The 142,824-nt window shown below is 47.2% G+C and overlaps 2 protein-coding genes and 2 long non-coding RNA genes across 18 annotated transcripts; 2 read left to right on the forward strand and 2 right to left on the reverse strand.

Moving 5' to 3' along the window:
* Positions 1 to 18,950: 18,950 nt before the first annotated feature.
* GNAS (GNAS complex locus) lies at positions 18,951 to 85,599 on the reverse strand. Of its 13 annotated transcripts, XM_069548209.1 has the most exons (14): positions 37,841 to 38,492; positions 37,113 to 37,765; positions 33,341 to 33,413; positions 30,339 to 30,383; positions 26,058 to 26,112; positions 25,852 to 25,971; positions 23,988 to 24,085; positions 20,864 to 20,918; positions 20,662 to 20,735; positions 20,488 to 20,546; positions 20,259 to 20,379; positions 19,973 to 20,103; positions 19,687 to 19,754; positions 18,951 to 19,462 (listed from the first exon to the last, which is right to left on the reverse strand). In XM_069548209.1, exons 2-14 carry the CDS (start codon positions 37,249 to 37,251, stop codon positions 19,316 to 19,318), a joined length of 1,185 nt encoding a protein of 394 aa, XP_069404310.1. In that variant the 5' UTR covers positions 37,252 to 37,765; positions 37,841 to 38,492; the 3' UTR covers positions 18,951 to 19,315. The 13 variants fall into 13 exon arrangements, with proteins under 13 accessions (XP_069404310.1, XP_069404313.1, XP_069404306.1 ...); XM_069548212.1 differs by lacking the exons at positions 37,113 to 37,765; positions 37,841 to 38,492 and adding an exon at positions 84,922 to 85,003; XM_069548205.1 differs by lacking the exons at positions 37,113 to 37,765; positions 37,841 to 38,492 and adding an exon at positions 70,806 to 73,334.
* LOC138417600 (neuroendocrine secretory protein 55) lies at positions 25,912 to 85,850 on the reverse strand. The gene is made up of 5 exons (XM_069548218.1): positions 84,922 to 85,850; positions 33,341 to 33,413; positions 30,339 to 30,383; positions 26,058 to 26,112; positions 25,912 to 25,971 (listed from the first exon to the last, which is right to left on the reverse strand). The coding sequence occupies exon 1, from the start codon at positions 85,687 to 85,689 to the stop codon at positions 84,964 to 84,966; it is 726 nt and encodes a 241-aa protein (XP_069404319.1). The 5' UTR covers positions 85,690 to 85,850; the 3' UTR covers positions 25,912 to 25,971; positions 26,058 to 26,112; positions 30,339 to 30,383; positions 33,341 to 33,413; positions 84,922 to 84,963.
* On the forward strand, positions 40,157 to 53,678 carry LOC138417602 (uncharacterized). 2 transcript variants are annotated; one of them, XR_011248221.1, is made up of 3 exons: positions 40,157 to 40,267; positions 52,026 to 52,164; positions 52,809 to 53,678. It is a non-coding gene; the product is annotated as an uncharacterized lncRNA (long non-coding RNA). The 2 variants fall into 2 exon arrangements; XR_011248220.1 differs by lacking the exon at positions 40,157 to 40,267 and having other exon boundaries at positions 51,198 to 52,164.
* LOC138417601 (uncharacterized) lies at positions 75,193 to 103,084 on the forward strand. Of its 2 annotated transcripts, XR_011248218.1 has the most exons (5): positions 75,193 to 75,534; positions 77,103 to 77,287; positions 101,639 to 101,738; positions 101,951 to 102,045; positions 102,570 to 103,084. It is a non-coding gene; the product is annotated as an uncharacterized lncRNA (long non-coding RNA). The 2 variants fall into 2 exon arrangements; XR_011248219.1 differs by lacking the exon at positions 101,639 to 101,738 and having other exon boundaries at positions 75,202 to 75,534.
* The last annotated feature ends 39,740 nt before the right edge of the window (positions 103,085 to 142,824 follow it).

A 142,824-nucleotide genomic window follows, 5' to 3' on the forward strand; every position in this document is an offset into this window, starting at 1 on the left:
TCCAATGGCCTTGCCTCCCTTTCTGTGCCCTGCACACGCCCTACCTTTCTGCGTGTTTCTCTCACCCTTCAGTACCATGTAGCTGGGAGAATGGGGCCATTTGGAATTTTATTTTATTTTTTTTCATTTGGAATTTTAAAATCACACACAACATGCTCATTGAGCTTTTGACCCTTGGCAGAAACATTAGGGCTTCCCTGGTGGAGGTAGTGGTAAAGAATCCACCTGCGAATGCAGGAGATGCAAGAGCGTCTGTCTGTGCCTGTCTCTTTCCAGGCACAGAGCAGGCAGAGGTCCCCACAGTCAGGGGAGAGCTCAGCGGTGCCAGCGAGGGTGGGGAGTGCAGAGGTTAGGAGCAGGGGTTCAGGGGACTTCCCTGTGGTCCAATGGTTAGGACTAGCGCTGCCACTGCAGAGGGCACCGGTTCGATCACCAGTGTGGGAACTAAGATCCTGCATGCCCTGTGGTGCCCAGCGCAGCCAAAAATAAAAAAGGAGTGATTCTGGAGCCAGAGCAGAGTGGCACGGGAGTTCCAGGAGCCTCGTGACCTCAAATGAAGGATGCCTTCCTGTACCTCAGTTTCCTCCTCCATAGATGGTGTGATTGAAAACATAATGTAGTATAATGTAGTTTAGTTGTATATAACTTAATGTGTACAATTGTATCCATTATACACATGTAACTATGATATGAAATATATAACTATGTAGTAATGTAGCATATTGTTGTGTGTGCTCAGTTACATCTAACTCTTTGTGGCCCCATGGACTGTAGCCTGCCAGGCTCATCTGTCCATGGAATTTTCCAGGCAAGAATACTGGAGCGGGTTGCCATTCCCTTCTCCAGGGGATCTTCCCAACGCAGGGACTGAACCCGAGTCTCTTCCATCTCCTGCTTTGGCACATGGGAGGCCCTAAATGTAACACATTAGTAGATATTAATCTATATAACAAAATATAGTATAGCATAATAAATTATATAATTGGTAATATATTACTCTCTATATATGTAATTATAGCATGAGAAATGTTATATAAGTATGTAGTAATATAAAAACATAACCATGACTAATTGGTAATAAAATAAAATTTATAATTCATAGTATAACAAATTATATAAAATTTAATAGAGAATGTATAAATTCACATATATGTGTAATTATAAGCTATGTTATATAAATATATGTAGAAATGACACATTTTTAATCTATAATATCATATGACACAAACAGGATTTAAAGCCTCTTACAATTGTCAAAAGTATTGAAGTATTTTGACAAGGCCTAGCCCATAATAAACACTCAGCAGGTATAAAATTTTATTGCTATAGTTGTATAGTTTATGAGTAGCAAAGAATTAAACAGTGCCTGGCCCAGGGTAACTACTCCATAGACGTTATCTTTTACTGGTATGTAGCAGGTGAGTATTAAAACACTTCGTGCCCAGTGCTCGTGTTAATTTCGTACTGTAATACACTTAGCAAGCTTTCCTTGGGATTTTCTTGCAAGCTTTCTTTGGGATTTTCTTAAGTCATACAATCATATCATCCACACACAATGAGAATGTTATCTTCTACTTTCTCGTGTATTTAATTCCATTTGTTATTATTATTTTGTCTAATTTTGTTCTAGAAGTGCAGTTTTCAGAACAAAACTATATAACAGTGATGAGAACAGAAATTTGTTGTTCCTGACTTCAAGAATGTTGAGTATTGCTGGCTGTTGGGTCCATGCTCACTACTGGTGATGTTAAGGAAGTGTCCTTTTATTACTATTCTGCCAAGGCCTTTAAAAAAAAAATGAACCAGGAAGAGACCTAGTGCTCTCAAACGCCTTTTCAATTCCCATTGAGTTACTGAAGGGTCTTCTCCTTTGTTCTGTTAACTAGAGAAACATACTGACTGCTTTGTGATGCTCATCCTTTGCCTTCTGTCCCTAAACCCCACTTTCTGTGGTCTGGATCTTGTTTACTACAATTCGATTCATCTCTTAATTTGTAGAGAGGTGCATCAAGCATCAGGGTCAGGAGACAAAGGATCAGTATCATTTGGGGGAAGAACTAAATGAGGCAGAAGCAAGCCCAAGGTAATAAGATTCCTCAGATGGCACCAACTGGTGGAACCAGCTTTAATGAACCTAAAGCCACAATGGAATGCAGAGGAAAACTGTCAGAATTGCTTATTTTGAGGACAAGGGCAGAAACTGACTTCCTGAAACTCACCTGAATTTAAAATCTTACAATAAAGGTTTGAGTTGCAGCAGATTCACTGAATCAAGCCTGGAAAAGCTCTTATCATGGTCATATGTGAGGATGAGTTAATTCCAGGTCTGAATTTAAAACTCCTAATGGGGGGGGGGCGGTGACATAAGTTTAATTTTTCTCTTCAGTATGTAGGTGAGAAACAAATCCTCTTTTATATAGAAAGAACAGTACTTTGAAGACATGATGGATTTCATCAAGGGTTGAACTTTGACCAACTGAATTCATCACAGGCACACACCAGGGACCACATTGTGTCTCTACTACTATTATTACTACTACTTAATAAAAGTAAAAGCCATAAGGCAATGGGTAAGCTACTATTACAACTTCAATTTATTGCTGAAACTATTATAAGAATATTTAACCTCTATATGAAGAAAATGGAGATGTTTATAGTTGTGGAGGGAGATCCAACCAGTCCATTCTGAAGGAGATCAGTCCTGGGTGTTCTTTGGAAGGAATGATGCTAACGCTGAAACTCCAATACTTTGGCCACCTCATGCAAAGAGCTGACTCATTGGAAAAGACTCTGATGCTGGGAGCGATTGGGGGCAGGAGGAAAAGGGGACGACAGAGGGTGAGATGGCTGGATGGCATCATGGACTCGATGGACGTGAGTCTGAGTGAACTTCGGGAGTTGGTGATGGACAGGGAGGCCTGGCGTGCTGCGATTCATGGGGTCACAAATAGTCGGACACGACGGAGTGACTGAACTGAACTGATAGTTTCGGAGAGAAGCGATTATGGAATTTTTATGGGGTGATTTGTCAATGGATTGTATGATGAGTTACAATTTTATGGGTAAAGGTTTAATGCTTTGTTATCATGTACTATCATTTTGAATTTAACCTGGATTATCTGCTGGTTTTTAGACTTTCCAGTTATTAATTAAAGAAAGGTCCCTTCTCTTTTGCAATATGTATTCATTTCTGCAATATGTATTAATTGGATTCTGGTTCCTAGAGACAAATAAAAATTATTCCAGCTACTTCAGTGACAATAATTCTTTTTTTTTTTTCTTTTGAGAAGACGAGAAAACTTGAATTTCTCCTTGAAACTTTCTGCACCAGTTTGATTTCCCCCTCACCTTTTTACCATTTTTTTCTTTCAGTTCAGTTCAGTTGCTCAGTTGTGTCCGACTCTTTGTGACCCCATGAATTGCAGCACGCCAGGCCTCCCTGTCCATCACCAACTCCCGGAGTTCACGCAAACTCATGTCCATCGAGTCAGTGATGCCATCCAGCCATCTCATTGTCTGTCGTCCCCTTCTCCTGCCCCCAATCCCTCCCAGCATCAGAGTCTTTTCCAATGAGTCAACTCTTTGCATGAGGTAGCCAAAGTACTGGAGTTTCAGCTCTAGCATCATTCCTTGCAAAGAACACCCAGGACTGATCTCCTTGCAGTCCAAGACACTCTCAAGAGTCTTCTCCAACACCACAGTTCAAAAGCATCAATTCTTTGGCACTCAGCTTTCTTCACAGTCCAACTCTCACATCCATACATGACCACGGGAAAAACCATAGCCTTGACTAGACGGACCTTAGTCGGCAAAGTAATGTCTCTGCTTTTGAATATGCTATCTAGGTTGGTCATAACTTTTTTTCTTTAGGAGCTTCTATTTCTCTGACCTACAGCTTTTTAGTGGCCAGTCTATTTGCAATATGTTACTAAAAATTTTTTTGGCTTGAAATTAAGGGGAAAATGCATTATCAAATCACCTAGATGAAACTACATTAAAGGGTTCATCAAACTTAAAGAACCTAAGGCATTAGAATCTTGAGAGCCATGAGAAAAATTTTGGTAGGTAGGGTCAGGGAGGTCTACATTCACATTCCTTTTATTGAAAGAGCCACCGTGATGATCTCATTAATTTCAAGAGATGATTGATGGAAAGGCCCTCTTGTTTCTCCAGGTGTTTCATTTTCAAACTCTTCATGACTTTGAATGACAGGTGCTCTTCCAGGCTGTATGGTCAAGGCCGTTGATTCCAGATTCTTAAATGGGAGTATTTCTTTCTTTAACTCTCTTCTTAAACCTACTCCCAAATCTGACCTCCCAGCCAGAATCATGGTTCTCAGTTTGTATTTCTCACTCTTTTAGAGAGGAAGGAATCTGAGATGCAAGGCTGGAGACCACCTACATAGCAAGACCCAAAGTCCCTAATTACAAAACCACATTTGTGTCTCAAAATGTGTGCTCTAAAAACATGGAGGGCACCCAGACTTCCTTGGGGTGGTGCTCAGCAGCTTGAGCCCCTTGCTTATCATTTGGTCCAGCACAGGTCCACAGGGTGAATCAGTAAATGGGGAAAGGATTTCCTGGACAGCACATTGACTTCCCAGGTGGAGCAGTGGTAAAGATTCCACCTGCTAATGCAGGAGAGGCAAGAGACTTGGGTTCAATCCCTAGGTCGAAGAGATCCCTCCGAGAAGGAAATGGCAACCCCACTCCAGTATTCTTGCTTGGAGAGTTCCACGGACAGAGAAGCCTGGCGGGTTGGGTCGCATAGAGTTGGATGCGACTGAGTACAACACATACTGACTGTCTTTCAGCAATATCACTGGTTTATCTCCAATCCAACAAATTTGGGTGTTGAATCAAGTATCTTAGGTCAGAGTTTAAAATCACAGGCTCTGGAGCCTATTACCTGGATTTGAACAGTGCTGCCCCTAATGGCTGCTTGATTGTAGACCAAGGAAGTTGTTCAGCTTTCTGGTTGTCGGGTTCCTTGTTTGTGAAACATGGATGAGAATAGCCCCTTGGGTTATTCCTTGTAAAGCACTCAACAAGGTCAAGCAGGTAGCAGGCACTGAGTAACACCGTAGCTCTTTTATCGTTAATTTGCTTCGGCAAGTCTCTCATGGACCACTGATGTGATTACATGTAATTCTTAATTTTTTTTTCATAAACATTTATTTTTGGCTGCCCTGAGTCTTCCTTGCTGTGAGTCGGCTTTCTCAAGCGGTGGAGAATGGGTGCTGGTCTCTAGTTGTGATGCGTGGGCTTCTCATTGCAGTGGCTTCTCTTGCTACTGACTATGGGCTCTATCTAGAGCACACAGGCTCAGTTGTTGTGGCTCATGGGTTTAGTTGCTCCACGGCATGTTGGGTCTTTGTGGACCAGGGATCGAATCCATGTCCCCTGCACTGGCAGGCAGATTTTTAACCACTGGACCACCAGGGAAGTCCTAATTCTTGTTTATAATTAGTTGCAATGGCCACTCATTACCCTGTAAGTTTTTTTTTAAAAAAAGTTTAATCTTGAGATTTAGGATTTTTCTTTCTTTTTTCTTGTTTTTAAAATTTTGATACAAAATGAGCATATACAGAATTAGATGGGGGTGTCGAACCACATGATGACTATAGTTAATAAGATTATTGTCTATTTGAAAGTTGCTAAGAGAGATCTTGAAAGTTCTCATCACAAAAAATGTTAAACTGTGTGGTGGTGGATGAATGTTAAATCTATTGTGGTGATCATTGTGCAATAAATAAGTCAAATCTTTACATTGCACACCTGAAGCAAATATAATATTGTACGTCAATTATGTCTCAATTTTTAAAATTAGAATAATTAATGAACCCTCGAGGACTCATCTTTCAGGTTCAACCAGGATGGACTCGAAACTAGTCTTGTTTGACCTCTGCCCGATACCAGTGATGTCCTGGAGCTGACTTGCTCTGCTTGCCAAGACCCAGTTCCATGCTCCGTTCCAAGACCCAAGATTCTCTTCCCAATTCTGTGTTCAATGACACACTGCTAGGAGTTTGCAGCCAACCATAGTGGGAGTATTTACATCATGGAAATTGGCAAGTGCTACAAATCAAGCCTTCTCCCCTGCTCCCACTGCTGTGCTTGGAAGAGCCTGTTGTTAAGGAATTACCAGACACCTGCTGCTACAACCCCCACCCCCACCCCATTAGATTCTTTTGGAACATCATATTATTTTGTTTCAGTATGTACACCTAAAATATTACAGTTCCTTTAAAAATAAGACCATAATTCCCTTGTCACATATTAAAAAGTTAACACTAATTTTTAAAATATTGTCAAATATCCACGTCTTCAGATTTCCCTGGTAATTTCATTACTTTTTATATTTCTATTTTTACTTTTTTCATAATTGTTGTTTTGTTCAAGTAAGAATTCCAAATAGGTCTGAACTGCAGGGTGGCAAAATCTAAACTAGGGAAAACTCTAGAGGACAAATAACCCTTTTCTTTCAACAACTAAATAAATTGTAGTAAGAGTTGCTTAAAAAAAAAGAAGAGAGGGAGAAACCGATGAATTAGGGAAAATTAAATAGTTATATATGAGGGAGAATGGATACGTGTATGTATGTGGCTGAGTCCCTTTGCTGTCCACCCAAAACTATCACCATATTGTTAATCGGCTTTGTGTATGTGGGTGTTAGTTGCTCAGTCATGTCCGACCCTATCCAGCCCCACAGACTGTAGCCCACCAGGCTTCTCTGTCCATGGGATTCTTCAGGTAAGAATACTGGAGTGGATTTCCCTGCCCTCCTCCTGGGGATATTCCCAACTCAGGGATCGAACCAGGTCTCCTGCATTGCAAGCGAACTATTCACCATCTGAACCACAAGGGAAGACCTATGCTCCAATATAAAATTTAAAAAGTCATATAAATGAAATACAACTTGTGAGTCCTATCCAAGCCAGTAGTTTCCCACGTTTTCTCCTAAAAGCTTTGTTGTTTTACTTTTCACATGCTAATTGACTTTTCCCATCTTTATTGAGGTATAATAGATAATGGAAGGACTTCCCTGGTAGCTCAGCTGGTAAAGAATCTGCCTACAATACAAGAGACTCTGGTTCAATTCCTGGGTTGGGAAGATCCTCTGGAGAAGTGATAGGCTACCCATTCCAGTATTCTTGGGCTTCTGTGGTGGCTCACTTAGTAAAGAATCCGCCTGCATTGCAGAAGACCTGGGTTCAATCCCTGGGTTGGGGAGATTCTGCAGCAGCTACCCACTCCAGTATTCTAGCTTGGAGAATTCCATGGACTATGGAAAATGTATGTATTTAGCTTGTACAATTTGATGTTTTGGTATATGTATACATTGTGAAACTATCATGATAATCAAGTTCATTAACATATTCATCCTCTCACATAGGATCTCACATAGCATCTCTTTTTTCTTTGTAGTGAGAACACTTAGGGTCCACTCTCCTAGCAAATTTAAAGCACAATGCAGTATTAACTACAGTCATATTGTGTACATCAGATCCCCAAATGTATTCTTTTGCATAGCTGAAACTTTACCTCCTAAACTATCCCTCCCCTCCCCTGCATAACCCCAGCCCCAACCCCTGGCAACCACCAATCCTAACCCTCTGCTTCTATGAGTTTAACTCTGTTAGATCCCACACATAAGGAACATCTCCCAGTACTTGTCTTTTTGTGCCTAGCTTATTTTACTTGGCATAATGTCACCTAGGTTCATTCATATTATTATAAATGACAGGGTTTACTTCTTTTTTTAAAGGTTGTATCTATTTGTCCATAGACAGCTGTACACCTGAAACTAACACAGCATTGCAAATTAACTATACTTCAACTTTTAAAATGGTAAAAAAAAAAAAAAGTCAACTCAAAATAGATTAAAGACTTAAGACCCGAAGCCATAAAACTAATACAGGAAAACATAGGAAAAAAAATTTTTATAATGGTCTGGGTGGTGATTCTTTGGAAACTGAAAGCACAGGCAACAAAAGCGAAAATAGGTGAGTGAGACTGCATTTAACCAAAAAGGCTGAGCACAGAAACACTCAGGAGAGGGAAAAGACAGTGTAGGGAATAGAAGAATAGGTGTGCATAAGTGGTTAATATGCAAAATTGGGAAGGAACTCATAAAACTCAAAAAAAGGAATCTAATGACCTGAATATAAAATAGGCAAAGGACATGAATAGATATTTCTCAAAAGCAGACGTACACATGGCCAACAGTGTATGAAAACACATTATCAATAATCACGTGGGAAATACAAATCAAAACTACCATGAGATGCTGCCTCACCCCTGTCCGAGTGACTGTTATCAAAAAGGTAAAATGTAAGTGTTGGTGAGGATGTGGAGAATAGGGAATGCTTACACGCTATGGATCGGATGTAAACTAGGGTGGCCATTATGGAAAACAGGATGGAGGTTCTTCGAAAAATTCAAAATAGAGCTACCATATGGTCCAGCAGTCCTACTTCTGGGTACTCACCACAAGAAATACAATCAGTGTCTTGAGATAACCCTCCCCCATTCACTGCAGCATTAGTCACAATAGCTAAGATATGGACACAATCTAAATTGATCTATTTACTGATGGATTAAAAAAAGATTGTATATGCAATGGACTATTATTCAGGTTTTAAAAAAAGAAGTAAATCCTGTTTATGATAATGTGAATGAACCCGGATGACATTATGCTAAGTGAAATAAGCTAGACACAAAAAAACAAGTACTGGGTGATCTCCCTTATGTGTGGGATTGAGCTAACAGAGTGAAACTCACAGAAGTATAACCATAGATATGAAATACATATAATGTAAAATAAGCAGTTATATAATATTATATGGGCATATATTATATAGTATATAAATACAGAATAATCATATACATTATATAATATATATCACATAAGTATATATTATATAATTAAGTATCTATTACATATATATTAATGTTTTTATTACTGTAGCTTTGTAATGTGTTTTTTAGAATATTTATCTATTTGGCTGTGCAGGGTCTCAGTTGCAGCATACAGGATCTTCTATCTTCTTGTTGCAGCTTGTGGGATTTAGTTCCTTGACTAGGGATCAAACTTAGGCCCCCTGCCCTAGGAGCACACAGTCTTACCACACAGACCACCAGGGAGGTCCCTGTAGTGTAATTTTGAAAAGGAAATGTGTTACCCTCGCTTTGTTAATCTTATTCAAATTGTTTTTGCTATTTGGGGGTCTTTTGTTCTATGTTAATTTTAGGAATTTTTTTTTCTATTTCTGTAAAGAATTCCTTTGGGGTTTTGATAGTGAATGTGCTGAATCTATAGATCCATTTTGGGTAGTATGGACATTTTAATAATATTCTTCTAATCCGTGAAAATAAGATGTCTTTCCACTCACCTATGTTTTCTTTAATTTCCTTCATCAGTGGTTTATAATTTTTAGTGTACCAGTCTTTCAACTCTTTGGTTTATTTCTAAGTTGTTATTTTTTTCCTTCTTGCTATTGTGATGGAATTGTTTTCTCTATTTCCTCATAGGATAATGTGTTGCTTGTATAGAATTAAGACTCATTTTTAATATGTTTTTTATCCTGCAACTTTACTGAATTCATACTAGTTCTAACAGTTTTTTTGTTTTTTTTGTTGAGTTTTGAGAATTGTCTACATATGCTATCATGTCATCTGCAAACGCAATTAATTTTGCTTCCTCCCTTCCAGTCTGGATGACTTTTATTTCTTTTCCCTGTCTAATACTCTGGCTACAACTTCTAGTACTATGCTGAACAAAACAGATGAGAGTGGGCATCTTTGTTTTATATTGAATCTTAGAGGAAAAGCTTTCAGGTTTTTCCCATTTATTACGGTATTAGCTGTGTTTTCCTTGATGGCCTCATTGTATTGAGGAAAGTTCTTTCTACACTGATTTTGTTGAGAGATTAAAAAAAATTATTTATTTATTTATTTATGGCTGTACTGGGTCTCGGTTACTGCCCAGGCTTTTCTCTAGTTGCAATGAGTAGGGGCCACTCCTCATTGCAGTAGCCGGGCTTTCTTATTGCAGTGGTGTCTCTTTACAGAGCACAGACAGTGGGGCAGGCAGGCCTCAGTGGTTGTGGCACATGGGCTCAGCAGTTGTGGTTCCTGGGCTCTAGAGCACAGGCTCAGTAGTTGGGGCACACAGGCTTAACTGCTGTGAGGTATATGGGATCTTCCCGGACAAGGGATTGAACTCACATCTCCTGCACTGGCAGGTGGATTCTTTAGCACTGAGCCACCAGGGAAGCCCCTGATGAGAGTTTTTAATCATGAATGGATGTTGCCATTTGTCAAATGTTTTTCTGCATTGATTGAGATGATCATGTGATTTTTACTCTTCATGCTGAACTATCTTTATATCCCAGGGATATATCCTACTGGTTCATGGTAGATGATCTTTTTAATGGATTATTAAATTTGGTTTGTTAGTGTTTTGAGGATTTTTGCATCTATGTTCATCAGGGATATTGGTCTGTAGTTGTGGCTATGCCATGTGGCTTACAGGATCTTAGTTCTCTAACTATGGATTGAACCCAGGCCCTAGCAGTGAAAGCAGAGTCCTACACGGGGGCATGAGGGAATTCCCTCTTATGGTGTCTTTTTCTGGGTTTGGTATCAGGGTATCAGATGCTGGCCTCATAAAATGAATTTGAAAGTGTTCCCTCTTCTTCTGTTATTTTGGAAGAATATTTTAAGAAGAATTGGTATGAATTTCTCTATGAATGTTTAGTAGAATTCATCCATGACACCATCTCAGTTCAGTTCAGTTCAGTTCAGTTGCTCAGTCATGTCCGACTCTTTGCAACCCCATGAATCACAGCACACTAGGCCTCCCTGTCCATCACCAACTCCTAGCCCTGGGCTTGTCTTTGTTGAGAAGGATTTGATTACTAATTCAGTCTGCTTTATTTGTTATTAGTCTGTTCAGAATTTCTGTTTCTTCTTGATTTAGTTTTGGCGGGTTGTATGTTTCTAGGAATTTATATATTTCATCTAAGTTATCCAGTTTATTGTCATATAATTGTTCATAATAATCCCTTATTATCTTTTTATTTTTAATAGCTGAGGCATCTGTTGTAATGGCTCCTCTTTCATTTCTGATTTTTAAAATTTGAGTCTCTTTTTTTGTTAGTTTCACTAAGGGTTGGTTGGTTTTGTTTATATTTTCAAAAAAACCAATTCCTAGTCCCCCCCCCTGTTTTTCTATTCTCTATTTGATTTGTGCCCTCTGTTTGATTTACTTCTGCTCTAATCTTTATTGTATCTTTTTTTTTTGCTAGCTTTCATCTGAGTTTGTTCTTTCTCTAGTTCTTTGAGATGTAAAGTTATGTTGTTTGTTCGAGGTCTCTCCTCTTTTTCAGTGTTGGAGTCCGTCATTATAAACACTCCTCGCAGTGCTGCTTTTCCTGCATCCCGTGAGTTACGGCATGCTATATGTTCACTTTTGTTTATCCCAACATAGTTTTAAATTTTCCTTTTCTCTTCGACTCAATCATTGTTCCAGAGTGTGTGTAGTGTCCACATATTTGTGAATTTTTTCATTTTCTTAGTGTTTTGATTTCTAGTTTCATTCCAGTTTAGATGGAAAAGATACTTAGAATGATTTTAATGTTAAATTCATTTCGATATGTTTTGTGACTTAACACATGACTTATCCTGGAGAATATTTCATGTGCATTTGAGAATAATATTTATTCAGTGGTATATATCTGTTAAGTCTTAGTGTCTATGTGTTTGTTATGTTGTTCAAGTCAGCTGTCGGGTAGGTCATTCAGAAGGAAAATCAAACTTGAAAGGCTAATGATTTTTACATGTTCATCTTAGAACTCTGTTCTTTGCTAAATTCTCAATTTTTAGTAATTGTTTCTCTGGGAACTTTTGGGGGGAGTTAAGTTATTTAATTATATCATTTGTGATAAAGAATAGTTTTACTTCTTTCCAATTCTCAGACCTCGAATTTTTTTCTTCTAATTGAATTGGCTCATAAGCTCAATAAAATGATACAGTATGGCAATGTGAGACAACCTTGTCTTTTTTGATTCTTATTTCTGACATTGGTGGAAAAGTTTTAGATGTTCTTCATCAAGTAAATTGTTGAATATTGGAGAAAAATATGTTTTATAGATGTATCATATATAATAATTTATCTATATATAACATTTATATAATATAATTAATGTTATATATGTTACATAAATTCATTATATTAAGGGGGCATCCATTGATTACTATTTTATTGGATTATTAAAAAATATAAATAGGTATTAAATTCTGGCAAATATTACTGCCTTGTCGATACTGAACCAACCTTGAATTCAAAGAATAAATCTTACCTAGGTGTGATGTTTTATTTTTTTAATCTAATATTAGACTGGATAATATTGGATTCTGCTTGCTTATATTTTAAAGTTTTATCATTGATATTCATAAATGAGATTGGTCTGTAATTTTAATTTTGGATGCAATCTTTGGCATGTTTTAGAATCAGTGTTTTTCTTTATAAAAATAATTTTGAAAATTTTCCTTTGGTTATATGCTTGAATAATTTAAGTAGCATTGGAATTATTTGAACTTTAAAGGTTTAGTAGAATTCCCCTATATAACTACCTGGGTCTGCCTTTTTCCATTTCCTCATTATATATAAAGAATCCTTTCTTCCCTTTCATCCTAGATTCTTTTTTTAAGTATACATTACTGAAAAAAAAATCAAATAAATCATAGGTAGATAGTTCTGTGAATTTTCTCAAATAGAATATGCTTGCTTAATCAGCATTTAGATCAAGAAACAGACACTGGAGCCCCAGAAACCACTTTCATATTTTTTTGAACTCTCTAGCTTTCCACAAGAGCCTGAAGCCCTTTGGCCATGGTGTTCTCTGTAATTTTTTTCCTATGTTATATTGTCTGCTTAAGTCTTTTTTTTATTTAATCTCCAGTCAATTTTGATTAACCAATGTTTTCTGGAAAATTATCTATTTCATCCAAGCTTTCAAACTGATTTACATATAATTATGTAATTTAGTCCTTTATGATTTGAATGTTTTACCTGTTGTATTCCCTAATCCTTAAAAACAACAGGTTCTGTGTGGAGATGTTCCATTAAGGTGTGTGCAACAGAAGGTTACAAATACGTCTGTGTGTGTGCATGAATGTTCAATAGTGTTATTGAACAGATACTTTTCTGGCTGGCTGGCTAGCAATTTATCTAGCCATCTAACTAACTTGCTATCCTGGTATCTCTGTATATTTCACATGGTAGAGAAAATGAAGGGCATCTACAGAGCATGTGCATTCCAGATGAAAGAGCTGATTGGGGTGTCCTGTTCTCCTTTCTGCTTTAGGCTAAGATATACAATTTTGCAACCAGGAGAGAGAAGCCAAGAGAATTGTGGAGGCATTGGCGCTGCTGTTTGATGAGCTACTGAGATAAAACCAGGAAACACCTACCTCCAGAATTCTTGGTGAGAGATGTAAGCCTGTTTGTTCCACTCCAAGTCAGGTTCCGTTATGTGTGGCTGAATACATTCCTAACTGATACAGAGAACAAGACAGGCAAAATCAGATAATTGTTTTGTTCATAGTATTAAATGTTGATACACAGAAAAATTATCGTAGAGACACTAAATTCCCCAACTCTCTGTTAGCAACCTGAGTAGAAGTTACACTAATTAAGTGAATATTACATGACCTTTATAGTGTAACCAGTGTTAAAAGCATAGTTTATATAAATTATTCATAATGTTTTAGATATATTTTACCTTTTTTATTTTTGTACAGTGGGATAACAGATTGCACACATCTTACATGGATGATAGGGTACGTCCTCCTAGGGTTTCAAAGTGATTAAGTGGAATAACCCCTATAAAGGGCCTAGGACACTGTCTGGCACATAAAGTGCCAGTAAAGTGCTCCATAAATGCTATTAATATTTTAATAATCAATATCGATAAAGAAGAGTGATGTTTGCTACTGGTGACTCATACTTAAATGACTAGCTCCTTCTTATCCTTTGTATTCCAGTAAGAAAAGCCTCCTCCTCCAAAAAGCCCTCCCTGGCTATTCTATCTCAAGTGGAATCCCTCCAATAGTTCCCATTCCCCATTGCCCCCAACCTGTTTACTAGCCCAGAGGCCTTGTCATCATCTGTAATTCAATTACTTATTTGGTAAATGCATGTCTCCCCTGATAGACGTAAACCCCATGAGAGCTGAACTCCCAGTGGCTGGCATAGATTCTCTGCTCTCTATTTGTTGAATAAAAAGACCAAAAAATGTCCAAGAAACTATTATGATAAGAGAATACCATTTGACATAGAAGGGCTGTGCTGAGGTGGCCATTTCTTTGGGGATAATTTTGAAAGTGAAGATGGGTAAAAATTCTAGACCGTCTTCAAACTAAAGCTTCATCAGGCCACTTAGTGGTTTATTATTAGTGGTAAAGAATCTGCCTGCAATGCAGGAGACATAGGAGATGCAGGTTCAATCCCTGGGTTGGGGGCATGTATCCAGTGCCACTCTGAGGGAGGAGGACACTCCTCCCTTCCACTCTGCTGCCTACTCACAAATCTCTCTACCCCCAGCACCACCAGCTATGGAATCCAATGGCGACCATGGGTCATGGTCTCCCCACAACTGACATCCTGGAAAGACTAGCAGGAGACCCTCTCTCTTTTCCCGTATTGTCTAGAACTACAGGATATGATAGCAGCCAAGCAGTGGGCTTTGGCTACCTGAGTTTGAAGCCCATCTTCCCCGCTTACTAATCTTTCTTGGGGCAAGTTACTTTGGCCTCCCTAGGCCGTGTTTAGTCATTGGTAAAAAAGGCAGAAACAGCGGACCCTGCCTGGTTAGGTGCTGATGGGTGCCTGGTAGATGCTGGATAACTGTGACTTTTATTACCATCCTTCTGGACGTCATCACAGTCTCTGCCAGTTGTGATCAGCAAGGGCCTGGGGTTCTGGGATTGCATTTTTCACATATACATGTTCTATAGCCTAAGAGTTTGTTTTCTAATGGTGATGGATATGTGGCTAGCACTATGGCAACCTAATGTGGATTATTCCGAGAAGGTTCTAGAATCTCTGGATGGGTGGGGCCTCCGGCTGGCCATCTTGGAAAAGGGACTTGGGAACTATTCTCTGCCAGCACTTTACCTGGATGGGTGTTTTTATGGTTGGGCTGGTCCTGTAGTTGTTGCCCAGGGTTTAGTGTTTATTTGGGGTACTTTGGAGGATTATGCACATTTAAGGGGTGGGTCTTTGGCTGTATTTGGATAGCTAGCACTCATGTTGATTGTATGTTCATTTGGGCGGCTTTTGAGTGTCATTTTGTGATGAAATCTCGCTAGTAAGCACACAATTTTTATGTGGAATGAATGTTACATAGGAACTTTGGGAAGGTTAATGGATAGGGGGTGTTTGCTACTTTTCTTGCCCTCGGTGGCATACTCTTTGCTCACCTCTGCAGTACTGAGCTTGAGGATTAATTGGCTGGGATTAATTTGACCTGGAAAATAGAACAGGAAGTAGGGTTTGGGCCTGAGGTAGTCACCTTGACTGATGTCCCATTTGGCCTGTTTCAGAGGGTGCAATGGTTGATGCTGGGGGTGAGCTGGTGTCTCCCTCCCAACCTTCTAGGAAGCCACACCATGGTTGACCATGAGCTTAAGGGATGAGCCTGGTGATGAAGAACTATAGGGAACCCAAGATCATCTCAGGTCCAAGCCATGACCCGTCAAGGATTCAGTGAGTTTGGTGTGGGACCTGTGAGTGCTGTTGCCCATTCCCTCCCCCAGCAAAGGTGCAAGATTTTTATTTGTATTTCACTTCATTATGAGTGAAGTTGCATGGTTTCCCCAATGTTAGTTAGCTGTACCTTTTTAGAAAGTAAAATTGCTTGTTCCTGTACCTTGCCCATTTTTGTGATGGGCTTGTTTATTCTTAAGAACTCTTTGCTTGTTAGGGAAATTAACCTGTTGTTACAGATTTTTACCCAGTCTCCACCCCCACCCCCATTCACATTTAAGTTTTGCACTCTCCTCGGCCAACCCCCCTTTATGGTTTTTAAATCTTATGTCATGCTTATTACCTTCTATAAACCAATATTTTAAGGTAGCCATTTTAAAGATGTATTTTTATATTTAAATATATGTTTTTGACCCACATTGAGTCCATTTGTGTATGGAATGAGGGTAAGGATAGTTATTTGTACCTTTTTAAAAAGTAAAATTGCTTATTCATATACCTTGCCCATTTTTGTGACGGCTTGCTTGTTAATTCTTAGGGGTTCTTTGCTTATTAGAGAAATTAATCCTTTCTTATGTATTTTTACCCAGTTCCATCCCCACTCCCATTCATATTTGATCTTACATTTTATACAGCCCTCTCCTACCCCATCCCCAACAGCCACTATACATTTTTTTAGTCTTAGGTCATGCTTAGATGAGCCATAAGATTTCAGTAGTAAAAATCACCATTTTAAAAGTACATGTTTGTATTTAAACATATGTGTTTGACCAACACTGAGTTCATTTGTGTATGGGATGAGGTAGAGATAATTATTTGTACTTTTTTAAAAAGTAAAATTGCTTGTTCATGTATCTTGCCCATTTTTGTGATGGCTTATTGAATAAGAGATCTTTGCTTATTAGGGAAATTAATCTTTCTTACGCATTTTTACCGTTTCCACCCCAACCCTGTTCTTATTTAAGTTTTGTATAGCCATCTCCCACCCCACCTCCCCACCCCCATTTTATATTTTTTTAATCTGAGGTCATGCTTAGAGGGGCCTTCCATAAGATTTTAATTGTAATAATTGCCATTTTAAAAGTACACATTTGTATTTAAACATGTGTTTGACCAACACTGAGTTCATCTGTGTGTGGGATGAGGTAGAGATAGTTATTTGTACCTTTTTTAAAAGTAAAATTGCTTGTTCATGTATCTTACCCATTTTTGTGATGGCTTATTAAATAAGAGATCTTTGCTTATTAGGGAAATTAATCCTTCTTATGTATTTTTACCGTTTCCACCCCAATCCTGTCCTTATTTAAGTTTTGTATAGCCATCTCCCACCCTACCTCCCCACCCCCATTTTATATTTTTTTAATCTGAGGTCATGCTTAGAGGGGCCTTCCATAAGATTTTAATTGTAAAAATTGCCATTTAAAAAGTATATGTTTGTATTTAAACATGTTTGACCAACACTGAGTTCATCTGTGTGTGGGATGAGGTAGAGATAGTTATTTGTACCTTTTTTAAAAGTAAAATTGCTTGTTCATGTATCTTACCCATTTTTGTGATGGCTTATTGAATAAGAGATCTTTGCTTATTAGGGAAATTAATCCTTCTTATGTATTTTTACCGTTTCCACCCCAACCCTGTTCTTATTTAAGTTTTGTATAGCCGTCTCCCACCCCACCTCCCCACCCCCATTTTATATTTTTTTAATCTGAGGTCATGCTTAGAGGGGCCTTCCATAAGATTTTAATTGTAATAATTGCCATTTTAAAAGTACATGTTTGTATTTAAACATGTGTTTGACCAACACTGAATTCATCTGTGTGTGGGATGAGGTAGATAGTTATTTGTATCTTTTTTAAAAGTAAAATTGCTTGTTCATGTATCTTGCCCATTTTTATGATGGCTTGCTTATTAATTCTTAAGAGCTCTTTGCTAATTAGGATAATCAATCCTTTCTTACATATTGTTACCCAATTTCCACCCCTACCCCCACCCTGATTCATATTTTATGTACAGTCCTCTCCCATCTCCCCACCTCCACTTTATATTTTGTAATCTTAGGTCATGCTTAGAGAGGTCTTCTATAAACTAAGATTTTAATTGTAAAAATCACCATTTTTAAAGTACATTTTTGTATTTAAACATATGTGTTTGACCCACTGAGTTCATCTGTGTATGAGATGAGGTGTAGAGGTAATTACTTATTTGTACCTTAAAAAGTAAAATTGCTTGTTCATGTACCTTGCCCATTTTTGTGATGGGCTTGCTTATTAATTCTTAAGAGCTCTTTGCCTATTAGAGACATGGATCCTTTCTTACATATTTTTACCCAGTTCCCACCCCTGCCCTCACTCATATTTGATTTTTTTTACAGTCCTCCCCCCATTTAAATTTTTTAAATCTTACATCCAGCTTAGAGAGGCCGTCTATAAACCAAGATTTGAACTGTAAAGATAGCCATTTTAAAAGTAACTTTCTGTATTTAAACATACATGTTTGCTGCACATTGAGTTCATTTACATATGGAATGAGATAGGGATCCAGCCTAATTTTTCCCCAAATCACTACACCATTTGTTTGTAACTATTTGATAGCTTTGCACCAGGTTTATTCCTCCCAACCCCCTACCTCCCACACCCCTCCCATCATTTTTACTGAGTTAATAATTGACAAATTTTAATATATTCAGTGTATACAGTGTGATGATTTAATATACATTATACACTATTTCTTGAGTAAATCCACTTGATTTGAAACTGCATTACTAAATTCCTCCCACCCAATTGAGATGTTGGATGCACAAAGAGCTGAAAAGCAGACACCTATTTTGGGGAGAGTAGGGAAGTAGACCCACCCTAAGATAGTATATAAAGGTATAAATTGGTAGAATACTTGGATAGGGCAGCAATGCTCAAAGTATAGAATTTTTTGATGGACCTTAATGGTTTTCTTCAGGGCATCGGTTTGGGAGAAGGACAGGGTGATCATTTGGTATCGTCTGAAAATCATTTTCAGAAACCCAAGGTTAGGTCAACAAATAGTATGGGAAGATTTTACACCCACTTATAACCTTGGGGCCTTGTCACCTAAACATGGGGGCCTCCTAACTTTTGATGTAGTCCAAACCCTGAACAGTGCATGTCTGCTCGAAACCGCAAATAATTCACAGGAGTCACATCTTTGCTCACATTTAATTTTTATTTTGATTTTTTTAATGCTGCACAACACGATATTTATTTCATTTGTTTCATTTATTTCATTTATTTATTTCTGTTTGCTGCTATTATATTTTGCTTACTTAAAGAGAGAAGGGAACATTTGTGGCCTTTTTTTCTTAATCTTAATCTATAGGCCGCCTTAAGCTTTCTAAATTTGTAATATTTAAGCAAGCTGTAGGGTAAAGGGGGTTTCGCAAAATCACTTGAGGGAAAGGAAAGGTTGCTTTGTTAATCATGCCCTATGGTGGGTGATCAACTGCGTGTAGTTATATCTTACTTGTAATTAATTGCGCTTAAGGCCTTAATTAAATCTAGAGGTTCCCTTCTTAGAGCAGCTCATACTGACGGAGGTGCATGCGCTGGATGATGTCACGGCAGTCGTTGAACACACGGCGGATGTTCTCGGTGTCCACAGCGCAGGTGAAGTGAGGGTAGCAGTAGTGGCGCCCATCTCCACTAGCAGTGCTGATTCTCTGTGGGGACAGAGGAATGGTGGTCAGTGACCCCTCGCCAGAAACTCACCAGTAGATGTCATCTACCAAACTCTGCCCGCTAGTTATTGACATTATGTTGAAACAATCCCCAACTGAAGGGCACAAAGGCTAAGAGTCATGCTGGCTATCAGTGAAATAACATGGAGGAACTGGATGGTTTGATCCTCAGATTTAGAATTAAGTAAACAACAGTCTCTACTCACCAGAAATTCATCTCGAATGAAGTACTTGGCCCGGGTCACGCGTGGGTCCTCTCCAGGCTCGGGAGTCGCTGTAAAGAATATAAATATTTTGTTACTTAAGTAATTAGAATGAGATTCTTTTGCTCCCCCTATAGACCCCTTATAGTGTGGTGGTGGTGGTGGTGGCTGGGGAAGTGGAGTTCCATTCTTAGAGATCATTCATTTTTAAAATCAATAGAAATCTTTAACATATGCAAAACCCTGTGGGACCCATGGGCACTAATCAACTGCAGAAGGCCATACGTACCATCCTCAGGAGTAGTGTAGCGAGCAAATTCTGGAAAGTAGTCCTCAATCTTCGATTTTCCAGCAAGGACTTTCTCAGCCAGCAGATCTTGCTTGTTGAGGAACAGAATCACAGAGATGGTGCGCAGCCATCTAAGAGGGAAGCATGTTTATTGCCCAGGAAAAGAGAGTATTCTTTTTGCAAGTGGTTTGAGATGCCTGCACAAGAACTTGTACAAGATTCTTTTCTATTGACCTTGACATCAGTAGGAAGGAGACTCGGGGGAGGGGGGCGTCACTGCACAAACCTGTTGTTCCAGATGCTCTTGAAGAGGTTCAGAGCCTCCTGCAGGCGGTTGGTCTGGTTGTCCTCCCGAATGACCATGTTGTAGCTGCTGCTGGCAACCACGAAGATGATGGCAGTCACATCTTCAGCACGAGAAAGCAAACATAACGCATGTTAGCAGGGAAAGTGATCCTTAACAACTAGAAAAGCAAAATGTCCTTAAAGAGCAGAGAAGCCCGCGGCTCCCGTACCATTGAAGCATTGGATCCATTTGCGGCGTTCATCGCGCTGGCCGCCCACGTCAAACATGCTGCAGGAGAGAAATGATACCTGGTCACTCCAAGGGCGACACTGGTCCACCACTCTCCCTACCAGAAGGAACGTCAAGATATCTTTTTTTTTTTTAAAGGGAACCATTTACTTACTGGAAGTTGACTTTGTCCACCTGGAACTTGGTCTCAAAGATTCCAGAAGTCAGGACACGGCAGCGGAGCAGATCCTAAAACAGAATCTTGGGTCAAGGGATCTCACCAAAACCAACTAACACTCATTAATTGCCAGTCTGGAGTTGCCAATTAGTTGGGACAGAGGGCTCCAAGTCCTCTGCTTGTGAGAATGTGTGCGTACCTGGTCGCTGGGCACGTAGTCATCCTGCTTGATGACATCAATCTTGTCCAGGAAGCTGGGAGAAAAAGATGCATCAGGGTGACCACATACTCGTGCCACTTTGCCCACCCACTATTCCTGCCTCTCTGCAACGATCAGCTAATGGAAATGATCACCCCACAGTTACATGGCGTTAAGTCAGTGGGAATTTTTCTTGTGTTCATTAAACTTATGATTCCAAGCTTATGCTTTAGAGAGGTTAGAGCAAAGAGAATATAAGATAAATGTACCTGGCTGAGCAGTAGTACGTCTAGGAATCAGGAACTAGGAGTGGGCTCTCCTGGCCTTGTTTTAATTTTAAAAGGCTGGTTCTGTGCAGATCAATCAGCTGACTGATTTTGTGCAGTTTGATAATGACTGAGTTAAATTCAAATTGTTTGGCTTTGGTTAAAATGGCAAGTAGTATGAAAATTGGACTCTTCCTGTCATGCGGTGTTTTAAAAAATGGAAAAAAAATGGCACATTTAAGAGCAGCAAGGTTTTTTCCCCTCCCAAGAGACTAATAAAAATGAGATTGTCTGAGTTACTCAGAAAGGGTATCCCTTCCTTCTACTTGTAAGAAGGGGCCGGGCCCTTACCAAACTGAACAGGAAACAGACACAACGTTCCCTTCCGTTCTACTTGGTCTATGAAATAGCACAGTCCAGATATTAAACTTTAGTGTTTTCAAAAACCCTCACAGCCACCCAGGTTAGGGGCTCTTATTCAGGCTGGGAGCCTGCATAGTGGAGGGGTAGAGATCTTAGGGGCCATCCTTAACGATGAGAAAGCTTTATAGGGGAAAAGCAGTGTTTTTCACCTCCCTCTCCACAGCTATACACTGTCCCCAAAGCAAAAAGTACCTTGCTTATGTTGCCAGACTAGATAACACTGTTAGGAAAAATAACTTTTAAAACACTGATTACTGTGTTAATGGTAAAACCAGCTTTTTTCTTTTTCCCCCTTGGGGGAGGGGTCTGGAATTATTTTAAAAGGGGCTAATCAGAGAAGAAAAATCACAAAGAAAAGTCTATTTAAAGAAAGTCTGTACCTTTTTTTTTTCTTCTTTCCTCCTTCCTTTTTACCAGTTTAAAGTTAGTCTGGCTTAGAGGATATACTAACTTGCCCAATCAGTCTTACATTACAGTACCAGTCCAGAAATAGCTCCCCAGCCGCCCTGGCCTCCAGCATGTTGCCATGGCAACAGAACCACAGTTCTAAAAATAGATCATCAGCACCAAATCTTGTGAGAGAGACATCTGGAGTGGGGCCAGCCAAACCCCGGCTCAACAAATAAAAACAGGCGCCTTAAGAAATGGGCAAGGTAGCAGTAGATCAACTTTTTAACATAAAGGCAGTGAAACCAGAAACACACTGGTCACTGCAGGGGCAGAGCCGCTTTCCAATCATTGGGCTGGGGAAGACATTTTATAAAATTTGAGCTGTGTTCTCTTTTTCTTAGAGTTTCCTTAAAACTTTCCATAAACTGCATATGTTGCCTTTTTCAGATAAAGTTGCAGGAGTAATTGAGTGTTGCTTTAAAAAAAAAAAAAACTTTTAAATGGTGTGAGATTAAAAAAAAAAAGCTGGCTAAACTGTTAATTAATGAAGTGTTACACCCTACCCCCTCCCAGAGCACTCCAAACTGGAGTGGTTAAATCCTTCTAATCTTGTACCTGTACTTCTGACTTGGATCCAAACTACAAAAGGCAAACAATTCCAGGATTTCCATTTGTTTTGCATTACTATAATTAGCACTTCCAGCTTTAAGCTCAAACTTTTGAGAAAATCAGAGACTTTGTTGAAGAGGGGGTGGGGGTTGGGGGGGGGTCACAGAGACTGGCCAAGATGGACTTTTTTTTTTCTCACTTGTTGAAAAAATATACAGATTTGCTTGTATATGAAATCACAAAATAGCTGTATGTGTGATAACTGAAAATAATCAAATGCACTTCCAATGGGAAAGCAGGGCCAAGGAGAGAGAAACTGACAGGCTTCACAGCCCCTAACACAAGCTCTTGTCATGTGTAGATAACAGGAATTTGGGGCACTTGCTTTGTGTTTGCAGTTGGAGTGCTGTCACCTCTTCCTCCCTCCTGTTTATTCAAGTGGTTTTCATAAGTTCCTCAGGCGTGGGGCTCCTAAGTAATGCAATTTTAGCTTTCTGTGAGCCAGCCGGGTACCATGTTTCTGGTTACTTAATATTTTCAATAGCAAAATTGTGTGTGTTTCAGTTACTTACATAAGAGAGGCTGAAACATCACAAATATCTCTTGCCCTTCCCCCAGTCATAAAAGACAATCCAACTTAAGAATATATGATAACTGAGACCGCTGAGTACATTTGTGCAACATCAGCAAACAAACGATACCTTTAAAATATCTTTTATGGCTCTGAACATCACATATTTGCTATATTATGTACAGGATAAGCAAGGTCGTAAACTATTTAAAAAGCAACTTTCCAGCTGTGTTTATCACATCCACTGGAAGAGAGCCCATGAAGGGACACAGCAAGGACCCCATGGGGGGAGCATCCTCAAATTAAGCCCAGTGTGAATGAATCAATAAGGATAGGAGATGGAATTCAACACAATACCCAACTCTAGATGAACTAGACATATTGGACTCTAGCAGCTACTACAGTCACTTACCTGATAGTAGAAATACTGGACTGGCCACGAAGGAGGGGGGAGGCATATTTTTGCCACACTGTTCCTCTTTGTCACGTTTTAAATTATAGCAATAAAATACAATACTTCTACCTTATCCAAAGTGTGAAAGCTGTCCTATCTCCCCACATGCTTGGAGGTCAATTCAATTAATTACTTCAAGGTAATTAATTATGAACATCACTTTACTGCAGGTAATTATCATTTTGCTCTACCAGGCATTACCTGTTTGTATAAAAATAATGTCACTGCACTAAAAAGTACAATTAAGGGCTTTATAAAACCAGTGAATTGGACTACAACTTTCAAACTGCAGGCTGGCTTCTCTGAAAAGAAGTAACTTAAACAGTGTGAGTTGTGGTTTTTAGGATGTTCTCCATGCGCTCGTGTTTGTGTGTGTGCGCGTGCACGCTGATGCGGAGACAGTGTACTTACTACTGGGCGCAGTCAATCAGCTGGTACTCATTGGAGCGCTCATAGCAGGCACGCACCCCTTCATCCTCCCAGAGAGCCTTGGCATGCTCATAGAATTCCTGGAAGTGAACAAGAGAGGGAATGTTTAGACACAGGGGCTGCTCCCAGTCAGTGAGACCAGAGTTCACCCTGCCACCAACCCTGGGTGCAATTATTCCGTTTCGAGGCAAACTAAGGAGTCAGTGTTCATAAAGAACTTCAGCGTGCTACACGTATTTGGAAATTGACACCAGCTGATCTCTTTCTGTGGATTACTGGTCTTGGGTAGTTTTCATTCTGTACTTTTTTGGGAATGGGATGAAGGGCCAAACTGAACTACTGAATAAGTTTCTTTCCTCACCCAATTGCTTACCTAGGAGGAATACAAGCTAATTAGGAGACTTTGCCAATAAATGATTTGATGTCATGGAGGTAAGACATCTCATTTATGAAGATGTGATGAGACCGCAATTTTCCTTCCAGGAAAATGTGAATTTTAGCAAAAAATATTATAATTGGGAGCTATTGGCAAATCTGACCTTGTCAGTCAATGCCTATCAATCAAAGGAGCAAATGACCTCTGCCTAGTTTTAAACTGCAATAGGTCACGGTTCATATGTCATTTGACGTAAAAACATTTTTAATTATATGGGGCAATCTCCCCTTACAAGGGAAGGAAAGGTTTTTCTGCAATGTGAATGCAGCAAGAAAAGGGTCAAAAGCTAAACAGGAGGACCCTTAAGAGTCACCATCCTGGTGCATTTTCTCCTGTTAGAGCTACAGAATCACAGAAGAGTCTGTGTTGGGCATTATGTATGCTGTGTTTACTGCTGGACTCTTCTTTTATTTCTTCCTATTTAAGAAAATTTACCTAGCCATACTTATTAATACTGCTTCCTGGATAGGAGAAGTTTGCAGCCAAACACATTTAAAATATACAAACACAAATTCCCACGAAATCCTGACAAAAGGCAACAATAAGTCATTGTTTTTGCTGTAGACAAGTCTTTTCCTTCTGGACCTTATAAACTTGCCCATCTTTCCACCGTATTTCCTGTTCCCCTCTTATAAACTATTCTTCCCTCACTAAGGGTCAAAACATATATATATATATATATATATATATATGCTTAGGGCATGGGCAGTTCTCTGTTCCCTAAAAATAGTTCTTTACAGAGCCAACAAATCTGTGCAAAAAGTGTCCTGCACGTCAGCCAGGGAACAGAGAAGACAATCCCTGTGTTATGACATTTAGGTGAGGGCCTTTTGTAATTTTTTTTTAATTAATGAGAAAAGACTTCATTTAGCCAAAGGACTGATTCTAGAAAAAAAATTAACCAAAGTTAAATGGCAAGTTGTTTAAAATGAGAATATCTCCCATTTATAAAACAGCGCTGGCACTTCATTTCTCATTCCTTGATATCTCAGAATAGTTTCAATCGCTAGACGATTAGCATTTCTGTGCCATACTCAACATACAGTACTTTGTCACAAGATGTGTATACGGGAATAATTAAGGCTGCCACAACTCATGACTTTTTCTTCTGTGAAAATTTACAGTCCAATCCAGTGGGAATTGTAGTATTGAACTGGGATGTTTACTTGTGGAGAGGAGTCAAGACTGACAAGGGGTGACATAACTTTGCTCCTCCGTCTTGACTAAAGCCCTAATGATTATTGCTAGCTGTTGCTGTCATTTAAAGAATAAGGATTCTTAATGGGTTAACTGTTTCCTAACAGTGTCAAAGAAATGGATTTTGCTGGCAGTGTGCAAACTGAGTTTTGTGGCAGAGTAGGGGGAGGGGGGCCCCTGGTGGTGTGGGGAGGGGGTGCAGGCTTGGCTTACGGGAGGGAAATCAAAATCCGGCACGTTCATCACGCTCAGAATGTAATCCACTCTGAACTGGTTCTCTGGGTTGGCCAGCTCCACAGGGGGCACCAGGTTGCTCATGGCGGCCACGATGGTCTGAAAATGATGGAGCAAAGGTCAGGGGGAGAGCACTGTCTGAAAGGGAGGCTAAAAGAAACGACAGAAAAGGACCAGGCACGTACTTCAATGGCCTCTTTCAGGTTGTTTTTGATGTCCTGCACTTTGGTGGCCTTCTCACTACAGTGGGATTGAAAAGAAAAAAAAAATCATATTGCATCACGTTGACTCACAGTGTCGTTTCAATCACGACTTTCCAACTAAAATAGTATTCTGTTCTTGAAGGAGTGGTGGGTTCAGATCTGTGCTTAGGTTGGAGGTTCCTGAATAATGGTGGTTTCAAATGATAACCATCCATTGTGTCCTGAGGACATGCCCAAGTAGGGCAGAATCCCAAGCATCTAGATAAGGATTGTGGCTACTGTACCAGAAGTGTGGACTGGTTATTTACTATTCAGAGGGGCTTCCACCCTCTTGTGGCCCCCACTGCATACCAGCACTTCCTAAAAGTTCCTACTGGCCTTTATTAGCATCCCTACTGAGGTTTCAGTTGCTCAGTTGTGACTCTTTGCGACCCCATGGACTGCAGCACGCCAGGCATCCCTGTCCCGAAGCTTTTGGTGGGAGTGGTAAAGTGTTATTGTAGGGTTAGGGAGGTGCGGAAAGGTCATGGTGTGCCTTGGGGCTTCTTCAGTCACTGGATTAGCATAGGGATCAGCAGTGAATGAAATGTAGGTGGTAGTGTTAATTACAGACTTAAGGGCCCTATTTTTATTTATTGGAATAGTCACTGTGTGTCCCTCGATGTGGCCAGCAGCAGTGGACAATATTTCTAGTTGATGATGTTCATATACATTGATCCCTCGATGTGAATACAGTAAAATGGAATTCTGCCACCCCTCCCTGAAAGTCTTTTAAGATCTGGGACTTACGAGGGGAAGGGGAGGGAGGCAGTGTGGCCTATGCCCCACAGTTAAGTAGATGTTAGTGCCTCCATCACTTTTTGATTTTAACTTGCACACCTGGCAGGGCACGTGTGGTCTGTGTGGAACCAGCTACTTTCAGGGTCCCTGGGGCCACAGGTAAAGGCCCTTTGACTCTGGGGAACCCTGACATTGTGCTTGTCCCCGTGTCTTCAGACACTGTCCATCATCAAACACAGCCAAGAAAGATTCTTTGGGGCTGTGTTCTTGCCACAGTATTGCCCAGAGTGGGTCACCTGTGGGCTAGGGGATTGGACCACACCCAGGACACACCTACTGAGTATCAGGTCCTGGGAGGTGACAGTAGTGTCACAAAGATGGAAGGTGCTGTCCTCAGGGGAGGGGCTGAGGGTCCCGGTGACAGAGGCAGGAGGGGGACAGGGCTTATATTTTTCTTGCTGGGGATTTTTAAAATAAATCTCTGGAATCCAGTTGATGTATTCACGGGGTTAATTCACCTACAGTACTGGGATGGAGGTAGAAATTAAACACGTAGCCCCTCAGCAGGGGCAGGACACGACAGGACATTAGCGTAGAGGACAAGCGGGGAGGGGATGTTAACAGCAAGAGCAGCCTAGCCGGGAGGTCAGTGTGACGTGGGGAGGGGGAGGCAGCTCCAGGGCCGGGGGTGGGGTGGGTTGTGTGGCCATGTGATCGCCTGCAAAGCCCCGCCCCCCCGGAGAACTTGGCCTTTCACCCTTTCAAAATAAGCCTTTTGCATATTCCTTTGAGCGGTGGGCCCTTGTTTTCCGAGTGATCTCATTTCTTCCTTTCCCCAGGGTGCAACTGGCCCTCCGAGTCTCGTATCTGAATGGGGGGAGCTAGTTGGAGGTACTGCCCTCATCAGGGGCTGAAGAGGTGTATGCTTTGCGGGTGCAGGGCTACAGATGGTACCAGGAACCCCCTCATGGCTTTTAATAAAAGTGCTGCAAGGCGGGAGAACTCCAGGAGAGCTGTGCTGCCAACCAGAAGTGGGGGATTTGTGCCCCAAACCCCTGACTCTTAATGCAACCAGCATCGATATAAAGGGATCTCATCCTGACCCCCTCTGTGTTTGTGAGTTTCTGAAATTCCCAATCGTGTCCCGACTTGGCGCTACGGCCTAAATCAGGTATTTAGACGTTGTAGTTTTAAACGGACATGTTTGTTCCCAAATTGCACACAGAAATTCAAAGTTAAAACCCCACAAGACAGTCTCATTCCCATTCATTAGAAAGAAGCTCCATTTCCATGGTAATGAGCGCCTTGGAGCTTTGGTTTTAAGGTCCCACAACAGTTAAAATCATGTATGTCTGGGTATTAATGCCCAAATGAGCCCAAAGCAAGAGAAAAGTTATTTCCAGAAACCTGGTTCTTTCATTCAGGTTGATATTTTGGTCTAAGTAGTAGTATGGTAATTGGAAAACTTCCAGTCTTAAATACGGATATTCTGAGAATGTGCTCAGTATTCATCTACGTATGTGAATAGGTGTGGGAGTATATCAAGTATAAAACAGCTAAAATAGAAATCTGAAATCTAATTCGGGTGTGTAATACTAAAACAAAAATTCCTCCATTGAAGCAATTACTATGTAGATGGAGATATTATACTGGGGGTTGGCAGGTTTATCATAACTTTTACTATCGATTAATGAATTTAACATTGATTGTGACAGCCTCTGATAAAGTTCCTCATATGTTTTTGAAGTAATGAAAGCCAAAATGTATATCAACTACATACAGAATTCGGATGGATGAAAAGTGGGGACTGGAAGTACTGTTGGATTTTGTAACCCCCCCCTCCCCGCTACCCGCAAAATATATAAAGCCTGAGATCACGGCTGCTTTATATGCTGGGTTCAAATTTTAAGAGATGGCCACCCCCTCCTCCAAGTGTTAGGGGAAGGCTATGTTGTATACTGACTTCTATACCTTTTTATCTTTATGCTTTTTTTCTTTTGGTGGGCAGACAGACGAAAGAAGAAAGACAGAAGACAGACGCAAGATACAGGGATTGCTGAGACATGCAGAGAATTTTTATTTATCACATTTGTTAATACTTAAGTTTTAACTTGTAGAACAGAGTCACAGATAGAAGAGCAGGCTGTTAGTAGGTATTAGTAGGGTTCAGTCAGGGATCTAGCATAGCATCTAGGAAGTATACAGGTGGTGGTTCAATAGGGAGGTGGTTCAATAGAGAGGGGTCACAGCTCCCAAATGCCAACTTTTGGTACAGTAAGCTGTCAATCACTGTTTATGTAGATGCTTTGGGTGGTTGATACACTACGTATTTGTCAATTAGGGATTACTTTTTTTTTTTTGCTTTTTTTTGTTTTTTTTTGTTTGTTTTTTAAATTTTTTTTCAGTTATCTTTAGAGGTTAGGTGTTGGGGCCCCATCCCCCCACCCCCCCACAACAGAATAGTATTCTTATTAGAAGTTCCTAAGACGGGCAATTCCAGCATGCAAAGTGTGATAGGACATAGCCGGGAAGATGAGAAATTGAAGCCATCATCTAGGGGTTATATAGTCTAAAAAAAACAGATGAACAAACATGTGTCAGTTACTTGGTCCCGACCCCCATCTCCTTTGCCCCTCCCCTCCCAAGCCACAGAAGCTATTTTTGAGGTGCCCTAGGCTAGGTCAGTTGGCTCTGCATGTTCTCAGGACAAAGACCTGCTCCCTCACTGCATGCTGAATACGCAGAGCAGTGCTTGGAGAGGGTTACCTGGCATGCGTGTATGTACCTGTGCATGAGTGTGATGGGCAGTGCGGATGCAGGAAGTGAAGGAAAAAAAATAATTTGATAATGAATGGAAAAAGATGGAGGCCATCATTAATTTCCTGTCCACTGGATAAAATGACAATTTTAAAAAGACCAGAGACTTTTCGAGATCATTCTCAATAATGACCTCCCTCCTCCTCAAGGTGCCAAGCATTTATCTCCCCCTGCCCAATTAAGGACGGTGCGGCACCAAGTATTTTAATAGAGATAAAAAGATTTTTTTTTCCCCCAAAGAGGTCTGAAATCTTAACATCAGACCAGCCACAGGGTAGACAGAATTTAGTAGTTTTAAAAACAAGTAGCCAGTTTTTAAAACAAGTAGCCAATTCAAATGGAGAGCTGGGGGTGGGGGATAGAAACCGTCTATGTTTGAAATCCTAAATTGACCGTCTTAATGCTGAACTCTACTGCTTTCCCCCAGCTGAATCTAACTATACCTTAAGGATGGCAAAAAAAAAAAAAAAAAAAATTGTTTTGCACTTCACTTGCTCTGAAATGACAAGAAATTGTGTTGTTTGCAAATGTATATACCAAGATGGCTGATGGCCTTAAATGATTTTGGTTTTCTTCCCGGGTCTCTGTGTCCTGTTTCCCAGTATGAGCTTTGTGTTTGTCAGGTGTGTGTGTGTGAAAAGTTTTTCTGTTTTTGAATGTTCCTACCCATCGCTGTTGCTCCTTGCAGCCTGCGGGTCCTCTTCGCCGCCCCTTTTAAAGAGAGATTGAAAGCTCACCTAATCTGCAAGGCACCGCAATTTCACAAAAACCCCACACAGCCTCCCTACATTCCTAAACAAACGGCCGCCATCCTCCCGTTCATTCTTAGGTCGCCTTCCTGGCTAAATTGGCACGTCTACTGAGACTGCAGGCCATGGAGGGAAGAATTCCACACCTTCACTGCAGCATTAGCAGAACCCTCTGGAGACTTCCGTCAGGTACAGGAGGGACGGATAATTATTTTCTTGTGCTTTCACTAAATGTACATGCATCAGGGAGCTAACGCAGTGATTTATCTCACAGTTCTTTGGAGAATATAACAGCGTGAAAGGCCCCTGATGGTTCCAGACCTCAGTCGCCGTGTTGTACTGAATACACATAGGTCCATGATTTTCGGCCCGTGACTTTCTGGTGCATTATTAATTTCCTCCCTTCTTGGACTTGGGCAGCTACCTATGTTTTTATTTCTATGTAACTGTTCCCCACAAATTGTCATCAATTAAAAGTGTGCCTGGACTGTGAGGCACACAGCAAAAAAAAAAGATTAAAAGAATAAAACCCACTACCACCAAGCCCCTCCCTCCCCAAACCAAATCTTCGTGAATGGCAGGAACTCCTCCTTAAAGGTGGGAGGGACAGGATGGCTTAAGCTGTCTACCAGGTCTTGTAATTGATTAGCTTATTAGCTCATCCAGTGTTAATGGCACTCCCCCCAACCCCAAACAGTTAGCTAGCGTTGAGTTAGGAAAATCCGCATTTGACCTCTTTATTTGTGAAGGTCAGATTAATATGCCACGGTTACTCTGCAGAGGTACTTGGCACAGCAGTCTGCGGACAGTTAAGGCAAATGTAATAGCTCAGCCCAGCCCTGACAAAGCGCACGTTTACGGAGCAAGGAGGCAGAGACCCTGAGCCACTACACAGAATCCCCTTGGGTGGACGGATGTCCTCACTTGGCAGGGAATTCCTAGTGGAGAAGGAAACCGCCTTTGTTGCAATACCGCAGCGAGGAAAAAGAAAAAAGGAGGCTCATTTGTATGAGATAAAAATAAGGTTTCTAGGCTCACATAAAGAATTCCCCTGTATGTCACTTTCACAGGCTAAATTTAACATCCTCAGAGATTACCTATGGTTTCCTCTACAAACAGGCAAACTGGGAATGTCTCTTCCTCTTTCGGGGGGCGGGGGGGGGGGTGCAAAAAAAAACCCAACAACCCAGAAAAGAGAAGTGCTGGTTTAAATGCCTCGTCTGCTTTACAGACAGGTTCACTTAGGGGGGAGAAACTTTTCTCTAAAAATTAAAAAATTTTACGGCAATCCACAGAGTAATAAAACTTTAAGTGAATTATTTCAAGGATGTCCTATCTTCTATTGGACCTGAGCTAAGGTAAACAGTGGCTCTGCATCCTTTTAAAAATGCAGGCCACATCCAGTTTTAATCAAAATATTTATCTAGAGGGGACATGGTCAAATTATTTTTGCTTAACAAGCCTCCTGAAGCAGCACTCCCTGGAAAGTTGCTGGGGGGAAAATTATGCAAGGTTTTTCTTTAAATTACAAAATCACAGCAAAAAGCCTATTTCAGGCTTTTTAATTGACAGACAGCAGTCTTTGGTGGCAAGGCTTTACTGAAAGGTGTGTCAAATTAAGAATTTCAGAATTGATTTGTGACATGTGAAGGTGACTTAATCAACATATACTTGCATACTATTAACTCATCGGGAGAGCCATTCATAAAACTGGTAAAAGAGCTCATCCCTCTGAATTTTAAACTTAGAAAGCATTCTAAACTAAATGTCCATTTGTATGGATGATGTCATCCTGTTCTCTACCTTCCCCCTCCATGATTATTTGGTCTAAGAAATTCTAGAATTTTCCAATAAAGAGCTGCCTCCTGCAGTTCTTTTACTTCTAATAGGTGATAAAATTCATCTCTGTTTCCCCCTGTGTAGTGCACAGTAGGAGACAGTAACTGGTCTTTATTAGTTCGTTGGAGGGAAGGGTTGGTGCATAACTGAATTAAAACTATGCCCCTGACTCAGCCTCCCCTTTGGAAACTAAAGGGGAATGCAATTTTAAATTGAACCCAGGTTTAAGAAAAGGAATAGGATTGCTAATCAACTAGTTAACTGCAAACTAGTGCCTGCAAGTGTTTGTCAGGTTGACGACCCTTACCAGCCCTCCCACCCCCGTGAAAGTAGAGGTGGGTCTGGGGAAACCTCTGCCGCTTATTTGCATTCTTCTCCTATAGTTTACATGTTCATATATGCACTCTCTTTTCATCTTTATTCTCACTGCGGTATTGTCACATTGTCCTAAAGCAAGATGCCTTGAAGGACTTTTCAAAGGCAAAAGTGCTCCTAGGTCTGGCCAGAAGTACCTAACTCCCAGCCTTTCTATCATTTAAATATCTTTTTCTTTTCTTTAGGCAAGATCATCGATTTTTAAAAAGGGAAATGATGATTTGCCCATGATAATTCCACAGTGGGGGGCGGGATGAAGAATTACTAACAAGGGCTGACTCTTCCCACTTTGTTTTATGTGAGATTATTATTGAAACAATGTTTCCGTAATAGTTTAAAACATCCTGCACTGGTGCATTGCGCTGAAATGTGCTGGGGGTGGGGACCAGCTCTGCAGTGGTCAGCGTGGCCAGGCAAAGGGATGGCCAGGGCCGGTGTTAGCCACGTTGGAGACCCACTGCACCAAAACCTACCGCAGACCTGTCACGGGGCCAACGCAGGGGCTTTATAACTATTACTGTTTGTTGCTGCACCAAAGAGTAAAAAAGGAGGAAAAGAGCCCCTAAAGAGCTCTTTCCTGAAATGTAGGCTGAAAAAATTAAGCGGACATTGGCTGCCCAGCCCCTAAAAGCTACCTAAACTTCCTAAAGGTTAGTATAAAATGTGATACTCTGATCGTGCCCTTGGTAAAGATTTGACACTTACTCTCCATTAAACCCATTAACATGCAGGATCCTCATTTGCTTCACAATGGTGCTTTTACCAGATTCTCCAGCACCTAGAAAATGAAAGTAAGTCTCAGGTTAAGAAAGAGGCATTTTACACACTTTGGGCAGGGAGGAGAGAGAGGGAGAGAGAGAGAGAGAGACACTACTGCTGTTTTCTCCATAGAAGCAACACGTAAAACACAAGCAAAATAAGAGACGTGTAAATTTCCTTGACATTTCGACGCAGAAAAAATGAAATAAACATCCAACTTTGTGTGTACCTGCAGTATTTCACCATCAGAACAACAAACAAGAATTAAAGGTTTTGGTTTGTTTAGGTGTTGTTTAGGTGTTTTTAGTTGTTTTAAAATTTGTGGGGTGGGCACACAAAGAATGATGCAATTTTGTCATGGTGGGGGGAGGTAGGAAAATTACAGTTATAACTATGAAACTGGATCTCTGAACTACGAGCATTCACTGGTAAAAATGTACACCTTAATGTATATGGGCACATAATTCTTTGTCAGCTGTTTCATGGTTAAAATACCTCAGGGTTCACAGACAATGCCCAGACCCCCTAAGGCGCCCCCAGATCTAAACTGACGCAGCAGCTCTCCAACATTTTCTCAAAGTAGCTGTTTTGTCTGCAGGGTTCTTGTCCCCTGGGCTACTTAAAAATCACCCCCTTAGCCCCACAATATGCCATTTGATCCACTTCTCCACACTCCTCCCCCCTTTTACTGCAAACTTTATTTTTCTATGGTAAACTCTCTGGATATAATAACCATTTGGGGGTGGGGGGGGGAAGATGAAAGACCATCGATTTGCTGTCTTCTTGAAAAATATTTAAATATAGTGCTTGAAACCCTATTAATAACATGTTAAAAAGGACAAGACTTTAATCATAAGGGGAAATATTCCTGAAAACGATGGAATTGTCAATGATTCCAAGCCCTTCACGACTAACAGAGCTAGAAAAAGGGCGTATGCCCCATTTGAAATCACCTTAAATTTGTAAAAACATGTATTTTATGGGAAAAAACATAGTTCCACCAAGCTAGGAGGAGGATTGCTAGTTTCTCGGCCTCCGTAAATGGATACTCTGTCCAACAAATAATCCTGAGTGGACAATTTTTGTCCCCCTCCCACACAAACCTATGTGGTTTTGTAGCCCCTCTTCACTTTTTATTGTTTTGTTTTACTGCCCAGAGAGCAAAGCATTCCTCCTCCTTTTGCCTTTTCACAAGGCTGTAATCAATATCTGTAAAAAGTTAAAATTAGTTTCCACAGAAACATTGATTTCAAAGCAAACATTCTGTCTTAATGAGCCTAACTCTCACAAATTAAAATATTAATAGTACTATTGAAGAGAATACATAATATTAATCAGAATCTCCAATATTCTTATTTCGTGTTAAAATTCGTAGCACCTCTCTTTTACATGCAGAGGTCTGTGCCTCAGTTTCCACATTTAGGAAATCAGAGAAACTGAAAAACTACTGCAAGATCTTTTGTGGCCCTGTAATTCAAATTTTATTCCATTAAATTAAAAAAGAGGATCCTCTTTTTTTAAAAAGGGCATCATGATGTTTACTCTTTTTTTGGATAAGGGGCATCACTCAGTGAGAATCACCATTTAAAGATGTAAAACGCATGGCACTGACCCGGGCTGCAGAGCCCCATGCCAGAGGCTTTTTATGATAATGGGACTAGGACCCCTGGGGCAGGTTAGCCTAGTGATGCCAGGTGCATTCAGAGTTAACAGTCTCAAATTAAGGGGAGACTATGATCACTGTGCAAAGGTGTCAGAAATTTAAGGTACCATTTGCATCACACTTGTTTTAAATTATTCAGATAGCAAGAGTGTTCTAGGAAAGATTCTAGACTTTTCTAGGCTTATACTTTGAAATCAAATTATACGCAATTAATATTCACACACCATAATTCCACCTTTAGAAGTTTCTGACAACAGCTCAACATATGTACCATTTAATTACTGTAATTGCAAATGCATAAACACCAAAGAGACTTATTTTCACTTAATAATTTTCTGCTTTACATATATCTGGACCCAGGAGAACAAAGACATGACCCGTCCCCCAAAAGCAAAGGAGACGCCACCACAACGGAAAAACAGCCCTTTACATTTTATTCTTTTTAATCAAGCTCTTTTGTTGATATGTGACCCTGAACTAGGTCTTAACCTAGCAAATTCACTCAGATAGCCAAATTAGTGAGGAAATGGAAAACTTCCATACTAATTAATGCTTGTGTAATTCTTCTGGTCATTTAAACAATTTCTTTTATGCTTCTTTTATTTATTTTTCAAATCAGCACCTTTAAGAAAAATGGGGGAAAGGCCATCTCCTTAGAGTTAACAGCCCCCCCCACGCCTTTTTTTTTCTTTTTTTTTGCCAAAGAGGAAAAACCGCAATCAAAAGAGAAAACCCAAAACCAAACAACCAAATGTCACTTGACAAACAACTAATTCATGTATTCTCCTCTCCTTCCACCTGGAAAAAAACTCTTTTCCTTCATGTGCGCTGGATTCTCCCCCCCACCCCACCTTGAAAAGGACAAAAAAAAAAAACAAAAAAAAACGCCATTTCCAGACCAAGAAGCCATTTACAGACAAATGTCATTTTCCAGTTTTGATTTGTGCATGTCTTTTTTTTTTTCCTTTTTTCACAAAGCGCTCTCAATGTGGCCGACTAACAGGAAAATGTGTGTGTGCTAATGGTTTATGGGGGGGGGGGGCGCTGCTGCGAGGGGGGGGGTGGGCGGCAGCTGCTACAATTAATTCTCTTCTGTGCTTTTCAAAAAGCCTGCATATCTGGAAGGGGAAAAAAAGGTCATACTGTAAAATGACGTGTCATTTGGCTTCACTGGGCACTTCAGCGTACTAACTCCATTTTTTTTTTTTCGGCCTTATTTTATTCGATTCTCCTTCGCTTCCTTCCACGGCCCGGCCCGGCCCGGGACACGTCTGCTCCGCGCACACAGAGTGTCCTGCCCCAAACGCACCAAGTCGCGCCCAGCGGCCGCCGCGCAGCCTCCTCCCGCCCCCCCGCCCCCCCCTCGGCTCCGGCGCCACGACTCGCCCGCGCCCCCCTCCCCCTCGCTGCACCACCTTTACCACCCGGAGCCCTTCCGAGGGGCTGATGTCACCCACCCCCCCCCACTCTCCGCGGCCACTTCCCCCGCCGAACCTCCCCTCGACGAGGCCCCCTCCGCCACCGCGGCGTCCCCCCGCCTCTCCCCTGCTGGCTGGCTTTTTCCCTGTCCCTCTCCCGACAAATCACACACCCCACGGAGGCGGGTCCCCCTCCCGTGGCCCGCCACCCCGTTTCCTGTCCCCGAAACCCTCTTTTTGTCGCAGTCTCCCGAGCCCTGTGGGACTCCCCCTCCCCCTCCCCAACACGCACCCGAAGCCCCGGCGCCGTGTAGGCCTCGCGGGGAGAGAGAGAGAGAGAGGGGAGGGCGCGGGGAGGACGGGAGAGGGACCGGGAGCGGGCGGCCAGGGCAGGGAACCCCGCGCTCGCGTCGCCACGGCCCCCAGCCCCATTTCAGGCCCCCGCCCGGCCGAATGGCGCCCCGGGGTCCCCCTTCCGGCCTCGCCCCCCGGAGGCTGAGCCCGCGGGCGGGCGGCGGGCTCGGGAGCGCGCACCCGGGGCGGGGGGCGGGCTCGGCGCGCGCGGCCTGCGGGGCGCCCCGAGGGGCCCCTCCGGGCCGGGCCGGGCCGGGGCCGGCGCCCCCCGCCCCGCCCTTACCCAGCAGCAGCAGACGGTGCGTGGCCCGGTAGACCTGCTTGTCCTTCTGCAGCTGCTTCTCGATCTTCTTGTTGGCCTCGCGCTGCGCCTTCTCCTCGTTGCGCTGGTCCTCGGTCTTGCTGTTTCCGAGACAGCCCATGGCGGCGGCGGCGGCGGGGCCGGGCGCGGGCGGCCTCACGCGGGCCGAGAGGGCCGGGGCAGCGCCGGGCGGGCGGGCCGGGCGCGGACTCGGCTCCTCGGGGAGGAGCGCGCGGGGAGGGCGGTGTCGCTGTGCCCGAGCGGAACGCGCGGCTCCCAGCCCCTCGAGCCTGAGCCCAGGGGTCTGATGGCCGCCGCGGAGCGAGGCGGACCTGAGACGGAGCTGCGGGAGCTGCTGCCGCCGCTGCCGCCGCCGCCGCTCTTATTGCCTCGGCCGGAGCCCCGCCGCCGCCCCGACCCAGAGCTCCGCGGCGGGCGGGGGGGAGGCGGGGGGAGGCGGAGGCGGCGGCGGCGAGGGGGGTGGAAGGAGGAGGAGGAGGGATGAGGAGCGGCCGCGGCGGCGGGGAGGGCGGGAGCTGGTGGAGGGAGGCGCCCCCCCCCCCCGGGTACCCGGGGAGGGGGGGGTCCCTCCGCCCGCGTCCGGCCCGGGACGGGACTGGCCCGGGAGACGCCCCCTCGCCCCCCCACTGGCTTGGGCCCCAAGTGGGGCCGGTCCCCGGGGGGAGAGGGGGCGTCTCCGAGCCGGTGACGACCCCTCGCACGACGCCAACGCTCCACCCCCCCCCCCCCGGGCCGCGTCGCCCTGCGGCCCCCAAGGCCGAGCGCCCCCCTCCCCTCCCGCGGGCGCCGCCGAGGGGCCGGGGTGGGCGGAAGGGGAGGGAGTGCGAGCCAGAGCCCGGACTTAGGAAAATTTTCGAAAAGAAGTGAGAGACATAGAGAGAGCTAGAGAGCAGGGAAGTGTGGAAAAAGCGAGGCGAGCACGAACCAAAGGACAGAGCAACCGAAAAGGAAAATGTGTCCAAACACACATACACAAATACTCAATAAAATTCCACACTACACAGCGATGGTGGTGTCTGGGGGTGGGGGAGAGGGTCTGACTTAGATGAGCCGTTCCTCGCGCCCCCGGCGACGGGCGCCAGGGCCGGACCCAAAGGCACCCGAGGCCCCGGAGTGCCCTCGTCTTCTGCGCTTGGCCGGGCCGCCCACGAAGGAGAAGAAGGCGCAGCCCAGGAACATTCGGAAGCAGCAGGTCGCCCCGAAAAAGAAGCCGCAGCCGCGGCCCTCGTCCGGGCTTGGGTGCAGTAGAAAGTCCAGCACCCACGCGGGGTTGCGCACGGAGAAGACGAGGAAGGTCAGCAGCGGCAGGTGGGCGCTCAGCGCGCTCATCTCCAGCCGCCCGGACCCCCACACAGCGCTCCTGAAGCCTCGCAGGGCGTCGAACAAGTCGTCGTAGTCGTAGTCGTCGTCGTCGTCGTCGTCCTCATCGTCGTAGTCGTCGTCCTCGTCACTCGAGTCCGTGTCCCACTCAATCCAGATCCTACTCGTGGCCCCGGCGCCGGCGCCCACGCCGACCCCGGCGGCGCCCTCCGCGGCGCCCTCGACGGCGGCGGCGGCGCCGGCTGCGGCGGCGGCCTCCGGGCCTCGGGCCTCCTCCTGGGCTTCTGGCCCCTTCTTCTTCATCTTCTTCTGCATCTTCTCCAGCTTCTTCCTCTCCTTCTCCTTCTCCTTCTCCTCTTTTCTTCTCTTCTCCAGCAGCTTCTTCTCCATCTTCCGCCGCTCCTTTTCGGTCAGCAACTTCTCGCCGGGCGCCTCTTGCTCCGACTTCTTCGGGGTCTTCTTGGCGACCCCTTTCTTCCAAGAAGCGCGCTGCTCGGCCAGCGCTGCAGCCACCGCCGCAGCTTCGGCAACCACCTCGGCCGCAGCCGACGCTGTCTTCCTCTCGCTCTCCAAAGCTCGAGCTTTGAGTTTCATGGCCATCTTCAGCATGACGGCTCGGCCACCTCGGGGTGCCTGGCTCTCGCCTGGCCCGGGCGCCCTGTTTGCCCCCGGCCTCGGGCTGGCCGGACCCCGTGCGCCCCGTGTCGGGGGAGTCTGTTGCGATCCCCGCGGCTCTGTCCCGGGGGCCGCGGAGCGCGGCTGCCGGGCTTCGTCCGGGCTGCTGGGCTTCGTCCGGGCTCCTGGGCTGGCTGCCTAAGAGTTAGCGCCAAAACGGATGAGCAAACGAAAAAGGGGCAAGAACAAACCAAAAAGCACCCAACAATACGAGAAATCAAAAAGCACCAAGAAATGTCAAACAACTCAAAAAAGAAAGAGTGCAGAAGGCGCGATGGCACGAGTTTGCTGTTACCCTCAGGCGCTCCTTGGTTAGGCTCTTGGGCACGCCAATGGAGAAAAGAGAAGAGAAGAGAGAGAATTGGGGGGTGCCCCGAAGGCTCGGGCAGGGCGGTAGCGCCGGGGCGCCCCTGCCCTGTCCCGGCCCCGGTGGCTGTTGCCCCGCGCCGGGCGACTCGCACTTCCGCGGGAGGCCACGGTGCCCCCGGACTTACATGTGAGTGAGGTGCACTCACACGCAAGGCAGTGCCTGCCTGCCTGCCTGCCTGCCGGCCGCCCGCCGCCGCCGCCCCGCGCCGGGAGGCTTCGCTCCAGCCACGGCGCCGCCGCCCGGAGCCAGAGAGCCAGCGAGCGAGCAGCGCGCCGGGCCGGCCACCTGACGCAGCCCGCTCCGCGGTGCCGACGCGACTGAGCGTGCAGCCGAAGAGCAGCGCTCCTAAGCGGCCCGATGACGCCCCAGCCTCTCTTCAGAGGACGGACCCACCGCGGTGGCCCCTATAAACCGAAGGGGAAGCCGAAAAATCGGCCCGCCGGGGACATGCCCAAACGGGCTGCCGCGCACCCCGGGGGTGCGGGCGGGTGCGGGGGTCCACACAGGTGTGGGCGTGGGGCGTGGGGGATGCGGCGCTGGGGGGCTCGGGGGCGCCCAAGGCGGTGGGCGCCGGACCCCGCCTCCCAAACCTGCCTCCCAATTTTCGGTGAGTGGTGTAGCCCTGGGCGGCGTGCAAAGTGTGCGACGGCGGCGCTCACCCGGCGGCGCGCCTCCTTACCTCCCGCTTCCCAGTTAGCGTGCGCGGGGCCGGCCACCCAGCCCTCCCTCCCAGCGGCGCGCACCCGCGGAGGTAGGTGTCGGCACTAATTAATCGCGGCGTGCGATAGGCGATGTGATATGAGCGCGAAACGAGCATCATCGCTAGGTGAAGCCGGCGACGCCAGAGCCGAGCGCGGGTGGCCAGGTCGCGGGGTCGGCGCCCTTGGAGTCCTCCCGGGTTGGCAAGGTGGTGGGCCAGGGTGTCTCAGTTATCCGTGGCTGGGCCTGTGGGCCGCGGTGGCTGGGGGTGTTCTGGAACAGATGGAAAAGTAGTTTATTGATCACAAATTTGTTTGAGAATTGTTTAAAAACTTTCAAGTGTTTCCCCCACTCCACCCCAGCACTATCCCATTTAAGGATATAGCAGGCCGAGCGCGGTGGGTTAAGGGCAGTGACACCGAGTCAGTCGTCAACGGCTCGGCGGTGGCTCGCTTTTCCTGGGACCTTGGTTGAGTCGTTTGAAGTCAAGCGGGTGTCTGCTTGGGTACAGTTCATTCATTCATTCAATAAAAGTTTGGTCCCAGCAGCCCACCTGGTGCCCAGGTGAGTCAAGAGTAGCCAGGACGTCAGTCTAAGACCTTGGCAACTGCCTTTGGTGGTTCAAATTCACAAGTAGTCACTACTACTCTCTCCGTTCTTTAGCTTTCTTTCACTTTGAAACAGTCATTAAAACTTTGGATAAAAGTTGGAGGATAAAAGGAGAGGAAAACAGCCTATTTGTAAATGGAAACACAGCTAACATACCTAGGGGGTGGAGTGATTGATTGGTTGGGTCAGAGGCCTTGAGTAAATTGTCCCTATAGTTTTTCTTTGAAAATAGAAAGGCACTGTTAATCATTCAACGGGACTGATGAAATTCCCCCCTTCCCCCAGTTTGCTCAACTCAAAATAAGAAAAGGTGTGGCAGATGAAGGTGTCACCCATTATTTGCTGTTGACCCCACCAGGTACACCTCTGCACCCCACCCCCACCCCCCTTCTGCAAGGCCTCACTTCATGAACCTGAGAGATGGCAGGGCAATTCAAAGTCAGCAGAGAACACTCGGAATTAAGAACAGGAAGCGAAATCTTCACTCCAGACTCTCATGGTCTATCTATATCTGCTACCTCTCCTGACAGCACGGGGCCCAGACATTCTCGGACTCTGCAGAAAAGTTGCTGTGTTTGCCCTTCCACCCCCATTCCCAAATCAGCCAGGTTCTGATCACGCTCTGGATATGTCCTCTCTTTCCACACAAAAATACACCTTCTGTCGACAGAAACCTCAAAGGAACTGTCATCCACCAAAACAAAAACGGATAAAAATATTCACCCTATAGACCAGAATGTTCTCATAAATAAATTCCACAGTAAGGTTGTCTGAAACCATGACTTAATCATTTACCAGCTAGATTAGAGACTACCTAAAGATTGAGTTTTTTTATCTTTACCTAGTAAATAAAAACCTCTTGCTTGAATTTAATTGATCGATTGTCATTTTTAAAAATTGGTGAAGGCTTATAAGGGGAACAGGCCAGATTTTTGTTAAGCTCCATTTGTTCCAAAGCATCTTCCTTTCCTGCTTCTAATGTAGTGAAGAGCAAATACATTGTATTTAAGAGGAACAAGGTAAATAGTAACCAATACAACCTTGATACTTATGCCAGTAGCTACACATTACTACAAAGAATATAATGAAGAGTCTCCTTATTTGGAAATCCCTGAGTTGGGTTACCATCTCCCTCCTTTTAGATAAATATGACGCCTGAACTTTGAAAGGAGTGAAGCTGTCCCATGTCATATGCTGACACATATTCCAGGCAAGTACAATCAGGACTATTGTCCTAGAACGTATAAAGCAAGGTCAGGCTTCAGCCATTTCAACTTCTAACCTGGCAGGACATTCTTGGAAAAACATTTTTTTTTTTTAGTGTAGCTTTCACCTATATTTTATTATGACCAACCACTGATGAACAAATAAAGCATTTACTTTGTAAATATATGACAGCAGGTGGAATCAATGGTTTACAGGTAAGCAAAGGCCACTAAGAGCTCTGAAACACAAGCTCGTTTGTGGTCTGTTCGGCTTTCTGTTTTTACCCGACACAAAGTGAAAGATGAGATTTTACTTAATTGGCGTGGTGAGCTGATACTGTCTACAGTTTTCAGTCTAGCAGTTGACCTACCCAGGGCCTTAAAAGTTTTAATTAAAAAAAAAATTTTTTAAAGGCTTTCAGGTTCAGAGGCCACCATGCGTGACCTTTTCATATGAATTAGTGATTTATTTTAATAGGTTGTTACCATTTTAAGTGCCTGGTTTATGCTTTGAGAGTGGAGCAATCCATTAGCATAATTCTTGGAACAGTCCAGACTGGAGAGTTTTCCAGTGGAAGGGGCCTCTTGTTTGGCTCAGGGAAAGATGGAAGTCATAGAAATTTCAAGCTCTGAAGAGGGGCAAAGGGCCAGAATGTCCCGGGTGTAAAGTGCCTGGTTCAGGTGACCTGCTCCCTGCCAAAGCCAGCAAGTGGGGATAAGAATACACCCGTAACCTAAACACTAGGTCACCTCGTGCTGTGACTTTGTGAAACAGGGGGGGTTCCCATGCTATACACACGGCTAACCGATCAACAGCTCCCTCCAGCAAAGCATACTTTACAACAATGGATGGATTGGCAAGTCGGGGTTTGTTTTTCTTTTTTAGTGGTCTTGTAAGCTTCATATTTATGGGTGGATGTGTTCCTTGGCTCTTTTGCATCTTCCTGTCTGAGAAAGAATGCCTCGTCTGCTTTTACAAGCAATATACTTGCTATAGCTCAGAATCTTGAAAACGTTTTTACACTTAATGGTGTAATTAAGTTTTTGGACAAGCATGTGTTCTTCTTGGCCTTTCATTAGATGGGTCATTGTGAGGTTCCAGAGAAAATAAAATTATGATATTATTTTAATAGCCTAGGAAACAAATAGGTTTCCACTGAAACAGAAACCTTAGCTGTAAGTTTTTAATAATAATGTTTAGTACTTCATTGGTGATTTCTGTCTTTGAAGCACATTTTGCACTTTAACTGAATGACTGAATTTGTTGTTGCAAATGAATGTGACTTGACACCTGTTCTATGCACATGATGAAGCAGGTATTGTAAGAAGCCTTCCTAGTTAATCCCTGATGAGAAGGTTCTATTACTTAGTCCCATAAAGTTCTTAAAAATCTAATGTACTGCTTACCAAGGGCCTTTTTTTCCTTGTCACACTCACTAGTTAACAGTGACAACCACAAGGTAACCCTAAACTTGTATTCAAAACTAAACATGGTGTTCAAGTTAGTGAAACTTCCTTTCAAAAGCTGACATCAAGGAACTAACTACAGGGCCACATGAAATTACCCAATTTGATTCCTATTAATTCTAAAATAATTTATTTTTAACTTAGAATATACTCTAATCAAAACAAAATATGGAGGCATGTTAGCCAATGTGTTTGGACCCAATTTTTTGAGCCAGTGGCTTTGGGATACCAATCAAACATCTTAAAAGCACAGTTCACAAAATGAGGGAAACTAGGTCTTTGGTGCCTTGATGGATCTTTCCTGACTCTGATAGATGGACACCATCAAAGAGAGGAAAGTCCTGGTCTCTATGATGCCCAGGTCCCAAGACCCTTACTTAGTGCCTTTCTCAGGACATTCCCAGAAGTGGACTTTAACAAAGTCACCAAACACTTTGAAAAGTGGGACACAATAAAGTCGAGTCTACCCTGTTCCTTTTAAAAACTGAAACCTTAATAATGATACACATGATAGCCCTGAAAAGATTCAAGGTAGATGATTTGGATGAGTGGCTTACTAACATCAACCACAGATCAATGGACCCACTTATTGGAGGTCCTAATTGAGGGGTGAGGTATGTCAAACTGTTACCACTCTATAGCAGAAGAGTTAATTTTCCTAAACCAAACTAACTTTTGTTAGGTAATGGGAAAGCCTGTTGCTTCAAACTTTTAATTTGGCCTTTAGGATAGGAATTCATCCAGGATGGAAAATAATGCAGGGAGGACTGGTTAACAATAGGTACAGGGTCAGCTCACTTGTGTCTTTGTTCACAAGATGTCTTATTTAAATGACGTTTTGATTCAACATCTTATTAAACAAGTACCAACAGGAGAGGAAAAAAAAAAGCAAGTTGGCGCAATCAAGAGAGCCCTAAAGTCCTAATAAGATATCTTTCTAAAAAGAAATCCTTTAATTGTTCTGATTTTAAAGATTTTGGTTTTTTTTTTTTTCCCCATTGCATTCAATTCTTCAAATTTAGCCCCATATAATTAAGTGTTTATAGCATTAAATACTCTGGATGAATCAGGTAATAAATTTCCTTTCATTAAATGCTGTTTTGTGTATAAAGGAAATAACTGCTAAATACAGCTTTTACCATCTTGGTGTTTTTACTGCATTTACCTACCAACCAAGTGTAGATTTCAAACAGGCTTGCAATTAGTTACTAGCCTCAGTTTGGGACAAGTAAGATTCTGATGGGGCTGTGGGTGTTACTTGCCTTCGACCCCCACCCCCCCCACCAAACCCACTTCCATCTGTTGTTGGTAAACCCAGAATTAAGCAATTAATGGGACATAATTAGTCACACATTTATCTAAAACTGTGGGTACATTTTCATCTTTCTGTGTTTGCCCACACATGTTGAAAATGAAATAAAAAAATGTGTAATTATAGTTTAGCTCCGCCTCCTTCCCTGGTTTTTTATTTTGAGGGGCACAAATGCTTGGTTCCAAGAGAAGCCCCAGCTTCGCCCCTCCCCCCTCCATCTCCGTTTAGCCTCTGTTTGGTCACAACTCAGTATTTGCCCAGAGAGTGCCCTCGCCTCTGCCGGCGGCCCATGGAGGACTGGGCGGCGTGCACAGCCCTCTGCCTGATGAGCCAGGAGCTACTCAACTCAGCGAAGCCCAGATGCTACAGCGGCTCCTCAGGTCTTTGCCGACCTCTGGAAGTTATGAGGAAGAGAGAACTAGCCAGCTGAAACAACGGGCATTGCAATCAGTCTGGGATCAGATGGAAAGGAGATGTTTTCACGAGCTACAGACCTCAGCTGTGCCCACAGCCACGTCCTAGGGTCTCTGCCTGCCGCCCAGAACTGGGAAGGCGGCCTCTGCCCGCTTTCTCGAACATTCCTGTTTCTTGGTCGCTGAAGTCTCTACTACCTTCTCATATTACGGCTCCTTTTGTGCTAATTACACCGAAAAAATTGAAAGAATGTCGCTGACTTTACAAAGAACACAAAGCAGGCTTGCTTAAAAAACTAAATATAGCCAATTTCTTTCAGAAGGGGGACCACTCAGCCTTCGAAACGATTTGCACTGTGTGGATTAACTGCAGATGGACAATTCATTTATGAAGACCCAGGTGACAGAAAGGAGGATACATTTAAAATGTTGGTGGCTTTGGGGGGCCGTTCACATGAAATCCCAAGATCTGATTAATGATGAACTGCCCTCCACCCCACCCCACACACACACCCAGCGCTTAATTGTAAAATAAGACTTGCCAGTGATAGCAGGCTAATATAAGCTACCATGAAGAGAGGAAAGAAATGGAATGCCAGTGTGTAGAAAGCTATGTACTACGCAGGTAAAAATATAAATGAGAGGAAAAGAAAGTCTAACGTCTCACCCTGGAAGGCTGCGCCTGCCACAAAACAAGAGAATGCTGTTCTTCCAACTCCCTGTTCTCCATTATATAAGGAATGGTCTTTTAAAAGACAGAACTGGGAAGTGCATGTTGCTGGCCAAGAAAATTATGGATGGCATCCCCATGCTCCTTCTATGAAATCCTCTAAGGGTTAATAGGTGAACAGTAGCCGCTTGGAATGATTTATTTTTCCAAGGAACATTAAATACTGAATTGCTCATGCTGAAATAATGCCACAGCTGTGACCCTTAGGGCTGCATTTTGGACACCGGTTCAAGTGACAGGTGTACTCGATGTATGCCCAGCTTGGCTGAAATTGTGAGGCCTAACTCAAGTTTTCCCCCTCGACTCGTTGGCGACAACTCTGGAGCCAGCCAGGAAAGGGCCTTTGACCATGGAAGGCCACGTGTGCTCAGCCGTCAACAAAAACGCCAGCCTTGGGTTGGGGAGGGGGAGGATGGGGGCCCTTGCTCCCTGAATAGAAAACAAGAAAATCAAGACAGAAGACAGGGGGAAGAGGAAGTGGGAGCTGAAAAGTCTGATTTGAAATCCTTCTAGGTTTTAAAGCAAACAAGATCTGTCCTTGGAGGATTTTAGCAAATGAAGCAAGCCTGCGATTCTAGGAAATGTGTCACCAAAATTGATATTACTACAGGAAGTGCCACAAAGCTGGAAATTCGGAGTCTAATCTGTAACATACTAACTACACCTATTTTTACCCCAGGGTTGCAGTGACCTAACACCAAGAAATGAAAACTCTATAGAAAACTAGCCCTTCATCGATAGAAGACATGAACACCTTGAGAGTGGGGTGGCAGGGCAAAGGTTTCACTAGGTCCCTTAATCTGACCAAGGGTTAGACATCAGCAGTCACTCATGAAGGCAGCTGATTTTTGAGGAAAGCCAGTGAAGGCTCCAGACTAAACCTTGGAAGCTCTGGTGTGAAGTGAGCAACTCTGCAATGTCAAAAGTCTGGCCTGAGCAAATGCCTATACTGTGTCCTAGTGGTTTGCAGAGGGCAAGAAGAAGGCTGGGTAAGTCAAGAAGGAGCCCAGATGAAGCTTTCTTTCGTCTATGCCACCAGCCACAAAGGTATGGGATCCCTATCTTTTGGCAAGATGGTGCCAGGTGGCTGAAGGACAGAGAACCACCTCCAGAAGTTGACAAATATCCCACTTTGGGGCCTGGTTCCAATAAGGAAGCTTCTCATGAAGATGATGGTTGAAGCTATTGCTCCCTTATTCTGACAAGGCAAACCTCTACCTTCTGAGTACAGGATGCTTTCATAATTGGATTCCCTGGGAGCTGCTTCAAAAAGCTCGTGAAAGAATCTTTCAGAGGAAGCTGATATAAAACTTAGCTGGGATGCAAAGACATCTAATCTTCAAGCTAAATGGATACTCTGTTTATTCATAACCATTCAAAGCATCCTAAAGTCTAGAAAGACCTAACTCAGTTCAGTTCAGTCGCTCAGTGGTGTCCAACCCCTTGCTACCCCATAGACTGCAGCACGCCAGGCCTTGGTGTTCATCACCAACTCTCTTGAGTTTACTCAAGAGCCTAGGCACAAAGACCTAACTAGTTAGCTGCAAATTCCTATCATGGTGTTATTATTAACCCAGGCCTCAGGGGGGCGCTCCAGAGCAGGGGAACCAAAAGTCTTTCTCCGCCTTCAAAGTGAATTTCTTAAATAGTTTTGCATAAAAATCAGTAATCAGCCTAAATATGTTTCAGTGATCTGCCACAAGTTAGTTGAATGCAAAAGGCGGGGGGGGGAACCCCAAATTGTGAACTAACTAAGGTGATCCCCAAGGACACTTAATGTTTTCATCTCAGATATAAGATAACTTTATATTTCATTTGCCTTGCACATTCTTAAATGTGCTAAATAGATGTGTATTCCTCACCGTGGCATAACTATATATCCTCTAGATTTACTGAGGGTACAGAAGGCAGAGAAGGGAACTTTGTAAAAAAGAAGAAAACTAAAGAATAGAACTCTACAACAAAAAGTTAACTTCTAAAATGGATGCCAAAGTAGAAGAGACAGTGGCAGAAAACTATATGCGTTTTCAGTAAAACTACAAACACACCAAAAAAGGTACTAGCAACAGGAAAACCCCAGGGAAACAAACAAAATCGCTCTAATTTATAGTAATTGAACCCTAGCTGTACCTTCCTCCCAACGCCTGACAGTTCTGTGAAATCACCCAGCTGTCAGTCTTTTCCTCCCAGCAATGTGACACTGATTTGTCATTATTAGAATTCAGAGGTCTGCTTAATGAACTCTTAATAAATGAAAGTTATCAATTCTTGACCTTTTCCCCCTGAAATTCTCGGTATGTGGTTAAACTGCTGAAAAAAGTATCTTCAAGGTTCTGTGACTATAAAATAGAAATAAAAGATCAAGGCTGGGTGGCTTGGGGAGTCTGAGCAGATTTGGGTTCTGCCCTGCCTGCACCCCAGAGGGAAAATGAGTAAGATCGATTGGAAACAGCATCTGGGGGTAACAGCAATGCTCTGCTTTGGCTGAGCTGTCTGCAAATAGAACTACTCTGCCTGAGACTGAAGTCCAGGAGGGAGGGGTGCCAAGGAGCCCTTCCCCCTTCCTCTGCCCCCACTAGCATCCCCTTCCTACCCTACCTGCCTGGCTACTGAAAGAAACTGAAGCCCAAAGAGTCTGAATTAGCTAGCCAGATGAGAAAGAAAGAGAAGAGACTGATGATCGAGTCCTAGTTTTAGTGACTCTGAGAATAAAGGATGGGGGGGGGGGCACTTTTTCAAGAAACTGAATCATGACCAGTTTTTTTTTTTCCTATGAAAGCAATACTCCTCGTCTGTATTTTTCACTAGCTGCCCTTAGCTGGTGGTAATCTAAGACAAAATGAGGGCAGGTGGCTTCAGCCTCCTTTTCGTGCTGAGGTGGCCGCAGGCACCAGATAAATCTTGACCCTGACAATGGTGCTGCCAAGAGCCTAATCACAAAGACTGCCCTCTGTGTGGCTGCCTGTAAAGACTGGTGACCCTCTGCCCCTCTGCAGCAGACTCCAGGTGGCCACTGCAGAGAAAGCATGAGGGTCTCACGTCTTATTCATGCCCCTTCTAGTTCCTCATTCCTCAGAGAGCTGGCTGGCTTTCTAGGTCTGTCTCCTCTGATCCCTAAAAATAAGCCTACTTGTGGGCGGGCCGGCGGGGATGGGGTGGGGGATGGGTGGGCAGGAATGTCAGGGGAGGGGGTCAGATGAGCTGATCCTCAAATATTCCACAAACTGGCTGTCTGGGGGCAAAACATCCAGATGCTTTTTCACAACTGGACTTTTGACCAAATTGATTGGATGCTTCAGTGTCAAGAACACAAAAAGTCAGAAGGGTCACCAGAAGAGGAAGTTTGTGGGCGACAAGAAAAAACATATTATAGTAGGAAGCGTTACATTTTTCGAGCAAGGAAAATCCAAGTTTTCAGGTTGTGCTAAATGACTCAGTCTGCCAGAGAGAAGACAAGGCAGAAAGAAAGGATTTTGTAAAAGGTTATCAATATAACCTTTTTATATGGTCCTATTTATTTGGCTTTGGTGCCATCAGAAAGTGGCTTGACACCCCCTTTTAAGAACTCTGTAAAATGCAAATGGTCTAAAGTAAGAAGCCAGCTAATCTCAACCAATATTAATTCTGACATGAAAAACGAGACCAGTTCTTCAGACAGGATTATGATCACGGATGCCTGACATTAACTGATCACCCTCGTTTCTTAAAGAACCGGATATTTTCCTTTTCCAAAGTGCCTATTTATTTCCAAGAGAGACCCCAAATCCTCTCAGATGATCCTTACTCTGACACTGAAAAGGTACAGTCTCCTAATGTGACCTGCTTGGACCCCATAGACTCTGTATCTTATTTGTCTGTTTTTTTTCCCCCTCCAAACTAAAATCCCTCTAAAATACCTACAGACCCCCAACAGAGAGGGAGGTCAGGATGCTGCCCCTGTATCTTTCTCCATGCAGACCCAACTGCCGGCCCCTAATATTGTTTTCCAAGCAGTAAAGAGAAGACTGAGAAAAAGATTTGTTTTTCTCTTGTGTTTTCTCAACCGGTCCATTGCAATCAGCAGGATCATGGTTCCTCCATCTCTGCAGCAGGCAGAGTCGCCGAGCATCTAGATAAAGAATCTGCCTTTTGGCGGGGCTCAGATGGGGACACTGCAGTTGTTCTAGAAAAAGGAGGCGTCTCTGCACCCTGAGACCACTGCCACCTCCCATGAGATCCTGCGGGTGTTGCACTTGGCTTGTGAAGTCTCTCAACGAAGTGCAAGAAATAAAGTGGCTTCACTGGGAAATGCCCATTATTCTCCTGCCATAGAGCCCTAAGTCCCTGCTGCCTCACTACCCTCTGCCTGGTAATTGTCATCACAACCAGAAAGGTCTGTACCAGCCTGACGGTTCAGTGGGGGGCAGAAGGGACCCTGGAAAAGTCATGGACTGTTTGGAAGAACCTGCTGGCGTAGAGCGCCCCACCCCCAAGGGCTGGGGGAACTACGCCCCTCGGTGTTTACCGCAGCCTGCAGGGTGCTCTGCCTGCATGTGTAACAGACATTGGGTAATTCAGAGGCACAAAGTCAGGGTCACATCACGTCTCCTGCTTTGTGTAGTTCCGTCCTAGAGGCTCTCCAGCACCCGCTACCTGGTGTCTGTAGGGCGAGAAAAGGTTCTAAAACGGAGGAGGGGGCTGAAATAGTGCCCCACCACCTCCCTCCATTCCTGGGCCCCGTGGGCAGTCTGGATCCATGTTGCTCTCTTCCTCACATTCCCAAGCCCAGGAGCTAAGGCTCTTTTCAGCTGGGATTGAGTCTGGAATTCACTTTTCTTTTTCTCTAAATACTGCCAGTCTGAATCCCAGGGCCACCTTCAGGGGCTTGGGGGGGGGGGGGGGTCGGGCTGGGGGAGGAGTTCCTGAGAGCTCAAGGTCGAAGGTCAAGGCAGGGTGGGTGGAAGGGGAAATGGGCCTTTTCCCTGATTCTCGCCAGAGCTGAAAGAAACTGATTAACGTCTGCTTTCCACCTCTTTTCGCATTGCTACAGCTTGGGCCTCAGCCCTCAGACCTGCAGGGTTCTCTCTGGCCTCCTCTGCAGCTCCCAGGCCCTAGAACCTGACTGTAAAAAAATAAACAACCCAGCATTTTCAACAATGAGACGTGTGACCACTGAAAACCCCTCAGCTACTTTAAAAGCCAACGGAGCAGAACACGAGCGAGACCCCCAGCTCGAGGTTAAAGTCACAGCTCATTCCACAGAGGGCAAGGGAGAAGCCGGCACTCAGGAGGCACTGGCTAAGGCCTGTCCTGTGGGCTCCTCCCAGGCCAGGCTCGGCCCTGGCTACAAACAGCCGGCCTGACCAGCACAGCTGGGGCAGGGACCCGGGACCACGGGCAGGGGGCTTCCCGCCCTCCTTCAGCTTATCCATCACTGTGTAGTGACAGCCCGCTTGGCACCCCCCTCATATCTCTTTCAGAGCCCCAGCCTCCTTGGTTTAAAAACAACAACAACAACAACCAAAAACCATCTTGTTCTTTCATCATAATTAAAGTGCTGTCAGGGAAAATGGCATGGCTGATTTTTGTCGCAGTTGAAATGACCCTCAGCTTTCCTCTCCTCTCATTTGCTAAAGTGGTCCTTTCTCTGCCTGAAATCAGGCCCTTTGGTGATGGAAATTTTAGCAGGAAGCGGAGAGTTCTAAGCAGAATCCTAACCTTGGGAGAGTGGGGAGAAAAATCGATGTTTTTGGAGCCGGCCTCTCTGCGGCAGCAGCCAAGGTGCTGTGAGGCCATCTTCCCCATCAGCAAGGGTGCCCTCGGCTCCATCATGCCGGCTCCCTCCCTCCCAGGCGTTGTCAGGGGGTCGCAATTTAGCCACACTTGGAGGTAGATTCTCCATGTTGACTTATCTTAGGGGCAGAAGGAAGCTGCTTGGAAGGAAGATAAAATCCGAGCGCCTTCCTCGCTCAGAGGGAAAGCATGACTGCATATTTAATATCCTTGCTGGCCTGCATGTTTGTGTTTGAAATAAAGCTATAACTTCCACGCATAATGAAATGCGCCCCCCTCCTCCTGCCTGCCGAGGGCTGCAGAGCTCCGCCGGTGACACTCCTGCCTGTCACAGCCACTGCAGTGCCCAGGGCCCTCTCTGGCAATCTCAGCTCCTCTCATTTTGTGAAGACGTCACCAGCCTGTGAGCTATCAGAGAACTTTCTGAAAAGGACATTTCAGGTGAGCAATGCAGTAACATTTAAGGAGGGGCGGGGCGGGGGGGGAGAAAAAGGAAATAAAGGAGATTAAAAAGAAAAAAAAAAAAAAGAAGGCAAAGGAAGCCAGGGCCCTGAGTACTTCTGAGCTGCACCTTTGGAAAACCATGTGTGGAAGCCATGGCATATATGCAAACACTTATCATGTGAGGAATTCATAATATTCAATCCTAGCCTTCAACTACCTAGATATTAAGGAAACATGTCAGGTGCTTTCACAATTAGCTTAATTTCCTCTTCCTAAATATCAGACATCTTGGAAAGGCCCCTTCTGAGTTTCACTGGGGAGCTTAATTGGCAGGTTCCGGGTTTCTAGAAGGATATGCTAATATGTGGCAAGTCAAAATGGCAATCCAGGCCTCCCTCGATTGAATCATTAGTTGTTAATGCACCTCTGAGTAACTCCAAGCTCAGGTGTGAAATAGCCCAAGTGTCACTACAGCACTGCTTCTTCCCTGGGCTGCAGCAAAGGATGGTGGGGCTGTTTATGTAACACACCAGCAATAAGCTTGTTTTTGCGGCATCATTATTTGCCGGCCTAGTCTCCTGCCTCCCTGCTCCTTTCTCCCTCCCCACCCCCGACTTTTTTTTTTTTTTTTTTCTTTTTAGAGAAAGCAAAGCAGCTGTATAGTACTCGAATCTTTTATTTCCTGACTATTCTGTGTGTCAGAGAAGTGGACGCTGGAGAAAAACATGGGGCTTGTTATTACCGGCCTGAGCCGGAATGAGTCAGGCACCTGAAGCTTCGATGTGGACCTGACTCTGCCACTCGGATGAGGCCCCCTCCTACATCCGCTGAGCTGTACCTGGAGAGCAAGCAAGCCCTGGGGTCACGGGGCAGTGGGGGCAGGGAGCCAATTTGCTGAATTCACTGCTTGAGGGTGCACAGAGCTGGGGGTGGGGGAAGCGTTCGGGTGTCAACTGCCCAAATGTTCCCTCCCCAGTCTTTCCTCCACAGCCTCTTGTTAGAATTCTATTTCTCTATTAAAAACGTGACTCTTTCAGCTCTCTGGCCTCAGAGAGCTCTTTATTAAAATGCAAATGTCCCTTAAGGGTAGCCCCATAAGCCTTTGCCAGCTAATGGGATTAACTGAACAGAACACAACCACCTGCAGGGAGGTAAGGAGGCCTGTGGCCAGAAGCCCGCTTCTCCAATTTGCCACAGGCTCATCCCTGAGCAGGGAGCAAGCAAAATCCACTCTTCCCAGCCTCAGCTGTCCAGATGTCTTTGAAAGGGGACTCTGCAGCTGGGGGGGCCCTGAGTCCCAGCAATGGGACCATTTGCTCACTGCAGTTCTCAGTGCCTTGGTGGCCCCATCTCTTAACAATCAGTTCTCTCAGGATGGACAACGTTTTCAAGGTATCCTAGCAGAGTGGTCCGGATTCAAGAGAGCATCAGGCCGCGGTGGGGAGGTAACTGCACATTACTAATTCATTTACAGAGGCAGCCACTTGTAATAAAGGACGTTTTCAAAGTGACTTGGCAAACTGATTTTTTTTTTTCCCCCTGAGCTGGTAAACAAGCTTCACATTATGCCCTGAAAATGGGTTTTCATTCACATTGATTTCGAAGTGTGCGTCTCAGGTGAAAAGTATGAAAATGTCACAAACAAGGAGAAGCCCAAACTTATTAATTCTGTAAATCTGAATTTGACTCCTGAAATAAAACCAGTCCCTGTTGTCTGGGGAGTTCCTTCAGTTCAATCGCCTTCACAAAAGCACTTCCCTCCTCTTATATATAAAATAAGAATTCTCTATTCACCTATCTGTATACACACACACGTATTTCTATAAAAACCGCATATCCTATGCTGAGTATTACAAGAGCCCTATAGATAAAACAACTCTTCCAAGGCTCTGAAGAGATGACTCAAAAGTATTTGTGAGAGAAAAGCTGGAAATTAAATTTTGCAATTAACTCTGCACTTTTCTTTCCGCAAAGACTGGGGGTTAATTATACTAACCTGAATAGTGAGTATCTCTATTTCCATTAGGAAAATAGGAAAAAGAGTCCCAGAGCCCAGAAGCTAAGATAGAGGACAGAAACTAGGATGGAGGGCAGGCCAGGATCTAAGATGGAGGACTGGAGCAAAAATGGAGGGCAGTTGAGGACCTAAAATGGAGGACTGACTAAAACCAAAATGGAGGGCATCCCAGAAGATGGAAGATCCAAGCTAAGATGGAGGACCAAAGCTAAGATGAAAACACTCCACAGTACCTCAGGACCTCTGGATGCAAACTGTGAATGCTTTTTCACCCCACCCCTCAGAATACAAATCCTAGACATAAACAGAAGATGCTAAGCTTAGGTGGAAGAATTTAAGGCTATCCCCTAAGAGGATTTTCAGTCCCAGAAGATCCTGAAAGGCTTAGGCTCCAGAAAAATCAGAGAAGAGAGAAGGAGCTGGCTAAAGGAGCTAGATGAAGAAGGAGCTTCACCATCCCAGGGTCAGGCCTCTGGAATCCCTTCTGAAAGCAAGTCCACTCCTCAGTTCGCCCAGCAAACCCCCAGCAACACCTCCTGAAGAAAGGCCTGGTTCAGTAGCTTCTCTGAGACCCACACCGGGCCTCGAGAAGGTCCCAGCCCTGCTGTTTACCTATAACTGTTTAGTCCTGGACTGATGTGGAAATCAGAACTGTGTGCCTGTGGAATATCTACACATGGACTTCTGTTTTGCTCCTTCTGGGTTTTCTACAGTCTCATTATCAAGACTCAACAATCATTTTATGTGACCATTGATTTGCTTTGCTCAACTAGGTTGGGGAAGGGTTGGAAGACCACCAACATCTGTGTTTTTTGACAACCTTTCTATCTTTTCTTACCTGCCATATCTATTTCCTATTTAATCACCCAGCAGCAATGGTTCACGGTTAACTTCCTGGGATTGTTTTGATTGTAAGACCAAAGAGAGCAGCAATGCCTTATACCTTTGTCTTCCCCATGGGGAAGGGCACATTTTAAGTGTATATTGAGTGAATGAATGAATAAACAAAAATGCCCAAATGAAGGCAAACTCACCGACCCAGCAAGGATTTCACGCTTCTGAGAGGCCTGGCAGACACACGCATGGCTACTGCAACTTAAGAGATGCTACTAGAAAGGCAAAAAGGAAACACAGCCATTTTGACATCTCATTTAACCCCCCAATTCGGCAGTGACTTATCAGTGAGAGAAAATGGGAGCATTTGCACTGAGAACTGGGCAGTATTCCATGCTCTTTGCCAAGTTGGATACAGTCTACATATGAGGTAAACCTCAGATCTGCCAATAGTCAAAAATTAATTCGTGACAACTGTTTTCACTTGGAACCATGATTTCCTTCAATTAGGTGTGTCATTTTATGCTAAATTCCCATTAAACATTTCCCAACAAGCTTTTCTTTTTCTTTCTTTCTTTCTTTCTTTTTTTTTTTTTTTTGAAGAACAGCCCTGATGATCCTTTTCCCCCTAAGGGTTCTTTTCTCTCGCGTTCCGCGCCCCCCCTCCAACCCAGGATTCTTAAAGGTCACAGAAGGCGCATTCGATAAGCATATTGGTGGTGAGGCTGCTTTCTGGGATATTAGGCTAGCAGTTACATCTCCCCCCTCTGGCCCCTTAATCGGCCATTCTGCTGGGTTTCAAAGCAATGCAAATTTAGCTCCAATCAATTAGTAACACGTTTCTAACTTGGGGGCTTGGGAAAAGGGTGAACTTTTCCTGGTGGAGGGAAGTTAAAACCTTGAGAACAAATGAATCCTGTTCAACCTAGCAAAAGTCTTCTGCCTCTGTGGACTACGTTTTTTGGTTGTTGCTTTTTGCTTTAGGCCCAAACTGGGGAGAATGGGGTCCTACTACAACAATTTAGGACAAGATTTTTATTTTATTTTTTTGCTTGAGCTAATGAATCAAGCACAGGACACAGAGGCAGCTGACGGAATATTTTCCCCACTAATGCCAGGAAGCTAAAATCAGCTTTTGTGTGTGTGTGTGTTTTTTTTTAATAGCCTGAGAGATTTACATCTGGGTGTGCTATGCTTGAGGGCCCCCCCCCCGCCCCCAGCTCAAAGCAATCAATCTTGTCTCCTCTTGCAGAAGCCCCCTCCGCCTTCCTCACGGAACAGAATTGTCCCCTGTCTCTAATGAACATACCCAGGAGAATAAAACTTGTTTTTCAAAAGTGTGGGGAAGGAAGAAAGGAAGGAAGGGAGGAAGGAAGGAAAAAAAAAGCACACAATGCCTATACTGGGTCTGGCAGGAGCCAAGTTCTGGAGGACACTAACCTATAAACTTCTGAGGATTTCCTCAACGTCTGAGAGGTATACGTAATATACAGGGTGTTCACTTTCAACTTGAAGATTTACTTTGCTTTGTTTTGAGTAACTATCAAATCAAAGAACTCATAAAGATTAGCTTTTTTTTTTTTTAAAGGTCAAAAAGGTCCAACGGGCGCCAGATTTCTTAAAAATCAAACCACTCAGTGGGGTAAGGCTTGTGAAAACACTCAGAAAATCAGGCTGTGCCAGAAGGGGGCTCATTACTAATTAAGGGGAAAAAAAATTGAGGAATCATCTTAGGGTCAGGAGAATAATGTTCTAGCAAGTGGAAAAGGGCCAACTGTGGTAGAAAGAGTGGAGGTCACAGCTCAGGGGATGGTGGGGAGGGGAGGGAGGGGCACTGGTCTTGGCATTAAGCACCAGCCCCCAGTCCCTGTCCTCCTGGGTGGGGTCCTGAAGGGTGGTGGAATGGGGAGCGAGCGATGTGTTGTGTCGTTCCCCACTCCCCCTTCAGATTCCTGGGCCTGCACCCCAGGCCTTCAGTCAAGGGCAGCCTGGCCCCTCAGCTGCACTGGCCATTCAGCCTGAACTGACAACGCTCCATCCTCTACCTGGTACAGCTTCCATTCCTTGTACCCAGATCCCTCTCCTCCTCCTCCCTCCCAGATGGAGGGTAAGTTCCTAAAGGGCAGGGACTATGCCTCCCCTCATCCTCTACCTGGTACAGCTTCCATTCCTTGTACCCAGATCCCTCTCCTCCTCCTTCTCCCAGACCGTAAGTTCCTAAAGGGCAGGGACTATGGCTCCCCTCTAGAGCTACATTTAGCTAAAGTACTTTTTCTTTCTTTCTCTTTCTCTCTCCCCTCTTCCCTCCTCTTTCTAACTTTTAATTTCATCTCTATGTTGCTATCTCTCTCTCTTTCCTTTGTACCTTCTTTCTCTCTCTTTCCTCAAGAAAGAACTGGCTTGGAGGGGAGCTGGTTTTTCCACTTCTGAGTTCACAAAAGTTCAGAAAAGAAAGGAATTCAGATTCCTTCCCCCCTTGTCCCACCCCAGGGGAAAGCGCTGAGCTAGTAAAAGAACCCTGAAAAGACACAATGGAGAATGTGGGAAATGCGCTCAGGAAGTCAGTGAGTGCTGGGTGGGGGGGTGAGTTAAAGGTGAAGTTGTTTGCGCACCGCCATCAGTACCCTCTTTAGAAACATCCATATGTCTGGGTAGAGAACAGGAGGAGATAAGGAGATATAAAACCCTGACAGGATAAGGGCAGGGCGGGGGGTGGATTTCCTGTAATATTATAATGTCATTTTAACAATAAGTACAACTTCTGGAAGAAAAAGGGAAAGGGGTCAGGGAAAGTGTGGGGTGTGGATTCCCAGTCCTGTGGGCAGCAAAAGTGGGCAGTTCGGCCCGATGTGGGAGACTGGGTTCTAAGAGGACATGGCCCCCCAGAAGGTAAAGATGTGTGTGCTGTCCAGGGGGGGAAAAAGTGGTAGAGAAACCCACCAAATGAATGGACCTAAGCTCCCTGTCTTCCTAAAGTATAGAATGGCAGCACTGGTGTTAAAACTAAACTCCCAGGAGCCCAGAATAGGATGGAACCCTAATTTGAGATACCCACCCCCCAAAACCTGGGGTTTTTTTCCGTAGGGCTTGCTACATTTCATCTAGAAAATTCTAAGTGATCCCACTTCCTGTAGGCATCCCAGTCATTCTGAGCTCTTTGCTGACCTCTGGTGGGGGAGAATTCTACTGGCCCAGAAAAGGTGTCTTTAATAGGGCAACCCCCCTGCCCTGCTTTCCCAGGGACCCCACATACAGAGGAACCCCCCCCCAACACCCAGCCCCGGGGAAGGGGGAGAGCTTTGTTAACCTGCCTTGTTCAAAGTTCAGGGCTATGGGTTGGAAGGTGTGGGCAGGAAAAAAGTAAGAAAAACTTTAAAGGAGCCCCAGGAAATTAGGAGTTTGAGAGAAACCTGTTGGCATAGAGGATATTTTATTCAGTTTCATTTAATTTTTTCAGTTATAAAGGGGAAGGGGAGAGGGTGTATTTAAGAATGGTGAGTGGAGGGTAGGTTTTGTTGGACAGGAATGAACTCCTGTGACAAGATTTGGTAGGTCCTGGCATGGGAGGAAGTTCACGTGGCCCTTCTCAAATAGATGACCTCATGGTTTTACAGCTGCTACAGGGAGGGGAGAAGAGAAATGGAAGGGGTCCCTGTTCTCTTTGGAACCAAGGAACTTGGTCCCGGACCCCATCGGATCTCACTGTCCCTCCACTGGACTTGGCCTCATCATGACAGATGTGACCTTCCTTTAAGCCCAGGGTTGGGCCTGAGATGGAGGGTGAGGGTCCTTAGCTGGGAAAAACTCTTCTTAGTAAGAATGCCCATGAAAGCTCAACAGGCTTGCAGCCCTGAGAGGCAGAGAAAGGTCATAAATGGGAGAAAAGAAAAACTAGCCCTGAAATCTCAGAGACCCTCAAAAACCCCAACCATTTTCTCATGAATGGAAAAAACTGTAAGGATTCACCCCCAGCCAGTATCTTTTCTATAAGACAGCACTGAGTATCTACCCCAAAGTCTACTCCCTCATCTCCCAGGATCTTCCCATATTGTCTCAAATGCTAACTCCTCCAGGAACCTCCCAGGGTTTCTCTGATGGACAAAAGGACCCCTGACACCTCTGAATTTCTTTTCTAGCCCTTGATTGGGGTGAGAAAGAATCCCACCCTCTTGTGCATCCTGCAGAGGTTCTCCCAATGACGGGTACCCAGAAATTATTAATTAGGTGCCAAAGAGCAAAAGACAGGCCTAATATTTCCTGTACAAGCTGCTATTTTGGAAAGGATGCTTTAAGAGAAAAGAAAGACGTGTGTGTGTGTGTGTGTGTGTGTGTGTGTGTGTGTGGCGGGGCAGGATGGTTATTTGGCATACCTGTCCTATTAAAACTTTTAAGAAGAGAATTAGAGAAGTTTAAAGTGAAAAGGACAGTCCTCTCCTTTTTTCAGATGAGAAAAACTGGGACCCAGAAGATAAGTAATTTGCCCAAGGTCTCAGAACTGGTTCCCGGAAGACCGAGGGCACGCAAAAGGGCTGGGAGGTTAGAGGTCACTGTGATAGTGTGTTTTTTTTGCATGGGCCATGGTCTAACAGAACCACTAGTTAAAAGGGTATCTGTCCTTAGAGATCCATTGTTCCACTGGAAAACCTTTTTTTAAAAAAAGAAAATGATCCCTGGGCCTTGAGGGGCGGGGACTGTGACCCTGGGAAAGAGGATTAGGGGAGGGGGCTGTGGAATTCTGTCTTGGGCGCAAGCTCCCTGTGAATTCTGGAAAGCCAGGCTCTCAATCGTAAAAGCCGAGCGCCATCTGCCAGCCAGATATGAACAGCCTTGCATTATTTTATTGTCTCCACTTCCCAGCCCTAAATAGTTGGTGTTCTGGCCCCTTTCCCTAAAAAAAAGGGGAAAAAAAAAGGTATTGCTTGCTCAGAAACCTCCCTAAAGTAAGAATTTTTTTTTTTTTAATCTCAAAAGAAAGGAAGAGAAAACGAGAAAGCAAAGAAAAAAATGAGGGAATCTCTTAAGAGGCTGATTTCTGACCCCAGGTTTGAGCTGGGCAGACCTCAGGGGAGAATAGGACAGCTCCCCCCTCCCCCTCCCCTTCTCCAATGAAGCAGTCCTGGTGGCCTTTCCCCAACCCTTTCTTCCTGGCAGAATGAAAGGTCAGCGCCCAGCTTGGAGCCTGCCTTAACATGGGAAGTCAGACCCTATCTCTGGGGAATCATGGTTTTAGGGTCAGAAAGAATAAAAAGCGAGACCTGTGCCACCTGTCAACTTAAATCTCAGGATAAGACGTCTGCAAGGGATTTGGCTTTGTCCCTTGGGTCATTACCTCTTTCTACGTAAAGCTGAACACTGACAGCCACACCTCCTGGCTCTCTCTAGGGCCACCCACCAAGTTTAAGCGTCTCCCCTGACCGTGCAGAACCTTCAGGACGAGGAGCCTTGTTGGTATTTTAAGGATCAAGTTTTGGCCTTTCCTGGCTATCACTTGGCAAATTCATGGAACCCTTGAATAGAGCAGTGGAATCAACCAAGGTTCTGGAAATGAGAGCCGGCTAATGTTCACCCAGTGCACCCTTTCCATGATCCTGGGAAGAAGCCAGGGCTTCTGTGCCCACCCCCTCTGCAATCCGGGTAACTTGGGAGCATGGCAAAGGATGAACACAACCAGTCCACCCCGGACCAAACCTCCCAAGGATAAAGATCCCGAGAGAAACCCTCCAACTGGAAAAGAGAACCCTCAGTCAAGTGTCCATCTTAAAACAAGCCATTTGTTTGCAAAACAAAATGATCTTAATATGCTTCCCTTTTCGCAGCTAAAAAGGAAGAAATGAAATCACCTAAGTGTGGAATTATAAACAGCTATTAGTTTTATGACAATCCAACTTTTAAAATTTTTCCCCTAACGTCTGGCATTTGTTTTGGGTTCTGCCTGGAGCCTTCTAAGCATTTCCTTGGAAAGATGTTGCACTTGGTCCCAGGCAAAAAGTCAAAATCAACATGCAAAAAAAAACATGCCTTGGGTAGTTTCGAGGATTCTGCAATAAGCAGATCTTAGTTAGAGGGCACTTTGCTTAACTAAACTTGGAACCTTTTTTTTTTTTAATATCCAGTAGATAATTTATTAAACTACCAACCAGTTTTCACCCTTTATCCTAAAGTAATCTTAATAGTAAAAGCAAAAATCTAAGTTCTCATAGGTATGTAGAATGGAGAGTAGGGTTTTTTTTTTTTCCTTCTAGACTTTGCAGTTAACTTAAGGGCCCCAAATTCCAAGTTCGCTAAGGAAAATGAAAAAAAAATTCTTAAAAACTAATAAATCTCAAATGAATCTGTAATAGCTCTATTGGAAGACCAGAAGGGGGCAAACATGTAAGTGTTTTAGGCTCAAAATATTAATAAAGAAGCAAAAAGTCTCCTTCCATAAGGGTTAATTGGGCGGGGAAGGGGGCTGGTTAGGTGCAAGCTGGGGGGTGCTAGACCACTATTTAAAAATAAAATGATAAAAAAAATATAAAAATAAAATGACTTATTCACTATACTTGAGTAAAAAAATAATCTGTAAAAAAATTTTTAAATTACTTAGTCTTGTTATGATTATTCCAAGATATTGGTTATAGAATCTGCCCTAGCAATGGGGGTATGGACGGCTGGGCGTATCCACCATCTTACCAAAAGCCAAGTGCAACTCTTGAACAGGAAACGTCCTTGGGTTCTCACTTCTGTTGGCACAAGTATGTCTTATTTCTTAAAGATCTTATTTTACCTTCATCAGTACAGTCATTCAGAGTCATTCCTTCCACTGCCCCCTACCTACCTCTACAACTTCCTGCCTTGAAATCTCAAGTCCTAACGGTTAGGGGTCACCCCCATGCAATGGGCTGGTTCCCCATAGGGCTAGGACTACAATGACCCAGCTAGCAGGGCCTACACCCTATGGCTGCAATGCACACATTACCAATCACAGGCTCTGTTTGTGTGATTTTTTTGTGTGTGTGGGACACATGCAGGTGAGGCCCCAGCCATCTAGACCTGTTATGTGACCAGCAGTCATCTGAGTACCAGTCGTTACTATCCTGACCATACTCCTCTCTGATGCAGAGTGAATCAATTTATGCACATCAGATAGGGAGAATCCCATCCCTTGCCTGCTTCAAACAGAAGCCCCTAAAGAACCCCTAAGTGGTAGATGAGATCACTGAAGGGTTAAAATCTATTTACGCCCTGATCTGCTATTGATTAGATACAGACTGACTTGCGTAATCAGCAATCTTAGACTGATTCATTATTTCCTTCCCTGTAATAATTTCCTTTTCTCTTCCATTTAGGGTCATCTAGTGAACTTCTGGAGGTCACCTTCTTCTCAGAGATATTTGGAAATCTGTTCTACCCGAGAATGTAGGATCACCAAGGCTGGAATTAACATTTCTGAGTGGTTACTAGTAACTGAAGTTAGCAACTTTTTCTCTGAAGATAATAGTTTTCTTTTTAAAGTGGTCAGGTTATGATCTGCATGAGCTCTGCCTTTCCTAGGATTTGATGTTGATGTGAGGGCAGTGGTTCTCAACTGGGGGTGATTTCTGTTCCCCCGCTTCCAGGGGACACCTGGCAATGACTGGAGGCAGTTCTGGTTGTCACACTGTGTGTATGTGGTGGTGGTGGGTGGGGTGGGGTGTGTGTGTGTGTGTGTATGTGTCTATGTCTGTGTGTATGTTTGTGTGTATATGTATGTATGTGTATGCATATATGTTTGTGTATATATGTGTATGCATGTATGTGTATCTGTGTATGTTTGTGTGCATGTGTATTGTGTGTATGTGTGTGTACATTTGTGTCTGTGTGTATATGAATGCATGTGTGTGCATGTTTGTATATGTGTACGTTTGTGTATATGTTTGTGTGTGTGTACGTTTGTGTGTCTGTATGTGTGCATGTGTATTGTGTGTGTATTTTTGTGTATGTGTGTGTGTGTGTGTATGTGTGTTACTGGCATCTAGTAGGCAGAGGTTAGAGATGCTCCCACACATTCTACATTGCACAGGTTGGTCTCCATGGCAACATGTCAGTGGTCTGCCTATGAAGGACCCCTCTGTTATACAGAGCCCCCTGAAAATGCTAAAATCCCAGCAGAGAGCCAGCAGGGAGAAGTCACAGTTTAAGAATAAGAGACGAGGTTTGACCAAAGCTCCAGGGCCTTACCAACCAAAGGGGTTTTGATCAGAACCTGGGCTTTGTCCTGGGGTGGGGCTGCAGGGAAGAGGGACCCTCCTCTATCTTGGCTGGCTCTCCTCTTCCCCTCTCGCTGTCACTACAGATGTGACACCTTTCTTTTGCCTGTACCACCTCACCATCTAGTGGTCACCTGAAATACCAACTCACTCCCATCGTCTCTTGGCCCTTCTAGAGTCAGTCAGTAAAAAAATAATTCATATTTGGGGGTGGGCAGTGGGTGGAAGGACCCCTGAATGACATATATGATTTTATGAATAAGTTAATGGAGTAGACTGTGGGCCTCTCAGACCTATCCAGAGAACAGTGATTGAGAATTAACATGGACACTTGCTATAACTTCAGAAACTACAAAGGCCAATAAAACTTAGGAGGTACCTTACGGAACCACAGAGAAACAAGAAGCATCTACTAAAAGGGAGTGTCCCTGTGCCCCAGCAATTTCAGTAGCTGTGTACCTCATAAGTGACACACCCTATTTCAACAGGTTGGTTTGTTTTCTTTTTCAGATGGACCAGTTAGCTACTTGTATGGCTAAAGAAACTGAGGCCCAGGCCTGTGGTCCCCCAGGTCAGTGGGGCCTGGATGGAGACTTGCCGAGATGCAGGACCTGGCTCTGGATCCTTCAGCAGAGCCCTGGCAAGCAGCCTCTCTTGGCCATGGACTACATTACGGTGTCTGCTTTTAGTCTGTGTGCCTCATCACAGGAATTACTGTTTCTTTTTAAAAATCCCACAGCTATAAACTTACCTGAATAAAGGTTCCCTGTAAAAAAAAATACATATCTATCTATCTATATCTATATCTTCACAGTCATTTGCAAATTAGCAGTCAGTTTGAGGCAAGGCAAAACTGCTCAGAGAGGAAAGAGAAGTGAGGTGCTCTGGTCTTTTGATCGTAGGGGAGAGGTGAGAGCTGGATAAATCGAGTTCTTTTTCCCTTAAAGAATTGGCGCTGTGTGCTGATATGGAGGTTGGGAAAGCTTGTCTGTGGCACGCCTTCAAAAGTGAGTACGAGATTTCCCTTCCCATTATCAACTCATTAAGGGAAGTTTAAGGTACTCACTCTGTCCTACACACCAAGTGTGTGTGACAACTTCAGAAACGTTGACTGACTCATAATAAATCTGGGATCCGATAACAATTTATGCCTTTATACCTCCCTCCTCGCCCCAATTTGAATCATTAAGAAACATTCAGTAAGATCTTATGTTCAGGTTCTGTGGGCAGAACTCCACGAGTCAAAAGGCTTGAGAATTCTCCTGAGGTTTAACAAATTACCCTGCAGTGCATTCTTCCTCTAAGGCAGGATGGCAGCGCATGCTCCCTTACTGTTCAGTTCCCTGCTCTGTCACAGATCAGTCCCCGAATGTCCTTCCCTGTTACAGCCCCCAGTTGCTGCCTGGGTGAAACTACTCCAGGAATTCTGATTGGAGGGGGCTGCGCCTCTCAAGGGTTTGCTGTTTGTCAGAGACCAGAGCGTCTCATGTCTCAGCTGAGCATGTCATCAACAACCAGGAAAAGTCAAACGTGGGTATTTTTGGGTGTTGTTCCCTACCTCATTCTCGGAGGGTCTTCTCATCTTCCATTCCCAGTGGCTGGCCTTCTTCTCCATCTGGCTGTCGGAAGGAAAACTAGAGACAATCTTTTTTTTGGCATGTGTAATAAGCACAGAGCAATCAGTGCTCAGGACCCCGGGCTCAACCACAGTAGTGATTTGATTTATAGATAAGGGCTAATAAAGAGGAGGGGGGGCGGCAGCAAGGGATCTGAGAGGGGAGTAGGTAATGCTTTCTCAGGACAGGTGAAGAATAAGCTCCCACCTCATCTTGTCACTCACCTAACAGTGACTCCACACCATCATAAATGTGGCAACGTGTCCGTCTACTGCTTGGGTTGACTCTTGTTTATAAAACCTGGATAAAGAGTGTATTCGGAAATGTTGAGAAGGAAAAGACAGGATGGGTGCCTCGGATTTTTAGAATTTGTAAGTCTCACAGGGAATACCGTAAACAAAGAAGACAACCAGTGACTTTCCTGGCGGTTCAGTGGTTAAGACTCTGCGTTGCCAGTGCAGGGGGTGTGGATTCGATCCTCGGTAGGGGAACCAAGATCCCACAAGCTAAGAAAATATGAGACAAACAAGCAAATAAAAACCCTCACTTGGACCAAGGAGAGAAAAATCCAGGAAGACAAGTAAGACGCCTAAAAATAATGGCTGCCATTTATCATACACTTATATGTGCCCAGCCCTTAGTTAAAGGCTCCTCTCAGTTTTTAGTATCTGGTGCCCATTTTAGACAATGAAGGAAAAGGACACATCCTTCTCTGATTCTTCTGAAAATACCCCTCCCCTCCCTTTTCAGAGGCTCCTTGGCCTACACCAATGGTCAGTTTGTATCTGGGGCTTCCCATTAGCCTTCCTCAGTTTTACAAAGGCCACTTGGACTAGTTGACCCTTTAGATGAATCCCAAGGAGAGACCCCGGCCCGACTTTTACCATCTTATGCCCTGCATGACCATGGGCCAGAACAGGAATCTGATGGAACAAAGACTCTTTCAGTCTAATTCAATGAAATCTGTTGAGGTTGGAGTTAACAGGGCCAGAGTCTGAGTTCCTCTTCCTTGGGGGGGTGGGGGGGGTGGGGGTGGGGTTGGGGGGTGGGGCATCAAGGCTGGAGAGGGTTAATTAGGCTGACCAGTGCTTGCAGTTTCCTCCTCAACTAACTTTTTTCATTGTTAGTGGGGACCCTGTCACATCAACTGTAGAGGACAGTTTGCCTTTGCAATCTACACGTCTCCCAAAATCACTTCATGGGGAGGGAATTAGAGGGTCACAGTTGTCACAGTTCTGCTGGGGGTGAGGGGTACATTTCATATGGTGGGGAAATTGACTCTAAAAAGATTCATGGTTGATATGGAGAATTTCAAATCTAGTCAGTTAGGTTACCTTCTCTTAAAAAGATGTCTTTTTTTCTTTTTTGCTTAATATCAACCTTCCTCCATAAAAGTCAAAGGTGATTTCTAAGATTATGCACTGACTCTCACTAAGAAGGAATTAACCCTGACTAAAAGGAAGGAATACTTTTTAAAAAATAATCACTATGAAGAATATTGAGCAAGAGTTATTTTAATAGGGTCATTAGATCCAAGCCGGGAGATTCTAAACAAGTCTATTACACTGGAACACTAAAAGTGGAGGGGGCTAGGCATAAAAGCAACTATTTTAAAATGATGATGATGGTGTATTTTGTGTGCGTGTGTATTTTTTTTAGTAGAAACCTGAGTAAAGGGAAAAACTTTAGACCTCACTAACGAATACTTCTGGGGGATTTTAAAAAGACTTTAAGGAAAACCTGCTTTTAAAAAAAGAAGTCCAACAAACAAACTAAGGCTGTGGTGTTGGCAGATGGGTTACAACAAATGTGGAAACAAAATACCACCAGAAGAGTGACAGGTATTCCAGAAATGGGGAGGCTCACGTTTCACGGACACACAGTGGACATTTATAAGCAGGGATCTGTCTGGTTCTGGCTATAATTCAGGAAGCAGAAGACTGCTGGACACCTGTCATCTGACAAGGGAACTAGAGAACACACAGCACACTTACAAAACGATGCCTTATAGCGTATCACCGCGTTCTGGGGACAAGCAATGAATCAGAAACTTCTGACGCCCTCACTTATCTTGCAGAGTTGAGCAAAAGTAACTGACATTTAATCACTAGGCTTTTGGTTTATTTGCCTATGCACTGGGGTCCCATCACATTTTTATTGCCCAAGGCTGTTGCAAAGGACGAATGTGACTGGATGAAAGGCATTTAAAAATACAGTAAGAATGTGCTATCATTATGTGTAATCATTACTATTACAGGTTACTAATAACTCTGAAGGCAGTGAAGCTGCTCCTTTCAAACTGGGGGTGGGGAAGGTAAGGAGGTGGGAGGAATAAACAAAAAAGTGACAAATCTTATTTTTTTTTTTTTTTGCTGAATACCAGTTTTCCAAGGTATCTGTAATGTAGGCAAATGATAAAAACTAACATAGCTATATAGAAAAATGGTTTTATTTGAAGGAAAATCTGTAGGAAAAGGCAAGGAAGAGATTTTTGGGCTGATAAGCCATGCCTTTCCCACTGCAACAAATGACTCAGTGGAGGCATTTTGAATAAGGAAAAAAGGGCTGAACTGAAAAAGGAAAAAAAAAAAAAGGAAAGGGGTATCCAGCAGGATGAGACGGAGCCCTCACTGTTGTACTTGGTGGCATAAATGATCATAAAATTAATTGAGACTCACTGTATAAATAAAGTGTCATGACAGAATAGCCATTATTATATATATAGCATTTACCTGCATAATTTTAATAAATGCAGTAGCTACTAAGAAATTCTAACCTGGCAGTCCCTTCAATTCTTAAAGGAAAATGATGGAATCACCCAAATTAGGCTTCCAAAAAACATGTTTAAGCCACTGAAATTACTCAGAAAGGCAATAGAAACATGGAAATAAATCTATCGTTGGATAGTGTTGAGTAAGAAATGGGCTTCACCTTTTTTTAGCTATTCTAGAATTTCAGTCATGTTATCGACTATCTAACCATTTACCTATCTTTTTAAGATTCTCTGTAATGTGGTTAAGCTGTTTGGGCAATAAAAATGGGGAAGGTATATACACAGAAATGCACACATGTTGTTAAAGCAACATTTGAATCTGTATGTCACAAATTATCAAAATGATGGTCATTTGGTCTGCATTTTCAAGGGTGGGCATGTATGGATATCTTGTTTTATGTGTTAGGATTTAAATATTAGTGAAAATGTTTGTCCTAGATGTCTGTGGGTCTTCACCCTGCCTTCTCTCCCCCTCCCCAATCAGTCATTCAGATCCAGTGGGGTACCTCTCTTGTCACTTCAGCAAAAAAAACCAAAAACCAAAAAACAAAGTCTTATCAGATTGCAGCCTGGCTCAATGAGCCACACTGACACAGCAGGCAACCTGGCTTTCTGAATTCAGGTTTTCCTGATAGACAGGGCCCAAGGCTCACTGGACCACACTGCATGCAAAGGTGCTTGACCTGGGTGTAGGGCCAGGGTGATGCAGGGTGACCCTAGCTAATCTTTATAAGGTGAATTTTCCCCCCTGCCTCAAAAGAAGAGTAAGCAAGGGAAACTTCTAATGTTCTTAAGGCTCAGCCTCAGACATGGACTGTTTGCTGCAGGGTAGATGTTTGTATAACCTATGGCATAAGCCTCCAGTCTTGATTTAAGTGGGTGGTGCACCCCACCCTAAAGCCCTAGAATAGGAGATTCCGGGCATGGAGCAAAGGAAAATTTAGTGACGATCTGCTTGAAAGATTTTTACAAATGAGGCAACTGAGGCTGCAGCATGTGAGGGACACTGCCAATTAGGCGGCAGGTGCACACTGCGCCTTGGCTCTCCTGTCTGCCCCCAATTATGGCCCCTCCCCCATCACAGGTGTGCTACCCAGTGCTATGTTTGGAATGCTGAAATGGAACTGTTGTGGCAAAATCAGTTGTCCGCAGGAAAAGAACACATTGTCATTTGAGGCTCTGGGCCTTTGGTGCAGTTAGGGCATCTGAAGTGTAAAACTACCTCCCTCCTGGATGTTTTTGAGGGAAATGATGCTGTCCTTATTTCCCTGGGTGGGCATGAATAAAATGACCATCACATTTAAAACTGTGACTCGTGGGAAGCACATATCAAAATAGCACACAGTTATATGGCACATTACAAAATATTTAGCAAATGTAGCATAGCCTGAAAAATTGTAATCTTGAAATCCCTCGAGAGGGCTTAGAGAATAAAATTTTAAAAGTTAGGATTGTGGAGTTTCACTTTTGAAATCTTCACTTAAGCCACACATTCAGACCTTTGCTAATTGCTGCTCTGATTGTGGCACAGGAATCAAGACCCAGATTTGAGCTAAGGAGAATCTAGGGGAGGGGGAAGGAGGGAGGGGGACTGGGCGGGGCCAGGGAAGGACTGGGGAGATGCAGCAGAGGGTCTTGTTGTGGGGGGAGGAGGAGGCTGTTGGAAAAGTGAGGGGAGGAGGAGGGCGGAGGCCAGGGCCATCGTCGGCATCCTCCCAATGGGATTATCAACAGATTTTTTAATGTTTTTGTATCCCAAGCCCATATGCAGAGGGTCTTACCTTTGAGCCTCTCTGCCCCCAGCTAAAGCTGCTTGAAAAAATTCACATGTAAACATTTACATGTTTCACAGTTTTTTCAGATTTTATCCACACACTTAAAATACACTGGAAGCTTGTTTTAAAAAGTTTTATTTTAATTGCATTTCAAACACAAGATGGGCATTCAACTCCCAACGCATAACCCCTCTCTTAGAACCAAGCCCCTCCTACTGTATTTGGTAAAAGGGTAAAGGATTGGCTTACCTCAGGCTCTTCCCTAGGTTAAAAAAAAAAAAATGATTTCATAGTTCTTAAACATAGCCACGCCCATCCCCTGGAACCAGTCCCGGTGTGGTTTGTAGGGTTTTTTTGCCCCTCCTCCCTTCATCCCCCACCAGGTAAACCGAATGTGCGCAGAATACCAAATTTTTGCGCGCAGCCCCGGACACCCCAGATACCTGCGTGTCTGGTTTTTCAACCGTAAAGGCGGGAGGGTTTGGCGAACGAATAAGAAGTGAGGAAACGCTTAGCGCAAAGGGGAAAAGAGAGAGAAAGACAGACAGAAAATAGGTTATGGAGGCCGCCCAGAGGCGGCCCCCGCCCCCAGCTCAGCTGGCGGCCCCACAACCTCCCCAGCATCTCCCGCTACTTTCTCAGGCTTTTCGCGCCGCCCGTTTCGCGCCGCCCGCTGCAGAGCGCCAGCGCCAGCACACAGGTACCGCCGGAGTGTGTTGTGTGTTCACGGAAAGTTTTTGCCCGCGCAATGGCGCAAAACACAAGACAGCCCATTCCCCGGTACAAGTACACAGTCGGCGGGTAATTTGGGGGGTGCCAGGGATGGGGGTTGGAGAACACTTGAGGATACCATGCACAGGCGGACACAATGTGGACACCAATGCACACCCACAACAAGCTGTCGGATACCGGGAAGCCGAGCCGGGCGAGGCAGGGACGCACGTTCTCCATCAACCCCCAACCCACCGACCGCCCCAGCCAGCTAGCATGAGCGACCCATGAGCGCCCCACCCCCACCCCATCCCCCCGCCCCGCAGTTCCTGGCTCACCTGAAGCCCCCGCCTTTCTTGCCGTCCCCCACCCCACGACTCGGCGACGTGGTCTTACGATCGCTGGCACTGGTTTGTCCAGCTGGAAACGACCCTCAAGTGTTGAATCGCGCCATGTTTATCCCCCAAAGGGCACATTCTCCCCCACCCAAGCCCACCCAAAATTCCTCCCGCTCCCAGGGCAAAGTTAGGGCCCCGTGCTGGAACTTTCTGGCAGGTTCTTCCCGCCTCGGCCCAGACACCCACCTCCCGCCGCCAGGCCCGGAGGCCCATCGGGCAGCCCTGCCACCCGCTCCCGGGGTTCCCGGGTGGCCCTGCTCCCCACGGGCAAAGTCCGCCGCATTACCTAGAAACAGCATGCGGTGCGTATGCGAGTTGTCCATCTTCTTGTTCTGGAGTTGCTTGTTGGTGAGCTGGCTGTGTCTCTTCTCGGACCGCTTCTGGCCAAACTTCCCCGCGTTTTCCTTGCGGTCCTGTCTGCGCTTCTCCGCCAAGGCAGCCTTCTTGACCTTGGGGCTGAAGGAGCCTCTGAACTGGGGGCTCTCGGATCCGAAGACGCAGCCTCGGAAGGCCCGGACGAGGAAGTTGTGGAGCAAGTTGCTCCGGGGCTTTCGGCGGCGGCGGTTTCGCTTGGACGAAAACCAGCGGCGGCATCCGAAGGTCCCATCGTCGGATTCGTCTCCGCTGTCGCTGCTGACCGATATCTGGTCGTCGTAGAGGTAGCAGCAGCTGGGCTCTGACCTGCCCCGCCAGGCAAATGCGCGCGGAGGCTGCGGAACAGGCGGATCGGCAGCCTGGATCTCCGGGCTGGGGGGTCTAAGGAAACTGATCTCGGGTCGGGCTCCCGAGGTGGGGTTTGCCCAGGTGATAGGAGTGGCCCTGGGGATGGAGGCTGCCCGGGGGACAGTGGCTGCCCGGGGGACAGTGGCTGCCCGGGGGACAGGAGCCGCCCGGCCAACAGGGGCTCCCCTGGCGACAAGAGCGGCCGGGGCTGCCCCAGCGACAGAAGCGGCTGGGGCGGCAGGAGCGGCCGGGGCGGCAGGAGAGGCTGGGGCGGCAGGAGCGGCAGGGGCTGCTCCGGCGGCGGGGGGGTCTGGAGCAGCCGGGGCTGCCTCGGCGGCTGGAGCGGCCAGTGCTGCCTCGGCGGCGGCGGCAGGGGCTCGGTCCCCGGGATCAGGGACCTTGCCTCCCTCTGCGGCTGTGGTGGCTGAGCCTCCCTCCATCTCGGCTGCTTCTCCCTCGGCTGGGGGTCTCTCTCCCTCTGCTTGCTCTCTCTCAGCGGGAGCTCCGGAGACCTCGATGCGCAGATTGTCAAGCGCGACTGGGGGGCTGTCCATGTCGCCGGGAGCGTCATCGACCCCAACGGGGGCGCTGCCAATCTCGCGCGGGGGTCTGGAGACCTCCATCGGGGGGCTGTCTCCCGCGAAGTGTGGAGAAGGTCTGACAGCCTCTCGAGATGGGCTGCCGATGATGCCGGGGACCCAGAGGGGGGGCTCGTTCGCGGCGGGAGTGAGGAGGATCGCACTCGAGACCGCGACTGTCGTGATCCGGCTGCCCCCACCGCCGTCGATCTGTGGGATAGCTCGGGGGAGCCCGGGGGGTGGGCTGTCGTCCCCCAAGGCTGCTCCATCAAACTCGAATGGCAGAGCCTCCTCGCGGGGAGGGCTGCATCCTCCTCTGATGCCTGCGTTTGCAGGTCTGATGGCTCGGGGCTCCTTGGGAGGAGCCCTGAAGACCACCGAACCTGGGCCTCCTGGAGCAAGGTCTGAGACCTGCAAGGGAGGTTGGTTGTCTCCCTGGTCAGGCTGCTCAAACTCAAAAGGCATAGCTTCTTCTGGTGGAGGGCTGTAGCTTCCCAGGCTTGGAATGGCCTCATGGGAGGCTCGGGGCTCCATGACCGGTGGGCTGAAGGCCTCAAGGCCTGCACCGGTCCCAGTGGTGTCTCCAGGATGCTGCAGGGTAGGCCAGAAGCTTCCCAAGCTGGCTTGCTCGACCTCGAAGGGCATGGCTTCCTCGGGAGGGGGGCTATACCCTCCCTGGGCTCCGGCTTCCTTGATGGCCTGGCTGAGGTCCTGGAAGTTGGGTCTGGAGACCTCTGGGGGTCCACAGGCTTCGCCTTCAGTCTCGATGGGGATGGGCTCGCTGTGAGGCGGTGGGGTCTCCATCTCTTCGGCTGGGCCAGGCCCAGCACCGGGGGCAGCTGCCCCTGGGGCCTCCAAAGGTGGTTGCTCGGGCTGTTCCCCGGGTTCGAGGGGGTTATTGCGTTGTCCTGACATATTATTGCCGTCGAGGCAGTTGCGCACGCCCATAACACGGTGGCGGCTTCTTAAAATAAACTTGGGGCCCCGTGAGACGGAGCACCCAACCGAACTAGGGTGAAAAAAAAATTTTTCAAAAAATTTAAATCAAAGTACCAGCTGGAAAGTTCTCCGACCTCACTATCCAACCCTAGTGAGGTCTAGGGGTTCAGGAGTTCAAGGCCTCGAACCCCAGACCATGGCAAAAACAAGTCTATTTTTGCTGGTTGAGTCTCGGCTCCTTTCTGGTCACGTTTTATCCCCTCAGGCTGCCCCCTGGACACCCCCTACCACCTTTGGCCTTACTCGTCCCCTCCTCTCTCTTTTGCTCAGTCCCAGGCCAGCCCCGCCTGCTTGGATCAGAGGAGCGCGCCGATTCGGTCCGAAAATCGCTCGTAGTGCTCTTTTTCTGCCACCAGAGGACGCAGGTCCAGTGTCGAGATGGCTCTGGGAGCCGGTGCCAGGCTCCGGGAGCCCCAGACTTTGGGTAAGGGGGCTGATGCGCGCAGGCCTCGCAGGGACGTTTTGGCTCCTTCCAGTCCTCTCCCTGACTGATTTGTTGTGTTTCTCCTCGCTTCTCCCCTGGTCAGAGAGAGCGCTCTCCTGCGTTGCAGGACACGTGACGCAAGACGTGGGCCCCGGGCTGCGGGAGCGCAGGAGCTGAACCCCTCCCTCCCAGACCCAACAGACTCTCCTCGGGGGGAGGGGGGACTGCAGGAGTGTTTCGTAACCCCAAACTACCCCTGAACCCCTGAGCCGCAGCCCCCAGCCCTGAGCAGCCTCAGATTCTAAGTCCCGAGTCTGGAGCGCAAGGCTTCGGGCACGTGCGAAGGGGGTGCAGGAGCGCGCGGGGATGCGACAGGTGGTCGTGAGCCCACCGGCGGAGCAGACTGGTGGCGAGGGGAAAGGGGTTGACGAGTGTGAGCACGCAATTTGTTTTTAAAATGTGTTTGGGGTACTTTACATCGCTTCTACGGCTTTTGTTTGCCGATTGCCGAGGCAGGCTCCTATAAAGCACATCAATGTCCCCCATCCCCACCACATTCTGGGGTCTCTGCAGTGGCCTACGGTGACGCAGGCAGGGTTCTTCTCCGTTCATGGGGACGACGATAAATACAAGGGAGTAAGAGGGTCTTGGGTATCTACTACCAAGACCCTACAAGCGGTAGCTGCCGCGGCACGGAACTGGGGGTTGTGGGACGCACACAGGGACCCCACAGACTGAAGGCCCCAGAGTTCCAGGGGTCTTGCTGTTCTGGGAGAGGGCTAAATGGAATTTCAGTTGAGATTTATGGCCAGTTTAAGGTGGTCTCGGAAACTGAAAAACCCTGTGCGCCCCGAACCCAAAGATACACACCGTGCCGTGCGGGCAGCTGCGACCGCGGTGCGCTTGTTGCCCGCTTCCGGCACCGGCTGCGGGGTTGATCAGTCAGCTTCTCTAGCCCCTCTCCAGCCCCCTTCAAGTTCTTGTCGTCTCGCTATGGGCCCCCCAAAACAGCTGCTTTACTTTTCTAATGCCTGAGCCAGCTGAGGCGGCACTAAGTCCGGCCACAAACCCGGCAGTCGCCCGGCTTGAGCTCCCATCGCAGTCGCTGTAGCGCGTGGTGGGCTCAGAGCCGGCAGGGATGAATGCCAACACCACCTGGGTGGGCTTGGCGTGCGCATGGACAGAGATCAAGGTTTGGGGGTTTGCGGAGGGATTTGAGCCCCAGGAAAAATTTGCTGCGTGTAGTTCACGTAAGACCCGGGACTCAAGCATCATATCTGTCTTGCCAGTGGGTGACATGGAGCCATGAGCCACTTTTAGGTGGAAGGTAGCTGGGCAAGAAGGAGGTGATCACTTGGCCTTAGGGCGTGGGGAGGGATGGTACGTGCAAGGTGGGCTGCGGCAAGCGGGGCGCATCGCTTAGATCGTATCGCCTGGATCGCTGTATCTACGAGCCACGGTCAGGCTAACCACGTACGCACACACACTCCCACCTCGATAAACCTAACACATCCCTCTTTGAATGAGGGGGTCAGAGCCACCGCGCATCATTGCCCCCGTACCACCCATGCGGATGAGCTGTGCCGAGAAAAACTGACAAAGTCGGACCCCGGGTAATGTTTGGAGCCCCGCCCCCCCAAGGGCGTATCATCTCAGCTCTTCGGGTCAATACACTTCTAAGTACCAACACTGAACTTTGGTTCAAACTTTGAACAACTACCCCCACGCGTAACGGCTCAACCTTTTGGGCATCCACGGAATGTGCCAACTGGATTGCAACAGTCAATTCACTCCCCTCCGACCCCAGCGCTGGGTCAGCCATTGGGCTGGGGTCACGCCAATCAAGGCTGCCTAGCGAATGAGCGGGGGGCGTCAGACCGGAAACCGGATGTGAGTGGGAGGTCCAATAGGGGGCGCCGCGTTGGAACGCCCTAAGAGGTTGTGCCGCTGGGGTGGTTAGGAGCGGTTGGTGGGCGGGCGTATGGCGGCCAGGCCTGGGCCGCCACGAGGCCGGCTGGCGTTGTGGGGTCACTACCTGGCGCCCCAGGTCACCGAGGCTGAAAGAGGAGGTGGGGTCTCTCAGGGAGCAGCCCTCGTTTTTGCCGATGGCGGTGGGCAAACCCCTAAGGGGGATCCGCTGCCGGGGCGAGGCGAGGAGGAGGCGAAGGGCCTGCAGGTAGAGGGCCAAGACCCTGAGGAGAGAGGGGGCTCACTGCCCCGATGCAGAGGAACAGCCCCAGATGGATAAGGAGTTGAGGTCACGGGGATGCTGAGCCCTGCCGAAGTGGAAGGTCAGTAGGTGTCGCGGTTTGGAGCCTCAAGGAGGCCGCGATGGGGGCCCTAAAGGGATGGTTTACACTCACCAGGCCTCGCGCACAGCCCATGTCACCGAGGCTCTTTCCCACAGCACTATTCAACAAGGAATGGATGCAGAGAGTCTGTTCTGCATCCCCAGGAGCCTGTAGCACCTGGATTATTTGCCAGGAGAGCACACGCACTGACGGGATGAAGATCGGGCCGACAGTATCCTCCCTCCTAGAGGCTAAGCAACATAAAAATGAAAAGAAAGACCCCTCAACTGGGGCGGTGGGCTGGGGGGGACCTTGTTGGAGAAAATGGAGTTGCAGATGGGCCTCCACGGAGGGATAGATGGCTAGGCTGTGAGCAAAAGTGGGGGGATGGGAGACGTCGGCCTACCACGAACAAAGATCCAATAGTAAGAAACATGGCACTCGGCTGGATAAAGAGAACAGGTCACCTGGCCGGGCCTGGGGGAGCAGTGGGAGAGAGAGGCAGGGAATACTGGATAGTGTTTTTCTGAGGATGCCGTGGAATAGCAGGGCAAACAGTTTGGAGGCTTCTTTGGTAGGAAATGGAACAGATATTGAACTTTTTTTTTTAATCCTGCAAGTGAGGATTTGAGCCTAGTTTTAGGGCAGGATTGAAGCAGTGTGGAGGATGGTCCTGCTGAAGAGAACAAAGGAGACCCTGGCTGGTTGTGACCTTTAAGGGACAGAGAAACAGGCACAGTGAAGGAAGCAAGAAGGCTGGAGGGAGGGAGTCAGAGGGATCCCAGAGGACCCTCCAGCAGCCCCCGGGTGCAACATGCAAGGGTCAGGGGAGCCCAAGTCTGGCCCCTGGGATGGAGAAGTCAGGGAGGACCTGGAGAAAAGCTGGCATGGTGCCTAGCCAGTCTGGTTTTGGACCTGACAGAGGGGAGAAGGAGGTACAGTCTGGGTGGAGATTTCTTTCAGCCTGTCATTTAGGAGGACGGGACCAAAGTCAAGACAAGACCCCAAATTCAAAGTGACAGTTATCCTTATTAGGATATGAAATCATTCGATCAGATAAAATCTTCAAGGGGAGAAATAAATTTGGTGATAGACTCTCAAACACTTGGAGCACTGGAGAGAAAAAGGGGGGACATTACAGGAAAGAGTGGTGGGCCTAGGAAGGGCCAGGTGGAAGCACACCAGAGGGAAGAATTTAAGAACTGGTCAGCATTTAGATGGTGGTTTCTCTGCCTCTACACTGGTTGCCTTCTGGGGCCAGGGAGTTCTGTGCTGTGGGGACTGTCCTGGGCACTGGAGGATGTCTAGAAGCATCCCTGGCCTCTACCCACTAGATGCCAGTAGCATCCCCTTCGTTGTAGCAACTAAAAATGTCTCTAAAATTTGCCAAGTGTCCTCTGGGAGGCAAAACTGCCCCCAGTTGAAACCACTGCTGTGGGCTGAGAAAGGATCCTTAGACTTAAGTAGCAACTGCCTTAATTTGAAGGTAAATTAGGATCAGGAAGAAAAGGTTGTGGCATTTAATTCCAGTGTCCCCCTTTTGTCCACTCTTGTTTATTTCACTGTAGTGACTGGCTACCAGAATCTGAAAACCCCAAATCTCTTGGATGAGTGGGGATCAGAGCTGAAGCTTCACCACAAATCAGAAGTGGGACTTGAGAGACTGGCAGAAGGGTAGCCAGATGTCAGAAGAGCTGGCTAACCTGAAAGGCAGCTGGGTAGCCTCGCCACAGGGACCCAAGAAACCAGTATGGTAAGAGCTGGGGGTGATCAGCTGAGGGGCTAACTGGTGACCACTCTAATTGGTGGGACTGTCTGGCGAGCCCATTCAGGGCTGGTGACCTTATTGGCCAAGACAAACATGGCCTTGACCTGGATGGAGGTGGCCAGAGGGCAGTTTTTAAGATCTGCCATTATGATTTTATAATCGCAAAGTATTACATTAGGCATTGATTTCCAATTCTGAATGGATTTCTATCAGGGAAAAGGTAAATATTTTTAGAAATGAGCACAAAGGGGGAAGGAACATTAGTTAATGGGTTCATGTAGCCCAGAAGAGGAAGGCAGAGACTAGGCAGGGTGCCTAAAGAAAGACTGAGCTGGGGTGAAGCTGCAGCCTGGGGTTTGGCGCCCACCCAGCAGGGCTTGTGCTAGGGTCTGCAGTGAAATGGTACCCTGAGAGGAGGAAAGCCTGGGCTGTCAGAAGCCAGGTGGAGGTTTCTTGAAAATTGTGTATTCTCAACTACTTAAAAAGAATAGGGTTTCTACACTTCATGCATTGTGAAAGGATGGGAAATAATATACATGTTTCAGTCAAACACTGCACTTCTAAGGAAGTCAATCTGTTCAGATCTGACAGCTCAGGTGCCACAGGGAGTGATCAGCTGGCTTTTTGTAAAGAAGTAACCCAAATGAAAAGACAGCATTTCTTCACTGTTGATTCTTAAACGGCACCAGTGTTACCTGCAGGGACATGGCCCCCTTCCTTGGCAGCCCCACATGACTCCCTGCCAACACCCGCCCCCCAACTCCGTCTTCTGCTCTATTGATGCCTCCATGGCAGCACACGTCATAATCAGTGAACGATCGTCAGTGTACTTACGTCTGGAGGTTCTTATTCATTGCTAAAGGCACATGGCCTATCCAGACTGTAAGTAGCTGCCTATCAGCTTTCTGTTTTAGTTCATCCCTGTATCCAATAAAGAGAAAGCAAAGTGGAAGAGGGTCCCTTGAGAGGGAGGGGAGGTAGGCAAGAGAGAAGAGAGCAGAAACCAGGACAAAAAAAAAGATCCCTCTTCCCCTGGTGGTGGCATTTCCTCCCGGGAGGTGGGGGGATGGTTGGCAGGGGGGCAATTTGCTGAGCCCTCTCTGCAGCCCCCATGTGTCATTAGCTGGCAGTGGGTTACTGTCAGGTGAGGAAAAGGAGAATCTTTTCACCAGTTGTGAGGAAAAGGCTAAAGCAGAAATGGGAGGACAAAGGGAAGAGAATTCAGGCAACGATTACATTTCTCAGCCTCCCAGTGACAAATGTTTTCTGAGTGCTGACTGAGTAGCAATAAGACTTTGATGCTGTTCAATTAATTACTGTTCAATTAGGACTCACTGTGCCCATCCTTTTACCTCCCAGCATCTCCTCTGCCAGCCTCAGCCGGTGGAGGCAGCAGCAGCCTACTGCTGTCTGCAGAAGGGTCTGTGTGACCAGGCTATTTCAGCAAATGCCAAGTGCAGGGAAAATGCCTCCAATGGATGAGGCTTAGGAGCAGGCGCAGAGCTGACATTACAGACAGTGGCAGCCAGAGGTGTGAAGACTTGATCTCAGATTAAAAAGCCCCAGGGGCCAAGGGTTCCCACCAAGAATCCAGCTCTCTTTGTTCAGCTAGCCCCTTCGTTCAGCTCACTAGCTGTCCTTGGTGGCCCTCATCTTGGAACGGCCACCCCATTCTGTGAGGCTGGCACCTGACCCCCTTGGGCTTGTAGGGTGGATCCAGACATTCTCTACAGCCACCTGGATGGAGCTGTGGATTCCTCCTCTAGGCTGGCTGATGGTGCAGCCGAGAATTCCAGGGGAGGAAGTGGCTATTCCAGATTAGAGGAACAATGCCACCCTGGGAAGGGGACTAAAGGGGGCAAAAGTTGGGGGCAGGGATGGTGGAAGGAAATCCCAGAAGAGAAATTTGGCTTTAGTGGAAGCTCTGTTTGAAATTTCAGTAATTCTTGGTGGAAATTCCAGGCCCCCAGGGGCTTCTCGGCTGCATGACTTATTCCTCTTGACTTTGTAAGGGGAATGGTATATTTCACCTTTGTACACAACCTCAATTACCCAGAGCAAAGTCTCCTAATGAAATCTAATTGAGACAGCAACATAAGCCAGGGCACTTAGAAGCCGGCTCTTGCCTGGGGGAGGAAAAATTTGTCTTCTACAGCTTGGGGGTGGGTGGGGGGCAGTCTTGGACTCTGATCCTGACACCCCTCAAGTTTGAGATTTGGGGACTCTCCCTGAACCAGAATCCAGGACTTAGGATTTAAACCATATAAAGCAAGGTTTCCTAGGCTGTAAATCTTCCCATTTGATTGAAGCAGTTGAGGTGTATATATGACAGCTCGACTGCACCTATGAAATTGAAACTTCTGGGCCAGGCCTGTAAGACTCTCAGGGAGACAGTGACTGCACTCCACTGTCATCCTCAGCTGTGAAAAACGCTCTTCCTAATACTAAGCTGATGTTCCAGACTGCCATGGAGGTTCCGCTAAACCTTTGCCTCCCCAAATCTCTTGCTTTAGCCTGTTCTTTCTAGCCCTAACACAGCTTTTGTGATTCCCACCTCCAAACCTCAGCCTCCTTTCTTCCCAGGTGTCTCATCTCCCTTTTTCCTGTGACTTCCCCTACACTTTCCTTTTGTAGTCCTCAAATCTCCCACTAAATTACAGCACTGCATGCCCTGGAATGGGGAGGTGGGGTGCTGCAGTGCCAGCTCCTCTCAGACGTCCTGCCTTTACTGGTTGGGTGCTTTCAACAGGTGACAGTGGCCCCACACTGCACACTCTTGGCCTTGGAAGCACTAAGTCACTAGGCTGTTTACTTGGACTTCTCTGCCATGTGAATTCACTAGCACCAGTATCGGGGGTCTTGGGGGAAGAAACACGAGATTTAAAGAAAACAAACATCAGTAAAATTCATCTTATATATAGCCTTGTGATATGTAGCCCCCCCAAAGGTTAAAATACAGAATGAAAATGGGATGTTAAATCACTTAATTTGACATAAATTAGCTTTTCTTAAACACTTTTAAAAAAACAATTTCATGCATTTGCAACAGAGGTAAGATTGGTTTGGGGGAGAGTGCAAGAAAACCTTAGCTATTCCAGGAGTCCACAGTAGAGAGGCAGATACATGGTGTATCTCTGAATCTGTGGTATTCACATTTCATGAATGAGGACTAATTCAGGAAAAAATGTCTGAAAAAGCTCCTGGGAGGGAGCAATAATGAAGGGGAAAAAAAGGTTGAAAGAAAACTGGTTTATCCTAATTAGCTGCAGCCTCTGAGCCAATTTTTCAGGTCAGTCCTCATCAGGGCACTTGTAAGTGTTACTAGAACATATACTCAGCACTTGTGGTCAGTTTGAGGTTGGGAGCATTTGTCTGCTCTCTCCCCAAACAGCGAGCATCTCCAGGCTGCCAGCCCCCACCCTGAAAAGCCTGTCTTCTGACCCTGCGATGAAGGAGGGCAGATGAGCAAACAGCACACCTAAAACAAGCAGTAACTCTTAAGCTTAACAGCTGCTCTTCAGAAGGCTATTCACCCACCCCACTCCCCCATCCTTGCTAGTAAGAGGTTGTGGTGGAATTTTGAATTCTCTAACCTGTCTGCCTGAATTCTCTAAATCCTATTTATGGATTTTTTTTTTTCCTGACTTTTGCACCATTTTTGCCCCCAATGCAAAATCAGATTTGAGAAACTCAAATTAGACAAACACAAAACAGAAAGATTTCTTCACAATTGGTGTTTTTATTTTATCAACCTTTCATTTTGGGGGGAGGGAGGCTCCTTTAGCATTAAAATCATTGATCTGAGTCAAATTGGCTTTACTTAGTCACCCTGGAGGTACTGGGAACAGAAAGGGATGCTAGGACCTGCTCTTCAGCTCCTTCATGTTCCATATGAAGAAACTGAGGCAGAGACCGCTGGGCCTGACCTCAGGCCGCAGGCAGGGGTGGGCAATGAGCCTGAGGTCTTAGACCCCTCCTTCATGTTCCATATGAAGAAACTGAGGCAGAGACCGCTGGGCCTGACCTCAGGCCGCAGGCAGGGGTGGGCAATGAGCCTGAGGTCTTAGACCCAGCTATCCAGCTCTGGGGCATCAGAATTTAGAAAACAGCGACATTAATGGCAAACCCGAAGAACAAGATGAGGAATTCCAGCCCTCATTCTAAAACAGGATTAAAGATGTAATTTGAGAATCTCCTCGCCTCTTTGCTGGACAATTTTTAAGGGAAGGGCAGTCCTTGAGTTGGCATATGACATCACTCTGGAAGTTTGATTTGATTCTAGTGATTTGTTTGTAATCGGTCACCTTTCTGTTAAGAGACATACTTTCCCAGCCACCAAGATTTTTGCTCAGTTTCCTCTCTGTAGCCTCCCTTTACATGAAGTGCAGTGATAATATAGAAAAATTGAGTAAAATCCATGCACTTTTTTTTTTAAAAGCTCATTCCTTATCAACCTTGAAGTTTCAGCTTTCTTCCTCATTAAACCTTCTATCACAGCTGCTAAAACTGAGGCTAAAGAGTAAAGGGGTGATAGCATTTCCAGAGGAAAAGTTTCTAGTGCGTTAAACAGGCATTATCTTAATTCCAAACTTTAAAATTCCCAATTCCTGAATTCTGATAAACAGATTAAATGTTTTGTTTGCCAAACCTTAGAAATAAATCTTCATCATACTGTTGACACCACACAGTATTTGAACACTGATGCATGATTTTCCAACTCAGGTTCAGTTAAAAGAACACTTTTGTCCAAGAAAAAGCACATTTTTATTAAGCAAATGATTAATGTAGCAAAACAAAAAATCCTGAATATTGGAGCAGACCATTTAACCAGCTTTATTGACTAGTTTTCCCCTCCTCTTCCTTTCTTCCTCTCCAGTCGAAACTCGTAACTGGCTGATAATTCACCCCTGTGGTCAACTCTAAGGGTTGCTTTTTAGAAGCCCATTTCCTAAGTTGCAAGGACAAATAAGGCCATTCAAATGCTAATACCTCAGGGCAGCAGGGTGAGACAAAGGGCTAGTTGGGAGACTAGAGAGTGGGGAATGCTTGGAGAAGTTGCCAGAAACGCTTCTGGGAGAGAAAGGCAGGTAAACACTAGTGCTGTAGGTAGAAAGAGGGCTTTTTGAATCCTGTGTATAGCAAAAGCCCCTCTCCGTGGGGTGGGGGTCCTCCCCACAGGGGTTTGGTATGTTCCTCAGGTGTTCTGTATGTTCCTAATGACTCTTCTACCCTGGAATCAGGATGGAAGGAGGGAGGGGGTGGGGGAAGGGAACTGAGTGGGGGAGGGTAACAGGTTTTCTCAATCCGGTAGTTCGTGGAGGAGTGTCTGAAAGATGGCCAACACTGCGTTCCTGGAAGGGGGCACCCAGCCCCCTCAACTAACCTGGTATAATGCCTACAGTTAAGAAAGCCACCCTCTCCCGCGCAGGCTTCTGTTTAAAAAACAGCCCGAGACTGGGGTGACAGGTGTGGGCGTTGCACTGAGGACTTTTTTTTCAACTTTTATATGCTAAAGCAACATGTTTCTCTAATGGAAAACCCAGCTCTGCAGGAAAACAGTTCCCCTAGACTCTCCAACCTGGGAGGGCAGCCCCCACATTGAAAAGCCAAGGGCATCCTGACCGCAGCCGCCTATTCACCAGAGACCTTTAACTGGGTGAGCGCAGGCTGCCAAGACATCACCAGAGAAAAAGCCAGCACGTTCAATGCCTCCAATAGGAACACTGCGCCGCCGTTTTTACACTAAGTAGAAATGTTAGCTTTGGGGAGCCCCATTTCACCTAGGCAGTTTAACGCTTTCAAGCCAAAGACAGGGCACACCGGACCCGCCTCCAAGTCCTAGGCAGCCTTCAGACTTCTGGACACTTCCCCCGCTGCCCAAGGAAGCCCCCTCGCCGCTGTTTACTAGTTAAGACCAGAGCAGCATCCGAGAGCCATTAGTCAGCGCCGCAGCCCACCAGAGCGAAGTTTTGGGGCGGCCCGACGCCTTCCCCCGGGCGGAGACCTGGAAGGAAGACCCCTTAAGATATGTTCTGAATATAGGCTGAAACCTTATTTTAGGAGTCTAACAACCCGACCCGCCTTTTCAAGTCTCCAAACGCCTCACTTTCCCCCCAAATCCTTCTCATCAGAATAGCTCAAACCGGCACGAAACGAGACGCCCGCGCACCAAGAAAAAGATCAATTTCCAAGTCGGGGGAGGTTTTATAAATACATTTTCACTAACCAGTTTCTCCCCCCAGGGTTGGCGAGAAAGGCACACTTTACGCACCGAAGATGCGTTACCGGATTGCGGCCGTTTCTGTGCTCCAGCTTTGCCTTCAGGTTACAGATTCCAAACTTATCCCCACCCGAGCCAAAAATGGCCGGTGCGGGCTGCCAGCCCTCCCCTCCCCGAGGCTGCCGGAGCCTCCGGCCCCTTCCGTCTCTCAACTAATCACCCTGGGACTTGCGGCGGCTCCTACACCTTTCCCCAGCTCACCGGGTGCTGCGCTCTTTCGGAATGCGCTCTTTGGCTATGCGTTCTTTGGGGGTGCGTTGTGGGGTTCCCTGATGATAGGCGCGACTCTGTCTCCAGGCTGTTCCTTGTTCTGCTTTACCTTTCCGCTCGCGACCACCTCGCTGACCTTTTAGCTACTATCTAACATCCCCAGGCAGCTGCGCAAAAAGCCCGGGACCTCTCTAGCCAAGATGTACCCAGCCTCACCATCAGACCAGCTGCGCCAAAAGGTTGGCGATGCCGCGACACGACCACGTCCGTGCCCCCAACCCTGGTAGCCCGTTGGGCACCTCCCGAAACTCCCGTACCTCCTCTGCTTGCCCTCCAAGCACAGGTGATTCGTGGGGAACCGCCGGCTGGCCCGGAGAGGTCTGCTACGAGGCGCGCAGGCAGGTGCGCACGCTTTTTGCGGCGGTCTCTGGCCCGCCAAGCACCCGGGGACGGGCGGTGGCGGCCAGGACTGGCGCACAGCCGCGAGGGGCACTGGCGCCGAGGCCCCGCGGCTGCAAATTGGCAGCAAAGGGTCCTGGGCTCCAGGCTCCAAGTGCCTTAAGCGCCGCGCGCGAGAGAGACTTTCTGGGAGCGGGCAAGTCTCCGGAGTTCTCACCCAATCCCTGCCAGGTTACTTTTCGCACATTGCAACAGTGTCGCTACAGCGCGGTGGCTCTGCTTTCCGAAAGTTGGCGCGAGCACTTCTGAGCCACGTTTTTGGCACCCGCCGTGGCCAACTGGTTTGAGACTAGTTTCTCTAGAAGGGGAAAAAGCGCATAAAATAAGTGACTTACCCGTGCCTTCTGGGTGTACAGCTCGAAACCTGGGGTGCGCCCGGGATTCAGTTGCGCGGGTCCTGGACACCAGCTCGGAGACCTCTGGCTGTTTCCAGAGGAACGCAAAGACGCCCCACCGTCCAACAAGCGTTTGGCCACCTGGGCGCCCACCGGCACCCTGGGGGAGATCTGGGGAGCCCTTCCCAGTTGGTCCTGTGCCCCTGCCCCTCCCGGGCTGGCTCACTGAGCCCGCTCTCTTCCCGCTTCCCCTCTAACCTGCTTTTCCTCCCTCCCTTCCTCCCGCCGGTCCTGCACCGACCCCAGACTCCCCAGTTTAGCAGTGGGCAACCAACCTGGGTCAAAGAACACAAGGAGAATCCGGGGCGCGTCTTCCATTAGTGACGCCGGATGGGGATGGGCCCCCTTTTGGAAGGGGACTCGGGGGATGGGTCGCGGCGGGTGGGCTTCTTCGGCTTGCAGCGACGCTGCTGCTCCTTCTCCTCCTCCTTTGGCTCCTCAGACTCTTCGGGGTCCCTCGGATCCTTGTCCTCGGGCTCTTCCCGTTGTCTGGGGCTCTCAGACTCCTGAGTACTGGGCGGCGCACGACTCGGGGAGGCGTCGGGGCTCCGCAGCCTCAGGGCGCTGAGACGCTCGGTGAGAGATTGGTGGAAGGTGGGGCGCTTGGGCACCACGGGGCCCCGCTCGTCCTCGGGCTCGGTCTCCGGCTCAGTGGTGGGGGCTGTGTCAGACTCGGTCTCGAATTCGGTCTCGGACTCGATTTCAGACTCGGACTCGGTCTCGGATTCGTAGTCGAACTCTTCTTCCTGGTACTCTGGGCACTCGGGAAGGGAGGGCTCGAGGTCTGTGTCCTCGTGGTCAGATTCAGGGGGCTCGGGGAATACCTGGGCTGCAGAGCGGTGGTGGGCGTTCAGGAAGCTCCGGCGCTGGGCAGCCGCGCGCTGCTGGGCGCGGGTGCTGGAGGTGGCAAGGGCGCGGAGGAGCGCGATGGAGCAGGAGAGCCAGAGGAGCGCTGTGGCTGCCCGGCGGCCTATGGGTGGGCACAGATCGTTGTAATTGTGGCGAGCTCGGCGCCCTAGCTGAGGTCGGGATCTACGATCCATCCTCACGCACACTCGGCGAATCCGACCCACCCTCTGGCTCTGCAGAGAGCAGCTCCGAAGCGCATCGGCCGCTAGAGCCGAAAAAGGTGCTCCTCGCGAGGGAAGAAGCTGGGTCCGGCGGTCCCAGCCCCACCTCGGCTCGAGGGGAAAAAGGGAAGCACCTACCTTCCTGACCACTCAACTTTCTAAAGCTCCGCGCCTCTGCTTGCCTCTCTGGGCATAAAGAAAGGATGGGAAAAGGGGTGGGAAAGTCCGTCTCCTCCGGGGCCCCTCTCTCTAAGTCTTAGACTCTGTAGCCTAAGACTCCGAAGAGGTGCCTCCGCTGGTCCTCTCGCCTGGGAGAGGAAAGAGGAGACTGAGGCGAAGACAGACGGGGCTGAGAGGTTCTGCAAAGTTGCGCGCCCGGACTTCTGCCGGGCATGTGCAGTAGGGAGGCGGGGGCGGGTCCCCGCGCGCTGCGCGGTGGCGCGGAGCCGAGGCTCAGACCCTAGTGGACCGGCAGGTGGCAGGAGGGAACCTTGTTTGAAAGGTTTTGAAGGACGCGAGCGGCGGGGGAACCAGGCGTGTGCCATGGGGCGAGCGAGCCAGCCAGCCAGCGAGCCACAGGTTAGAGTGTTTGCGCAGCGGGGCATGGGTTCTCCATGGTGTCCGGACCCCTCCCCAGCTTCTCCAGGGTTATTGATAAACTGAACAAAGCCTGAAGCAGCTAAAAAATTTGCAGATATTCTGTATTCTGGAGGAATGAGCGTCTGTACGTCACTATTAAACTATCCAGTCCAGGGCATTTTCCAAGGGCTTAATATTATAGTTGGAAAAGGGTAATCTCAGGCAGTCATTAATCGCAGATCTCGTCTAGAGACTGTAATTTGAGACGTTTCCAGTCCTTTCCCCCCAGGTCTGAAGCGACTAATTAATTACGGATTCGCTAAGAAGGACAACCACAGACAGACGAGGTGATGGTTTACACGTCCCCAAACCCGTTGGTGGGCCACCCTGAGCTCTAGCTGAGAACGCGGGCTGAAAGTCTCTCTTTGCCCAGAACATCCCTCAAGGAAGATCTGTGCTGATGTTCAGTACGTGCAAACCAGTTCGCCGACCCTGGAGGGCGCTGCAGGGCATCCGGCTATCAAGGAAACCGCCGGGTACCGTTCACAGATCTTTTCATAAACAGGTTTTCAACAAAGTGCGGTTATTCATCAAATATTGAATGCCTAGCTCTTGCCAACCTCTGTTCTAGGTGCTGAAGATGCTAGAGTAGGAAGAAGAGGAAAGGAAAGGCAATCTTATATTAAGGAGAGAATCTTTAGGGCTAATCTTATGTTAATCAGAGCATTAAACCACTTAGGACTCACTCCTTACCCATCAGCATTGTTTAATCGAGTATGCATTCTACGGTATGAGAAAATTTATTGGGTCAACCAGAGTATTAAGGCTAGGGGACAGCTAGACCCCCTAGGCCATACCGTTGAACCCCAAAGGAGATGAGACCATCTCTTGGCCCTGGAAAATCAAATGAGCTCCATGTTCTCCTGGAGGGGATCCCTGGAGTGGTCCTTGCTCGGGAAAGGGTGGTACTTTGGAAGCTCAGGGGTTCCAGTTGCAACTTGACTGCTGCTTCTGCCCACCTTATTCAAATACGGAGCATCCCTTTTGCCCTAGTGACAGGTCCACCAGTGGTACAACTCAGCAAAACCATCTTCCTCAAGTCTGCAAGCTTCCTCAAATCCTGCAACCAGCAAGCTTCCAGGTGGCACAGGTGGTTTTTCTTGTCTTTGAGTCAATGTGGCGGAGACGTCAAGAGTCCATGAGGTGATTCTTTTCCTTATGGCTCTGCTGGGTCTTTATTCCTGCACTTGGACTTTCTCTAGCTGTGGGAAGCAGGGGCTACTCTTCGTTGTGGTGCTCGGGGTTCTCATTGTGGTGACTTCTGTTGCTCAGCGGTTGTGGCACACAGGCTTGGTTCCTCCATGCCACGTGGGAGCTTCCCGAACCAGGCACTGAACCCGCATCCCCTACATTGGCAGGCGAATTCTTAACCACGGGACCATCAGGGTAGTCTCTCCTCTATGAGGTGATTCTGCTTTACCTTCTGTGGTAGTCCACAGTAGAGTGCCCTGCATCCACAGCAGTTCCTCAGCATGGTGGGGTGCACCCTCACCCCTTTCCTTCCATGTTCGCCTTAGAGCTGTCAAGCCCAGAGTTAAGACCTTAGTGAGATCCTAGCCACTGTTTTGGACATGTGGAGGTTTTATATCTGCGTCTTGGCTGTGAATGGCCTTAAATGTTCCTGACCTGGCTTCTCGGCAGTGCCTGTCTTGTGTCTTGAGTTCATTGAGTTCGTTTGTAGTATTAAAATACTGATCGGTCTAATAAAGTGGAATCGATTTGCAAACCTCGTCAAAGGGCACATATCTGCATTCTTGTCGTGCCCTCCACCTCGGTCCAGAGTGACCGAAAGGGGTTTACTGTCACAGATGTCTGATGGCACGAATCACATATGGATGTTATTACAGGACAGGGGACAGGGTCCTTTGGAGCTATAGATCTCAAATCCTGATCTCTCAGCCCCACCCTAAGACATTTCCAAAGGTTCTGCTCACATTGACCCATCTGCTTTCTTTCTTTCAATCAGTGCAGCCCCCCTGACAGTGAATGGAACATAAAAGACATCACTCAAGTGGTTCTTAGGGCACTTTGGGAAAAAATCAGGCAGATGTGGGTGCTGCTGAATGCCCTTTCAATGGAGACAAATGCCAGCTGTCAGCAATGAGGGGGATTATGATTCTTTAGTGGACATAAGAAAGTACTTCGTTTTGCAGGAGTGCTTTCTGCCTGTAATGGAGATGGCAGCTCAGAGCCGATCCACTAATACACAAGATACACAAGATTGCCTGCATTATTAAAAAAATGTGCATTACATAATACATAGTTTTGGACTACAGTCTGCATTAGAAATTGCACTTTCTTTGCAAGATGCATTTTAATCAACAAACAAACATTTAACAAAGCACCACATTGAGAGCCCCAGTCATGTATAGGTACAGGTACATTTCTGGCGTTCATTTGACATGGGCTCCGAGAGCAGGACCACCACACTAAAATACTGTTCCATCTTGTACTTAGTGCCGAGGCCAGGCAAATGGCTCCGTGCAAAAAACGCTCTTTAAAATGCATTACGTGTATGACTTTAAAAGTGCTTGCTGCAGGATGAATTTCAAAAAGGAGCAAGTGGTGATGAACGACCTCAGGTTGTTACCAGGCTAAGGAGCGAGGGGCGGGCTGTCTGCGGTAAATAAAGTGCGGATGTATGTCACCTGCGGGGCTCGGCCGGAGGGTGGCCCCTGAGCCCATGGGATAGGGAAATGCAGTTCCCAGTTCATCGTGAAGAATATTGTCTCCAGCCCTTTATAAGGATCATCCTGGGGAAGAGGCACTAAGATGTCTTTTATGTGGCTTGGGAGGGTAGAATTAGAACCTACGGGATACCTTTCCAACAGGCTGAGATGTCAGCTCCGCCCAAGGAAGAGTATTTGAACAATTAGTACTGTGAAATGGAACGGCTCTCAGGAGGTGGTTGGCTCTTTGTCAGGAGCAGCATTAAATCAAAAGACAGGGGACCACATATTGGAGATGTTTTCCCCAGGACTCCTGAGCCAGGTGGAATTAGAACCCCACGCTCAATGAGTTTTTTTCAAGTCAGACTCTGATTTCATGAAAGGGGCCTGGAGGCCCTGGGAGAGGAGCTGGGGCTCTATCAATGGACATGTTCTTCCAACTCGGCTTCTATTTCAGAGGCATTTGAAAGTGCAGGTGACTCAATGGCAGGAAGGAATGTCTGGGTGGCAGTTTCAGGACACAAGCAAACAGGTGTTAACTGGGAAGCCTCAGCTGGTGGTGGGTGGGCCTTTAGTAACCAAGGTGGGACTCTGGCTCTCTGCTCCACAATTCACTGGCGGAGAAATCAGCCATCTGTCTATTCATTATATTGGGCCTCTTTGCCTCCCTGCCCTGAGCTGTCTCAGAAATTAAAATGAAATGAGCTGTATAGCAATTGTACATTGAGTCACTTCTGTGACCAGGACAGTCTTCCAGGCCTATGGGGAGATGGAGGTGACTGAGAGGGGACCAAACCCTGCCATTCAACAACATGCATGTCAGTGGGAAATGCCCCCAGTTATTAGAGTGGATTGCCAACAGGTGGCAAGTCCTCAATCCTTCCCAGATGGGCAAACCAGGGAGGGAAGCCGGTGGGCAGTGGTTATGTCAGGGAGTGTCCATCTGGTGGGTTTCTGCAGGAGGTGGGCTCTTCCCTCGTCTGACTTTGAGGCTTTCTTTTCTTTTCTCTTGTTTGAAGCCCATTAGAAGGCTTTCAAGCCACGTGCCTACTGTGTGCAAAGCCCTGCTCTGGCCCCTCTGGGGAGACAGATGACTCACAGGAATTCTCAGAAGGCTTGCCGGGCCATTGTCACAGGTCCCCTCAATACCAGTACATTTTCCAAGATGAGACGGAAGATAAAAGAGTGGTTCTGCTCCTCCAGGCGAGTGGGTACAATCACTCTTGAACATATTTTTTGGACAATCATTTGAAAAGGTTATTTTTGAAGATGGAGAGCTTTTCAAACTTTCCTTTGGGTAGAAATTAATTCAGGGAGTTTGAAGTGCTCCCCACCCCTGACTGTGGCAATCAGCCAGAAGGCTCAACCCCTCCAGCCCTGGGAATTTGGCGTCAGCCCTCCTGCCTGCCCCCTACAGAGGTCTGGGTTCGTCTCGCTTCTCTGGGCACCATGTCACTTACTCAAGCAGCACCGGTATCGATTGGCTCTCACCAGTAGAAAGGGCCACAGGTCTGGGCCCCTGATTTCGTGATTTTGGGAGCACTCGCGTCCAGAGCAGAAGCAGACAACAGGAGGGAATCATCATCTTCTGACCTGGCTGGCTTCTGTTGTTGGGATTGCGATTCTCCATTGTGTGTCCTCGTGCAGCGCTGCTGGTGTTGTCCTCTCATGAGTGGCCTTCGTTCGCCTTAGCTTTGTGCTCTCTCGAGGTTCTCCCACCAACCCTGCATCCACCCGCCTGCCCACCTGCTCCTGTCATGGGCGGAGCAATTTCTAGGCTCCTGATCCAACAGAAAGTGTCTGGAAGGCCCCTCCCCCAGGCAGGGTGTAAACTTGGGTGGCCAGGGCCTCCTGGGGTGGGATGCCTCTCTTTCTCTGCCTCGACTGTGGCTCTTAGTTTTCGTGTGATGTGGTCCCAGGTTCACACTGGACTCTGGCTCTCTTCCTGCTCTTTCCTGGAGAAATGTGGACTGGGCTCGGTCACCTGCCCTGCCCCAGCCTGCCTGGTGCCTTTCCGTGGCCAGCACTGCCCACGGCCCAGGTGATGCAGTGTGAGCTGCACCCTTTTCCCTGTGCGGCAGCCCTTCGTGGGGATGGTGGGCGGTGGGTGAAAGCACTGCTGATGGTAGAGGGCACTCAGCCGTCAGGAGTATCCTCGGCACGCCGTTTTGCTTTTGTTCAGCTCACCCTGACTCCCACCTTGTCCCCCAGCCACTGGCATTAACAGAGAGCCTCCACGTTGTTTTTCTCTGCTCTGCTAAGGGCCTGATTCACCTCTCTAGGCTTGGTCCTGGCTGGGGGGCAGGGTGAGGCAGTGGCGGGCCAGAGGGAGGGAGAGAGTCTGCTGGTGTCATGGTTCAGGCTGACGCTTGGAGCTGTCCTTTGAGGCCAAGCTCTTCAAGATGTGATTAGACCAATTTTACATGCCTAGTCACTGAGGCTCGGGTAGATTGGGACTGTTTCTATATGGGCAAAGTGAAGTGGAGAATTGAGGCAATTATCTTCAGGCAAATGATGCTGGGCTCTGTAATCAGTCGGTTCTGATAACTAGGGAATCAGCCTCATTCATGGTGGTGGTGCTTGAGTTGAGGAGGATTCTAAGGTATTTGTTTGTTATTTGCACTTGGCTTTGTTTTTCCCCAAGGCAGTCAGGGGAGGGCCATCCTACTGACACAGATGCGAGTGTCTAGGCTGTAGGACCTGTCAGCCAGGCAGGGGTGGGAGGTGCTCTGGACCAGCTCCCTATGAGCAGGTCCCCGGCCTGCTGGGGTCCAGCCTCTGCTTCCTGCTTCTGGCAGATACCTGCCTCCCCTTCTTCCCTCGTCCTGAGATGTAGGGCCAGAGGATGGACAAGATCACTTCCAGGGCCAGGATTATACAGGTCTCGGTAGGCCCACAGTTAGACATGAACTGCTGGAGTTAATGAAAATGTCACAGAACTAGAAGAATGAGAGAACAGGTCTTCTTAGATCAGAAGTGAAGACTCACTCTTGACTGATGATGACTTCTGGACCCTCTCACTTCCATCTGTTTTTGTTTTGGGTTTGTTTTTTTTTTTTTGAGGGGGAAGCCTAAAAGTCATTTAAATTGGGAGGTTTTCCCTTTGCTGGTCTAGAAATTTCTTCCTGAAAGAGCCGACACTTCCCTCCCAGCTCTTCACTGGTGAGAGAAGGAAAAACAAGACTTGTTTTCCAAATGGCTGAGTTTGATTGGTTTGTGGCAAGTGAGGACTTGAGAATTCCGGATTACTTTCTGGAACAATCTGTGTAGCTGGGAAGTCGAGGGCTGCGTGGGGCCTGCTGGATGCCAGGCAGGTGGGCAAGGGCCCCTGACTAAAGAAGTCGGAAAATAATCTGGCACCCTCTGCCAGCACCTCTGCCACCCCATCCTCACACTCACAATTGGAGAACAAGATGAATCCAATGAATTTCAAGTTGTGATTTGGACAGCCTAGGGATGAGGAGGTAGGGCTTGCGATGACTCTAGGGAAACACACTGGAATTCAAAAGGTTTTTTTTTAGATTGCCAAGAAATCTTCATCTTTGTCACTTTGAAATTTTCTGGTATTGCTTGGTTTGGTTTAGTTGCAAAGTCGTGTCCGACGCTTGCGACCTCATGGATTGTGTAGCCTGCCAGGCTCCTCTTTCCATGGGATTCTCCAGGCAAGAATACTTAGAAACTCTAAAACATCCTGTTCCAAACTGAGACAAGAAGGTTTTAAAAACTATCACTCTATCTTTAGACTATGGGGACAGTAGTGGGGCCTGTGTATTTTTCTATTGGTAGCGAATTTGATTCTGCTGTAGTAAGTTGTAGTCTCTTTCCCCAGTATTTTAGTTGGTTTATAGCCTTAACAATTATCATTTCATACCATAGTTTAAGATCTGCTGGGATAAGAATTTTCTGTGTGCTCTCAGAATCCTCTGATTGTTTTGCCCATTTATTTTTCTACAGAATTTAAGAATCATTCTTACCAAATTCTGTAATGACCTTGGTGATGCCTTGACTGGATTTTGAGTCAATCTATAAATCAAGTTGGGAAATAGCGTTGTTAAGCCTTCAGCCAGAAGTTTGGTCTCTTCTTCGTTTGAGTTTCTATTTCTTACATTAAGGATTTGTGTTTTCTTTATATAATTCTAATATATCCTTTGTGGAGTTTGATATATGAATATGTATCAAGTATTTCCCAAGTGTTTGATAATGTTTGTGGCTATTGTGAGCAGAATCTGCTTTATCATTATATTCAGGCTGTTGATTATTGTTTATAGAAATGGTATTGATTTTTGTGCATCTTTCTCTTGTTTTGCTCCCTTTAGAATTGGTTGGTTTATGAGGCATCCGGGAGCTGCTCCAGCAAACGCTGAAAGGTGGCTGTGGGAAGGTTTGTAGAAGAGAATCCCGTAGGTAGGAGAGAGTCCTGCTAAGTCACTGGTTGCCAGATGCCAATGCACAGTGGAGTGAGAGAAATCGAGATGATGTCGTGGGGTTTCCGTCAGGTTAAGCGTATTCCTGGAAGGGGCTGTCCTTGAGATGGAGGCTGCAGAAGCTTCCTACCTTTCGGTATTTCACTGTCATTTCTTTTTGGATGACAATTGATAGCAACCTGAGGCTTTTTGTTGGAAGATATTAGAGGACTTTTTAGAAGTTTATTTAAAATTTGGTTTTTATTTAGTTTTTTAAATGACAGCATATTAAAAAAAAATTGGCAGCCTAGGTTGGCATTCCATATTAATTTGAACATTTTAGCGTTTTCTGAAATGTCAAAATCAGGAACTTCCAACTCATGTCCAAAGGACTTCACAGTTCTGTGTTATTTGGTAATTCTGGGTTTTCTTTTTTAAATTTAAAAATAAGTTTTGGTTTAACCTTTTGTCTTCTTCTAGTTAGTCTTGTCATGTAGTTAGATTCATGTTTTTATTTCTTCCTTCCTCTTTTCCTGTTTTCTTCACCCTTCCTCTGTGTGCTGCCATGTTCCTGAGGCGATGTGAGAGACAGGAGTCATTGCTCCTTTTCTAGAGGAGATGGGTGCAGTGGGACATCCTCACTGCGCTTCTTTGTTTAAAGGGATTTTCTCAATGTCTTTTCTCTGAAGCTACTTAGGTGGGTTTTAAAAGGAAACAGGGACTTCCCTGGTGGTCTAGTGGTTAAGACTCTGAGGTTCCAATGCATCCCTGTTCAGAGGATTAAGAGCCCACATGCCGTGTGGCATGACCAAAAGTGTACAAAAATAATAATAAAATAAAAGGAAATAAGATGGTATCCTATGAGAGGAACTCAACAGAAAGGCTAGGATGAGAGACAAGAAGCCGGATTGGGAACAGCTGGGGCTGGAGGTACATCTTGCCTCCTGCTTCATAGCTAACTAGTAGCACTACCTGTTCCATCTTCTGCCTCCACAGTTGCAAAATAAGGTCCTTCAAGGGTCTAAAGAAACCTACCTTCCAGAGTTGTGAAGGTGATCAAATGAGGAAAGGAATTAGCAAGCAAACTGGTATTGAGCTGCTGAAATGATAGCTTAATTGATGGTAGCTCAGTTGGTGGTGGTGGTGGTGGTGGTAAAAGGCAAGAAGCCAGGAAGGCGATGGTGCTCCTCCCAGAGAGGCAGGAAGAACTTAACGTAAAGTTGGGGCAGCCAGTCAAGTTGGGTCTTGTGTCTTAGTGGCCTCTTATGTACCGTATCTTTATCTATTCATCTCTTGAAGGAAACTTAGATTGCTTCCATGTCTTGGCTATTGGAAATAGTGGAACATGTATCTTTCTGAATTGGACTTTTTGTCTTTTCCTGATGTATGGCCAGGAGTGGGATTGCTGGGTCATATGGTAACCCTGTTTTCAGTGTTTTGAGGACACTCCATACTGTTATCCATAGTGGCTGCACCAATGCACATTGCCACCAACAGGGTCGTAGGAGGGTTCCCTTTTCTCCACATCCTCTCCAGCATATGTTATTTGTAGACTCTTTGGTGTGAGATGATACTTCATTGTAGTTTTGTTTTGCATTTTCCTAATAATTAGTGATGTTGGGTATCTTTTCATGTTCCTCGAGAGGTGAAATCTTAGCTCCTTGGCAGTACAGGTGGGGAAACTTGAGGCTCAGAGGTGGGACCTGCTAGGAATGGCAAAGCCATCTCTTAGATGAGAACTTTTGTGATTCAGGGTTAGTGCCTGTTCATTCCAACAAGTGAGGCATCTTCACTGACATGCGGACCGTGAGCTGAGGGCTCGGATGTCAGCCCCATGATATCAGCTCTGCTTTTTGTGAGCATCCAAATGGACAGTTCCCGGCTTCGCATTCTTTTCTTGATCACTTTAGAACTGACATTCTGCCAGCTTCTTGTTAAAGAAAGAGCAGAGCAGGAACTGACCAGAAGTGGTTTGGAAGCTAGAAATAGAACTGTACCTGCCCTTAGTAATCAAGCCTGGCAGAGTCCACCCAGCAACCAGGAAAGGCCTGGGCAAGGTTAGAGTGAAGACAATTTGGTGGCACTTATTTCTGCCGGTTGTTCAAAAATTCACCCAACTCCAAAAGCACCTGTTAACTACTTAAAGCTTGTCCCCCAAATATGGAAGTTAGGCACAAGAAAGACAAGTCAGTTTTCTCAAGATGTCTGCTCCATGAAACCTGTGACATAGCAGCAGCTCCTCCCTGGCATTACTGTGAAAAATTTAATGTTTAATTACATGTAGAATATGTAAACTAGTACATTACATAAGAAGTTTAAAATACTAACTAGAGCTAAAGGCCAAAGTCTGCCTTAATAACCCTCAACTTGTGACCATCTCCATAACCCACCTCTCGAATGCCCCTGAGGTTACCAGCTTCACATACTGGCCAGTTTCCACAGCAAAATTGCTTTAAAAAAAACAATAGAAGTAATATCTATGCCACTTTGTGGCTTTTCACTTGGCCCTGTATCTTGGAGACCCTTGGCTGGGTCACGGAAGCTGCCTGGCTCTTAGATTGTCAGTCATCATCTCTGTCTGAATAGAAGATGCTGATAGTTCCCCCCCACCCCCACCCCATGCACTTGGTCCCTGTTAGAAGACCATCACCCCTGTCCTTTCACCTGCTTCTGTGTATGTGTTCACAGGGGCTTCTCTAGGGTTGATCTCAGGCAATGCGACTGCTGAGGTGGATCTAACTGTCTACCTGGGTCACAGGTAGACACAGGGCCTTGGCTCAGCCACCCTTCAATACAAGGCCACCGGTTTGATCCCCAGCAGCACATGTGACTCCACTCTCCACACCACCCTGTTCTTCTGGCTTGGATAGCCCAGACCTCCCCAGGGTGGGCGTGAGGGCTTGGGGCTGGGTCTCGGGGGTCGTGACCTAGACTTCATTATTCTTATCTCTAATGGGTCAAGAAAAAAACACTGAACTTCAGTGAAGTTTATTTCAGAATCTGCCACAAAGACAAAGGGTGGAAAAACCTCAATAAGAGATCTGAGAAGAGAGAGGCCGTGTATGCTGGGGTCAGGGCCACTTTTAGTTCTTCTTGAAGGTAACTGAGCTCCTGTAAAATAGCACTGTTCACACCGCTACTACGGGGCAGCTGATCGTTTTGAACCCAAGCAGTAGACCTCTTTTCCTAATCCTGGATCTGGACAGTTTAAGTTCAGAATGGCTGCAATTTAAACAATGTTCTTCGGCCTTTTAAATCTTGGTCCTCCCCCTGCTCCTACCCAGCCACTCATTGCAGGCATAGACAAGTTCGTCATGGTGCACAACTAGGGTGACTGTGTCATTGTCATCCAAATGGGACATACTTGAGTGTGGAAGGCAGTGCTAATGAGGAGAAAGGTGCTGAGATGACAGGTAAACCCTGGCTTTCCCTTAATAATAGTATTAATAATGTGGCACTAAAATACATAAATAAAGGAGGTAATACAATTAATAATTTAATTATTTTAAACGATATTTAAAAGAAGTCATTCCCATCTCAAAGTATTTTTCAAATAGGCTTGTGTGGGATGAGAGAGGGTCTGCGGTTGAGAGCACTTGTGGAGTTGGGAGAACTACCTGCATGAAGAGTAATGTGCTTGTCTGTTTCTTTCTGAAGTCACTATGGAAACTTGGGGCAAAGAGCAAACTCAGGAGAGAAAAATGGGAGCTTTCCAAGAGGTTCCTTGGGGCGCTCCTGACCAAGAGCTGAGCCCTGTTGTTGAGGGCTTCCTTCAGCAGCAGCTTTGGTGGGCTGGCAGAGCTGTGGAGATGCTCCAAAGCACAGGACATGGAGCCGAGGAGGCTCAGTCCAGCCAGGTGGCTGCCTATTGTGTGGAATGGCCACTTCTAAGCAGATAACATAGTCAGAATGTTCTGAGCTCAGTAGCAGCTTAGAAATTAGAAAAGCTTTTGCAGTCTCTTAGAAGTGTTGAGATCATTTGTGCTCAAACTTGTTGCTCCTGTAGCTTCATGATTTTGCCATATTGCCACACTCTAGCCATGGAATGGTTTTCTTTAGGTTCACTTGCTTTCTTTACGTAAATGAATTTGGTTTTAAAGGACAGTTATACCACCATCACTTAGCTCCTGGCGGCGTGTTTCTTAAATACATATACAGTATGCCAAGATCAATGCATAGCTCTTAAAACAGATAGCGGTGGTCCTCATCTCTGGAAATCGGCCCAGACACCGCCTACATCCAGTCCAGCACCCTCCTCTCCCTGATAGATACTCATGTGGAACCCAGAGGGGTTGTGAAGACAGCTGGTCTTCCTGTATCCCTCACCATCAAAGGGGACAGGTTAGATTTGGCCCCAGAACCAGGAAAGGCCTCTCCTGGTGGACACGTGGTGAGAAGAGTTCTCCCATGCTGCAGTGCCCTGTGGAGTCTCACCAGGACCCAGTGGCTGGGGCGGGTCTGTTTTCAGTGACACTTGCCTTCTCATAATACATCGACAGACGCAGTTGTCTTGCTCTGCTTTTACCATGACATTTCTGCCACTTCACATACTTCAGTTCCATTTGCAGACGCAGCCAAGAACGAGGCTTAATGAGGGGCTTCACCCCATGCATGCCCTTGGCCTCAGCGAGATGCCTCACAAGCAGCGCCCCCAGGCCCAGGAGGGCTGCGGCTGCCCTTCTCACTCAAGGGTTTGGTGGGGGAGGGGTCTTCCGTCGCACTTTCTGTTTTTGACTGACTGCCAGAAAATGCCAGGAAAGAGAGCCTGTGCCTGAAAGGCCGTATTCAGACATAGTGAAGTTCAAAAGCAAGTGGTCTATGCATGATGAAGGCAAAGTGCTGTTCATGAGCAGCATATGGTCAACCCAGATCAACTCATGTGACGTCTTCACTGCCTCCATGAAAAGGTGGGCAGGGGAGCAGGGGGTCCAGTTGATCAGGTTACCGCCTGTGCTTTCTTGGGTCAGCTGCAGGGTTAGAAGGCTCATCGTGGTATTTTTAAACACTGAATTTAAAAGGTATGCACCAGTGGAATGGGACATCTGACACCAATCCGAGGCCTGGGAGGAGGGGACTTGATGTTCTGTCACCTGCCAGGACCCACTCCCTTCTCTGCCAGAGAGTACCAGCGCACACTAGGCCCTCAGCAAACTTCTGTTGAATACTTTTTTGACGTGTATATTTTTAAACTTGTTATGGAAGTTTCCAAGTGCCCCGAGGCAGAGAGGGGCCAGGGCCCCAGCACGTCTGCATGGCCATCAGCCCCACTGCCCTGCTTCCCTTGGTTGCCTCTACCTTTTCTCTGGGTGGACTTTAAAGGATCTCAATTCCAGAAATCATCTCATTTCACCCCTACACTTTTTGAGTTCTTTTAGGGGCTGTTGAGGCCACCCTCTTCCTCCATTCCCCAGGGGTGAGCATGTCGGGTCACGAACCTGCTTTCCCTTCTTCCCCACAAGATGTGTAACCACAGCACAGACCGAGGGGGCCTGGCCCGAGGAGCAGACCTCACTCCTGCGAGCCCGAGTCTCCCAAAGCCACCACCCGACATCTGAGTTCCCTCTTAAAGGCCCCAGTTGCTCACTGGAAATGTCCTCAGTTTCCCCAGCGAAGTGGACACATTTCCAGTGAGCAGGCAGGTTGCAGCTGTGATCTTTCCAAAAGAATGCACAGATGGAGCCGTCAGGGCCCAAATCAGCGTGATGTCAGTTGTCACCATCCGTGTGGAAAGATTTTGCCCCCGCCAGCTGCCGGGCCCCTTGTGCTCTATTAATCCCAGGGCCGTGGGGCCCGTCGGGGTCGGCAGCCAGGCAGGGGGACAGCTGTGGTGGATGCCGCGCCACGCTCCGTGCATGTGCTCTGTATCCTGGGCACACAGATGCCGCAGAGGCCCCCAGCCCGCGCCTGTCTTCTCCTTGTAGGGTCAGGAATGGGCTGGGCTGACAATACCCTTGACACAGGAGCCAAGTTAAGAGCTGAGAGATGGGGTGGAGGGCTTGGCCGCCGCATTCCAGGTCAGCTGACATGTTTATTGGAAGCGGTGGCATGTGCCGGCCAGTGAGGCCCTGTATTCCAACAGCTGGGGGCACTAGGCTTTTATGTGCCAAGGCCGCACAGATATTTTTAATGTCCCAGGACACACGGAAGCCCAGTCGTGGCAGGGTAGAGGGGCAGGGGGGTTTGGAGGCCGCCGCCTCGCTATGGCCAGATATGGTCAGGAGAGTGGGGCGGGATTAGGTCTGGGAAGCAGCCCAGCATGTGAAGAGGTAGCGGGAAGGTCATGTGAGTGAGCTAAAGGCCCTGGCAAGGGGGGTGGGGCAGGTGAGGACTCTGAGCGGGTGCTGGGGACAGGGGACCCACCCACAAGGGACAGGTCTAGAGGTGGGAGGTCAGCAGGACCCAACCCCCAGCGCAGAGGGGAGTGGGAATACAGCTTTGGTTTAGGCCCTGGTTTTGGCTGTAGAACAGACCTGAGCACCTGCCTCAGCACCCCACCAGTGCCCCCTGGGCAACTGTTCCTCTGCCTAGGACCTTTCTCCCTTCCCGCACAGACTCCTAAGTGCCACCGCTGTTACTAACAGCAGGAATTCATCTGTGGATGCCCGCCACCCCAGAGGGGAGCTCGACGCTGCCCTGAGGCCTGAACCCACCCAGGATGTATTTCATCTGCACAGATTTTTTTTAAAGTCTGCCTTCTGTTAGCCACGAACGTTTCAATCATAGGAGATTTTCCCAAAAGCTTTGGAGATTTGACTTTTCTGGGCCTAGGGAGCCTTTGGTTGTCTGGGGCCCGCAGTCCGCAGGCCCTGAAGCTGAGGGGCGGCCGCCCCCTGTCGGTGAGCCACAGACCCACCACCACCTGGCCCCGTCAGTCAAGGCTGAGCAGGCCTGGCCTCTGTAGGCATCTGCACTTGCCTCCTGCAGTAAAGTGGAGCTATTATTATCTCAGGAGGAATGAGGGCCGTCAGAATTAGCCTCTGAGTGGCTGCCCAGGGCCTCCTTGACTTTGTCTTGACATTGGGCTGAGAGACCTGGGCTCATGGACCTGCCTGGAGTGGCCTGGCCTGGCGAGGAGGCAGTGGAGGAAGGGGGCAATGAGCCCTCCCTGGGCCTTCACCGAGCCCATGGGCCCAGCGAGGTAGCCTGGTTTTCTCTAGCGGCCGCTTAGCAGTCTGAACAGACTCCACAGGGTCAGGGTAGTGACCACGGCTACACCATCTGTGCAGCTCTGGGCCTCTCAGCTGTGGTTAGGAAGGCACCAAGGAGGCTGGGGCAAGGCTGAAGCCTGGGTGTGGCTCAAGGCACAGGGGAGGGAGAGGAGGAGGGCACTGCACTGGGGGTCTCTTAGGGCCTTCGGGGCCTTGGTTGTGGGCCTCGAGTAATTCCTATTCCTGTGCAGAATTTCCTCCTGGTCCTCTGTGGTTCCAACTTCACTATTGCTTGTCCAGGCCCCTGGGAAGAGCCACGGCAGCTGTGACTACTGCTAGGCCTTCAGGGACACCTTCCTGGGGGATTGGGAGGTCCTCTTTCCTTGAGGAGCTTGGCCTAGAGAAGCTCTCCTCCTGCCTTGTTTGTTCCTCTCTGTTTGATGAGTCTTTTCCCTGGTGGCTCAGCGGGTATAAGAATCTGCCTGCAATGCAGGAGACACGGGTTCAATCCCTGAGTAGGGAAGATTCCCTGGAGGAGGAAATGGCTACCCACTCCAGTATTCTTACCTGAAAAATCCCACGGACAGAGGAGCCTGGTGGGCTCCAGTCCACGGGCATCACAGAGTCGGACACAAGTGAGCACACACAACAAGCGGTGCCTGCTCTCCCAGGAGAATATTCATTCGTTCAATCTTCACAGTAATCTGAGAGGGAAGCTGAGGCACAGAGAGGTCAAACAACTTGCCTGAGGCCACACAGCTGGAAAGTGGGGGCGCCCAGATTTGAACTCAGATGGTGGGTCAGGCTGGAGCTGGGGTGGCTTCCAGAGGCCAGTGTCTGGGAGGCTTTCCCTCTGAGACCTTCTGTGGACTGTGTAGTAGAGGGTCTCTGCTGCTTCTGGGCCCTTCCTCAGCTCCCGGGGCTCAGTCTGTCCTGAGCTGGTTCCTTGGGGCCTGGAGCCCACGTGGTGGGGAGGGTGCCCTGCTGGCCTTACGGATACCAGCAGTGCCTCCCCTCCTCTGGCCCCCTTTGAGGAGGCCGCTCATCCTCATCTTCCGGACAGGGTGATACAAGTTTTCCCGGGTTTTGTGACCAGTGAGGAGAGTGATCCTAGAGAGAGTTCAGTACGAGAGCCACTTCCCTAGTCCCGATGGGAACAGCAGGTACCTGGGGGTTAGCTGCGGCGGGGGGAGGGGGGGCAGCAGGTGGGTGCCTGGTGCAGTGTGTCTGCTATGATGGGGGCTCCTGGACACCCCCATGATCTCAATGGAGCCCCGCCCATAGTACTGCTCTCTGGGTGATTGACCTTGCTGGGACTAGAGCCTTGGCACAAAGTGCTCCAGGCCCCCACCAACAGGTGGTGCCCCTTTCTTAGGAGACTCTCCAGGGTAGGTTCCTGTGCCCACCCACCCTCTCCCACCCTGGACACTTTTTGGACCTGCTCTGGACCTGGTAGCCCTGTGGTCTCAGGTAGGTGACATGACCCATGTGGGTTTCCTTGTCTGCATGATGGTTGGGTGACGCATCACGGGTTCCACCAGCTTTTTCCCTCCCATTGTGAAGGAGGCCACGCCATAAAGCTCCCCACCCCACCCCTGCTCTATAGCATGAGCAGGGCCTCGCAACTCTGACTCCTTCCTCTGGCCAAGTAGAAGGGCTAAGGCCAGCAGGAGTTAACTTCACACAGGTGATCTGTCTGAGATCATGTTGGAGGCCTGGGAGAGCTCCACTCAGCCCATTTCATTACAGCCTACTCGCTTTCACCTGAGAAGGGGCCGTTCTCAAAATCATGGCTACTTCTCTAAATCAGCAGACAACAGCCTGAAGAACACCCGTTAACGTCCGCTGCACTGAGGGCTGTTTTGGCTAATGGAAGGAGGACACCAAGTTGAAGATCCATCTGGGTGGGACCTTGGGGGTTGTGGGCATGTTGTGGTGTGTGAGGGGGTTGCTTATCCTGTTAACCCTTTGCCCCCTTTTGTCTCTCCCCCAAGCCTTTCTGCTTTCAGTGTCCTTGGAGCCATCAGCAGCTGTGTCCCCCACAAAGCCCTGACACTACTCTGTGTGGTACTACTGAGCCTCCTTAATGTCCCTCCTGGCTGTGAAATCTTAGTGCTTCAGCCTCTTCTTGATGGGTATCTCATCTTGCCCTTGAAGGAGAGCTTTGCTCAGAAAATAGAGTCCTGGGAGGTAAGGTGTGGTCTTCGCCCTCCAATAGAACCCACCTATACTTAAGGGTCTCCATGTTGCAGGGTCTGCAGATATCAGTTAGACTGGGGTCCTGTCTGGGCCAGCAACGGGCCTCTTAGAAATACCTCATCACAGCTGACCTTAGGTTCATGACTGGGCTTCTCTAAGAGGCCTGATTAATTCATGGTGCCCCCCCCCCGCCCACCCATAGCCACCCGAGACACGAGGATTTACTGTACCAGTTTATTGCCAAGCTGTATTGGTTGATAAGCAGGAAACTCCAGACCATCTGTTTAAAAATAAAAAGTTAACAGCAGCACAGCCCTAGAGCTAACACTTTGTACTGCTGCATAGTAAATGAGCCCACTGGATGCAGTGACCTCAGCTGAGGGCCACAGGCTTGTCCTCCATCCCTCTCACCCGGGGCACCAGGTTTGTGGAAGGCAGAGCACCACCACACCACCCCCCTCCCCCAACAGCCAGCATCACTCGTCCTAGCTGCTCCCAGGCCCCTCGTCCAGGTCTGGCTGCATTTGAGGGTTTCTAACTCTTCTTTAGACCTCAGAGACTGTTCCCAGCAGGATGTCCATCCCATCAGCTGAGAGTCCTTGTGGTCAGTCTCATGGACCTGTCGTGGAGGCCAGCCTACAGGGCAGGACACAGGAGCACAGGCCGAAGAGGGCTTCTTGTGACCGCTAAGGACAAGCCTTTTGCTTGGCACCTGGGTGAGCTGCCAGCCCCGTTTTGATTTGCAGCTTTTGTTGGATTCGGGGCAGCGTCTCTGTCCATCACCATGGCACTGGATGGTTGGGTGGGGGTTGGGCATGGTCATGGCCCCCTCTCTGGGTCCCCCTGTGCAGGACGACATTGTTAGCACCACCCGTCATTCAGACCAAGGCAGTGACAGAACCTTCTCAGAAAAGCCTTTGGAAGTGAAATGTTGAGGCCACGGCAGAGCCACGGTCAAGTTCTTCTGCTTCCCATGGTGCCCTGAGCCTGCTGCCAAGCCCACGTTCAAAGGCTGTTTCTTCAAAGTTAATGGTGCCGCCTTTGAGCTGGGAGGGGAAGCGGGCAGTTGGGAGGCCCGTTTCCATGTGCATGTTTGAAGGGGCAGTAGGGGTTCTTTGGTTTATGATGGTGTGAGAACTTGGGCTGGGGAGAGGGGTCCATGTCCACCTGGGCGCTACCTGGCCCCATGTGGGCGGGGCTGGGAAGGGGCATCAGGCACCGCCTTGTGGAAAGTGACCATGAAGGACCCTTCCGGAGGGCCCCCCCCAATCCTGTTGTGCTTGGTTCAGAGGGTTGGGCGGAGGCTTTCCTGAAGGGTCTGAGAGAGCAGCACCCACAGGCTATGTACTCAGGAGCTAGGACGTGGGGGGTTGGATGAGGGGAAGGCCAGCCTGGCCTGGCCACGTGTCTGCCAGCTCCCCTGATGGAGGCCCGACCCAGTCAACCACCCTGTGGTGGCCAGTGAGCATCAAGATGAAAACCCAGGAGCGCAGGCTCCCGACCCCAGCCTTGACCTTGAGCACCTGCAGCTCATCAGCCCTCATATTCTTGAGCCCGCAGCTGTTGGCCAGTCTGCACCTCCCTTTGTGCCCCCTTTGGGGTCTTTCTCCCTCACCCCAGCTGGACGCCTGGCCTGCCCAGCCCTCCCCGCCCTTGGGAAGCCTCTCTGACCATCAGCCCTCCTAGGACATCACATCCCTTTCGTCTGATCTCTCTGCTGAAGTCTATTTGCTGCCCACGGCTTCTAGTTCTTCTGGATGAGCACCCAGGGGATGGCCAGAGCTGCTGTGCCAACTGAATGGTCCTCCAGCTTCTTTCTCCACACGTGGCACTCAGTAGGTGCCCAATAAACCTGTTTAGAACGAGTAGATGGGTCTCTTTGTCTTTGTTCGTTGTGCATGGAGCGCAGCTCCACACATGGGAGCCCTGCAAGCCCGTGTGCACACACATCCTGGTCTGCCCTCCCGCAGGCGCTCCTAACGCATGGAGCCTAACACTACATCCCAGAGCACACTTAGAGCAGAGTAGGCATTGAGGGGATGGGTGGATGAGGGGATGGGTGGGCAGACAAATGGATGCACAGACACAGACTCAGACACTTGAGGATGTGCAAAAGGCAGCAAAGTTGAAAAGTGCAGAGTGGCCTCCTGACAGTTGATGGGATGCTCTGGGCAGGGGCGGGAGGTGTGGGGGTGAGCGGTGGCCCAGGATGTAGTGATCTGAGCAGAGGCAGGAGGAGGACACCCTGTTCGCAGTATAGCAGATTAATTCCTCTGAGAAACTGACCGCTCCCCCCCTGCCAATCACAATAGCAGTTGGAGTTGATGGACAATTCCTGGGACCTGGTGCCCATTCACAAACCTTGCTGGGTGCGGCCTGGCTCCACAGGCTGGGAAGGGGAGCTGAGGGGGAACTGCAGGAACAGTGCCACGCCTCCAGTCACCTCATGTTGGGGGTTTGCCTGGGAGATGGCTGTCCCTCTTCTGCTCCAGCAGTTAATACCAACCAGGCTCAGGTGCCCTCACAGCAGGGTACCAGGCAGAAAGGCCCTTGGGTGGACAGGACAGGGAGGCCAGGGGTTCTGGGGAAGGTCAAGAGTAAGACTGATGATAAGCCTCATTAGAAACTGATAAATTCTGCTGAAAAGTGAAGCAACCTAAGAGAAACAAGAAAACAAGGTATGCAGAAACAAAATGAAAAGACAACCTACAGACCAAGACAAAATATTTGCAAATGAGGCAACTGACAAGAGCTTAAATTCCAAATATACAGCTCAGGCAACTCAATATCATAAGAAAAAACAACCCAATCAAAAACTGGGCAAAAGCCCTAAATCAACATTTCTTCCAAATGTCTGTGTGGAACACTTACTCCATACAGATGGTCAACAGGCCCATGAAAAGATGTTCCACATTGCTAATTACTGGAGAATGCAAATCACAACTACAATGAAGTAACACCTCCCACGCGTCAAAATGGCCACCATTGAACAGTCTACAAACAATGCTGGAGCGTGTGGAGAAAGGGGGAATGTTCTCCTGTTGGTGGGAATGTAAACTGGTGCAGCCACTATGGAGAACAGAATGGAAGTTCCTTAGAAAACCAGAAATAGAGCTACCACATGACCCTCAAATCCTACACGTGAGCATATGTCTAGAGAAAAACACGATCCAAAAGGATACATGCACCCCAATGTTTGTAGCAGCACTACTTAGAATAGCCAAGACATGGGAGTATCCTAAATGACCACTAACAGATGAATAGATAAGGAAGACATGGTAACATGTGTACAGTGGAGTATTAGCCACAAAAAGGAATGAAATAATACCATTTACAGCAACATGGATGGACCTAGAGATGATCATATTAAGTGAGGTCAGGAAAAGACAAATGTTATCACTTACATGTGGTATCTAAAAAGAAATGATACAAATGGACTTATTTATAAACCAGAAACAGACTCAAAGATGTAGAAAAAAAATTTTTGGTTACCAAAGGGGATGGGTAGGGGAAGGGACAAAAGGAGGTTGGGATTAATATATACATTAGTGGTAAAGAATCCACCTGCAATGCAGGAGCTGTAGGTTCGATCACTGGGTCGAGAAGGTCTCCAGGAGGAAGGCATGGCTACCCACTCCAGTATTCTTGCCTGGAGAATCCCAGCGACAGGAGCCTGGGGTCGCAAAGAGTTGGACAGGACTGAAGTGACTTAGCCTGCATGCATGTATAAAATAGATAATCAACGAGGACCTGTATAGCACAGGGAACTCTATTCAAAACTATGAAATAACTCATATGGGAAAAGAATCTGAAAAAGAAAGGATATATGTATAACTGAATCACTTTGCTGTACCCTTGAAACTAAAACAATGTTGTAAATCAACTATACTACCATATGATATAAAATGTTTTTTAAAAAGCAAAAAAAATGCACTCCAATGTTCACAGCAGCATCATTTACAATAACTAAGACACAGAAGCAACCTAAATGTCCACTGACAGATGAACGGATCAAGAAGATGTGGTACGTGTATATAATGGAATATCTTTGAATCATAAAGATGAAATAATGCCATCTGCAACAGCATAGATGGAGCTAGAGATTGTCATATTAACTGAAGACAGACAACTATCACATGATATCATATGTGAGATGTAAACAAGAAGACAAAATTACAGAACGGAAACAAACCCCCAGACATAGAAAACCATAGAAAACAAACTTAGGGTTACCAAAGGGGATAGCGGGACAAGGGGCAGGGGATAATAGGAGTTTGGAATTAACATATACACACTAGTATGTAAAAATAGGTAAACAGCAAGGACTCTAGAGCACAGGAGACTATGCTCAATATCTTGTAATAACCTATAAGGGGAAAGAACCTGAAAAATGTATAATTTACAATGCAGTGCTAGTTTCAAGTGTACAGCAAAGGAATTCATATACACGTGAATTAACAAATTTAAAAAGTTTTTTAAAATATCACACACAAAAAACCCAATCAAAAAAATGGGCAGGAGACTTAAATAGTTCTTCCAAATATGGTCTATATAGACCACATTGTCCATACACATAACCAAGAGACACATGAAAAGATGCTCCACTTTGCTAATTATTGGAGAAATGCAAATCAAAACTACAATGAGGTATCACTTCACACTGATTAGAATGGCCATCATCAAAAAGCCTACAAACAATAAATGCTGGAGAGTGTAGAGAAAAGGGGACCCTCCTACACCGTTGGTGGGAATCTAAACTGATGCAGCCTCTATGGAGGACAGTATGGAGGTTCCTTAAAAAACTAAACGAAGAGCTACCAAGGGAAAGGCTACCCACTCCAGTATTCTTGCCTGGAGAATTCCATGGAGAGAGGAGCCTCCAAAGAGTCAGACACGACTGAGCAACTAACACACACATGCATATGACCCTGCAGTCCCCTACCTGAGCGTATATCCAGAGAAAAACATTATCCAAAAGGATACATGCACCCCAATGTTTGTAACAGGACTACTTACAATAGCCAAGGCATGGGCGTATCCTAAATGACCACTAACAGATGAGCAGATAAGGAAGTGGGTACATGTGTACAGTGGAGTGTTAGCCACAAAAAGGAATGAAATAATACCATTTACAGCAACATGGATAGACCTAGAGATGATCATACTAACTGAAGCCAGAAAAAGACAAATGTTGTCACTTACGTGTGGTATCTAAAAAGAAATGATACAATGGACTTATTTACAAACCAGAAACAGACTCAAAGACGTAGAAAAAAAATTTTTGGTTACCAAGGGGGATGGGTAGGGGAAGGGACAAAAGGAGGTTGGGATTAATATATACACTAGAGGGATTGGGGGCAGGAGGAGAAGGGGACAACAGAGGATGAGATGGCTGGATGGCATCACCGACTCCATGGTCGTGAGTTTGAGTGAACTCCAGGAGTTGGTGATGGACAGGGAGGCCTGGCGTGCTGCAATTCATGGGGTCGCAAAGAGTCGGACACGACTGAGTGTCTGAACTGAACTGAACTGAACTGAACTGAAGACTCCACCTGCAGTGCAGGAGCTGTAGGTTTGATCACTGAGTTGAGAAGGTCTCCTGAAGGAAGCGCCTACAGTCCATGGGGTCGCAAAGAGTTGGACATGACTGAAGTGACTTAGCACACAAGCATGTATAAAATAGATAATCAACGAGGACCTACTATATAGCACAGGGAATTCTACTCAAAACTGGTGACTCAGAGAGTAAAGAATCTTCCTGCAATGCAGGAGACCTGGGTTCAGTCCCTTGGTTGGGTAGATTCCCTGGAGAAGGTAATGGCTACCCACTCCAGTGTTCTTGCCTGGAGAATCCCATGGACAGAGGAGCTTGGTGGGCTAGATAGTCCACGGGGTCACAGAAGTCAGACATGACTGAAGTAACTTAGCATGCAGGTGTATATAAAGCAGATAATCAACAAGGACCTATTGTATAGCACAGGGAGCTCTGCTCTGAAATAACCTATATGGGAAAAGAATCTGAAAAAGATTGGATACATGTATAACTGAATCACTTTGCTGTACACCTGAGACTAAGACAACATTGCAAATCAACTATGTTGTTGTGGTTTAGTTGCTAAGTCACGTCCAACTCTTCTGCAACCCCAGGAACTGTAGCCTTTCAGGCTCCTCTCTCCATGGGCTTTCCCAGGCAAGAATAGTGGAGTGGGTTACCATTTCCTGCTCCAAAATAAACTATGAAAGTGTTAGTCACTCAGTCATGTCTGACTCTCTGCGACCCCATGGACTGTAGCCTGCCAGGCTCCTCTGTCCATGGGATTCTCTAGGCAAGCATACTGAGTGGGTTGCCATGCCCTCCTCCAGAGGATCTTTCTGATCCAGGGATCGAACCTGGGTCTCCTGTATTGTAGGCGGATTCTTTAGCATCTAAGCCACCAGGGAATTCCAAGATAAACTATACTACAATATAAACTTTTTTAAGTTAAAAAAAAACCCCATGCACTCCAATGTTCATAGCAGCATAGTTTACAATAGCTAAGATGTGGTGGCAACCTAAATGTCCATTGACAGAAGAATGGATATAGAAGATATGTTACATATATATATATATAATGGAACACTTTTAAGCCATAAAATATGAAATAATGTCACTTGCAGTAACATGGATGGACCTAGAGATGATCATTTTAAGTGAAAAAAGTCAGACAACTATCATATGATATCATACATGGAATCTGAAAAAATGATTGAAATTATTTACAGAGCAGAAATAGACTCACAGACATAGAAAAGAAAACAAACTGACAGTTACCAAAGGGGATAGCGGGGGGTAAACAGGAGTTTAGAATTAACATGGGGGTTAATTCTGGGGGTGGGAGGTAAACAGGAGTTTAGAATTAACATGTACACACTTTTGTTGTTCAGCCGCTCAGTCATGTCCCACTCTTTCAAACCCATGGACGGCAGCATGCCAGGCTTCTCTGTCCTTCACCATCACCCGAAGCTCGCTTGAACTTATGTCCATTGAGTCAGTGATGCCATCCAACCATCTCATCCTCTGTCATCCCCTTTTCCTCCTGCCTTCAATCTTTCCCAGCAGCAAAATCTTCCAGTGATTTGGCTCATTGCCTCAGGTAGCCAAAGTATTGGAGCTTCAGTTTCAGCGTCAATCCTTTCAATGAATATTCAGGGTTGATTTCCTTTAGGATTGACTGGTTTGATCTTCTTTCTGGCCAAGGAACTCTCAAGAGTCTTCTCTGGGACCACAATTCAAAAGCATCAGTTCTTTGGCGGTCAGCCTTCTTTATGGTCCAACTCTCACATCCATACATGATCACTGGAAAAACCATAGCTTTGACTACACACAGTTCAGTTCAGTTCAGTTCAGTCGTTCAGTCATGTACAACTCTTTGCGATCCCATGAATTGCAGCACGCCAGGCCTCCCTGTCCATCACCAACTCCCAGAGTTCACTCAAACTCGTGCATCCAGTTGGTGATGCCATCCAGCCATCTCATCCTCTGTCATCCCCTTCTCCTCCTGCCCCCAATCCCTCCTAGCATCAGAGTCTTTTCCAATAAGTCAACTCTTTGCATCAGGTAGCCAAAGTATTGGAGTTTCAGCCTCAACATCACTCCTTCCAGTGAACACCCAGGACTGATCTCCTTTAGAATGGACTGGTTGGATCTCCTTGCAGTCCAAGGGACTCTCAAGAGTCTTCTCCAACACCACAGTTCAAAAGCATCAATTCTTCGGCACTCAGCTTTCTTCACAGTCCAACTCTCACATCCATACATGACCACTGGAAAAACCAGTGGTTTTTGACTAGACAGACCTTTGTTGGCAAAGTAATATCTCTGCTTTTTAATATGCTACGTAGGTCGGTCATAACTTTCCTTTCAAGAGGTAAACGTCTTTTAATTTCATGGCTGCAATCACCATCTGTAGTGATTTTGGAGCCCAGAAAAATAAAGTCTGACAGTTTCCACTGTTTCCCTGTCTATTTCCTATGACTACACACACTACTATATAAAAATAGGTAAACAGCAAGAACCCACTGTGGACCACAGGGAACTATATTCAATATCTTGTAATAACCTATAAGGGAAAAGAGCATAAAAAAAATGTATATGTATAATTGATTTACAACGTAGTGCTAGTTTCAAGTATATAGCAAGTGATTTATATATATATATATGAATTTAAAAAATTTTTAAGTTTTTTAAAATATAAAAACAAGCCAATGAAAAAAATGGGCAGAAGGCCTAAATTGACATTTCTTCCAAATATAGTCTGTATGGACCACATAGTCCATACATATCATCAACAGGCACATGAAAAGATGCTCCACATTGTTCATTATTAGAGAAATGCAAATCAAAACTACAATGAGGTATCACCTCACACTGGTCCAAAAGGCCATCATCAAAAAGTCTATGAACAATAAATGCTGGAGAGTGTGGAGAAAAGAGAAGCCTCTACACTGCTGGTAGGAATGTAAATTGGTGTAGTCGCTCTGGAAAACCGTATGGAGTTTGCTTAAGAAACTAAAATGGGGCTACCGTATAATCCAGCATTCCCACTCATGGGTATATATCCAAAAGGAGAAAACACTAGTTTGAATAGATACATGCACCCCACTGTTCACAGCAGCATTGTTTACAACAGCCAAGAAAAGGAAGCAACCTAAGTGTCCGTCACCAGATGAATGGACAAGGAAGATGTGGTATATATACATATATATGTGTGTATGTAGGTAATGGAGTATTAGTCATAAAACTGAATGAATTCTTGCCACTAGCTGCAAAATGGACGGACCTAATGAAGTTAGAGAAAGATAAATATTATGTTCACACATATGTGGAATCTAAAAAAGTCATATAATCAACTTATTTACAAATCAGCAACAGACCTACAGACATAGAAAATGAATTTATGGGTGAAAAGGGGGAGAGAGATAAATTATGAGTTTAGGATTAACAGCTACACACCACTATATATAAAACAGATAGCTCTCAGCCTTAGCGTCATCTTCTGAGAAACCTCCACGCCAAGAGGGTGAAGTGGAGGAAGAAGAGGATGTGCAGGCTGAAGCGCAAAAGAAGAAAGATTAGACAGAGGTCCAAGTAAGCTGATACACCCATGGAAGTCACAGAAGCAGAAACAAGGGAAGTCGGAGGTGAGGGACACGGTACAAACTGTTGGTCTGCATGCCTACTATCTAGAACCTGTCTCAATGGGTCTGGAACATTTATGGCCATTCTGATCACCTCAACCACCTCTGAGAGATCCACCTGGCTTTACCCTGGACCTGTGACAGTTTCATTCTTGACTAGTTCTCTTCTCAGTTGTGGTTGAATGTATATATACTATATATATATATAATAAATCATCTCTCTTTGCAGTCTTAGTTAAAGAAAAAATAGATAAACAATAAGGGTTTACTGTATAGCAGAGGGAACTATGTTCAATATCTTGTATTAACCTATAATGGAAAAGAATCTGAAAAAGAATATATATGTATAATTAATTTACAATGTGGTGTTATTTTCAAGTGTACAGCAAAGTGATTCCTGGATCTATGTGAATAAAATTTTTTTTAATGTTTTAGAAAATATCATAAAGACAGCCCAATCAAAAAATGGGCAGAAGACCTAAATAGACATTTCTCCAAAGAAGACATGCAGATGGCCAATAGGCACATGAAAAGATGCTCAGCATCACTACTTATTAAAGGCATGGAAGTCAAAACTACAGTGAAGGGACTTCCCTAGTGGTCTAGCAATTTAGACCCAGTGCTCCACTGCAGAGGGCCCAGGTTTGACCTGGGTCAGGGAACTAGGTCCTGCGTGCTGCAACTAAGACCCGGCGCAAATAAATAAATGAACAAAACAAAGCTACAATGAGGTATCACTGCACACTGGTCAGAATGCCCATTATTAAGAAGTACAAATAAAAAATGCTGGAGAGGGTTTGGAGAAAAAAGAACTCTTCTACACTATTGGTGGGAATGTAAACTGGTACAGCCATTGTGGAAAATGGTATGGACGTTCTTTAAGAAACTAAAAATAGAGCTACCCTATGATCCTGCAATCCCACTCCTGGGCATATATCCGGAGAAAAACTAGCAGTATTATTTACAATAGCCAAGACATGGGAGTAACCGAAATGTCCACTAACAGATAAATAGATAGGGAAGATGTGGTACATGTACACAGTGGAGTATTAGTCATAAAAAGGAATGAAATAATGCCATTTACAGCAACATGGATGGACCCAGAGATGGCCATTCTAAGTGAAGTCAGAGGAAGACAAATGATATCACTCACATTGGAATCTAAAAAGAAATGATACAAATGGACTTATTTACAAACCAGAAAAAGACTCACAGACTTAGAGAAGAAATTTATGGCTACCAAAGGGGATAGCTTTTTTTTGGAGGAGGGGACAAATAAGGAGGTTGGGATTAGCATATTTGTTGTTGTTTAGTTGCTAAGTCATGTCAGACTCCTTTGCAACCCCATGCACTGTATTCGCAGGCAGATTCTTCACCACGGAGCCACCAAGGAACCCCTAGGATTAATATACATACACTATGATTTATAAATAGATAATCAAGAGGGACCTACTGTATAGCCCAGGGAACTCTATTCAATACTCTGAAATAACCTATGGGGGAAAAGACTGAAAAAAATGGATATATGTGTACATGTAACTGAATCACTTTGCTGTACAAGTTTGTATGTGCTCAGCCGTGCCGTCAACTCTTTGCAACCCCACGGACTGTAGCCCGCCAGGCTCCTCTGTCCCTGGGATTCTCCAGACAAGAATACTGGAGTGGGTTGCCATTTCCTTCTCCAGGGGATCTTCCCGACCCAGGGATCGAACCCATGGCTCTCGAGTCTGCTGCATTGGCAGTGAGGTTCTTTATCATGAGTGCCACCTGGGAAGCCTGTGCACCTGAAACTAAAACAGCTTTGTAAACCAATTATACTAAAATATAAAATAATTTTTTAAAAAAGGCAAAAACAAAAATGCACTTCAATGTTCATGGAAGTTAAAGTGCCATTCACTCAGTCATGTGTGACTCTTTGCCACCCCCATGCACTGTAACCTGCCAGGCTCTTCTGAATATGTAGTTCTTCAGGCACGAATACTGGAGTGGGTAGCCATTCCCTTTTCCAGGGGATCTTCTGGATCCAGGGATCGAACCCAGGTCTTCTGCATTACAGGCAGATTCTTTACCAATAGCAGCATAATTTACAATAGCTAAGCCATGGAAGCAACCTAAATGTCCACTGACAGATGAACGGATAAAGAAAAAGATGTGGTACACGTATACAATGGAATACTTTCGAGCCATAAAAATTGAAATAATGCCATTTTCAGTAACGTGGATGGACCTAGAGATTATTATATTAAGTGAAGAAAGTCAGAATGACAACTATTACTATCATATCATACGTGGAATCTAAAAAAATGTTGAAATGAAATTATTAACAGAACAGAAATAGACTCACAGACATAGAAAACAAACTTATGGTTACCGAGGGGGATGGGATGGGGTGGGAGATAAATAGGACTTTGAAATTAACACAGACACGCTACTATAATAAAACAGATGAAGAGCAAGGACCTTCTGTAGAACGTAGGGAACTACATTTGGTATCTTATAATAACATACAAGAGAAAATAATCTGAAAAATGTATAAGTTATTTACAATGTACTAGTTTCAAGTGTACAGCAAAGTGATTCATATATATACAAATTAAAAAAATTTTTAAGTTTAAAAAAATCATAAAAAACAAACAACCCAATCGAAAGATGGGCAGAAGACCTAAATCGACATTTCTTCCAAATGTGGTTTGTAGGACCACATAGTTCATACAGATGGTCAACAGGCACATGAAAAGATGTTCCACATTGCTAATTATTGGAGAATACAAATCACAACTACAGAGGTTATCACCTCACACTGGTCAGAAAGGGCATCATCAAAATGTCTACAAACAATAAATGCTGGAGAGTGTGGAGAAAAGGGAACTCTCCTACACTGTTGGTGGGCATGTAAACTGGTGCAGCCACTACAGAAAACAGTATGGAATTTCCTTAAGAAACTAAAAATAGAGCTACCCTATGATCCAGCAGTCCCACTCCTGGGTATATACCCAAAAGAAGAAAACATGAGTTTGAAAAGATACACGCACTCCAATGTTCATCAGTTCAGTTATTCAGTCGTGTCCAGCTCTTTGCGACCCCGTGGACTGCAGCACGCCAGGCTTGCCTGTCCATCACCAACTCCAGGAGCTTACACAAACTCATGTCCATTGAGTTGGTGATGCCATCCAACCATCTCATCCTCTGTCATCCCCTACTCCTCCCGCCTTCAGTCTTTTCCAGCATCAGGGTCTTTTCCAATGACTCAGTTCTTCACACTGTTCACAACAGCCAACACATGGAAAAAACCTTGTCCATCAACAGATGAAGGGATAAAGAAGATGTGGACTATTACGCAGCCATAAAGAGAATAAATTCTTGCTAGTTGCAGCAACACAGATGGACCTAGTGAACTAAGTTAAAGACAAATATTATGTAGCATGTATATGTGGAATCTTAAAAAAACCCAATCATTTACAAATCAGAAACAGACCTATAGACATAGAAAATGAACTTATGTGGGGAGGGGGGTTGCGCGGAATGGGAGAGGGATAAATTAGGAGTTTGGAATAAACATATACACACCACCATATATAACTAAACAATAAGGATTTACTGTATGGCACAGGGTAGTATATTCAGTGTCCTGTAACAACCTAATATAATCTGAAGTTGTAAACTTGAAGTTAATATAATAAATTAACTATAGTTGAATTTTTTAAAATTAAAATATAAAAATAAAAGAATTATAATAGATGAGAAAATATAATGCATCATTTCTATAAATTTAAGTATTATTTCACAAAAAGAAAGAAAACAGATTATGACTTTAAATGGGGGCCCCCCCAAGTGTTCCTCCCCACTTGCATCTTTGCACCCTGAGGCTTCTCCACCTTTCACAGTATGGAGACTTGGGGCTGGATCATCCTCTATGGTCATCCTGAGCATGGTGGGATGTTAAGCAGCATTCCCAACCTTCATCCCTGGGATGTCACCCTCACCAGCTGTCACAACCAAAAACGTCTCCAGACACTGCCCCATGTCCTCCTGGGGGATATTCATGCCTGGTTGAGAACTACTGGTGCACAAGCAGCTTACACGAATTTTACCTTGTCCTGCTTGGCAGAGAAAAATAATTTTTTTTAGCACATTCGCTGTTTAAACCTGATCTGGCAACTGTAAGTTCATTCTCTATGTCTGTGAGTCTCTTCTTGTTTTGTAAGTACATTCATGTGTATCATTTCTTTTAAGATTCTACATATAAGGGATGTCATACAATATTTCTCCTTCTCTGTCTGACTTACTTCACTCAGCATGACAGTCTCTAGTTCCATCTATGTTGCTGCAGACGGCATTATTTCATTCTTTTTAACGCCTGAGTAATATTCCATTGTGTGTATGTACCATATCTTCTTTATCCATTCCTGTCAACAGACATTCAGGTTGCTTCTAACCTGACCTAGACTCTAATGCCCCAGGGCAGCTGAGTGGTAAAGAAAATGCCCTTCAAACCCTCCTACATTGTCGGTGGAAATGTAGTGGTACAGCCACTATGAAGAAGAGTATGGAGGTTCCTTAAAAAACTAAAAATAGAGCCACCAAATGATCCTGCAATCCCATTTCTTGTCATATATCCAGATAAAAACATGATCTGAAAGGATGCATGCACCTCAGTGTTCACTGCAGCACCGTTTACAACAGCCAAGACACTGAAGCAACCTAAATGTCTATGGACAGGAATGGATAAAAATGTGGCACACACACAATGGAATATTACTCAGGCATTAAAAAGAATGAAATAATGCCGTCTGCAGCAACATGGATGGACCTAGAGACTTGTCATACTGAGTGAAGTAAGCCAGACAGAGAAGGAGAAATGTTGTATGACATCCCTTATATGTAGAATCTAAAAAGAAATGATACAAATGAATATACTTACAAGAAGAGACTCACAGACATAGAGAATGAATTTATGGTTGCCTGGGGAAAAGAATAGTTGCAGAGTCTGAGAAGGACATGTACACACTGCTGTATTTAAAATGGATAACGAACAAGGACCTACTGTACATCACAGAGAACTCTGTTCAATGTTCTTTGGCAGCTGGACGAGAGGGGAATTTGGGTGAGAATGGGTACATGTATATGTATGGCTGAATCCCTTCACTGTCCACCTAAAACTATCACAACACTGTTAATTGGCTATACCCCAATACAAAATAAAAAGTTGAAAAAAATGCCCTTCAAGGGCCCTGATGATTGAGGATGTTTAGCTGAATGTAGAGACTGATGGATGAAGAGATGGTCCCAGAACAGTGTGTCTACAGGGGCTGGTGTGTCAACACAAGCTAGTGTACAAACAGAGGTTTCCTAGCTCTATCCAGGACTCTGAGAAGTAATGACATCCAGTAGCAACAACCATGCCCTACACTCAGGTTTTGGCTTCTAATACCATTTTCCAATAAAAGGAACCAGGCACCTTGCAAAAAAGAGCTTATTCTTGGGCTGGGACCAGGACTGCAGGACAAATGTGGAACCCAGGCTAGGACCATCTGACTAGCCAAGTAGTACTGAGTCATAACCCAGCATATAAAACCAACATCTACAAGGCCACACGGATGTTAGTAACTCCAGAGAATTCATGCAGGTGCCCCTTCAACTCCCCAGCCCTGAAGGCTGGGCAGGACAAGGGGACTTGCTCCCAGAGTCCATTGTAGAAAGGAGAGGGAGGACTGTCATGATCCAAGCCGAGCCCCCCCATCAGTGGCAGGGCCGCATTGAGAGCCTAGAACTGAAGGGATATGATGAGAAGGCCTCCCCCAAACCCATGGCCCAAATGTCAGGGGTACCCTACAAAACACCTGCCAGCACCCTTGAAAACGGTCATCAAAAACTAGGAAAATGCGAGAAAGTGTCTCAATCATGAGGAACCTAAGGAGACGTGACAGCTGAGTGTCATGTAGGGTCCCCCAGGAGATTCTGGAGCAGAAAAGGGGCATGAGTGAAAAACTAGTGAGATCAGAATAATGGGTGGAGTTCAGTTAATAATAATGTATCAGTATTGGCTCATTTTGTGTGTGTGTGTGTGTGTGGGTGTGCTCACTCACTTCAGTTGTGTCCGACTCTTTGTGACCCCATGGACTGTAGTCCTTCGGGCTCCTCTGTCCATGGGATTCTCCAGGCAAGAATACTGGCGTGGGATGCTATGCCCTCCTCCAGGGGATCTTCTCAACCCAGGGATCGAACCCTCAACTCTCATGTCTCCTGCATTGGCAGGCGAGTTCTTTACCAGTAGTGGTAAAGTCCCACTTCCCACTAGTGGGCAGCCCCACTGGCTCATAGTTGTGATGAATCATTAATACCTTGGCATGTGATAATGGCAGAGCACACACAGTGGCAGTTTCTCTGTAAGTCTAAAACCTCTAAAATACAAAGTTTACTTAAAATATAGGTGTACAGGGAGCTCCCTAGTGGTCTGGTGATTAGGGTTCTGGCCTTTCACTGTCACAGTCCTGGGTCAATCTCTGGTCAGGGAACTGAGATTCTGCAAACTGCACAGTGCAGCCAAATAAGATAAAATACAAGTGTACAGAAGACTATTAAATATTGAATGGATAAACAATAAGGTCCTACCATATAGTACAGGGAACTATATCCAATATCCTGGGATAAGCCATAATGGAAAAGAATATACACACACATACATTCTTTTTCATATTCTTTTCCATTATATATCTATATCTGAATAGCTTTGTTTTATGGCAGAAATTAACACAACATTGTAAATCAACTACAATAAAGAAAAAAAGAAATATAGAGAGGGATGGATAAAGAAGATGTGGTGAATATATACAATATATACTATGCTACAGCCTTTGACTATGTGGACCACAACAAACTGTGGAAAACTCTTAAAGAGATGGGAATACCAGACCACCTTACCTGCCTCCTGAGAAACCTGTATGCAGTTCCAAGAAGCAACAGTTAGAACCGGACATGGAACAACAGGCTGGTTCCAAATTGGCAAAGAAGACTTTAAGGCTGTATATTTGTCACCCTGTTTGTTTATCTTATACGCAGAGTACCTCATGCAAAATGCTGGGCTGGATGAATCACAAGCTGGAATCAAGACTGCAGGGAGAAATATCAGTAACCTCAGATAGGCAGGTGATACCACCCTAATGGCAGAAAGCGAAGAGGAACTAAAGAGCCTCTTGATGAAAGTGAAAGAAGAGAGTGAAAAGAGTGAAAAAAGTTGGCTTAAAACTCAACATTCAAGAAACCAAGACCATGGTATCTGGTCCCATCACTTCATGGCAAGTAGACGAGGAAAAAGTGGAAAGAATTTTATTTTCTTGGGCTCCAAAATCACTGTGGACAGTGACTGCAGCCATGAAATTAAAAGACACTTGTTCCTCGGAAGAAAGCCATGACAAACCCAGACAGTATATTAAAAAGCAGAGACATCACTTTGCCAACAAAGGTCTGTAAAATCAAAGCTATGGTTTTTCCAAGTATCATGTACAGATGTAGATGAAGAAGGCTGAACTCCGAAGAAATGATGTTTTCAAACTATGGTGTTGGAGAAGACTCTTGAGAGTCCTTTAGACAGCAAGGAGACAAAACCACTCAGTCATGAAGGAAATCAACCCTGAATATATTCATTCAAAGGACTGATGCTGAAGCTGAAGCTCTAATACTTTGGCCACCTGATATGAAGAGTTGACTCTCCAGAGAAGACCCTGATGCTGGGAAAGATTGGGGGCAGGAGGAGAAGTGGACAACAGAGGATGAGATGTTTGGATGGCGTAACCGACTCAATGGACATGAGTTTGAGCAGACTCCGGGAGTTGGTGATGACAGGGAAGCCTGGCGTGCTGCAGTCCATGGGGTCACAAAGAGTCAGATATGACTTAGTGATTGAAAAAACAACAAACATATATACTATGGAATACTACTCGGCCATAAAAAGAGTGAAATAATGCCTTGTGCAGCAACATGAATGAACCTAGAGATGATTATATTAAGGGAAGTAAGCCAGACAGAGAAATGCAAATAGCATACGATATCACTCAAATGTGGAATCTAATCTTTTAAAAATGATATAAATGAACTTATTTACAAACTGAAACAGACTGATAGGTATCGAAAACAAACTTTCCCAAAGGCAGAGGGACAAATCAGGAGCTTGGGATGAACACACACACACTACTATATATAAGGTAGATAAGCGACAAGGACCTACTGTGGAGCACAGGGAACTCTACTCACTATTCTGTGGTAACCTACATGAGAAAAGAATCTGCAAAAGAATGAATATATGTATACATCTAACTGAATCACTTTGCTGTGTACCTGGAACTAACACAACATTGTAAATCAATTATACTGCAATAAAATTTTAAGAAAAGATAAAGGCACTTCAAAATGTAAAAAAAAAAAAAAAGAAAAGCAACACAGAAATAAAGTTAGATGACACCATAATATACATACATATATACATGTATGTATATGCATATACATATGGAGATAGTTTTGGGGCCAGACTCATGAGAAAGAGTGACAAAGGACCAGGCCTTCCTGGACAGAGCCAGGCGCTGCAGAGAGAACCACTGGAGGCCCTCACTCCAATCCGGGCCTGCTGCTCTGTCTCTGCATCACACTTCAAAGTTCGCCTGTTTACAGGGCTTGGGGGTCCCTTTCCGCCAGGATACAGGCTGCACGGTGGGGCTCTGCCCTGCTCTGCCCAAGTCCTAGGTGTACTGCCACCCAGCAGGTGCACGGCCGATATCCAAGTAGAAGAGGCGAGGGAGACAGTCCTTTACGAGGGGGTTTCTGTGGGTGGGAGTGGGAAGTCAGGGTACAGGAGGCGCCTGGGGCTTCAGCACCAAAGACAGGCAGTGAGCAAATGAGGAGTGGCTGTTGGTTCTATGTTTAAGGCACAGGACAGGTGTGGTGGGATTTTGCACCCTGGAAGCTTCCAGGTACCCCCAACATGCCCACCAGGACAGCCTGGGGGAAAGGCCACAGCCTCACTGGGCCAGAACCACTAGTTCCAGAGCCTTCCTGGTCAGCTCCCTGGCAAAGCCTGCCCACAGCCGAGATTCCATAGGGCCAGGCTTCCTGGCAGCTGGTTGGAGTTTCCACAGATGAACAAAACTCAGAGCACACGTTTGGAGAAGGAAATTAGGGGAGGCCCTGTCTGCCTCCAATATCCCCCTTCTCTGAATTTTTCCCTTTCTCAAGAGGCAGGATGTTTGCATCACTGACTTGGGACTGATGACATCCTGATAAAAAGAGGACGTGCCCCTGTCCTAGGCACTTGTACCCACCTGTGAAAGCGGTCATCTGTGACCTATTCCTTCATATCTAAGTGGGATGTGAGGAAGGCTGGGGGGAAGGGTGTGGTTTGCTGCCAGGTGGACGGGCTGTGATGGTGGGCCAGGGGGTGTCAATGTGAGCAAAGGTACCCCTCAACTTTTCTGAGAACCAGCTCCCTTCTGGGCAGAAGAAGAGTGGGGTTGCCCAGCACCATCACCAGCTCTCTGTGGCCAGTCACTACCCACCTCTCCCTGCAGACAGTGTGAAAAGACATAAGCATACCCACTGCAAGCCAGGCTCTGACGTGGGCCCCAGGGACACGGGGGAGGACAAGCTGGACACCAGCCTGTCCTCATGGAGTGTAGAGCCCAGGTGTGACACAGAACCTGGCCATGGGTATAGCAGGGTCTTAGCCAGGAGAAAGCAAGGAGGGCTTCTTGAAGGAGGTGGCATGTACCTGAGGTCGCCAGATGACTAGGTAGAAGGGAAGTGTGCCCATGGGGGATGGGGCAGCAAGTGGGAGGGCCCTGACCTTGCAAAGCCGCTCCCCTTCCAAGTCCCACCCCGAGCTTGGATTAGACTGAGGGGGCAGGGAAGAAAGAACTACCCAAGTGCTTCAGACAAATGACAACCTATTTGCATTTTGGAAAGTTCCTTCTAGAAGGCCACTTCAGGCCAGAGGGGAAGCCGGGACACAAGTTGGGGGAGGAGCTGTTGGAGCTGCCCCTTGAGAGGTGGCAGCATCCAGCCAGGAGGAAGGGAGAGGAGTGCAGAGAGAGCACTGGGTGCAGGTGGCCCTGATGATGGGGACTGCTGAGAGGGACCACCCAGGAGACAGCAGGGATGGGCGAGGCCGGGAAGGGTGCTTTGGGGCCAGACATCTGATGAGTTTGGAGTCTCCCTCTGGTCTTCGAGTCCTCACCTGTCAAATAGGGAGCTGGAAAGGCTACTGGCCACGTCCCTCAGAGTCCAGGAGCCCCGGGATGGTGCTGATGTGGGACTGTGGTCACCAAAAGGGGCTCGAGTCCCCACCCTCCCCCTCCCCCCAAACTTTAGGTACCAGGCAGCACAGTCTCTCCTCCCTCTGATTAAACATCCAGCCGTCCTCGCCCGCAGCCCACGTCCACAGCCGCCGGTGCCCTTTCTGCATGGGTGACTCACCAGAATTAATGTTCATTTGATTTTTACTATAAATTACGCCTCACATAATTTCTCCATTACTGGCTAGGACGGCTCCCCGGGAAGGCGGGCGGCGGCGTGGACACCCGAGCCGGGAAGCGCTGAGTCATCGCTCCGCCCACGCGCCGGCTGGCGGCCGCCGGCCCTCGCAGGTGGCTTAATGGATGCGGCTCCCCATCACTAATGGGAGATGCTCACCTCGGCCCGGGAGCCCAGGGGGATAGTGAGAGCTTATGGTACAAGTCCCACTTGAAAGTGGAAGACTGAGATGTTGAGGGTGAAAAAGAAAAATCTCTCTTTCAAAGATGCGAGGGTCACTTTCCCTCCTTCGAGTTGTATTTACTGACTGTGCCCTGCATCGCGTGAGACGCTGGTGATGCCATAGAGAACAAAACTAGACGGGATTTCAGCACTCCCCCCCGGGGTGGGGGGTGCTTGTGTCCGAACCAGAGACAGACTGGTTGATCGCAGAAGCACCTGCCAAACTGCTGCACATGAGGATGCACGCCAGGACGGTCCCCCAGACCCCCACCCCAGGAGGCGATTGGAGGCTGAGAGCCGGGATGCTCCGCCTGCAGAGCTGTGTGACAGCAAGTGCAAAGGCCCCTTGAGGGAGAACCCAGGGGGCAGGCAGGGCCCATGGAAAGCCAGGTGAGCTGGCAGAACAGTGGGCAGGGCTCAGAGTTCAGGGCTCTGGAGCCCCTGGAGAGGATGAGCTTAGTGTTCTGAAGGTAGAGGGTGCACTGATGCTAGAGGGAGCGGGTGGGCCACAATCAGATCTGTCTGCAGGATCATTTTATGGACAAGGGAGGTGGCACTAGCAGTAAAGAACCTGCCTGCCAATGCAGGAGATGTGAGAGACGCAGGCTCGATCCCTGGGTTGGGAAGATCCCCTGGAGGAGGGCATGGCATCCCACTACAGTATTTTTGCCTGGAGAATCTCAGGGACAGTGGAGCCTAGTGGGCTATGGTCCATAGGGTCACAAGGAGTTGGACATGACTGAAGTGACTTAGCACAACCATAGACCAGAGCGAGCAGAGGCCCAGCCAAGACCACTGGGGGTCATGAAAGGAGGGTCCCGAAGGGCCCATGGGCTCAGGGCCTGATTCCTCGGCCCATAGGAGGCTGCAGGCCTCGTCTTCCTCATCAGCATGGAAACCATGCACTTCTTGGTAGGAGTCCGACAAGTCTAGGATAGTGACTCATCCAGCCCAATTCCCCCGGCAGTGAAATAAACCAATTTGCTTAAACCTCCACTGATCTAGTACATTTGTCTTTTTTTTTTTTTTTAATATTTGAAGCTCAAAAGAAACCAAAGTTTACACGAAAAGAAAAAAACCCAGCATACTAGATTGAAGCAGACGTGCGCTTATCTGTTTTTCAAAAGAATTGAATTAAAAAACAAAGCCCACAAACAGAACCTCACGACGCTGTCTGCACCAGGCCCCTCACTGCTCCCCTCGCCTAGGTGCCTGCAATAAATCACCCTTCAGCCTACCTCCCCCCCTGGCCAGGGGCCATCCTCCTTCTGATCCTGGGGTCCCTGCGGCAGGAAGTACAGGGAAAGGCATACATGGGACCAGTCTGGGAGAGGTCTGTGGATGGGCCCCTCGGGATCACTCCTGGCACAATGTCCTATCCCTGTCCCAGTCTGCAGACCGGAAACTGAGGCTCAGAGAAGCCAACTCATTTCCTAGAGCTCTTACCTCGTAAATACCAGAGCTGGACTTTGATGCCCGATTCTGACGCTAATGCCAAAGGACACGGAAGTCATAAACTTCTCCATTTTCTCTCTCCCAACATTGTGTGTATACAGAGCACTGGGCATGGGATTCCACTGATAATCCGTGGTTTCCGACTCAGGACAGTCTGGCTCCCTCTCGCCCCAGGGGCATTTGACAATGTCTAGGGACAGTTCTGAGCTTCCCTGGTAACTCAGATAGTAGAGAATCTGCCTGCAATGCGGAAGACCTGGGTCCCATTCCTTGATTGGGAAGAGCCCCTGGAGAAGGGCATGGTAACCCACTCCAGTATTCTTGCCTGGAGAATTCCATGGAAAGAGGAGCCTGGCAGGCTACGGTCCATGGGGTTGAAAAGAATCAGTCAACTGAGTGACTAACACTTTTACTTTCAGGGACAGATTTGGTTGTCACTGCTCAGGGGTGGGGAGATGCCATTAGCATCTGGTGGTCGGGGATGTTGTTAAACATCCTACGATGCAGAGGACACCTCACAGCAGAGAATTATCCAGCCCAGAATGTCAGCAGCATCCAGGTGGGGAAACCCTGATGTGGGTAAAACAGTAAAAATATATGCATATGCTCAGGCTCAGAGAAAGGGCTGGAAAGATAAGCACTAGAATGTCTACATTTGTTTATCTCTTGGTGAACAGGTTTGGGTAATTTTTTATTGTTCTTCCTCGTGTTTTTGGTACTGTCTGAATTTTGTAAGGAACAAGGTGCATGTATCATTTTAATAATCCAAGAAGAAGAACTGTTTTCATTTTGTGAAAAAAAAAAAAAAAAGGAGAAAGGGATCCAGGACTTATCGATTCTGATCCGGTTGCCTCACTAACTAGCTGTCAGGAACAGCTCTCTGGAAAATATGTCTATCTGGAAACTGAGAAGAACAATCTTTCCTGAGCAATATTGTAGGAATATAAAGTAACAGTGTCCTGGAAAGAGGCTCTCTGAGCCCAGAGAATTGTTGAGAGCGTTGAGTTATTGCTTTTCCCATGTATCCATCTTCCCTCTGATGTAATGTGTACATTTTTGCAGCCTAGAAATTCAGGAGACTGGCATTCAGGGAAGGTCTTCTATGTGCCCAGGACTGGGAAATAGAGTGGGGTCCACAATCTCTTATGCTCAGGGTGGGCAGAACTGGGGCTCCCACCTTCCCAAGGTAGCATTTAGCACTCAGATCATTTTGATTTCATCTCAAGGCCAGGCTAAGAGCTGGGTTTCTCCACTGGGGCACTGTTGATGTTCAGGTGGGATGATTCCCTGCTCTGAGGATGGAGGGGGGGAGGCAGAGACACTGTTGGGTTTCTAGGAGCACCCTCAACCCCGGACTCTACCCACGATAAACTAGTAGCACCCACCCCTCCTTCCCCCAAGTCCGTGACAACTAGAAATGTCTCTAGCCAAGGCCAAACGGTGCAGTGGGGGAGCTGAAGATCATGCTCGTGCAGAGCCACTGGGCTGGCCAGGCATGCCTGGTGTTTTAACGAGAAGGCCTCAGAGCAGTGGTACAGGCTCCTGGCTCAGGAGGCTCGTCTGCTGCATTTCTGAGTCACTGCTTGTGTTTTCCATCTTCAAAAGTCTTCCCTTTGTGTCTCTCCACTCTGAGACACAGCCCCTCACCCAAGCAGGGAACCCCTGATGGTCTGTGAGCCCTGGAGTCCCCTGGATGAGCCTCACCAGGAGGTAGTGAGGCCTGGGTCTCTGCTTTCTCAAAAAATAATGACAGGCGGGCAGGCTGTGCTCCAGCTGAGTGACCACAGGGCAAACCTGTTTGCTGGCCCTGCAAACAAAGCCCCAGACTAACTGGGACAGGCCCGGGACACATGCCTCTGTGGCCACTTGGCACACCAGCACCTACACAAGAATCAGGAGATGAACTTTAAATTGAGTAAGATAAAACCAGTTTGGAAATTCAATATCTCACCTCCCTTTCTGTCTTTTTAAAAATCCATAATTCATAGAGAACCCAGTCAGGGGGTGTGCAGCTCAAATTGAATTATCCTTCCTTTCTTTTTTCCCTCTAAAGACCTTGGCTGAGAGAGACAATTTCTTGAAATGGAGAAAATAAAAAGCAACTCTTGGGCCCTCATGTCCCCTGGTCTTGACCTCCCTGGCCCAGGTCTCCATCCCGCGGGGACAGAACATTACAGACACATGCTAATTGCACTGCCAGGAATTTGTTCTGCCGCTGTCCCCTCGCTCGGGCTGGCGATGATGAATAAACAGGTTTATTCATTGAGGATCGGTTGGTAATAGCAACAGACTGGAAACCACGTAGATGCCTGCCATAGAGAACCGGTTAAATAACCCCATTCCTCCCCTGCCCATGGAATTACCATGTTGAGCTAAAAACAGACCCAGAGACGCACTGCACAGTGAGAGGAGATGCGTCATCACGGTCGCATTGTTGAGGCCCGGTGGGGAACAGTGTTTATAGTGTGCTACCATCTGTGTTTATAAAGAAAGGAAAAAATATGCACGTGTGCGTTGGCTTGTGTACACCTAGTCTGTATAGACCAGTGAACCGGGCTGGCTGGGTCCCAGGAGGGGAAGGGGGAGGCCAGGAGGAGAGAGCCCACAGGACGTGCTACCGCACACCCTTTTCTGTGTTTTGATTTTTTTGAACCAGAAATAAGTGCTCAGAAATAAATACATAAAATTAAGTTTCCTTTAAAAAGAGAAAACAACCACACACCATGCTAATTTGTTCTGAAAAACATATCACGCGGAAAGGATGATGAATTCCTGTGAAACCAACTCCAGTGTATCGCCTTGGGCAAACCTGGGCCCCTCTCCGCATCTTGGAATTTTTCATTTTGCAGTTGTTTTCTAAGGCACTTTGCTTTGCTAATATGCCGTGATCTTTGGATGTCTTCAAATTACAACGTGTTGATGACAGCCTCTAGTCGTGGGCGGTAACTTGTTCTAGAACTCTTAAACCCCCTTAACCTGCTTCTGGCTGATATGTTATGGCTAAGTTATTAGGCTGATATCTGGCTAGGTTATTAGGCTGATAAGCATGGACTTGTTTTTATGGATATTTCCTATGTGTGGCAAGTGGTATAGATTTTTCCATCCACTATGGGAGTGTCAAAGTTCCCTTTCAAATAATTTAAGTAACGCAAGAGCAAAACAGTATTGAGTGAACAATAGCACAGCTAAGCCTGCAGATAAGCACAAATCACAGAGCTAGATCCCTTGGTACTGAAACTGGGGACACACAGCTCTGTACAACACGGCCCCTTCTCCTCTGCAAATCTGTTTGACGTTTGATGACCTGGTCTCCTGGACTCTCATGCAATAGGATCAAGAAAAGAGGAAATAAACGGGCCTTTGTAGTGAGATTTTAATTGCTGTGCTGAGGAGAAAATCCAGGTGTCCTGTGCTTAGGTGGGTGGGGCAGGCTCCCCAAAGTACACTGTGCTCTTTGGCTGGGTCTGTCCACCTCTGTTCAGAGACGATGACCCTCACTTTCTATTCTGTTTTAGAAGGTACTTTCCATTCTGTCCTAGAACGTATTGTCCACTCTCTGCTGTCTAAGTGCCGTAAATCTCCAGCTGATAAGGTAAGTCTATTGAACCTCTAGCATTTGGCAGGATCAACACTTGCCTGCAGTTCATTCTCAGAGACAGTGCAGACAGCTAGGGCCAGACATGGGTCCTGGGATAAAGCTCCCCTCAGAAGATCTAAAAACTGGTTAACCAGGGAGATAGCAATACTGTTTTATAGGATTCTTAGATGCAAGTGAGCTCTAAATCACACTGTGGAAACATATGGAGGGCTCCAAGGGAGAAGGTCCTAAGGGTTTTTCCCGATTGGAATTTCAGCAGGACGGGCTGAGAGTGCCAAGTGGGATTACTGCTGCACAGAAGCAGCGTCTCACAGGAACCCAGTGCGCTGTCTACCTTCAGAATGCCCCAAGTGCCCGCTCACTTGGAGCTGGTTACAGCGTGGTCCTTGTGCATGAGCTTATGGTCATCTCCTCATTGGCTGGTTATTTTCTTCTATCGAAAGCCTAGTTAATCCAATTGTGGTGCTAGAGGACTCTTGAGAGTCCCTTGGACAGCAAGGAGATCAAACCAGTCAATCCTGAAGGAAATAAACCCTGAATATTCATTGGAAGGACTGATGCTGAAGCTGAAGCTCCAGTATTTTGGCCACCTGATACGAAGAGTGGACCTATTGGAAAAGACCCTGGCACTGGGAAAGATTGAGGGCCTAAGGAGAAGGGGGTAACGGAGGATGAGCTGGTTGGATGGCATCACTGACTCAATGCACATAAGTTTGAGCAAGCTCTGAGAGATAGTGAAGGACAATGAAGCCTGGTGTGCTGCAGTCCATGGGGTCACAAAGAGCCGGACACAACTTAGAGACTGAATAACAAAGAAAACATCTTTGATTTAGGTTTGAATTTAAGAAAGTCAGGTTCCTGGGGAGCTTGATTATCTGGCTGGTTTGTGAAGTTTCTGGTAGGTCTTTGAGGTTTTAGATAGTGTTGGAAGCTACTGGGCATAGACAGACACGAGTGGAGTGTGTCCAGGGTCTTCCAGCTCATCCCTGGAAACAGCGAATAAGCCCTGCTGGCACCATGGTGAGCATGGACCACCGACGTCCACACATCACCCTGCTGCATCTCACGAGGAAGGTACTGGAATGATCCTCTTTCACAGACAGGCAGACAGAGGCTCAGAGAAGGCGGGCAGCTTGCTCCCAGCCACACAGACCAAGATCATGGGGACAGGACTCAAATCCAGGTCTGACTCCAGAGTCAGAGGAGCAGGGACCACCCTGAGAGGCAAGACAAGGGAAAGGGGCCAGGCCAGGCACAGTTGTCCTGAGAGGGCACCTGAGGAGAGCCAAGGCTGGGGACCAGTGGGCTGCTAGCTGGCCTCATGGGTCAAAAACTACTGAATACTAGAAGCCACACATGTCATCACCGACTAGACAGCTTTCCTTGATTCCCTGCTGAAGTCCAGTCATTAGAACAGTGCCCACCACAAAGTAGGTATTTGGTAAATGCTGGTGAATGAGTGTATACAGGTGGCTGTTTCAGCATCTAGAACACTGACCGCTGGGGTGTCGGCCCCAGAGGCAGACCTCTCCAGACTCTGAAGATGCTCTGGCTGCCCCTTGGGGCTGGGGGAGCAGCTGCCCATAACGATGGGATGCTTCCACACCCGTTCCCAGGCCCAGGAACACAGCAGCTCTCAATCCAGCACAATGCCCAGGTCACGGAGGCCTTTCCAGGGGTGTCAGAGGAGGTGTCCGGGGTGGGTATGCAGGGCGCCTGGGGCCAGATGCCTGCCCTGCATGGTGGGGGAGTGGGCATGGGGTGAAGGGTGGGCAGACAGAGCCAGGCACCTAGGTGGTCGTGTGTGTGCCCAGAGATGACTGTTCTATGCCCCAGCATCCAGTGAAGTTTGCAGGTGAGCATGGATGGAACTAATGAAAAAATAATTACCCAAGCCAGAAAGCCACCCAGGCCCTGGAGGCCGAGACATCGGTGCTAATGGAGACGGGACCACTCTTGGACGTTTCTAAACTCAAGGCTTCTGGTTCCCAAAAGTTCTCCGGTGGGGAGAGGAGAGAGAAGCTGTCTGGGAGCATCCATCTTGGCCCATCTCAAAACCAGACCCCTCCTCCACTCTGAAGGAGGGCAGAGTGGAGGGCAGTGAGGCTGGGCATCAACGTGGAGCCTTAAGACTCTGAAGGAGTTGGGGGCAGAGGGGAGAAGACAGAAGGATTGATTCTTTCCACTGACCGAGCACTTTGGGGTCAGGGTGATCTCCACCCCTTCCCAGACTCCCCTCCTCTGGCTTAAAATGGGCTGGGTCGGGCAGGGTGCCGAGGAGAGGATGGGCAGGACACCCTGCAAAGATGCGGGCGTCACAGGGCGGCCTGGAGCCCATGGCCTCAGAGGTGACGTCCAGGCTTCTCTTCCAGGTCCTGCTGCCGTGTTCCCTGCTCTCAGGTAAGATGGCTTGATTGTTTCCGAGGGAGGAAGGGACATCCCACTGGCTAATGTCTGCCACCCTGAGCTCCCGGTAGCTCAAGCCTCCTTGATGGTCCTCCTCCCTTGATTTTCACAACCTGGCCATCCATTTTGGCAAAGCTGCAGGGGGGAGATAAGGCTGACCTTGACCCCTGAGGGGGCTTGCTCTGGGAACTCCACTACCATGTGCCACCAGCCCCCTCGCCATTTTCTGGAAGGCAGGACAACGATGGCCAACCAACCCAGTGTGGTTAGGGAGCTGCACAGGCTGCAAGCACAAGTTGTTTCCACAGTCCACCCCCTCCCCTCACCCCACCATTTCTTGGAGATCTAAATTGCAACTGAGTTTGGGCTGTGAGAGGGGAAAATCCATCTTCTCAGCCTTCAGCTTCAGCCTTGGGTCTACAGATTGCCCTTGGGAGGCAGCAGACAAGTGAGGTTGTCTAACTGAGCGTTTTCTTCTCGCTCTCGCTATGTGTGTGAGTGCAGAAGCAGGAAGGGGTTATCGACAACTTTGCTAGGTGGATCTTTAGAAATACATGTTTCCAGGCCCTGCCCCAGACCTGCCGGTTCTGAGTTTCCAGACATGGGGTCTAGCGCCTGGATTCTGATTAACCTCCCCTCACTTCCCCACCAAGCCAGCCTTGGAAACCCTGATCTAAAGATAATTCCAAAATGGATTCTTCATTGCAGAAGGATTCAGGGGAGAGTTGAGATTGAGTGGTGAGCAACCAGCTTGATTTGCATGAGGGTAGGGGGGCCAGATAAGTTTCCCTCCACCTGGAGACTTGCTCTCTGAATGACTTGAGGCTGTAATTATACATGCAAAGTGAAGCTAAAATTTCAGAGAAGTATCTGGAGAATTCAAGTCAGAAAAAGCAGGTTCGTCTGAAATACCTCGATAATTAAAGAAAAAAATATATTCATTGTGTAAATCGCTTATTAATTCACCCTTCCATGGGGGCACACAGTTTAAAAGCTGGCGCTTTGATTAATCCAAGCTATATTAAATCCTCAAGATGTTTTTTTTCCTCCTTGTTCCTGGATCTTCATATTTTCTTCCTCTAAAAAAAAAATCATAAATAAAGTTGTCCCTTTGCAAAAATGCATTTCAGATTTGGCTTGGCAGAAAAAGCACCATAGTTGGTAGAATCAATTTGGGTGCTCTTTTTCTTTTTTTTTTTTAAGTACACATTTTGAAATCAGATGCATTCTTTCCAGTTCACTGGAAATGCTAATTTTTTTTCCATCACATTTCAAAGTTACATTGTGTGTGGCTGAGCGAATCGCGTCTGGCACAATAGCACTTCAGAAAGACTGAGGGGGGGACAAGATCCCAATCAGAAGGAGAGCCAGAGAAATGGTTAATTTCAAAGGCAGGCAACTGATTAGGGAGAAGAATCTATAGAATTATTTATTTTCTTAAAAAAAAAAAACAACCAAAAACCCAAGAATTCAAAAAACCACTTGGAAAGAACAAGCATCTAATCCTGACAGGTTGATTTTCAAGACCCTCTTAATGAGATTTCAGCGCATCTGTTCCCTGCTCACTCTCCTGTTTGTCTTCATTTCCACTGTGGGGCTCTTAGGGTACCCTAGACCCAGCTCACATGCCCCCAGCGCCGGTCCTTCAGCTGTTTTATCCAGATACAATGGTCTCTCAGTGGTCTGCCTGGTGTTTCTTCTGCTCAGCCCACTGCTGGGGGCACCTTCAGCTGGTTGCATGAGAGGTAGGCTGACCCCGATGGCAAGCAGGTGGATTGGGAAGGGGAGGTGAGCAAAATCACACGCCATACTTGTGGACTCTGTCATCCAGCCTTTAAAAAAATAGCCTTTTAATGTGTCTTGGCTGCAGCCAGAGAATTTCCTCAGTATCTTCCCAGGGATCAATGTCAAACACTCTTCGATGCCTTGTTTTACAAAGCTGGCGGAGAGACCGAGGCATCTGTGTCAGAAAGTCCTTCGGAGGTGATGGGAGCAATGGATGAATACAGAATATTCCCAGGGCCCTAGGGATCCTCGTTTCCCAGTAAACAAACACACTGGGAGCTTGTTCTTACTCTTCACTTAAGGCACCAATCCCCAGATTTGGGATTTTATAGTCCCGTTAAAAAAAAAATTTAGAGGGGAGAGTGCCATTTTTTATTTCATCAGAAAAGGCCATTAAGGAGTAGTTACCTTCTCAGGCCACTTCTCATAAAAGAAAGAGCATTTGGGCTCCCTGAGGGCGACCTGAACAAGAAGGACTGAATCTCAGGCCTGATTAAATAATGTATTCGCTGGATCAGTGTTCTCCAGGCACCTCCCAGGTGCTCAGGACTCAGGGCAAACCAGGTCCCGCTGCCTGCAAAGACCACCCTTCGAACGGAGGATGGCCAGCCTCTGGAAAAGCTCACTGTTGCCACTGGGCTCACGTCCCTGAGGAGCGGGACTGACCTTGGGAGAGGCTTTGCTGTGCTCACCAGCAAGTCTGTGCCCTCCCCCTCAACACCCACACAGGGAAGTCACGTGTCTCTAGGTGGTGATGTGCATGGCCACAAATCCAATATGGCCCCACACTGGGGTCCAGTGGGGCTGGGCTGGATGCAGAACGGCTGTGAGTCCTACAGCTCAGGAGACAGGGTGATAGGAAATAGGAGGGGCGGCCCACTTAATTTCTCCTCAACACCCCAGGTAAGCCACCACCTGCTTAGGGACACATCACCAGGGAACCAGTGAGAGCTGAGGGCAGAGCCTGGCATCAGAGAGAGCTGCATAGGCCTTCCCAGGCTGCCTGGCACCCTTACCCTGCATTCCCACACTCCTCTTCTCTTCCAGGGAGCACCAAGCTCTTCCTGCGAGCCGTGTGGGCCACCAGTGTCCTCTTCCTACTGCTGCAGGGTGCCCTACAGGTTGCTTTTGTCTCCCTGGGACCTGAAGGTAAAGACCACTTTCTCATTTGCCCCCCAGCAACTTGGATGCAAGGACTCTGAGGCTGTGGGCCCATGAGTGATTTAATCATTAGAAAGATCACACTGGTACCAGCTCTTTTTGTCCATGACAACTGTCTCCCTAAAAGCCCTCCCTGCCACTTCTGAAAGACCTTGTGCTTCATGGGGGCACCACGCATGCCCTCTTCATTCAGGGGGCACCAGGGCTGCAGCAGGACATGGAAGGCGTGGGAGCTAAGGAGGGAGTCAGCTGGGGGCTCTAGACCCAGGGTGGGCAAATTATGGCCCCAGGGTCAAATCCCAAGAATGATTTTTACGTTTTTAAATGGTTGGGAAGAAGAAAAAAAAGAAAAACCACATCAAAAGGAGAATATTTTTCTTGACCCATGGAAATTATTTACGGGAACTGAAATTTGAAATGCCCATAAAGTTTTATCGGTTTGTGGCCGCACCCGGCGGGGTACACGTATTGTGCGTCGCTGCTTTTGTTGAAGATTTTTACTATCGGGTGCTTTTATAGAATAAGTTTCCTGAGTCCTGGTCCAAACCAATGGATGGGTTTGCACAGGGTTCTGTCAACTCCCTGGAATTGTTTGCAAAGTGGGGGCTGGACATTTGTTCAGAGGAAGGCGCACAGTTCTCATCACGTCCTCCCAGAGCCCAGGTTCCCAAGTCACAGGGTCACCGGAGTTAGAACATGTAAACACAGGACACCCAGTTACATCAGAATTTCAGATAAACAAGAAAAGACACTTTTATATGAGGATGTCCCAGATATTTCCTGGGACAGACACGTACTGAAACTTATCCATTGTTCATCTGAAATTCCAGCGTCATTCGGTGGGACATGTGGATCGCCACCAGGATGGGAAGAGACAGGGGACCGGCCCCCTAAGCATCTGGTTCCCACAGCCCCTCCTTTACCACCAAGCTGGTGCCTCCGTCTCTCCTGTTTCCTCCCACCCACCCACCCACCCCCAGTGCTTCCTGAGTCACGTGGTGGTCTAGTCAAAATAAGACGTTACATTTATTTCCCGTGAATTGATTTTTATAAATCTTTATGACATAAGCTCTGTTCTGATTCCACAGAAATCTGCACTTACTGTAAAAAATTTAAACCCTGGATGAAATGGATAAGAAATGAAGGGCAAGTGTCCATGATCTGGCCGCTTGGGGACTACCTGGTCCTCTTGAGCTGTGTGGGTCAGACCCTCTGTGTTTTCCCACGCTTGTGCCTAAGCATGATGTTACTAAGTCCATCAGCCTCTGGGAAGTGAGGCACTGGAGACAACTTTCCAGCTCAGTAGCTCCAATTTACCTCGTTCTTTTTAACTGCCTAGTACACTCAACTGATGGTCTCACCAGCCTGTAAGTAATGACCCTCAGATGCAGTTGATGTGACCTGCTTGCATATCTCGACATCTCAGAACCTCTTACTCCCGTCACGTGAATCCAGGAAGTCTAGCACAGCTCTAGCTCTTTCTTTTTATCAAAGTAATGCACATACATAATTGAAAAGCTGAAGAGTTCCATTCGCTCCTCACAAAAGAGATGGTCCTTTATCCCACCCTTTGTTCCCTAATCTGTGTTTTTAGCCCTTTCTTCCTGCATTTCTAACAGCATGCTTCTGGGGCCATTTCTGACTTCCTGTCTGGGATGGCATCCACGGGGATAACACTTGGCTTTTGGGACCCCATCACTTCCCAGGTGATTCCCCACCCTTCTCCTCAGGATTCAGTCTGGAGGTGCCCCTGCTTGCCCCCACTTCAGACCTCTCCCAACTAGCCCTCCTGGGTCCCCTTCTGGCCCTGGGTGATGCTTGAGTCTGTGCTCGACTGGCAGCAAGAACCAGCCAGTCGTGGGCAGAGATGAGGGCATGATGCTCCCCTACCTGCCTGTAGCACCAGGAGGGAATGCGGACACGGCATCCCCACCCTCCTGCGGAGGGCCAAGGTCCCTAAGGGTCCCAAGGTGGCCAGGGGGGAGGCCAGCCCTGCCTGGGCTGCCCAGTGTCCTTGCAGCCCCCAGAGCACCTTGGAGGCTAGAGCCTGAGCCACTGAGTCTTCCGCAGGTGCTGTTTGGGAGGAGGCCATCCAGCATCTAGGGATCGTCAGGTGAGGGGAACTTGGGCACAAGGGTGGGCTGCAGGGGGAAAACTCAGACCCCTGACCCCTGTTGATTGAGAAGTATCTAGATGCCCAGACCCAAGCAAGCATTCAGAGACAGACAGCAGAACATGGCTGGTTTCTTCCCCAGAGGACCTGAGTCCTGGAGGGAAGCAGGCCCCAGACCTGAGGAAGATAACCAAGAGACAGGGAGATCCAGAAAGGGCTGGGGGTTGGTGAGAGGCAAAGGGAAGCCGCCTAGGATAGGTGGGACACAGTCACCTTTCTTGGAAGAGGGGCAAGACTGTGATGGGTGGGGGTTGTGGGTGGAAGGGAACAGGGAACCAGGCTAGACACTCTCTCAGCCCCCCACCCCCAACTCAGGTTCGGCCGGGTGGATGCGATGGACGTTGTGCGCCTCCTGGCCCCAGACATTGGGATGGCACTTGTGGGCCTGGTCACCTCCAGGCTTGGCCATGAGCTGGCGAGGCCTCCTGGGACCACAGCACCTTCCCCTTTCGATACCATGGACCATGAGGAGGACGAGACGGTGGGAGAGAGACACAGCATGGAGGTAGGTAGGAGAAGGGGTGCCAGGAGGTGGCTGGGGCCACGCACCCCACAAGATGCTGAGTGGCCTTCACAACAGACAATGCTGAGTTCCCCAAAAAGGGTCAGCCCTGCAGGCCTTATCAGCACTTCCCACAAAAAAGGAGAAATGCAGAGTTCCTCAAAGTTAAAAATGGTCTACCCTGCAGGCCTCGTCAGCACTTCTGAGGCGGATAGGCACCCTGAACCTCCCGGAAGGATGTGGCTCCCCAGGCGGTAGCTTGTCCACTGAGCTCTGGGTCCCAGCACCTGGGCAAAGCAGGCCTGGACCAGCTGCCCAGTAAGTAGCAAAGGAGGAGCAGCATCCACCGGAAGTGAGGCTGGAACTGGCAGCAGGGAACTGGCCTGGGGGGGCTCCCTTGCTGCCTGAAATGCCCACTTTATGGGGCATGGTCCTTAGGGTGGGGGCTGGGAGGGACACCTCCTGAGCTGGTGAAGTTCCCTGTCTCTCCCCACACCACTGAAGTTCCACTGTTAGGGATTAATTCTTTCAGCTGAAATATGAGTGCACACACACAGGCGATTTAAGAGCAGATATGCCTGGAAGTGGCGCTAGTGGTAAAGAACTCGCCTGCCAATGCAGGAGACACAAGAGACATGGGTTCAATGCCTGGGTTGGGAAGATCCCCTGGAGAAGAAAAATGGCAACGCACTCCAATATTCTTGCCTGGAAAATCCCATGGACTGAGGAGCCTGATGGGCTGGGGTCACAGAGTTGGGCATGACTGGGTGACTGAGCACACGTTTCTGGAAGGACCGGGAGACTTTTTGGCTCTTATTCCTCACTTTGGGGTAGTAACAGAGGCCCAGGTGGAAGAGGGACTTGGGTGTGGTCACAACACCTCTTGAAAGCCCCCAAGGCCACCCTCAGGTTTAGGAATTTGCTAGAAGTCCTCTCAGCAAGGCTTTGTCCTCATAGTCAGGTTATCACCATGAGAGGGCGAAGAGGAAGGCGAAGATCAGAGTGCAGGTCGTGCTGAGACTGGCTCCCAGGAGCATGGCTTGCATCCCAGTGTGAACCTACTGTGTGACCATTAGCAAGTCATTCCCCCTCCCTGGGCCGCTTGCACTGCAGATGCTTGATCCAAACCCTTCCAGATCAGAGAGCCGCTCATCTGTCAGGCAGGGAAGGGCCCCTTTGTTCTTTCTGGCTTCTCCTTTGACTTTTCCAGCATTGTGAGAGCGATATTCAGGGCGATGTCACCAGCTGGTGCTCTGACCTTAGTGACGAGAAGACTACTGAGGCTGAGGGGACAAGCAAGGAGTGGGTCCTAAAAGTTGCTGCTGTCACATGAGGCTTGAAAGCTGTCTTGGAGCCCTTCTTCCCCGTGGCGTGGAAGGTCCTGGTGACCCTTCTACTGGGTGCAGCAGGCAGCAGAAGGTCCCCGTGGCAGAGGACAGACCCTGGGGTGGCCGGGGTGGGCTGGGGGCCCTCAGGGAACGGGGCCACAGCTGTTGAGAGAAAGAGGACACAGAAGCCCAGCTGAGGACTGGACTGTGGGTCTCCAGGGCAGAAGAGAGACGGAGAGCCGAAGCCCTGGGCTCTGTGGAATGTCCATGGGGGCGTGGCCTATCAACTCCCACTGCTGCTCAGATATAAGAGCTTGAGCCACCCCAAGGAAACCAAAACTTGGGGGTCTACAGCATCCCCCCCTTCTCTCTGGGGCCTGTGGTTGTTGTGGCCAGTCTAGGCCTCAGTCATGGCCTAGACTGACATGGTTGGGGCTCCAGGCTAGGCGAGGCTGCCCATCATGTGGGTGGGGGCTGTCTCCCCAGGGATGATCTCCCCTTCCATGACCTCGGCCGTGTACTTTGGGGCCTTCCTGAACCGGGGCTCCGGGTGGGCGTGCAGCCAGGCTTTGAGCACTGTGGCCTTTACGACTCTGTGTGTCTTCATGGCCACCTTCACCGCCGTCCACCTGGGGGGCCTGTACCTCTAGCAGCTACCCTTCTTCCAGAACTGCATGCCTCCTGATGACATTTATGCCAGGTACTGACCAGACCGTCCCCACCATGGATGGCAGAGAGTCCAGCCTCCTTTGGGGGGTGGGTACTGCCCTTTAGATGGCCATGGCTGCACTTTCCTTTCCCTAAAAAGGGCTGGCTTCAGGCGAGCAAAGCCTTCTTCCACTGGTATCTTCTTGACCACATGAGAGAGAATGCGGACAGGAGGTGTCCGTCAGCTTCCTTGTCCTGAAGGCTGATGCTAAGACCGTGGTCAGCTTGGGAGGACGCCACGTCTGGGTGGGAATCTATGGTCTGTGCTCACAGTTGCCTCTGTTCAGAAGGAGAGCCGCCCCACCTACCTCCATTTTGGCTGCCTGCTGTCAATCATTCATTCCACAAGCCTCATCAAGTCCTCTAGCGTTCCAGGTGCTGGCCTGGGTGATATAGAGACAAACAAGAGAGATGTGGCCTTGCGGAGGTTGTTTACCTACAGACAGGCTTCTAGTGCCCTCCAGAAGGATGGAGACTGACAACTGGGGGGGGGTGGTCAGTGAAGCTGTAGGGGCAATAAGCAAGGCAGATGGCTCTCACCATCTGACGGGGGAGGCAGATGAGCAGCTGGACAACGACGAGTCCCACAGCTGGGGAGGGGGCTGAGGGGACACACAAGGGGGACTCCTGGTTTGGCCCTGGGGGCACAGTGGGGAGGAAAGGCCGTCTAAGCGGGTTTGCTGTGAGGCAGCCAGGGCCGCACAGAATGCCCTATTTCACCCTCCACCCTGAGTCTGATCATCCCTCCACCCCCAGGGAAAGGGCTCCACAGGGCAGAGAAGGCTAAGGTGTAGGTGCTTCCGGTGGCTCTGTGCTTGCAGGCTGCTGGGGATGACCGCCCTCATCAGGACCAACCACACAGAGTTCTGGAAGCTCCACCTCCATCCTCATCTCAGCTGGCCAGATATTGTAAGCCCCCTGATTCTGTTGCTGTCCAACTACACACTGGTCCTCCTGCTGCAACAGCAGGCCCTGCAGCCTGGAGTAAGTTGTCCCCAGAGAACTGGGACCATTTGTTCACCTGCCAGACACAGAGGAAAGCAAGCAGATGAGCAAATTCTCACTAGAGTGTGAATGACTGATAGCTGCTCACTGGTTTCTCCTCCCATGGTCCTAAACAGACAAGCTGTAAGGAGATGTGATAGTTGCCTTAGAAGGTTTAAAGGGCTTTTGTGCAGCTGAGACAAATTGGCTCCACTCAGCTCCAGGGAACAGAAGGAAGGTGGGAGGGTGAAAGTTATAAAGAGGCATCTTTCAGTTTAACGCGCAAAAGGACTGCAAAAAGTTACAGCTGCTCATTGATGGAGGCCCAGGCCACTGTGAATCACCTGGATGAGCCCTGTCTTTCTTTTTGAAAAAATATTTATTTATTTGGCTGCACCAGGTCTTAGTTGCTACACTCGAGATTTTTGATCTTTTTGGCAGAATGTGGGATTTTTCATTATGGACGACCTCTCTAATTGTAGCACTAAAGTTAGTTGCTCTGTGGTACACGGGATCTTAGTTCCCTGACCAGGGATCAAACTCACGCCGTCTCCATTGTCTGACAGATTCTTAACCACAGGACCACCAGGGAGGTCCCAAGCCCCCCTATCTTATGACTTGTTCCCAGAAATTCTTGGAGACTTTGCTGGCCCTGACTAGAAGGGGGCAGGAGCCCTGGGGAAGTGGGGGAGGGGTGGATGGCTTTACTAGGAGGCAGGGCTGGAGCAGGATGCAGGGGTGTCCCCCGAGCATCACTACTCCAAGCCTGGTCTGTGAACATGCCCAGGAGCTTGTCAGTGATGGGGACTCTTGGCACCCCCCCCCCACCTGCCGGTCAGGGTCTGCATCTTCCCTGGGGCCCTCAGGGCATTGATCTAGAGCAGGGCTGTCCAGTAAACAGAGCTTTCTATGATGATGGAGAGAACTCTCTCCATCAGTACTGTCTAGCCCAGCTGCCACCAGCCACGTGTGTCTTCTGAGCACTTCAATTGTGGCTCCTGCGACCGGGTAAGCAGATGTTTCATTTTGCTTAATTAAAATGAAAATTTAAAAACTAACACTCAACTCGGTTATTGGGAAACTTGAAATTTGTTTGGAACAACTTGAGTGCATGGATCTGTGTTTTCCACTTTACATTTTATGAAATCTAAATACAGATCGAGTACTTCTGATGAAAATTTAGCATCCAAATTGCAATATGCTAGAAGAGCAAAACAGATTGGGAAAAAACTTGCTATGGCAAAAAGAGTGTCAGCTTTCGCTCCTTACCACTCACCTGTGGAGAGAGTAGTGTTTGCGAGTTTCAGACAGCACCTGGCTCATGCCCACCCTCCCATGGTGGAGAGCAGCCCCTGCCCCAAGCATTGAGTAGAGTGAGGGGATTGTGGGAAGGGCTTCTTTGGTGGCTCAGATGGTAAAGAATCTGCCTGCATTGTGAAAGACGTGGGTTCAATTCCTGGGTCGGGAAGATTCCCTGGAGAAGGGAATGGCAACCCACTCCAGTATTCTTGCCGGAAGAATCCCATGGACAGAGGAGCCTGGTGGGCTACAGTCCATGGGGTTGCAAAGAGTCAGACATGATTGAGCAACTAACACTTCACTTCCTATCTAATTGTCTTGGAGACCTCAGGAAGAGGGAAAGTCTGGGGAAAGTCTCAGTTTTGAACAACCCTCCCACCTCCCCATCCCTGCCCAGTGAGGCCTCTTCTTCCTGTTGGGGGAGGGCATCTTAGGTACCCAGCAGTCTCACAGATGAGATTTAGCCGATGGCTGGGGATTTGAAAGTTGTGTTTTCTCCCAGAAGCCGGAAGAGAGGGAGGCAGTCCCTACAAGGTCGCCAAGCAGAGGTGAACACCAGGAGCTGCTGCGCTCTGTTCTGTGGACCTCAGGCAGTGAGGGGGAACAGGTAAGACCCTTCCCCGCCCCATTCCGGAGCACCCACTGCGGCAGCCTCATTGCATGATGTCAAGATAACAGTAACAGCTACAATAAGAAGGGAAGTTATTAGGGTTTCCTCTATGTCCAGTGCCATTTCTTTCTTTTTAAATGTAATTTTGTGGTGTTTTTTTCTTTTTTTGGCTGCACAGCCTCTTCCTTGCAATGTGCTGGCTTCTCTAGTGGGCTTAGGTGTCCTGTGGCACATGAGATCTTAGTTTCCTGACCAGGGATTGAACCCTTCCTCCATTGGAAGATTCTCAACTGCTGGATCACCAGGGCCATCCCTCTGGGGCCATTTCAAGTGCTTTACATTGGTGTCATCCTCGTGCTATAGACAGGGAAACTGAGGCAGAGGGGGTGTTACTCCTTATGCCGTATTAGGTGGTGAAACTGGAATTCGAACCAGGTCGTGCAACACCAGAGCTTCTGTCATAATGTAAAAAGGTGACAAAGTTGAGTTAAACCACCAGGAAAATCCCAAGCTCAGCAAACCAAGATGGTGTCAATGGGCAGCACAGCCAGAAATCCTGCCTTGGCCTGCAAACACCGAGTGGTGAGTGTTGCTCGCCCCGGGGAGCTGAGCAAGGGGCTAGCCCATCTGCACGGGGCGAAGCCTGACACCCATGCATCATTCGTCGTTTCGAGTAACAGACGTGGGTAGGAATACTGCAGTAGCCCTTCCCACAATCCCCTCACTCTAGTCAATGCTTGGGGCAGGGGCTGCTCTCCACCATGGGAGGGTGGGCATGAGCCAGGTGCTGTTTGAAACTCGCAAACACTGCTCTCTCCACAGTAGTGTTCTCAGATACACCGGGCACTTGTTGGCATGTGCCTCGCGTCTGCAGATAGGGTGCAGGGTGAGGGATCCCAGAAGCAAATAACTTGCCCAAGGTCACCAACCCAGCCTCCTCATCCCTGATGAGAAGCTGTCCGTCTTTGCAGAAGTAGTCTGTATGAGTAATTGCCCGCACCACTTGCTTCAGGGTGATTAGACTTGTGCTTACCTTGGCGGGATGGGCTCATCCTTTATCTCAGTTCTGTGTCTGTGTGCAGCCCCGTGACAACTCCAAGTTCCCTGGGGCCCAGAGGAACCCTGGGGACAGATTTGTAATTCAGAAAGAGAGAAACCTGCCAACAGCCAGCTGTAGTCCCTGAAGCAAGAGCAAATCTCCCGATTCTGTCTCGTCGCTTGTGGACAGAGCTCCTTCCTGAGTTCATCTTCTCAGGTCGAACCTGTCACTTTGGACTTGGGGTGGTGCAGCTTCATAGCAGCATGTGTGTACAGACCCCCCGACACCCTTCCTCCTCACCCCACCATGCCTAATCCAACATTCCAGATGCAGAGCATGGTGGATAACAGATGCTCGTAGCTTGCCCTGGTTTAGTCTCTCAGAGCTCCAGCAGGTGGGGAAATGGAAGGATGGTATTAATATCCTATAGATGAACACTTATTCCCCACCCCCGCACTAAGCTAGGCTAGGTTAAAACTGGCTTAAAGTGTGAAAGTGTTAGTCGGTCAGTCATGCCCGATTCTTTGTGACCCCCACGGACTGTAGCCCACCAGGCTCCTCTGTCGATGGGATTCTCCAGGCAAGCATACTGGAGTGGGTTGCCATTCCCTCCTCCAGAGGATCTTCCTGACTCAGGGATTGAACCCTGGTCTTCCCATAGTACAGGCAGATTCTTTACCATCTAAGCCACCAGGGAAGCCCTTAGACCCATCTCATAGCACTGTCCTGGATGGGAAAGTTTAAACATAGACTCTAGTTGAAAGGCAAAAAGCCAAAAAGCAATCACAACCGTTTGTCCATGCTTTGAGGCAACCTTCCAGAAGTTCCTCTCTACATAGGAGCATGAAGCTGAGACCCTGCCTCCTCCCATGGTGGGGGAGGGGACCCCACCAGCACCACCACTGTGACTTCTTTCGTGATTCATCCAAAATGAGAGCCTCCTTGTGTGATGCTCAGACAAACTGGGAACCTCGCTTCCCTGTCCAACAGGCTCTCCCTAAGCATGGCTCCACAGGTGATATATGTCCGCACTTTATTTACCACAGGCAGACAGAGCCCCCCGCTCCTTAGCCTGGTAGCAAGCCAAG

The sequence above is a fragment of the Ovis canadensis genome, chromosome 13, assembly GCF_042477335.2.
Source record: "Ovis canadensis isolate MfBH-ARS-UI-01 breed Bighorn chromosome 13, ARS-UI_OviCan_v2, whole genome shotgun sequence".
Lineage (NCBI taxonomy): Eukaryota > Metazoa > Chordata > Mammalia > Artiodactyla > Bovidae > Ovis > Ovis canadensis.

What these genes read in the sequence shown, in the direction of transcription:
- LOC138417600 (XM_069548218.1), bottom strand. Translation starts at nt 85,689, where the DNA reads ATGGATCGTAGATCCCGACCTCAGCTAGGGCGCCGAGCTCGCCACAAT.
- GNAS (XM_069548204.1), bottom strand. Translation starts at nt 72,768, where the DNA reads ATGGGCGTGCGCAACTGCCTCGACGGCAATAATATGTCAGGACAACGC. An exon ending in GCAAGGAGCAACAGCGATGG is followed by an intron (nt 26,116 to 30,338) that starts GTAGGAACATTC and finishes TCAATCCCACTG; the next exon opens with TAGTGAGAAGGCCACCAAAG. An exon ending in ACTACGTGCCCAGCGACCAG is followed by an intron (nt 20,736 to 20,863) that starts GTACGCACACAT and finishes ATTCTGTTTTAG; the next exon opens with GATCTGCTCCGCTGCCGTGT.